This window comes from Hevea brasiliensis, unplaced genomic scaffold (assembly GCF_030052815.1).
Source record: "Hevea brasiliensis isolate MT/VB/25A 57/8 unplaced genomic scaffold, ASM3005281v1 Scaf1, whole genome shotgun sequence".
Taxonomy (NCBI): domain Eukaryota; kingdom Viridiplantae; phylum Streptophyta; class Magnoliopsida; order Malpighiales; family Euphorbiaceae; genus Hevea; species Hevea brasiliensis.
Window position 1 is genome coordinate 10,827,361 of NW_026614585.1, and position 144,179 is coordinate 10,971,539.

The following is a 144,179-nucleotide window of genomic DNA, read 5'->3' on the forward strand; positions in this document are numbered from 1 at the left end:
CTCGTTAAAGCTCGTGAGCTTACTCGTTTAGCTCGTTTAATAGATTCGTGAACTTATTGATATTTGGCTTGGGAACGGTTGGCAAGCTTGCTCACTTAACTAAAATTATTTAATTTTAAACTTATTATCTTAAACCTAATCAAAACTACATAGTTTTGAACTTCATAACCTAAACCTAAAGCTCACTAGGGTTGCAAATGAGTTATGTTGCTCGAAACTTGGCTCAATAATAGTTTGGCACAGCTATGCTTGTTTTCTAAATAAATCGAGCTTAAACTTATTGATATTTAGCTCTTTTAGAAAACGAGCCAATCTCGAGCCGAAAGAATTTTGATAAACTCGATTCATTTACACCCCTGGAATCCTCTAGACTCCAGATAAAAATGAACGTTGCAACGCGCTTCCCAATCAGGAGAACCCCCATAACAACTAACAAAAGCTTATCTTTTCCCAGCCTTTAAATTCCCAAAAATACATTTACAAAGGCCTGACAATAAGAACAGTCGGTACCCAAACAAAGAGTCCAGCATTTCCACTTCTACCTTGAATTTCACAAACAAGGTGCCAGAATTTGAACAGACGCTTCAACCAGAAAATCTCTCTAGCTAAAATAAATCATCCTTGAGCAGAACTGTTTAAAGATTTGCTAACATATAATTGCATAAACGTTACGGTTACACCAAGCGAGTAAATTCCAATCAAATTTATGTCATTTGAACATCAAACAAAAACCTATTAAAAACCAAAATTTCAGTTCATATTGAACCCTTGCCTTAGATAATTATAGATGCAATTTTTAATAAATAAAATTAAAAAACTGGCATAAAAGGCCAATGATAATTTGATTGAGAGATAGAGAGAAATTCACCTGCCAAACCCTGAGGAGTCGCTTCTTGGCGTTGGCTTTACGGGTAGTGGTCAGTTTTATTCTCTTCCAGACTAGACCTCCTGAGTCGTGCTTCTTCACTATCTCCATTACTCTTGTTCCCCAGAATGCGCTTACCATGATCCCTCTTCTCTGGGTGTGGGGTTCTCTTCAGCTATGGACTCTGTTAAAGCGATTGTGCGTCTGCTCTAGTGCTCTGCCCACAACGAAAGCAATTGGAAATCAGAACAAATAGGAAGGGTCTGACGCCATGGTAAAAACGTTGCCGTTCCTTTTGTGAGGTTTCCACTTCCATTCAAATCAAGCGACGTCGTTCCATTGTTTCATCTGCATTTTCAATTTATTTTTCTATTGGTTCATCAACTACGATTACTTGACATAAATGACGTAGGGAATCTATCCTCTTTGAAGGAAAAATTTTCCATTGGTTTATGAATGAGATGAAAAGTTAGAAAAAAATTTCCCAATATCTAATAATTAAAATAATTTAATAATTAATATGTATATATATATATACACTAAAATTTACAATTAAAAGTACAAAAAAATTAAAGGTACGGATAACTTAAATTCATTTGAAAATGATTATTATTTTATTTTAATAATATAATTTAATATTTTTTATTTAATATTTTTATATTGTACAATTTTATTAATGATAAAACTTTTAATTAATTATAATTTTATTTTAAGTGTTAATAAATGAATAAGTGAATTAATAAATTATTTTTAAAATTATTTAATAGATACCAATAAAAAAATAATTTTTAGAAAAATAAAATATGAATGTAGTTTTATAATGCTTGAAAGAATTTTAAAATTTAAAAGTTGTAGTAAACTATTTCTTTTATATATAAAATAAGATTTTAATAATTAAAATTTAAAAAAGTTTAGATAAAAGTTAATATTAAATATAACAAGTTTTATATATATATATATATATATATATATATATATATATATATATATATATCGTTTTTATCCTCATGTTATGTAAATTATTTATTATTTTAATTTAATAATATAATTTAATATGTATTTTTCATTTTATATTTTCATAATCATGTTATAATATGTTGTTAGTGATAAATTTTTTAATTAACTACAATTTTATTTTAAGTGTTAATAAAAGAATTATTAGTTGATTAATAAATTGTCTTTTATTATTGTTTTTTTAATTTATTTGACATATACGTAAAAGCATAAAAAAAAATGCTATGTAATGATTTTTAAGTATCATTGTTAAAATTATTAGATTTCAAATATAAAATATTTTTAAATAAATGTTTAAACTTTATAAATAATTCTTTATTGAATAGTTATTTATATCTATTAATATAATTTTTTTAAAAATAATTAATGCCTTTTCTAATTTAACTGAAGATTTAATTAAAAAATCGATTTTTGAAGTTATATAATATAAATAGAATTTTAAAATTCTTAATAGATGTAGTAAAAATAATTTTAAATAATTTTTTATATGAAATTAGATTTTATAATTAAAATTTAAAAAAATTTAAATAAAATTTAATATTTATATAAAAATATAAAAATAAATAAAAAAAAAGGTATGCTACATGACGATTTTTTAAGTAAGACCATATGGCATACTGGTGTGTGTGTATATAATGGAGGAAATTAGACATGCGTAAAAAGTAATTTTATAACGGCTTTAACTGTAATACCAAGTCATGCATCCCATGAATGAAATTGAAGCCTATCCAAACCCCGTAACCCTCGTTCAATCTCTCATTCTCTTCTCTTTACAACACCTATTCTTATCACCATTTTCAACAAGGAAGGGACCTTTGCTAGCGTTAATTATCTCTCTCAATCCCTTCCCTTTCCTTTCCTTTGCTTTCTTCTCCCCCAAGTGTGTTCTTCTTCTTCTTCTTCTTCTTCACCTCTGATTCTTCTCATTTGATTCCCCCTTTTCATGCCATCCCTCCTTCATGGGCTGCGGCATTTCTAAGTTAAACCTGGAAGAGACACGGCCAGGCTATCAGATTAGAACCCTTCGTCGAAGAAGTGATGTCAAAGATAGAGAGGATGAAACCGATTCTTTAACCAGCAAGCAACGAAAGAGTACTTCTTCTATGACCAGTGAAGATGGCAGTAGGGATGGTGGTTTTTTAAAAAGGGTCATCGGTTCAAATGAGAAAGAGAAAGATGTGGAGAGGGAATTACAGCCTGGCCATCATGGCAGGAAAAGCAGTGTTTCTTCTTCCCCAAGAAAGGACCTTATTAGTGTCTCCCGTTTCAAGCAATCTCATGTTGAGACAATGGATAAAGACGCTCCAAAGGAGAAGAAGTCTTTAAATAAGGATCGGGAGGCTAGCAATAATAATGAGGATGAATATATCAGGCCAAGCAATGCAGAGGAATGTGCAGCAAGCATATTATTTTCTCCAGGATCCCCTAGTTTTAGGGTATATTGTGTTAATGACTTTCCCTATGAAGGTGACTTCATTTTCCTATTGATTAATTACTTAATTAGCAGGATTAAATAAAATTTAATTAATAATTACCATTGGATGATGAATGCATTATTACTTGGCTGTGTTTTGCAGATAATGGTGAAGAAGAAGGAGAAGAGAACAAATCAAAAAATACGGGGACTGACAAGGTACATATACATATGATATTAATGTACAATGTCTGTAAATCAGATTAGTAATATGTATACATTAGAATTAATTTGCTCTTCATTTGATGAAGGGATCGGAGACTCTGCCGGCGAAAAGAGGGAGGAAGGGAAGAGGGTTTAGGACTGCCATGCACATGGGAGGATCTACTCGTGGACTTAGGAGTGTATTGCAAAGAGGTGGATCAGCAGGAATGAAAAATATACTCAATGGAACCTCTTGCAGAAGTCAGACTTCTTCACCTCCTCATGACAGCACCACTAAATTGATTGCAAAAGCTGTTTGATAGGATGATGATGATGATTATTATTATTATTATCTAGGCATAAGATCTTAATGTATTACGAGGCAGCAATCTTTCATTCACTTACTTTGTCCCCTTTTTTTTTATTTATTTTTTGTAAATAGAAAAAAGAAAACAATTCCTTGAGTTGTTCCCTTTTTTTGTCGGATAACTGAACATTAATATTATCCTTTTATGCAGATAGGGATTTGTTTATTAATGTCAATTTATACCATCAATTTATCTTATGTGCGTGTGGTGTTCTTTTTTTAACATGCAATTCATTGCATTAAATAAGTGCCATTAGCAAGGATATTAAGATCTCATAATGCTCAAAACTAACCCATACAGTAACCCAAATTCATATTTATAGAGGAAAATTCTTATTTAGATTAGGTTCATTATTGACACGAGATATAAAATCCAACTATAGAATTCAAACCGAATAGCACAACTAACAAACCACCAAAACCATGCTGCCTATAAAACAAAAAAACCACCATAACCATGAAGTAACATCGTGGGACGCCCTGTGGTCAGAGTTGGTGCAACCACAAAACCAGAAAGATCAGAAAGGCATCACAGGCAAACTGCAAAGTTTTCTCCTAATATATGACTCTGTACTGCAAGTGACAAGAGCTGTAAGTTACAAATTTTCATATTACTAAAGAAATCAATCATAAAGACGAAGAAACAAGACTAGTAATTAATTAATAGAAGAGAATCCAGGCTCAAACACTTGAAAAGGGGAGGCTTAATGTTTGAAAATGGGATGGATATCATAGCTATACCTTTATTTTTAGTATCTCCCTTGGGCTTCAAGAAATGCTCTTGTTTTGTAAATTTTTTTAGTGCAATAAATTTTTTAATTTTGATATAATTAATTTATATTTAACTGTCTTAATTACGATCTGTGGGCCCGCAATATAAAATAAAAAGTTGAAAAAAAAAAATCCAAATTGGCCAATGTAATGTAGACTTAGAATAATAAAAAATTGTCTAAACTATAGATTGGTAGATCAAATCACAATTATACCCAATTCTATCCCAACATTATAACAATATATATCATTAAAATAATTTTCCCAATTGGAGTATTCTGGTCAAATTTGTCATTTGAAAGAAAATTAAGCATCTTCTTCCCTTTTGGCAATTGCATCACCCACAGCCTACAATATGAGTAATAATATTATTATTAAAAACAATTTTTAAATATATTAACTAAAAATTAATTTAAAATGAAAATAATTATAGAAATAATAAAATAATAAAATTTTTTATTTAATTATATTTAAAATAATATTATTTTAATGGGAAACGGGCTTAAGAATTCTTTTAGCTTAGTAAAGGCTGGCCTGACCCAACTTGTCATGCTCTCTATTCTCGTGGGGCTTTGACGGAATCGACTCGTTTCCTTAGTCACCGGAGAATATTAAATTTACGATTTTTCTAATGAGTTACGTGTATTTATTATTAATTTTTATTTAAAATTATTGATGTTATATTATTTTTAATTAAATTAAATAAAATTTTAATTAAATGTAGGGGTAGAATTGGGAATAAATGGAAGTTCTGAAAAAAAAAAAAAAAAAGAGAAGTTCTGAACCTGAAGTTCATTATCGGTCAAAGTAAAAGATAGTTTTGAATACCACTTCATCCCATCTTTTCCTTGTCATCAATATCTGACTTTGACTGCACATCCTTCCCCTCCCAACTCCACTGTCACAGTACTCCATCTTTTGCCCACGTGTCACAATACCTTATCCCAGTACCGCTTGCCACGTCACACTGCCCTAACACTTTATTACCAAATTGCCCTCTATGAACACGTGTCATCTTATAAGAGACAGATCTCTCGCTTTTAGCATAAGATTTTAACAAGTTTATCCCCGCCCTCACTTCCCTCTTTGATTTTCTTCTCCCTGTTTTTTTTTTTTTTAATTTTTTTAATTTACTCATTTCTTGTTTTGTTGTCATTATTTTCTCGGATCTGTTACGAGTCGTTTTTGACCCGAACGAAAGCTTTCTTCTTTCTTTCTTTATTTCTTCAATATCGTTGAAACTATCGAATCGAATTCCGCTCCCTGTTTTCCCAATTTCACACTTGAAATTCCTCTCCAAATTAACGGAGAATTTGGATTCCACGCTAAACGAGGAAAACGAAGAGCTTCGATTATCTCTCTTCCTCTCTCCCCCTGTGCCTCTCTTGGTCTGCTTTGTTTCCGCCTCATTGCGTTAGGGTTTTCGAGAAATGAAATCTCCGTTAGGTAAGTTTGGATTTAAGCTTCACAAGACCGATGCTAAGGACAAAAGAGACCTTTTACCTTCAGCTCAGTTGGATGAGCTCGCTCAAGCTGCCCAGGTACCTTTTTTTTTTGTCTTGATCTTAATCTGCAAGTTTAATACTCTCTCTTTCTCTCTGAACTCAGTGTTCCCTTTAATCTCAATTACAAATTCAATTCACAATTCTTCTTCTTCTTTTTTATTCTTTGTTGTCCTTTTGGAACGAATAACTGTAAAGTGAATTTGTGTAGTAATTTAACTGTGTTTCCGAATCGAAATCTGGCAATAATTTTATGGGTAACAAACCAAAAATTATAAAGGTGGTTTGGGAAGGGGGGTTGGGGATTAATGGAGATTTAATTAATTTCTGTGAAGAATTGTATATTTGGATCGATGTTATTAAATGTTAAGTTGATTAAGTAGTGGATTACAATTTCGAGCTGAATGCTCTATTATTATGTGTAAAAAATTGCTGAATCGTGAAAGAGGATATATATAGCATACTCCAACTAGTTTGGAATCAAGGCTTAGTTGTTTTTGTTGCCTATGGTCTCGTGAGAGTGTTCGCTCTTGTTTTTCCTTACAATTCCGGGGACATTTAAATGCCAATAAGGAGAGTGAATTAACTCAAGGATTTTATGCAAAAAAAAAAAAAAAACTCAAGGATTTAGTTATCAAGCAAATTCAAGCATTTATGTGGACTCTGTGGATGTTAGAAGCTTTGGGTTGCGATTGATCTAGCATTACACTCTTCTACAATCTGGAAAACTATAACATAAAAAGGTTTTGCAACTTTATATAATTTTGGTTTTGTATTCTCCTACTCAATTAATGAAATTTGAGAACTTTGTGCTAAAAAAATTTGTTTATTTGGCCCGCAATTTGGGCCATTTGGTGAGAATCATTATTTAATACTTTCTTTGATCCTTTCCTTATCACAGGACATGCAAGACATGAGAAATTGCTATGATAGCCTACTTTCTGCAGCTGCGGCAACGGCAAACAGTGCATACGGTAAATGAACTGTCCCCTTCTCTTTCTTTTATTTTTTATTTTTTATTTTTTTAAATGTTGTATATTAGATATTAGGCTTTGTTGTTCTCATGTTCAGCTTTTCCTAGTAAGAATTTGGCATGTTCTGGTTTTCAGTTGTTGTTGTTGTTGTTTTTTTTTTTTTAAGTTTGGTCCGCTTTTTATATTCCTCTTTAGCACCAAAAAGTTGATGGTGGGTTTTCAATCTATACACAATATTACAATTTACAGTTTGTAAAATATTTTAATTAAATATATTGTGACCTTTGCTGCTGCTTCTAACCTTCTGCTTGGGTGGAGGTTTTACAGGTAATGGGAGTTTTTTTTTTTTTTTTTTAAAGGTTTAAAAACATTGAATTTGTGTTTGGGAGAACATGTGGTTTTTTAAAAAGTAAGATTTTTGAAGGTTTTTGAAAACCTCCAAAACCTTCCATTTTCTAACTCAACATATCAGTGGGTTGAGAAGATTTTCTCTTCAAAACCTTCAAATAACTTCAAAAATCTTCCCTTCCTCTTAAAAAACAAAAAAATTATAAAGGTTCAAAAATCATAAAAAAATATACTTTAAAAAACTTTACTCTAATTCCTTCTAAACAGAGTGTAATTCTTCATTTTATAATAATATGATACTTAGCCGACCCCAAATTTTTGGGATAAAGGCTTAGTTGAGTTGAGTATAATAACATGATACTATTAATTAGGTTCTTGAATTGAATTTATGCTCATACTCATACATGGCCAAAGTGCTCATTATTGATGCATAGTGAAAATATCAAAAAGCATTGATCAGACCGAGGAAACATCCTCCTAGCAAATGCAAGAGGAGAGGTTTGTATCTCTGATTGCCCCCAAAGCCTGCAGTGTGGGAAGCCTCATGCGCTGGGAAGTTAGGAGCACTCTTTGTAGTAATTTTACAGCTTGTGCACCTTGAAAAACTACAAATGTAACAGAGAGAACTTTGTGGGATTATTATGTTCATGTATGTTGCCAACTGCAGGTTCTTATATGTTTCAGAGCTTGTAAATGTTCCAGTTGGTTAATTGTTATCCCTGATATGTGCATTGGTAACTTTAATTTATAACTTTTGCCATTCCACATAATACTTGTCAAACTTCATCTAATATTTTGATATAAGATTCTCTCATCTTAATAAATCTAAAATTTCAGAATTCTCGGAGTCATTGCGGGAAATGGGTTCTTGTCTACTGGAGAAAACTGCGTTACATGATGATGAAGAAAGTGGTAAGTGAAAGTGTGAAAAAGGATTATCAAATTGCTTTTTGTTCTAGCAATTGTTTAAGATAGATATTGGCATTGTAGCATGTTCTATCAAATTTAGCCTGGAAGTTTATAATGTTCACAGTTCACCTCATCATTAAAATGCCACACCTCTCAGGTATCAGGGAACTAGGCTTTATAATATACTCATATGTACATATTTGTATTATATGCATGGTTCTACTAAATCACATAGTGTTTTCTTTGGGGGAAGGAAAAAGAGAGTTGTTTATTGCTATATGGATCAGAAGGCCCTTTAAACCTTTCTTATGTTATATACAGATGACTTTGATTTTGAATGAAAAATTTTTTGTGCCTTTCTAGTTTGTTCATGATCAAATTTGGGAGCTTAGGTCTGTAAATCTCTGATTCTTTTAGCTTGAGAAGGTTACATCTGATTGCTTTAGGCAGGAGTAGGTTTGGTGTTTAGCTCATAAAAATATGTTCTATAATGAATATTTTATGTTTTTGTCTTTCCTTCTCTCCTCCTCCTTCATATGTCAAGACATCTTACCTTTATTTGAACTTTGTATATTTTGGTTTGAAATTAAGGCTTATTTTAGTTGAATATCATCTTTATATTTTTCTTTCAGTGCTCAAAGAGTTTGCTTGATTTTATTGTTGTAATAGGGGCTGTTGAAATTAATATATACTGTTAACTGTTGACCCATTAAGTACATAGAGATGCACCCTTTGTTTTATTAGTTATTTCCCTTCTATATGAGAACATGTGTTTTGAGAATTAATGAACATGCTATTCAAACTTCATAATTTTTAAAGGCACAAGGTGCAAAGGTGTCCTGTACCCTAGGCTGCAAAGTGAGAGAGGTGAAGTGCAAAAGAAATAAAATAAATAAGACAACTAATCCTGTATAAGACAACTACTTATATTAATAACATAAAAAAATTTAGAATTCTAGCACTAACTTTTTTGAATCCCAAATGGAAATAAAACTAATAATGTTAAAAAGTTTTGAACCATATTCCTACATTCCTACTAGATAGCAATAATCCCATGAAACAACTTTATGTAGAACCAGGAAGAACAAATATCAAGAGAAACAAATTCTCAAAGATCAAGAGTAACAAATTCTCAAGTATAAAAAGAAACAAATTCTCAAAATTTCTTGAATGAAAATGAAAGCAAAAAGAAACAAGAGCATTAAAGGAATTCTTGAATGAAAATGAAAGGAAAAAGAAACAAGAGCATTAAAGGAAAAAAGAAACAAGAAAAACATCCAGAAAATGGATAGTATTTTAGAGTCATCTGGAAAAGGAAAAAAAAATGAGAAAAGAAAGGAAAAAAAGGTGTGAGGAGTGATAGAATTGAATAAAATATAAAGAGGGAAAAGTCATCTCATGGCAACTAGATCTCGAGATTTAGTCAATCTCATTCCAAAATCTGAGCAGTTTCAGTCTCATGTTAACAAACATAATCTTAGCCTATTTCTTTGTATTGAGCTATATTCTTGTGTACATTCCTTACATATGTATAACTTTGTGTGTTTGTATAGAAATCATTCTTTAATAAAATAACAGAGATAGAAAACAAATATTTCTCTTAAAAAATTCTTAGAGGCAATAGAGATAGAATGAAGGAAAGGGATCTTAGACAGTCGTATTTTGTATTGAGTTAGTGGAGTAGAATAGATTCAGAAAAATAGAAAATAAAGGACCATGAGAGCTGGAAAAAAGAAGAAGAAAATTGGAGTAAAAAACAATAGCAAAGAATGATGATGGGGAGAGGGAGAAACCTGATTGCGAGCTATAGAAAAACCCAAGCAGTAGTATTTTCTTCCCCTTTGTGTAGGAAGGTTGTTTATTCCAAACCAATGTTGGTTTCTTTCTTTTTGTTGTTTTGGTTTGACTTGGTCAGTTGATCTACATGACAATGGTAAGGCCACTTGCATAGTTGAATTAAAAGTGGAGTCTTCTTCTTCTTTTTTTTTTTTTTTTTTTTTTTTTTTTAAGCTGCAGAAAAATATATAGCAAAGGTGTGTGCCTCACTAAGGTCACCTGCCTCTCAGTGATTGAGGTACCAGGGGCTTTAACAACTGTATTAAACTTCAAAATATATTTTGGACCTAGAATTCAATTTAGCCTAGTAAAGAAAGGTAGGCACCCACTTTGAGAATTCGAATTAAATTATATGCTTATGGCATACCCCTAAAAAAATGAGATATGTCAATGAGGAGTTGACATATTCACAGATTGGTTTTTCCCCTTTACTTAATTTCTATATGGGCAAATATTCATTCCAATTTCTTGAATATAATAATCAGTTTTATTTTGAGAAGTTCTGTTAAAAGTGAGGAACAAATTTCACAAGATTGCGGGAAATGGAGAATTTGAACAAGGAGAATTCACTTGAATTGATATTGCAAATTCAGTTACAACCCTTCTTCTGCAATTACGTTAATTCTTCTTACTGCCAAACCAAAATACAACTCACAAACATAAAAGAAAAGAAAAGAAATAACCCAGAAGATAAGTTCTCCCAAGCAAGAAACACAGAGCTTGCCCCAGCAGTACTGCCAAAATAATTCTTTAGTAAATTCTTCACTGTCACCCTTCTCAGATTCTTCCTATTTCAATCTTTCCAACCTCAGCTCCCATTCTGTTAGTTTCTCCACTCCAGGTGTACTCTGTGAGATTCACTCCAACAGAATTTGGCATCTATTTCCACCAAGTATGACAGCAGATGAATTGGCTACAGAATCTTCTGATCTCTCTTTTTGTTCCTTCTGTAGTATACCTGAGGCTGACCTTCTCCTTCACCAACATTTTTTGGGCTTTTAGCTGAATTCATAACAATGTGTGGAAAATTGTACTGAAGTAGCCCTAACATTATGCAGAATAACGTGTGTGTTTGTGTTGTTTTGGGTAGAGGGTTCAGCGATTGGATTTTTCTTTTCTTTAGGGCGTGGTGGGGAGGTGGGTTGCACCCGTCTTCTTGTTTCGTTTGAGAACAAGCATATTATCACTAGTATATTATTAATATGATTTATGGACTATGTATGAATTGCCACGATTGTCCATGATTATCTGCAGGCAGAGTTTTGTTGATGTTGGGAAAAGTGCAGTTTGAACTTCAAAAACTTGTTGATAGCTATGTGAGTGCTAGCTGTTTCATTGTAATTGTACGATGCTTTTGAGATAATTATGGACTAATACCTTCAATTGATCCTGGTTCTAACTTAGTGTTGTTGGTAATTCAGAGGTCTCATATATTTTTGACAATTACAAATCCATCAGAGTCTCTTCTCAATGAACTTCGGACAGTTGAGGTTTGTTACTCTGATTCTCCCATTGTTTATTATCTTAAAGAAGTTTCTTTTACATATTTCCTTTACTTGACTGTTGGTTAAGTGTTTTTTGTTTCTATGTTTTTCATTCTGTAGTTGTTGCAATTTGCCATAACCCTCTAAAATGGTTATAAGTGGACATTGATTTAGTCAAGGAAGACTAGGTTTAGGAATTATTTTGATTGAATTTTTCATTATAAAATGATGAAGTCTAGGTTTCTATTATTTAGGAAACTTAATTATTTTGGAATATTTAAAGAGTTCTATTAGGTTTAGTATTTTCCTAGTTAGAGTTGGTTTTATATTCGTAGTTAGGTTGATTTAGTATTTTCTTTTTGGGGATTTCTAATCCTAACAGCAGTAGGATTAATATTATACTATCAATACATATGTGATCTAGGTATTTTATGAGAGAGCTTATTATTACTGACATTGATTTTGAGAATTAATAGAAATTTTAAGTTGTTTCTCACCCCCTTTTAGTGTTCTTCGTGGTTCTAAATCAAATATGTTCCTAACTTCTTGTGCCAATTGCCATTGTTTATGCCTTAAGAGAATATTAGAAATGTCCTGCCGTTGATTGGAATCAAGGAAATCACTTTGAAATTCAATCATGAGCAGTAGTTGCCACATGAGAAACACTAGGGTATTCCTACTTTTTCCCCTGATCTGTAAGAGGGAAAAAAATGTGCAAAAGTTATCTTTTTATTGTGTTCTCTCCTCCTTGCAAAAGTTCTGTTTACAATTGATCGAGTTCTCTTGTTCTTGGTTGGCCTTTTCAATTTTACATTAATCAGAACATATGGCAAGTCTCTGTGTGTAGTGCCCAAAATGACGTTTTGAAGGGTGAGCCACGGTATGCTGGCAAAGTTTCTCCATGAGTCAAATTCAAGAGTTTAAACTATGGTAACAACCTCTCTGCAATGCAAAGAGGAGAAGGCTATGTGTACTGTAACATCCTTTTGCTATGGTGCTTCTGCATCCTTGCAATAATCTTGATAGTAGGTGATGTTAATAACTCATTTTTGTAATAAGCTTGAAAATCTAGGTTTCCGGAAACCATTTTTCATCAAGTCCTTGATGTGCATTTATTGTACCTGAAAAACCCGGTTTGCAAAAAGTGTAAATTGCAAGCACTTGAAAGATTGTTCTGAATCTTTTATTTTCAACTTTTATTTATATCATATTTCATCTTATACTAATAGTTTACATTAGGTTCTGTTTGGCACCGTTGCTGCAGCTACTATGGAAAAAAAACACACTAAAAGATTTTGGTTGAAGAAATTAAAAGTTAATCTCAAGGTGTTTTTGGCATGTTTTGGCCTTATTCTAAAACAGCCCAAAAGTAAATTTAAACTGCTTTCTGGAAAAGAACATCTAAGTGCTTTTCTAAAAACCAGTTTCAAAAGCTATCGCTGAAGGCCCTTGTTAGCCTGGCAACAGTCAATATTGAGGTGTGGTACATGTCGATATGTTAAGACATTGAATTTTGAGTAAAATCCCTACTGAGTATGATATCAGTTTTAAAGGTTTGATTATGAAAGACTTCCCCTTCTCTCTTCATGCAGAGGTAGCAATTGCTTCCTTGCCCGAGGAGGTTTTATATAACCTTTGTATCATCTAGATTGATAGATAGAATATTTTGGTATCAAATCATTTTGCTATGGATTTTACTCAATACGCTCCTCTTGCTCCCTGGTGCAGGATATGAAGCGACAATGCGACGAAAAAAGGTTTGTCCTTTTCTATTGAATTCTGATTTTATTTGATGAAAGTAACTTTCTTCTGAATCTTGTATGTGATGTTCAGAAATGTCTATGAATATATGGCGGCACAACAGAAAGAAAAAGGAAAGTCAAAGAGTGGGAAAGGTGAAAGCTTTACTTTGCAGCAATTGCAAACAGCTCATGATGAATATAATGAAGATGCAACTCTGTGTGTTTTCCGGTTGAAATCTCTGAAACAAGGACAGTCCCGAAGTCTTCTAACACAGGCAGCTCGTCACCATGCAGCTCAGGTTTTCTTTATATTCATTGAGGGTATTTAAAAGTCAAGTTCTTTTATTCTTCTCATAACATGGATGATGATATACTCTTATTTCTGCTTTAAATGCAGTTGAATTTCTTTCGGAAGGGACTTAAATCACTAGAGGCCGTTGACCAGCTCGTAAAAATTGTTACAGACCAACAACATATTGATTATCAATTCTGTGGACCTGAAGATGATGGTAGGGAAGATGATGAGAATGGAGATGATACAAATGACGGGAGGGAACTGAGTTTTGACTACAGAACAAATAAGCAAGGGCTTGATGTTTTTTCTGCATCAAGGAATTCAATGGAGGTAAGGATGTAATATTAATCGGAAACATTTTAGGTTTTGAGATGATTTGTATGCCTAGTTTATCGTCTTTTACTGTGTTTAATTTCCTGATTTATTGCTTTGTGATTGACACATTGATCCTGTTTTGTCTTGAAAAGTTGTGAATGCCTTATCAGTAGGTTTCTGTCATCCATTTCTTCTTCTTATTATTTTTTTTTGTGACTTTCTTCTTTATGTAATAACTTTCTTCTTTGCGTAATAAATGATTTACTCTCTCTCTCTCTCTCTCTCTCTTTATTAAGTAATAAATGATTTACATTATTACTATTGGAAATTAGGAAGAGTATTATGGTAAGAGTTTATCAAAGTATCATTATTATTGTTGTTGTACTATTATTCTTATAAATGAATTTTCTTATATAAAATTATAATATTTTGAGATTGAGTAGTTGTGTGGAGTATACATTACTATCTTGTAAAATTCCTGTTGGATAGCTTATAGTTTAGGCAGTTTGGTGGTTCACTTGAAGCAAAATGGGGATTACAATTACCCTGGTCTTAAAGATGTGAATGGTTATGGAGCTCATCCATTTGGATAATGAAAGTATTGACTTATTTTATAGAAGGGTACACACTTGTCATAACGTTAATGAACTTCCTTTCTAGAAAAGTATGAAGCGTGGATTTTATTGACTTATTTTATGGAAGGGTACATGCTTATCATAATGTTAATGAACTTCCTTTCTAGAAAAGTATGAAGCGTGGATTTCTTGTTTAAAGGAGGGACTGTTCTTATAATGGGAATGGAAGCACATTGTACAAAAGAATTGAAATCTTTCTTAAAGAGTATGCCTGTCAATAATGGATGAATTAAACTTGAAGACCCAAATCTTCCTATTTAAAGGAGTCATAATTAGTAATGAGGCATTGTTGGATATTTTGCTTTGTTTCTTACTTTTTATTAACTTATTTTTGTGCTGAAATGCTTGCCTATTAACCAGGTGGAATATGTTGACATGCCATTTCCTCAAGCTTCAGTGACAGAAAGTACAGAGGTACAATTTTGCTTTCCTTTTGGTTAATATTTTTTTGTACCTAGTGACTTTACCTGGATCAATTATCCTTCTAAATCAATGGGCAATGCATATCATTAACTTCACTGATAATTCCCAACTCTTGTGGAAGAAAACCTTTAGATTGTTTGGCCCACTTTTCAAACTGCTTGGGGTAGAATTTCACTAATGATCATTGTAAATATGTTAATGATCATTTTGCTTTTAATTTGTTGGGTTTGACTATTCCATGCTATGAGGTCAGAGGTGTAAGCTATTAAGCAACTAAAATTGTGCATCTCCATGCAGTTAAACCCAGACAAAAACCAAGGGGGTTTCAATATCTCAGTTAGAGAACCTCGACCAGGAAGCCATTCTGCACCGATATTTCCTGAAAGAAAACCTGATCCAGTTGAAAGAATAAAACAAATTCAATCATCTGTGGGAAAGTCTAACACGTATGTGCTGCCTACACCTATTGATGCTAAGGGTGTAGTCTCTTCAAGAACAAGTGGTTCAGTTGCCCACACAAGGCCAACTGACCTCAGTGGACGCACCCATAATTTGTGGCATTCATCCCCACTGGAACAGAAGAAGCATGAAAAAGATCCTGGTGACAGTCATCTGTCAGAGTTCACCGTCTTTAAAGCACGATCGGCACACAAAGAGAGCAACAGTAACAATGCCTCCAACCAGTTACCCCCTCCTTTAGTGGAAGGAACTTCACTTCCACAGCTTGATACATATAATGCATCCGATAACAAAAAAATTAAATGGCAATCTTTCTCTGGTCCAATAACTAGTAAGCCATGGTCTACAAAGCCTGCTTTATCTGCCAGTGGCCCCATCTCCTCTAACGAACTTCCCAAACAAGTTTCTGGAGTGCTTCCACGTGTAATAATTCCTCAGACTACATCTCCAAAGGTGTCCCCAACTGCTTCACCTCCCCTTGCATCTTCACCCAGAATAAGTGAGCTTCATGAGCTTCCTAGACCACCAGGGAATTTAGCCTCAAAACCAGCAAAATCATCCATAATAGTTGGTCACTCTGCTCCATTGGTCAGAAATCTGGAGCATTCTGGAGCAAGCAAGATTCCTTCTACAATGACAAATTATGCGTCACCTTTGCCAATTCCACCTTTTGTTGTTCCTCAAGTTTCTCAATTCCTTCCAGCAGCCAGAGAGCAATGACAATACATGTTTCTAAATCTGTGGAGTCTCTGCATGTCCCAGAAAAGGCTGAAGAAGTTGATGATTATCCACCATTGACACAATCCATAGCAAACATCAAACAAGCATCTGCCACGCCTGAATTGGTACCTCATTCTGGTCAAATTAGAGGTAACTGGATATCATATTATTGGCTTTTTCTAAAATCAAAACTCTCTCTTTGGACAACTAAAATTTAAGCTGGCCTCTTTATTGATGTCTTGACTTTACATTTCTGTTGAGAATTGCATATGCATCACTTAATTTAAAATATTAATATGTTGAGAGAAAATAAAGAAATGAAAAGATTATTCAGAAAAGATTGATTTCCATCTTGAATTATATATATATTCTACATGTTCAACTGCCCTAATCTAAAAGCTTTGTTACATAACTGATGCTTGAAAAGGTCCATTTATGTTAACATGCTCAAGGTCCTCTTGGACCACCACTTGCAAATAGCATTGACTTAGTTGGGGCTGCCCTCAAATGGCTTGTTAGTTCCAGGGCACTCTGTTTGAACCATGGAGCTCTGATCTGTGATGCCTATTTCGTCTTCTGTTGTCTATTATAGATAGCACCCACTTGGCCATTAATGTTGTACTAGCGATAGCATGCATATTTAGGCTGTTCCCATGTGATGATAATGGAAATTGTTTCCAGAATTAGCCCTTTTATAGGGATGGAGGGGTGGATTTTGTGTCTGAAAATTTTCTGAATTAGTTTGTAACTCATTTTTCTCAACGAAGGAACTGTATGTGAGATTGACTTGGAGCCTGTATGATACGTTAGACAAACAAGGCAAAGCATTGTTTATAGCTGTGCATTTAATGTGCTTATCCTGCTTGATTATTAATCTGTGATAATGATCAAATTTTGGTTCTGATTGCGAACATTTTCATTGAATGCAGGTGGGAGCTGAGATAATGAACGTTACATGAATCTCTGATTTTTTTTTTTCCAAGATTGCCTGATGCAATTTTTTTTTTTTTTCCTTTTGGGTCTCGTCATGTTCAAGCTAGGTACTGTAAATAATATGTTAAATGCATTGCTTTGTTTCTCATCCCAAATTTTGTTCATTGTGTGATTGAATATGATGAGAACTAAGCTCACATAATTGTGCATTATTACACATCATGTATATCATCGATTAAGAAATTTTGTTCTTAGTACTACTTAATTAAAATTTCCCACTAGAAATGATTAATCTAGTGAGGATTTTTTGTTACTTGCACTGCTATAATCACCAGAAATAAAATGTCTTTCACATCTCTATGAAACAGTATGTTTGACCGGTGTAAAGATTTTGCCAGCAATGGCTGGGATAGCCTAATTCGCCCCGTCAGTCAGAGCTCCAAATCTTAATGCAAATTATGGGATTATAAAAAATTCATTTGAAATGATAATGAATTACACATGCAGACAGCATCTGAAAAAATACTTGTTAATAGGGGTGTGTAATTTTGGTTCTAGTTTGGGGTTTACTTAGGATATGAAAATGAACTGTACTTTAGGTATTGTTTTGATTCTTAGATATTTCGATCTACTTAGAGGATCTGAAAACGAATTGAACTTACGGTATTGTTTTGATTCTTAGAATTTTCAATTCTGGTTTGATTTTATTAGATTCTTATACTTAATTTTGCTTCAGTTTGATTTGATTATCTAGAAAAACACTTGTATAAATTCAATTTTTCAGTTACAGTTTCAATTTAATTTTTAGTAGAGTTGGATTTGATACTTATCTGATTGACTCGGTTTGGAGCTGCGCATGCTCCTGTAAGTTTTGGGAATGTGAAGTTTACTCCAATACTTCTACCATGTTTGGTAGCTGAGAAATTGATGGAATTTTCCTTTTACAAAAGCAACTAAACCAACGACATGTTGCTTATTAAATGCCATCGGTTCTTATTTGGTATCTTCATTCAATTTCAGATGCTATGAACTCTGAATTTGCAACAGGATTTCAACAGAATTATATGTGAAGTGAAATTTGGTCTTTTAAATTGGTCATAGGTGGAGGTTGAGCTTCAGAAAAATCCCCAAGGTTTAATATTGCTAAAACCCTAATGAATGTTTCTGAGGACATGCAAAAAATTTAACAATTGGGGTCTGTTTGGAATGAAAATATTAATTAATATAGTTATAATAATTTAATATTATGATAATAAAGGATTAAATTTAATTATTATTAACAATGAACAAGTTATAATAATAATATATCATATATAAAAAAATTATGTAAAAAATTAAATTACAAATATATATATATATATAAGTAAAGTGCACAAGCATGTTTAATATATATGTTGGAATTCTATATATTAGAGTCTAAAAAAGATTAAATAAGTCACTCTACTTTCAGTCAAAAATTAAATTAAGTTTAAAATTAAGTTTTGGGCTGAATAAGTATAATTTTTTTTTTAGTTTAAATAGATTATTTTAAAAAAAAATATTATTTTTTTATTTTAATAATAAAATATTAAAATTAATAATTTTAATATTAAATATTTTTCATTTATCAAATTTTTTCTAATTTTTTTAATTTTTTTTAAATAATAAAGTAAAAATTTTCACATAAAATTTAACTTTGAACTTATATGATTACCAATTAAAAATATATTTATTTATTTATTTTAATGAGAGTCAGACATCTAAAAGTCATATGGAAGGGCTAAGCCCATTTTCGAAAAAAGCCCAAATTCTATCTAAATGGGCTACAGAGTATGAAAATATCATTCCTTACAGAAGTCAGGAACTGGGCAACTAACCCGTCGATGGAGATAACGGCACCACTAATACCGACGATTTACTCATCCGTCTTTCCAAACCCCCAATTTTCCAGTCGTTTGCTTCACATTCATGCCCGGTCCTCTCGCTCACTGAGTACTATTGTCAAACACAAGCTTCGGTTTCAGAGACCTTCAGTTTTCACTGCCTCCCGCACTTCATTCCCCAAATCTCTCGCCACTACTTGCTCGCTTCCTAATGAAGCTACTACTTCCGGTGAGTTCTTTACACCCACTTGAAACACTTTGAACTTCCTTCCGTTTCATGCTCTGTTTTCTCTGAATTGGATTTTATACTTGTAATTGTGCCTTTTGTGTTCAGTTTCGAAGGTTGCTGTGGATGAACCTTCTCTAACTGTGAAGGTGAGATAAAGAAGAATAGAAGATGTAATGTTCGAGTTTAGTGTTTTATCTATTTGGATAGAATTGAAAGGGTTTGTGTTTAACTGTTTCAATTTTAATTCAGAAAAAAGCAGCAGATATCTCATCAGACCTTAAAGGCACTTCAATTTTTCTTGTCGGTAAGCACTAGATTGTAGTTTCCTGACACGCACTGATCAATGCTTTTGGAGACTGCAGTTACGAGTTGCGATATTTGTTTATGTATTAATTGTGGGTTCCCTACATTTTTTTTTCGTGTGAAAGGAATGAAAAGTTCTATGAAAACCAGTTTGGGCAAACTTCTAGCGGATGCATTACGATATTATTATTTTGACAGGTATAGATGTGTGTTGTGAAATATAGCTTGGAAAGGTTGCAAAGCTATGGATAGTGCAATTTTACTCATTAAGTCATTTGCTTCAGTGATAGTTTGGTAGAGGAAGCCGCTGGTGGTGCATCCGCTGCCAAATCTTTTAGGGAGACTGATGAGAAGGGATTTCGTGAATCTGAGGTGAAATTTTTTCAGAACCATTTGGGTTTCCTTTTGTTTGGTTTTTGGATTCCAGTTTGGTTTTTAATTATTGAAAATGAGAACAGAAGTTCTGTTTTGAGAGGCATTACTTAGAAATGAGTGGATTGAAGCCTACCTGAGGTCAACAGAGGCCTCAGTCCTCAGGGGTAGAATTTTTCGGCACATATGTTATGCGAACTGTGTTACTTAAGGATTTAGATAATCAGTTACCTTATTTTGAAGTTGCATTTTTGTTACAGACAGAAGTATTGAAGCAGTTATCGTCTATGGGTCGTCTGGTGGTATGTGCTGGAGATGGTGCGGTCCAGAGTTCCACTAACCTGTATGAACTTGAGCATAGATTGCACTAGCGAGAAAATTCACTGCCTCTATTCCACATGAATAGTATTTGTAGCTATTATGTTTTTTTCCCATTTGTTTTAGTCCTGGCTTCCTTCTAATCATTATAGGGCACTTCTGAGACATGGAATTTCGCTATGGGTTGATGTACCTTTGGAGATGGTAGCTAGGGAGATGAGTGAAGACAATAGTCAACTTCCTGCATCAGAAATGGTTTCTGGAGATCATTTAGAGGTTTTCCTTTTCACTCTCAAATTGTTAATTTACCTGCCTGATCGGAAAATGTGCTTAGGGAACTGTTCATTATTGCTAATTAACTTGTTTTGCAATCCTCAGCCTTTCTGATTGATAACTGATTACTAATGTGATGGATGATAACCAGGTACTAACTCAGTTAGTGGCTACATATGAAGAAATGAGAGGAGGATATGCTACAGCTGATGCTACAATTTCCCTGCAAAGTATGTCCCCATGATTTATCAAGCTTGTTGCAGTTTTCTTATGTTTTATATTAATTTGTAATCATTTCTTGTTTAAGCAGAAGTAGCTTCTATGTTGGGCTATGATGAGTTGGATTCAGTAACCACAGAGGATATGACATTGGAGGTAAAGAAATCTCGCTGTTCCTAGTTAAACTAGTCTGGTAGACTAACAATAATTGGCAGTCTCTTCTCTATTTTACATTTTCAGGTTCTTAAGGAAATAGAGAAACTGACAAGAGTAAAGAAGATGATGGAAGAAGCAGCCAGACCCTTTTAGTAAACCACAGCCATACCCTTTTAGTAAACCACAGCCATGCTCTTATGCTTGCATCAAATTTTCTGATGTTACCTCACCGAACTTTTCTGAAACTGTTGCTCATGTCATGAGCTGAGCTTGTTTCTATCTTGGGTATGCTTCTATTTTTCTATAGCCATGTATCGTGGTAGTTGTTTCTACTGAAAGGATGAAATATGATCTTAGATGATCTGAATAGAAAACTAGCCCCCTTGATCATCTCCTTTCGTTGGAAATGCCATTCACTTGTTATGGCACATGATAATCTGCGAGTCATAGCATCGGCAGCTATAAGTGTTCATTTCATTGGCTACTGTACACTGAATTGAACCTAACCTGGACCTTTTCCTAATTACACGCAGATTTTTCATTGGAAAAGAGATTGTTGGGTTCCTGTCAAGGGCTCACCCTTGTTTCCTCTTTGAACCTTCAAGGTGTAAGAACATTGAATTAATATCATATTGGTCTCTGCTGAGGATAACTTATTTAAATGAAACATTGCCATGGAGATAAGAGTTAGATTCATCATGTGATATTTTTATATTAGCCCAACTCAAAATCATATTCAGAGGTTGATACTGTCTTATCCATTAGCATTAGCAGCCTTATCTCCTCTTTCACACGTGGCGTATCTGTTTATAATTTTATATGTGTATGGGAAGGGAGAGGAGGTTTGTTTGGCCTGGGATTTTGTCTGCCTGGTTAGCTCACTGCTTGCTGCCATTTGATCCCCTCATAGGCCTTGTCATGTGACTCCACGAGACATCATGTGCCTAACCTTTCTACCCAATCCGTAGCCTGTAGCCATCCAAGTTTTACCAAAAATCTTAAATTAGAAATGCCAGTGCATTGGGAGCTTGGAAAGAAGCAAAACCATGTGGATAGGCAAAGGGGTTGTGATAAGAGTTGGGAATTTCAAGATGCGAAAAGGAAAGGAAGAGCTGCTGATTTCTTTTATTGATAACCAAAAGATAATTTCCAAACACTCAAACACAATAATTCACTGGGTAAGAGCAGAACAACTCAAAGACAAAAAGAACAGGAAAACAAATAACGCCACCGTGCAATATGCCTGATAATACTTATTAATTCCCAAAGATATCCCCTCAATTCCCTTTCTACTCTATTTATAAGCTATCTTGGCTGTCCGTATCTCCAGAAGACATCTCATCCTTATCTTCCTCTTAACAGACTGGAGCTGATCTTTGTTAACAAACTGACTTGTATGCAATAAGTTATCCTCAATTACATTTTGTATTGTAATTTGGGGCTTGTCGATGTGAGCATTCTTGGTTTCCTCGTAACAGTGCAAAGCAGCCTGGTAGCTTCTGAGTTTGATCATGATTAATGCTCTGTTATTGTTTAAACACCATCATTTCTTTATTTCTCTGTACATATAACAAAATAAAATAAACCCTTCACGGCACTGTAAAATACCCAGAATTTAATCTTACTTTTCCCCACCCAAATAATGGTAGAATAATAAAATTCAATTTTGACAAATAAATAAAAAATCTAATTATGGTGGGTGTGATTGTACATTTGGAGGGGCTCAAAAGCCATTTAATCCAATTGTTGACTAAGGGAAGATATGACTTACAGCTACTTTTGTTTGTTGTCTGAATGGGTCTCCCTTTCACCTTTTATTTATATATAAAAAAAATAATAATGAAAATGGTAATAAATGTAAAATATGATCAGCAGTAGATTAGATTTGGACCACTTAAAAATTCAACTAGAATAATATACTTTTTTTTAAAAAAAATAAAATTTTATTAAAAGTAAAACAAAAAAAAAAAGACTTAACATATTAAGTCCATTCTATACCAAGGCTAACAAATCTTTCAAATACACCCAAGATTATAATAATAAAATTAAAAACTAAAAAGGATTTATTTGATTATGAAATTGCTATCCCATATATATTTTCTTTTTTTTTTTAATTTTTGTGGAGGGTATTTAATTTGATTTTTACATATGATATTGAATTTACTTTTATAATTAGATTAGAGTTTTCTATTAAAATGTGATGTAATTTTAAAATAAAAATTTAAGAGTACATAGTTTAATTGTTAAGGATTAGGTCAACTTAATGATAAGAGAAAAAGAAATGAATAATTGTCAACCATGGAATTAATCCAATTAGGGGTGTGCAAACGGTCGGTTCGGTTCCAAACCGAACCGAACCAATAAAACCGAAAATCGAAAATAAAAAATTTTAAAAATCGAACCGAACCGATTGATAAAAGAAAATCGAACCGATAAATATCGGTTCGGTTCGGTTTTAAACCGATCAAACCGTAATTTATAAAATTTCATATTTTTAACATTAAATCTAAATAATAAAAACATAAAAAAAATTAGAAATCAAAACTAAAAAATCTTAAGGTTCGGTTCGATTTTCTTTGATTTCGGTTTGATTCGATTCTGTTCGATTCAATTTGGTTTGATTTTTTGGATTTCCTATATATATTAATAATTTCGGTTCGGTTCGGTTTTTTTGATTGTTTTATGAAAATAACCGAGCCAAACCGATTAACCTGAAATTATCAAAATTATAAATCGAACTGAACCGATTAAATTTTAAAGCCGAACCGATTGAACCGAATTAATCGGTTCGATTCTATTTTTCGGTTTAAACCGAAAACTGCTCTCCCCTAAATCCAATTGCTAATGGTTGTTGCTTCTTTTTGCATAATTTATTAATTTTTATGCAATTACATTTTTTAAAATATTATAAAAATAATAAAATTATTAAAATATTAATATTACTTAAATAATTATGATATTTAAAATTTTAAATATGTAGATAAAATTAAATTTATTTTCTCTCACTAATAATTTTTTTATTATTATACTTTATATAGCAGTCATTATTATTAAAAGGATTTACCTGAATATTATTTTTTTATTCAAGTGTCAAAATTATGTTTTTAAAATAAAAAAGATGAAATTTAAAATAATATAAATAAAAGCAAACTATATTTATATTGCTAATAAATTTTTAAGAGTAATAAAAAAAATTATCTTCAAAATTTAATTATTAATCAATCAATATTTAAAATAATACTTTATTATTTACTCAACCATTATATATATATATATATATATATATATATATATATATATATATATATGAGATCCAATGCAAGGGATAGAAAAAAAAAGGAAAATTAAAAATTAAAGATAGTTTACAAATTACAGCCAAGAAAATAACAAAAAGGTACCACCAAAAAATAGGTGGGCGATGTGGCTGGTATCGTGGGATTATAAACAGAGGGCAATGGACTTGGACACGGCGTTCTCCTCCCATACTTCTAGAATTTCACACTCACCTTCTTATCTTTCTTCTCCATCTTCCTTTCTAAGCAGACCCAGAAAGAAAAAGCGGAAAAAAATATAATCTTTCTTTGAAGAACCTTGCTCTTTCTCTTGCTTTGTCAAAGATTTGAGTATATAATTCTTATGTGGTAATTGTATGATCTGGGAATTGATTGAAATTCATGGCAGATCACCATTGAAATGTCTTATCTACAGGATTCCTTGATCACGTGCTTTATTGGTGCGTCCATTGATCAGATTATAATAATTTTTTCACATAATTTGTTTGTTTATTTATACATTTATTTATTTGATAATTTGCGCAGAAGATCAAGCTGTGATTGCGTTTTGCTAAGATAATATATTTTGGATTTAGCTTAAAAAATTGCTTATGGTGGATGGTTGATGACTTATTGAGTTGGGACGGGAGGGGGAGGGTTGTGGTGAATGTGTGCCTTACAAACAAAACCTTTAGAGCTGTGTATGCTTTTTGTTCCTTTTTTTTTTTAAATCGGTTGAAGGAATCGGATTTGTGTGCTTTTCATTCTCTTTGCTTTGTTGACTCTGCTGTTTGAAATCATTTCTGGGTATTGGAAATTTTGGTTCGTAATGGTAGACTGGAGTTTGCTTTGATTTTGAGGTACTTATGCTATGCTATTTCTGAGTAAGCTTTTTTGGATAAGTGTTCGATTGAGCGGTAAGAGTTTTTGATCGCCTTTGATGCTTTTGTCATATTGGGTTCTGTATTCATGTTCAGTTCAGCTGTATATACTTGCAGTTTGGATTAAATCATTTGTAGCTTATGATGATTCATGTTAATCAATGAAAATTCTTTTTGTGGTTGTGCCACAAGATTGAGAATTAATGTAGTCCGGTTGAGTCAAATCTCAATTCAATGAAATGGAAGTATTGATAAAGGGGGAAAAATTAATGCTCTCCAAGTTTGCTTTTTCATGATTTTATAGCTAAATTTTCTTTTCTTTTCTTTTTTATTTTGAATTTTGTCAGGTAGTTGCATCCGTTCTGTTAGGAACAATGAATTCTAGGTGCTTCATTGTTTGCTGGTTTGGAGGTCAGAAAATCTGTGCTACACGTTTTTGTTGGGTAATTAGTATGTGTTCGGCTTTCTCTGTGCAATCTCATAAAGGAGTTATGGATCAAAAGTGGATGCCCTTGGTGGATACATAGTACTGGCTTTTCTGTGGATACGAAATTGCTTTTGTGGGATTTGTTTACATTCTGATTTTAGCTGCAATGGTAGACTTAGTTGGTTTGTAGAACCAGTTGGTTTTCACTTAAATTCATTCACATTGATAGGTTAGGAAAGCATTAATACTGCTTTCGTTAGATGATATAGAACAGATGAACTTCTGTTAGGAAAATTGAGCAGGAAATATTGAATTCTATGGAATTGAAAGTTGAATAGGTTCACTTAGAATGAAAAAAAAAAAGGACAGATAAATTATTCAGCTCAAGAGGGTAAAAGATATTTGAGACTACAAATTTGAGCCATGGGCTTGCCACAAGTTTCCTCTGCTGATGATACTAATGAAGATCCTGCAGCACTGTTGGGTTCATTTTTCCAAAGCCCGCCACGATTTGCTGGTGTGAGCACCTGTGATTTGGATGGATTGCATGGAGGAAATATAAGCCAAACAGTAGGGGATACTCTGAGTTCTTCTTTGGGAGATTTTCAGAGCAAAACTGCTTTGGAGCGTTCAAAATTTCCAGAGAATTCCTTGAGATTTGGAGGGGAAATTGATGCTACTTCCCATGTTAATGGAATGATAACTGGTTCTGCAGATAAAATTGGACGAATAACTCCTAAAAGTGGAAGGAATATCCAAGACCCTGCTTCTAGGATCATTGGTTTTGAATCACGGGGAGCAAGTTCTTTAAATAATGGATTTGAGGGATTTTCTGCTGATCGTCCAAATTCTTCCTCTGTGACTAGCCTCACAGTGAATGAAGGTGAGCTGGCTGGGCCACTTGTTAGGAAAAGGTTATTGTCACCTCTAAACAGCATGCTTTCTGCAGGACAATTTGATGGGGATAATCTAGATATTGGCTGCCATGCTTCTCAGGTGAGTTCCTTTTCTCTGACCAATAATTTAAATGTTTCTGCACCACTCGACTATAAGAAAGCAAATATTGATAGCAAAATTAATTTCACCACATCATCCTGTTCCTTATCCATTTGCTTGGATAAAAGAGATATGCTATATGACAATAGCACAACAGCATCCGTTTTACTTGCTGATTGTCCTCTACTAAAAAACAGGGGGCTGCATTCTAACAGTACCTTTCTATACTCTTCTGCACTTGATCATTTCCAGGAATCACATGAAGGACGATACCAAAGTAAGGCAATATCCTTATCCTCCGGAAAGGCCATTTCACCTCTATCATTGTCTCCTCTAGGTCCTAAATTCTGTGAAAGAATAAAAACTCCAGAAGGATGCAAGAATGTTAAGAACCGCAAAGAGGATTGCTGTTCAAATTTGGAGAATATAGAACAGTCACTTGACAAACATAACCCAGACATTATCTTTGCTCCAGGAGAAGCTGATTTCAGAATAACAAGCAGATCATTTGAAGATATTGATCTCTTCCACAAAGAGTTTTGTCTGTCTTCCCTTGAAGGTGCTACTGACAGCTGCTCTTTGTTTCGAGAGCTGGCTCCTTCCCAGAGTGCAAGGTTCATTAGAAGCTTGAGTAGCCTTCCTGTTCATAGGTCCTTGGTTGGTTCATTTGAGGAATCGTTACTGTCTGGACGGTTCATTTCTGGAAAATTCACCCAGGTTAATAGTAATGTGATGTTCATTGATGTTGCTGTTTGATTCTTATTTCATTATTACTTACTCATTTTTGTTGGTGTTGTATTTGTAGAGAATAGATGGTTTCCTAGCTGTGTTAAGCATTACAGGAGGGAACTTTTCACCGCAATCACAGAAGCTTCCTTTTTCAGTGACCAGTGTTGATGGAGATTGTCATTTGCTATATTATGCATCCATAGATCTTTTTGGAAATTCATCAAACAAGCATAGAGGCCAAAAATTGAAAAGAGGCCTGAGTAATGATGATTCACAAGCTGTCAGGAGCCGCTTTCGTATTCCTATGAAAGGGCGTGTTCAGCTGGTAATTTGCTTTTCTGTACTATTAATTGGTGGTTATGCCTTCCCATGGCATAATACATTGAGCTCTTTTTTTTTCTCAACTTTTTGAGATTTTATATATATATATATATATATATATATATATATTTATGCATCCAGCTGTGGTTGCATTTTCTTTTACAGCATGTTTTGGTGGCCTTCCATTTTTGCTCTTTGACTTGTGGCGGGACCTTTAGATCACCTTTGTCATGTACATTGGCAGGGATCTTGGTTGGTCATGTTGATTGGAATGGCCTACATTCATTGCATTCTTTTGGAGTTATCCATTCTAGTGGCCTGTTACCTATATTGGCAGTTAGGAAAATGGATATAGTTTTCCTACAATTTTGTGTTTGATACACTAGTTTGCCCATTATTCAACATGTCGGTACTATGTTTACAAGTTGTCATGGGAGTTACTGGCATGTGGTTCAATCATTGTTTTTACTTCCTTTAATACTACTTACTTTATTGGTTTTTGGAACTGAATATATTTTATAAGCTGAAGTTATAACTTGTAGGTAATTGATGGAAGAATTGGCTTTTATCATCAAAATGGTTTGCTCTCTGCAGGTCCTCAGCAATCCAGAGAAGACCCCTCTCCACACCTTTCTTTGCAACTATGATTTGAGTGACATGCCTGCTGGTACCAAAGTAAGATGGAGCAATAGTTAGTTGCGTTGACTTCTTTTTTTTTTCAACATTTGGATGGTGATTGAACTTTATTGGACATTATTTTTCCACTTGAAGTAGATATGCAATGGGAGCTGGCATTGAGTTCATTAAGGTTCCAATATTAGCACCCCTCTTACATATGTAGGTAATTTTTTGAATTGAATTATAGGGAGCTTTCTCACTAATCAAAATAAAACTTAAACAATCTTCTCAAGGTAATGAACTTCTGCTTAGACGTACGTAGTAAAGTTGAACTTAGCAGTACGATCAATCTCCTTTTTGACCTTTAAATGGAATGTGTTATTTTTGGTAGTCACATGTTCAAATTTGATCTTCTGCCTTCCCCTAGTTATACCAAATAATTTTACAAACTTAAGGCCCTGTTCACTTGCAGGAAACTAAGGTAGTTATTTGAAAAAAGTTTTTGAAGAAAACTGAAAAATAGAGTTTTGTATTCATATGTAGTTAGAAAAGTACTTGGAGAGTCTAGAGGACATGTATCACCTTTAAAAAAGAGATGGTGGTGGAATGAGGAAGTACAAAAGGCAGTGAAGAGAAAGAGAGAATGGTATAAGAAATTACCTAAGTGTGATAATAATAAGGCGTATGAACAGTACAAAATAGCAAAAAAAGAGGCAAAAAAGGCAGTTAGTCAAGCAAGAGCACAGGCCTTTGAAAAGTTATATGAGAAACCTGGAACTAAAGAAGAGAAGAAAGATATTTATAGATTAGCAAGGAGGAGAGAAAATAAATGTCAAGATCTCAATCAAGTTAGGTGCATTAAGGATAAAGGAGGAAAAATGTTGGTGAAAGATGAGGACATTAAAGAAAGATGGAGAAATTATTTTGATGATCTCTTTAATAATAATCAAAGTGGTAATAGCATGAATATAGACTACAGAGCAATAGAAAATAATGTGAATTATATTAGAAGGATTAGATTTTCAAAAGTAAAGGAAGCACTTAAGAGAATGAAAGTAGGTAAAGCTTTTGGATCCGATGGAATACCAATTGAAGTGTGGAAGTGTTTGGGAGATATGGGAGTGGCATGATTAATTAAATTGTTTAATAAAATTCTAAGCTCAAAGAAAATGCCTGATAAATGGAGGAAGAGTATTTTAGTACATATTTTTAAAAATAAGGGAGACATACAGAGTGCTCAAACTATAGGGGAATTAAACTCATGAGCCATACTATGAAGTTGTGGGGGAGAGTTGTGGAACATCGACTACGTCATAACACTTCTATCTCTCCCAATCAATTTGGCTTCATGCCTGGTCGTTTATGGAAGCGATCTTTTTCATTAGAAGTTTGATGGGGAAATATAGAGATATGAAGAAAGATCTACATATGGTTTTTATGGATTTGGAGAAGACTTATGATAGTGTTTAAGAAATGTCTTATGGAGAGTGTTAGAACAAAAGCTAGTATCTATTAGGTACATACAAGTGTTGAAAGATATGTATGAATGAGCAACTACTATTGTACGCACAGTGGGAGGGGATACAAAAGATTTTCCTATCTCAGTTGGATTACACCAAAGTTCAGCTGTAAGCACTTACCTTTTTACATTAGTTCTAGATGACTTGACGAAATATATACAAGAGAGTATCCCTTGGTGCATAATGTTTGCGGATGATATAGTTCTCATAGATGAGACGCGAGAAGGAGTCATAAAAAACTAGAGCTTTAGAGAATTACTCTAGAGTCAAAGGGCTTTAAGTTTAGTAGAACGAAGACAGAATACATGCATTGCAAGTTCAGTGAAGGCCGAACTGGTGATAGGGAAGGAGTTAGTTTGGATGGAGTGGTACTGCCCCAAAGTAATCACTTTAGATATCTTGGCTCAATCCTTCAAGTAGATGAGGGACGTGAGAAGGATTTTAGTCATAGGATTAAAGCCGGATGGTTGAAGTGGAATTTGTCACGAGAGTTTTATGTAATCGCAAGATTTCCAATAAATTGAAAGGATAATTTTACCGTATAGCCATGTGACAGGCTATGTTATATCGTAATAAGTGTTGGGCAATGAAGGAGTCATATATATCTAAGATAAGAGTTGCGGAGATAAGAATGTTAAAGTGGATAAGGAGCCATACTAGACTAGATAAAGTCCGTAATGAGAGTATTAGAGAAAAGGTAGGAGTGGTGTCAATTGAGGATGAGTTGAGAAAATTGACATTGAGGTGGTTTGGTCATGTGAAGCGTAGACATACAGAGGCTCCAATTAGACAAGTATAGCACATTGGGTTAGAGGATAAAAAGAAAAGAAGGGGTAGACCTAAACTGACTTAGAAAAGAATAGTACGACATGGCCTAGAAGTATTACACATTTCCGAAGATTTAACCTAAAATCGTTTAGAGTGGAGAAAGAGAATTCATATAGCCGATCCCAAATTTTTGGGATAAAGACTTAGTTGAGTTGAGTTGAGTTGAGTTGAGTTTATGTCCCAGTTTTTCTAATGGAAACTAAAAAAAACTAGCTTTTTAGTTTTCCAAAATTTAATGAAGATTTGAAAAAATGGGAAAAACAGCAGAAGACAATTCCACTATTTTCCTTTATAATAAAAGTCCAATTCTTCAAATGAAAACAATGACTTTTCTATCATCAAAATTATACTATACTTTTCCATAACTAAAATTGAATAAGTAGGAAACTAACTTTTACTATTAATCATATTATTATAAAATAAATGAATAACTCATTAAAAAGAATTTATAAGTAAAATAAGTTTCTAAATATATTTTATAATATTTTTAAAATTTTTTTGAATTGGAAAAATTTTTTTTATTATTGAAAAGTGAATGTATTTTCCATATTTCCCCTTGTTTTGTATGGAAAATGAAAAACAAAGAATTGTCTTTCACAAGTATACAGGTGCTACAAGTTTATGTTTTCATCTAAGTATTCAACATATGTTATCCTAAATTGTTTTTGGTAAATTTAATGTGTAACAAGTTTTGAGTCCAGTACTAGTTTGGAAGTGGCCATTGGGGCGTGGTTTGGGTGGGGGGTGTGGGGGGTTGGGTGGGGGGTTGGCGGTGGGGTGGAGGGGATGTGGTGTGTTGGGTTGTGTTGTTGTGGTGCATAACATTTTGTAGTATTGCTCCCCTTTTTATGTCAACTTTCACATACATTTTCACTTTATTTTGACTTTGGCCCCTCCAAGTCTAATATTCTATTTCTGCATGTGGTTATGCTGTCTGTGGTCATATTTATTTTAACTGTGAAATTATTTGTACAATGCAATACAAGATATCATTTTCTAAATGCATAAATATCTGTTCTGTGTCATATATGATTGGACTTTATAATTATGCTGTCTAATTAATTTTCTTTTCCTGTTTTCTGTTGAAATCAAAGTAGACATTTTTGCGACAGAAGGTAACTTTAGCCTCTTCTGGAACAACTTTGTCAGAGTTGAACCATGGGCATGTAGGTTTGGACACGAAAATGAAAGACAAGGTGACCTCAGTGTCACAGAAAAACCATCCTGTAAATACAGTTGCTTCTATCAGCCAAAATATTGAAGTCAAGAGGATTGAATGCTATGATGTAGATTCAATAGACACACAGAACTGTCCCAAACAATCGTGTTGTGAGGGAAAGGCAAGTGTTGATTCTTTTACACTTGACAATGATGGCAGTAATGGCAATTGCCAGGGAACTAGTAAGGAGTGCACTGGGGTGGATACATGCATTGGAATTGACAGAAGATCAACTCATGGTTGTTCAAAGATCAATGATAATGCCCATGGTGGTGCTCTGCGTTATGCACTCCACCTACGTTTTCTTTGCCCTTCACCAAAAATGTCTTCTAGATCAGTTCAGAGATGTAAATCTGATCCTGCATCTGTTCCACAGAAGACACATTTAGATGCGGAAGGAGATCGCAGGTTCTATTTATACAATGACCTGAGAGTTGTGTTCCCTCAACGACATTCAGATGCTGATGAGGGCAAGGTATGTGATTTTGAGTTAACATGATACATGAGATCTTAGGATTAGGCATATTCTCTATGGTTGTTTCCATGCTCATCTCTGGTTAAATTTTATATCTTTAGTTGTCAACTGGGAATTTAAATCTCGCACTATTGGAATCATAATGAATATTGGGCATTTACAGCGATATTCTGATGCTGTTAAGATTTTCTACAATTTTTCTTCTTGAAGTAGTTGAAATAATATTGAACACATTCAAAATGTTTCCTCTTGATTTTATATGCTAGTTTAGTAATTTTTGTTGGTCACATGTGAAGTGAGAGATTAAACTCCACCCATTTGCGATTATTTAAGGTTTTATGGGGTGTTTGCTGCTAATTTCTTGTAACATCCTTTTCATCTTCGTTGTCTCTTGATTGAATTCTGGCCCCAATGTGAATTGTCATACACATATAGTCTGTTTTTATTGAGCCAATCCTATCCTGTGATGAGAGGAAAGAAAAATAAAAATAAAAATAAAAGATGGACTCTGCATATCTAATTTTACTGTTTCAAATGAGTGAATAAGTCAATGCCGTAATTTTCTCCATTATATTTTTCTTCTTGTTGAGTTTGTTGCATCAAGAATTAGACTGCTGTTTTGCTTCTTTTGTTGTCTCTATAAAAACATGGCCTAATGGGGCTGGCCTGATGTGCATGCTCCTAATAACAATGGAAACTCTCTTGTGCAAATTCTCTGTAAATGGGGGTGAGTCTTTACCTAGAAGCTAAAGCCTTGCGAACAAGTTATCCATGGTCTCTATGCTGAAATATTTACATTGACGAAGTCAAACAAAATTTTCACCTTCTACATTAGCTTGTCTAATAGTCTAATGAGGTTCATTGCTTTCTCTTTGGCAGTTGAATGTGGAATATCATTTCCCAGAAGATCCAAGATATTTCGATATCAGCAACTGAATTTGTCTAATTAACCTCAATAGATTGCTGACACTGTACATGCTCACCACATGTTTCTTTTAGTCGTCTCATCTTAAAATAGCACTAACCCCTCAACTTGTAAATACATCCATTCAATTATATTTGATGGGTTGAAGCTCTACTTGCTCTCTTGATTACCTCTTGTATTTCTTTGGAATGGTACCTAACTCTAATCATCATTAGCATCTTTGCAAGATCCAACCTATGGGTTGCAGAAATGGTGCAGCCATGAATTCCGTATTTGGGGGTAAACCTATGCATAGCCATGGCCATGGCCGGTTTTTGCATCGGTGGTTCCCGGCCGGCTGGCTTGACCCTATATTGTACTGTTGAGTCTCAGCCACACACGGTTCCAGTTCTCAATAGTTATGGTTTGGGTCTGATTTAAGTTAGGTGGCAACTTAGTGTTCGGTTTTAATTCAGTCTGGTTTTAATTTCACATAAATGATTGTTAATAGTTAGACCGACCACTCAGATAAGCTTTATATGATAAACATCTAACTAATAAAAAATTAACTACATGTATTTTTATGTGAGACATAATATTAATAGGATTTTAACTATTGTTGTTGATCGGTGGAGTGTATGCATCCGAGTGTAATTAAGAATTATTCATAAAATTATCTTTTATTAACTTAAATTATATTATATTAATATAAGATAATTATTAATTATTAAATTCATTTACGATTTGAATAATAAATAGTGTTAACAATTTATATTATTAATATATTAATTTAAATTATTAAATTATTTCTTTTATCTTATTATCTTTTACATAGTAAAAGAAAATATGATTTTTTTTTGTGTGATATAATTTTAATATATTCATATTTATTTTTCTTTAATATGAATAAATCGTTATTTCTTTATTATAAAAATTAAATGTTATTTAAAATATTAAAACAAAAATTTAAATTATTATTTTTTAAAATTACATATTAAAATTTAACTAAATTTATTTTAATAATTATTTATAAAATATATAAAACTACTCATTATAATAAAGCATTATTATTAATTTTATGATTTTTATTTAATAGTATATCAATTAAATTTCAGTGAAAAATAACTGAGCGTTAAGTGTTGAATTACTTTATAAAAAAATAAAATATATAATTTTAAATAAAATTGATTGCGAATTTTTAAATATAATTACTTTTATAAAAAAATTAAATGATATATATTATTATTTATAGGAATTTTTTTTTTGTATATGTTTTAATTAAAAAGATAGAAAAAAAAATATATGTATTTGTGAATGAAAGGAAAAAAAAAAGTCTAATGGATTAGTGAATAAAAAAAAATATATTATTTTTTTGCATATAGAGATTTTAGCTAGTAATATATATTAAAAAAATAAAATAATAATTGAACTTAATTTTAATTATTTGGTGATTAAGATGTTTATGTATTCTTTTAAAGGGAGAGGAATCAAAGCCCTTTAATTTTATCTCTAATTTCTAAATTTCTCGTAGTGAGTTAATATTTTTTTTTTCTAATTATACTAAATTTTTATTCAACTGGAACTATCAAAATCAGTGTCATAAGCTTTTTTTTTTTTCTTAAAAATTTTGTATAAAATTAGAAAATAAGATTCATATATTTTTTTTCACTATTAAAATATTGAAAAAATTGAATAGAGGCTACCATCAAAATCAAAAGAAGGTAGATATTTCAGAAAGAATATTCATTTTAATTAATTTCTATTGGTTGAAATTATAATCAAAGGAAAATTGAGTTTCTCTTGCTCTTTCGCTTCTTGGATGCCTAGCTTGAAAAACCTTCGCTTGTTATTATTGTTTTTATTTGTAGAGAAAAAAATATAAAGGAATGTAAGGAAATTGATTTGTGGGAAATTGAAAATTAAATGAAATAATTGGTTGAAAAAATAAATAATTGAGGTTTTTAGAGAGTGAGAGTAAATAATGAGTAAATTTTTTTAATTTTTTTTTTAGTTGTCATTAACATTATCTGCTGACATATATGTCACTAAGAAAAAAAAAAAGAAAACTTATTTCAATTGATTTTATTTAAAAATATAAAATATTTAAAATTTAAATAATATAAATATTTAAATTTTCATTTTAATTAATTTCTTATCTTCTTTTAATAATTTTATTTTAGTAATTATTAATATTAGATTAAAAAAAAAAACACATTTACCAAAAAAAATAAGATAATAAAAGTTTTCAAGAGAATGCCCATTCATCGTGCCTTTAAAATTTTAACAAAATTTAATTTGTATTTAACATAATTAATTAAAAATTTTAATATTAACAAAATTTTAATATAATTTTAAAAATATAAAATATAAATTTTAAAATATATTATTAAAATAAAATAAAAAATAATTCGCACAATACAACTAATATTACTTAGTAATTTTATTTATTTTTATTTTCTCAAAATACTCATAAAATATAATTGTTACAATGAATAAAATTATCATTTTACAATTTATTCTTTTTTAAAAAAGAAATAATAAATTAAAGGAACAATTATCATGAGATCATTGCTGCAACAATTTCAAATTATTTTTTTTAATATCATCTACAAAAAAAAAAGAAAAATATTTTTCCCAGAGAATGATTTAAGGTTCAATCAATGCCCATAGACTTAGTATTAGTATAGACCCAACCAACCTTCATTTCTTTAATGGTTCTGCCATGGCAAGGTGAAAGTCCTCTTTCTTGACCAGTTAGTTGTGTTGCAGAGATGAATTGTACAAGGAGGCATTTCCTATGTGAATACATATATAGAGAGAGAGAGGGGGAGAGAGAGAGGACGTACACATGTTAGTTAAATCATGTTCCTTGGAGTGAGCTCACTGGAAGCCATAGCCATACCTTCAGCTCTGATCAACAAGGCAACTAGTTTTATTTAAGTACCTATAGTAGCTGCTACTCCACTCCTTAACTTTGACCTACTTAATTAAATTTTCTTTTACATATATGAAAAATTTTCATCTAGACTATGTTGATTGTGGAATTCACAATGGAATTCACAATAATAATAATAAAAAATGCATATGTATAATGAGATTTATTATACAAAATGTGAAATCTACGTTAATATATCTTTATTATTAATATGTGAGGATTAGTTCACGTTTTAATTAGATTTCTTTTTAAGATCATAATATAGGGTTAACAATAAAGTGACATATTTTCTTTTTTTATTAATACTTTAAATTTGACATGAATTATATATCATTAATTAAATTGAGAGAATAATTAATGTTTTAATATAATATATAAAAATAAATCACAAATTAAATAAAAAAAAACTAAATTTAATATAATATATAAAAATTTACTCCTAATATTTTAAATTTTGGGATATAATTAAATTGAAGTTTTGTCATGTAAGAATAAAGTAGTACTATAATTATCCAATTGTTCGCAACAAAAGGAATAAATTTTGTATCGTTACTATAATGCCACCTGCTTTTATTTCTCACTCTTCATCTTCCTCTCACAGAAATGGCAGACCCATCTATATACAACTTTCTGAACCAGCAACGACCCTTGCCAAGAAGGAACACAAACCCAACACCATCTTCCTCTTCTCGCCTCGTCTAGTGCCTTTATTGTCCCTTCAAGTTCTACACATCTCAAGCTCTCGGCGGCCACCAGAATGCCCACAAGCGCGAGCAAGCTGCTGCTCATGGTAACATATCTGTGGAACCCATGGGTCATCACTTTCCAACAGAGCCATACGTGGACTCTGGTGCACCAATCCTGCTCAGCCTGTTCCCCTTCCTCAGGATGAGTTTTATGGCTGTTCCACTAATCCTCCCGACAATGATTCTCTCTCCCCAGTAGCTGATCTTAACAATGACCCAGTAAACCTTGATCTCACTCTGCGTTTATAATTTGTTTCTGACTGTTAACTAGAATTTGAAAATCAAAGTTTCTGGGTTGTCTGGTTTTAATATATGATTGATGAGTTGATATTTATTTGTGGCAGATCCTCTCTTTCTTTCTTTCTCTTATCCTACGTTTTTTTGTACGTAGTAATGTGATATATATATATATATATATATATATATATATATATATATATATATATATATATATATATTAATTCTGAGCCAAAATGCCCTTGTGGTTCTTCTGGTCACCGGTCTAGAATTATTATTTCTGGTGGGACTGGTTATGAGTACTGGAACATAGAGAAGCCATTGGTGTGTGTGTGCTACTCACAATATAGCATTTCGGTTTCTGTTGGAAGATTTTCTTTCTCCACCTGCTAGCTGGAATCAAAAATATATGTTCTTCATTTTATGGTGTTCATATGCCGGAAGAATCAAGTTCAACTTTTATATATAGAATATTTATCGATTTAAAAATATAATATAAAATTTTAAAATTTTAAAATTTTACACAATAAAATCTTTCTAACTCTCTGTTTATAAGCAATTAACATGCTGATGTGAACAATTTAAAATAGCAATTGCAGAAAATTGTTGTTGTTTTGTGAAGGTAAAATCCCTCTTATTAGCTGATATAGCACTTCAATATTCTGTATAGCTGAGGCTCTTTCATGGTTAATTTGTGAAGAAAATCATAATCGGTTTTACCATTATCATATAGCGAATAGAGAATTATCCATGTTATTATCACTATAGATTATATAATAATTCGGCTATTGAGAGTTAAAAGGATTTTGTTGTGTAAAATTTCAAAGTTTAAGGAATTTTATATTATATTTTTAATTTCAAAAATAGCTCCATTATACACCTAAAAGTTTAAAGATAGTTATTGAAATTTATCCATTTTTATGGTTACACATTCAATTATCAACAGTGGAAGGTATATTAATAATTATTGAATATAAAATAATTATAATAATTTTGGAATATGAAAGATCATTATTCAGTAGCAATAAACATAGCAAGTCAACTAAAATAACTTCAGCTCCACGAAGAAAATTTCATCACCTCCAATGGCAGTAGCAATGGTTTTCAATTCACTCTCAGTTTCCTCCCTTGTAAGCCCAAAGATCCCATGGTTGTGGGTTATTGCAATGACTTACTCTTGTGCACCTTTGATCATATCATGTGTTACATCTGCAATCCTATAGCCAAGCAATGGCCTGCACTACCTCCACCCTCTCGCTACCAAGAATGGATACACATTGGCTTTGTCTGCGATCCCTACTACCAAATAGATAAAGGACGTGTCACCACTGATTCCAATCTCAAGTTCAAGTACGTATTCCTTACTACAGTTCCGAAAAGTCTGAGTTTGAGGTGGAGATATTTTCATGAGATAGGGCAATGCGCAAACCTGTACCATCATCTCCGAAACCCTTTTATTGTCGCACACCACCCATAATTGCTATTGTCTACAATGGATGGCTGCATTTGGTGATTGCATAAAATGAGATTCTTGTTTATGATATTCATAGTTAAAACAAATCAGAAACTAGTTGATCTTTTCTGCACACTTCTTTGATTTCTATTGTTCCATATATATAGAGTACAATGAGTATCTTTAGGAGATATACAATGAAACTAAATCCCTACATAAGAGGAATTGATATAATAGAAATCTGTAACAAATGTGATTAGAATTGACTAATTTAAAATAGAAAATCATATCTGTCATCTTTCCTTAATATCCCCCCACAAATGGATGGGAGGAACAACCAGTAGTTTGTCCTTCAAGTGGAGGACCATTGCTTGGACAAGGGCTTGGTCAAAACATCTGCTAGCTGGTCAGCAGTTGGAATGTAAGACATTAGAAGATGTTTCTGGCGAACCTGATCACGGACAAAATGAAAGTCGAGTTCCAAATGTTTGGAACAAGAATGGAAAACCGGATTGGCCGCTAGATATGTGGCAGCAACGTTATCACACCAGATATTCGGTATTGTAATAAGAGGTTGGTGAAGCTCACGGAGAAGACACTGAAGCCAATAAACCTTTGATGCTACAGAGGCTAAGGCACGATATTCGGAGTTAGTACTAGACCTCGCCATAGTTCGTTGTTTCTTCGAACGCCACGATATCAAATTAGAACCATGAAACATAGCATAAGCCAAAGTACTATTGCGATCGGCTTTGTCACGGCCCCAATCTGCATCAGAAAAAGCTATAAGATTATTAGAACGAGAAGAACAAAGAACCAGGCCTTGATCAGCCGTGCCTTTGAGATAGAGAAGGATCCGCTTTACAGCTTGCTAATGATTAACACAAGGAATATGCATGAACTGAGCTGCTTTATTGACAACCATTGTAATATCGGGCCAAGTAAGTGCCAAATATTGAAGGGCCCCCACTACTTGTCGAAACAGAGTTGGTTCTTAAAAATGGTGAGAAGAATCAACTTCCAAGAATGTTTGCGGTGAAGAAGGTGTTGAAACAACAGTAGCCTCATGCATATTAACATGGCGTCAAAGATCCCAAATGTACTTGGATTGAGAAAGCTGAAGGCCTGTTGGAATCCAAGCAACTTCGACACCAAGAAAATATGTGAGAGGGCCTAAATCCTTGAGAGTAATTCTAGTCCCAAGCTGTTGAATTGAAGTGCAAAGTAGAGTAGGTGTAGAACCTGTCAAAATGAGATCATCAACATACATAAGATAATAAGCAATATGATCACCATTGTGATAGATAAAGAGAGAGATATCAACCTTTGATCCTTTGAAACCAAGATGTTATAAGGCTTGGGCAAGACAAAAATACCACGCCCGCGGAGCCTGTCGCAACCCATATAAAGATTTCTTTAAAAAACACACATGATTGGGCTTTGTGCAATCCAAGAAGCATTAGGGTTGTTCCATATACACTGTTCTTCTAGTGTCCCATGCAAGAAAGCATTGGAAACATCAAGTTATCGAATGGGCCAATTAGAATTGACCGCAATAGACAAAATGAGATGAATGGTTGTTGGTTTTATAACAGGACTGAATGTTTCAACATAATCCACGCCGGGCCATTGATGAAATCCTTTGGCCATAAGTCTGGCCTTATAGCGGTCATTAGAACCATCCGGCTTCGTCTTAATTCAATAAATCCACTTGCAACCGATCACATTAGAGGCCTGTGTTCGAGGTACCAAATCCCAAGTGCCATTGGACATTAGCGCTTCAATTTCCTTCGACATGGCTTGTCGCCAAACTTGATGCTTGGCTGCTTCGGTGCATGTGGATGGAGCTATAAAAGTGGCAGAAGTAGTGAGATTAGCTTTGGGTTTGAGGCTGCCAGTTTTAGACCGATTGACCAAGGGGTGCTGATTTTGAGTAAGAGAAAGAGGTGGATTGGAGGGAATTGGCGGGTTTGGTGGAGGTGGAGATAATGCGAGATGAAGAATAACCTAGGTAATGACCGTTGGTGGTGGTGTAGGTGGTATCACTGGTTGAGGTTCCACAACTGGTGAAGTTATTTTTGTGAGGGGCTATCCAAGTGTAAAGAAAGGGGATGGTGGTGGACCGAGAATAGAAGATTGCCCATCACTCTTTTTGAACAGGAACACCTGTTCATCAAATAAAACATGGCGTGAGTAAAAAAACTTGTTGGTGGATAGAGACAAGCATTTGCATCCTTTGTGAAGAAGACTATAACCATGGAAAACACATTTAGTAGAGTGAGGTTCAAGTTTATTCTTAGTATAAGGACGGAGCCAAGGATAGCAACAACATCCAAAAACACGTAAGAACTCATATTCCGGGTTACGTTGAAAAATCATTTGGTAAGGTGATTTGTTGTTCAATTTGGAAGTGGGTAACCGATTAATGGTGTAAACGGTTGTGGCAAAAGCATGATCCCAATATTTTGGTGGTACGGAGGAATGATATAGATATGCTCGACCTGTTTCGATGATGTGACGATATTTGCGTTCAGCACACCCATTCTATTCAGGTGTGTGAGGGAAAGAGCTGCGTTGGATAATGGCATTTTGAGCTAAATATTATTTTAAAGCTTGATATTCACCTCCCCAGTCACTTTGAAATTGCTTAATGGATTTACCAAAAAATTTTTCAACAATAACCTGAAATTTAACAAAAGTATTGAAGACATCAGATTTGTTACGAAGGAAATAGATCCATGTGTATTTAGTAAAATGATAAAAAAAAAAAAAAAAACATAGTATAAAGAACCATCAGTGGAGGCAATGGGTGTTGGACCCCATAAATCGGAACAGATCAATTCTAATGGTTCTTTTGCAGAAAAACTAGAATTAGAAAAAGGTAACTTATGAGATTTGCTAACACAACACGTCTCACATAAGGAATTAGTAGTCTTAGCAGTTGTAGACAAATTATTCAAGGATAATACTTTATTAATTATTTGAAAAGAAGTATGGCCTAATCTAGCATGTCATGTTGACAAAGAGATAGAATTGCAAACTGGAGAAATTTGAGCAGAAGCTAATTGGTAGAGGCCATCTTTAATGTGTCCCTTGTGAAGTTCTTGCTTCTTTTGGAGATCCTTAATCACAAAACAAGTGGGAAAAATTTCAATGGAAACATCATTAGAGTTAGTGAATTGTAGAATAGATAATAAATTGGAATTAGATTGAGGAACATGAAGAATATTATCTAATGAAAAAGTATGAGAATTGAGAGAAATAGCTTTAGAACCAATGTGAGTGATAGGTAGGCTTTTACCATTTGTGACAGTGACTTCATCAGGACCTGAATATTCAGAGTGAATGCCCAGGTTCTCCAGTTCAGAGGTCAAGTCATGGGTTGTTCCAGTGTCCACGACCCATAGTTTTGGAGGTGCAGTGGGGGAAGAGGTTGAAGGAACAGAAGCGTGAAAAACAGAAGTTTATACCATTGAATTCAAAAATTTTCACCTAGGGTCACATGCATCATGCAAGATTTATTTTTATCTATTTGATTTCAATGATAAACAACATATTAAAACTCTTTTAATATGTTTTTGGATCTGTATTTGCCATTTAAGATTTTAAAATTAATCAGATTAATTTTAGAACCCTAGATTAAATAAAAAACAAACACACTAACCTCTTGATGCACTGTAGTGTATTTGCGCCTTTGAGATTTGTCTTCAGGACATCAGATGTTGTCCCTCTAGCTTGTCCACACCAAAAACACCTATGGCAGCCCTTGAATAGCTTCTAAAACTTTTTCTATTAATTAGAAAATCAAGTTCTGCCTTTTAAAAGATTAGAGATGTAAACAGGACACTAGAAACAATTTCTAATATTTTTAATTCAAGAGATTGATGGCTAATCTCTTTGAATTGATGAGAGATGAAGAGGAAGAGATGGAGAGCTTCAAAATGGCGTGACAAAGGAGGTGTGGCTGCTGGTTGTGTTTTATTTTTCTCATAACAACACTTATATAGCTAGGTAACACATTAAACCCTTGCCACATGTCACACTACAAGAAAAAAGGAGATTTGAAACCGAATATTCGGTTTTAAATTAGTGAAAATCGGTTTCTAAATACATTTAGAAACCGATTTGAAACCGAAATATTCGGTTTAAAATCTGCATGTTTCTAAATAAATTAGAAACGAAAAAAAACGTCCGTTTCAAAATCTGAAACCGTTTTCAAACTACTATTCCGTTTCAAAATTAGAAATCACATTAATTCGATTTCAAAATCCGTTTCAATTTAGAAACTGATATTTTTTGTTTCAATTTTTCTAAAACGGATTTCTGTTTCTAATCAGTTTCTAAATTGTAAAAACAAATAAAACACATTTTAAAACCGAAATGCATTCAATTTTTAAATAGAAATAGAAATTCCGTTTCAAATCCGTTTCTAAAATTATTCTTATTCTGAAATAGAAAATTTTGCTGTGTTAGATTAGAAAACGAAAATTCATTTCTAATCCGTTTCAAATTACTACAAAAATTTTTACTTTTTTTTTATTTAATACATTATTTCCTGCATTGAAGCATATAATATAATATTAATTTTAAATGCTCAATATCACAATATTTATAATATCAAGCTATCAAATTCAAATATCAGTCAACATTATATATAGATATGACAGTAAAGAGTTATAACAATAATGTACTATATGTAAAAATAAAATATCATAATAACAAAAAGAACAAGCTACTTGTCATCAATAATATCATCATTCGTCACCGCTATCAGCCTCTCTTGTAATGATCCGATCAGCTCAATTGGTGAGAGGCGAAGCAAAACCGTGAGTGATAAGGGTTCGAATCCTAGCTCTGCAGAAGCGAAGGGATTTAATTCCACAAAGCGGACAATACTAACTGGAGAAGGATCGGGCTGTTACAACTCTACCATCATCCTAATGAGCTGCATTTGGAGTTGGGGCCTGTAAACTGCGTACCCTGCCTCATTTGCGCTATCATGTTTTGCATCATTTGTTGCATGCACTCCTCCAGCGTCTACTCGCGTTGTCCGTCTCTCTCCTCTATTGCAGCCAGACTATCCTTTGGCGTTGCAACAGTTTGAATCTCTTCCTCCATTGCCTCTGACTGAGCACAATGGGATGTAGTATTTACACCTCACAATATATATATAGAATTTAGCAAATTGATAAGCAGATTCCGGATATCATGGTGAGTGCTGCGTACAGTTTTTCAACTCCCAAGAAATTAATCTCTCAATTCCCAGCAGATGTATCAATTTTCTAATTAGACAGCTCAAACAATAGGTAACCATTATAAGAGCCATAAACAAAATAACATCTTTGGCAATTATCACATCAATTAAACTATTCTCACAAGGAAATTTTTACATCCAGAAAAATTAATAGAACCATCATTCAAAATGACAAAAGAGAAGAAAAATTGTGTAGCAAGAAATGCAAATTAAAAGAAAAGAAAAAGAAATTCAACAAAAATTTCAGTATGCAAAATTAAGGCACTTACCTCAGATAAATAAAAAAACCTTTCCAAAAACGGCTTGCACATTAAGTTTTCTCTTAAATCCTAGTGTACCCTGTCATATCCATAACAACTGGGCCTAAAAAGCATAAAATAGAAGAAAGCAGTACCCTATTCTGCAATTCAAGCAGAAAATTAGTCCTAATTAATTAGTAACATTCTGCATTTTTGCACAGAAAGATCCACCTTGTTTGACTCTCACCAACTTCCCATTATATTATATCTGTTGCACCCACATGTTTGTCAGTGTACCTGTAGCTAGCTAGTTCCCCTATAAGCCGCACATGGGGTTTAATATGGACGGACCATAAATTGTTTTCTTTTAATTACTTAAAGGTCTTTTAGAGCAATTACGAGTTGGGAATTGCACATGAATGTTTAAGACCAATTGCTTCAATACTTAGCTTTATGAATACTACAGCATAAATCTTTACTAGGCTGTTGGCCAATTATGAGGTGGGAGAAGCCTAGTCTTTATCTATCTCATTTATATATATATATATATATATATATATATATATATATATATATATATATATATATATATATATATATATATGAAAAAAGAAAAGATGACAAGGCATGGGACCCTATTCTCTCTCACAAAAAGGGAAACAAATTTTTTAATGTAATGTTAGTAATGGCAAGGGCACTCAAGTGTTCTGCAAACTTCTTAAGAAACTAGTCTTGCACTTGAAAGGTGCACTAATTAATGCAATGATTCAAATACATGAACAAAAAAATAAAATAAAGATTAAAGAGCTCAGGCATTCTTTGTTGATATTATAGTGTATATGAGACCTACCAATACAAGTAGGACATGCATGCATCCAAAGCTAGCAAGTTAAAATTAACTTTATCAAATAGCAGTAAGAACAATAACTCAGACTATGGATGAAGGCTATCTGCAAAGGACTAAATCACATTAAAACGTGCTGTACATGGTAAGAGAAGGAACGAGGAAACTTGATGAAATTTCACATAGCTTGAGTGTGCCTTAGAGGCGTTAGCTATTTAAAACTCAATCATGCAAGTGAATCAATTATAGGATCCTATTATTGTTTTCCTCTTTCTTGATAAGCAAATTATCTCACTTCTTTTTGCTCCATTATCTTGACACTTCTTATTTTTGGGTTATCTATCCTATTTAAAAGCGGTAAGGCATGATATGCATGGAACCTGCCGAGTCTCACTTGGGCGCACAGACAAAAATGGTGGCATAACATAGTAGGCCCTGGTTTCCACACTAGTTAAATTTCAATTTTTGGTGACATTATGCTTATGCCCACTCAAATCCCCATCCCAAAAAGCCAAAATAATAATTCTTGCCACAATTAAAGATGAATTAGCTTGGTAATGAAGTTAAGCTTCTCACTATATATTCACTTCTGGAAAAAGTTATACTATCAAATCCATTTATACAAACAATTAATCAATAATAGCTATCAGTCTTATCCTATCCAAATTCCCCCATATCCAACTCCTACATTTATGGGCTACTGCAAGTTCAAAGTAATGGCCAAAAGTTTCAGCAAAATTACAGGGCAGCTTCCTGCAGGCAGTCTGGTCCTGTCCTTCTATATTAATTATATCCTTCTCATTATCCACATTATATTTGTGCAAGAAGACACTGCCTTTACATCTCTCATCAGAAGTATCTTTCAGAGATGCTTCTTCTGTGGAAATCTGCAGCTTTCAAGTGATAGCAGTCTAGTTTCTAAGCAATATATGTTTGGGGCCAATCTATCAGTAGCTAGTAGGCCAAACTTGATAATTTGTTACCTTATTTTACTGGTTTATCAATATTATGAGCTTTATACTCATCTTATTTGGAATAAGCATTTCCACTAGCTAGTTGATTCTGAATGGCCATTAAAGCTTTAGATTCTTTTTTAACTAATGAATTGTACCATCTTCTTTCTAATTGGCTCTTCCTCGTGTTATAAATACCTAATTAATTGGAACAACCAGCATTAACCTTAATGATCAAAATTTGAAAGCGCTCATCCTAACGGATGTCAAATTTATTTCTTCTATAATTTTGTTTATTTGAAAGATGATTATCAACAAAATTTTCAATTTTTCTTTTAATAAAAAATAGATTTCTTCTACATAAATCCTTCTACATAGATAACATAGATTTTTTCTCCAATCTCGCGAACATAATACAATACTACTCTATCACAATACCCGTAGAAAACCACAAACAATTGCCACCATGAAGTAGAATGTATCCACAACGCTAAATCATCATTGATTGGAATAAGATGGATTTGATTTCTGGTTGTTAAGCACCCTATGTTTCATCCCAAATATGAATATTGAATTAAACTAAGGGCATACAAATTTTTACCTTTTCTACGAGAATGTGATCACCTACATCCAGAGTAGGGTACATGGAAGTTGAAGGAATGGATCTGGGTTTTGCCAAAGCCAACAGCGGCAATCGTAAAAATGGCCTCGGCATCCTCTAAGCAAAAACTGAACACCTTGGATAACCAGCTTCCGCTCTTGTTAAGCTCCTTCCCAATAATCTTTAACATCTCAGTATTACTCTCTTTCCTTACACAGCTTATAGTCCCACCTTTATCCACATCACTACTCTTCGGCCCAGGAGCCGACTCATTACAAGGAAGCCACCTTGATCCCTGGAAAAAGGGAAGGATCGAGGAGGCTTTAAGTGGCGAAATTCCAAAAATGCCCATGCAAGATGAAGAAGCTAAAATCCCAACTATTAACTTCATCAGTGAGACCAACCCGATGGCAATTGGACTCCTACAGTTATCGCCGAATATTTCTCCGACCATGGTATCGTACAAAGAAACTGAACTCTTAGTCCAGGAACTTAACTTCTAGCTTGGGCGACGGTAATAGAATTGGAAATCGTGCGTCTGCGGTGCAAGGGGTTCCAGATCGGAATTTTGCATAGTAGGAGAAGCGAAGATTCGAGAACGAACCCAACAATAGTGGAGGGAGCGGTAATTTCTAACCCGGAAGCCAACGCAGGAGGCGATGTTTGGGGCAACATGGCTAGGGTAGGTGAAGGTAACACGAACAGCCATATCAGCAATTCGATGTTTGACAACAACTGTAAATAGTTGCTTCGAAAAGTGAGAGAGAAGATCTAGGAAACCCTAGAAGCAAATAAATGCCATTTCGATTGCAGAAATCAGTGAATCGGAGATGGAAGGATGGAATTGAAACTTAGAACTAGATTAGTGGGGTAAAAAATGGTCACCATTAAGATTATTGACAATGAATGAATAAGGGATTTGATTACAAGGTGGGAAACGGGGTGGGTTCCAGAGCTATTTGAGTCTCTGAGGGAGAGAGTGCAAAAGGTCAGGAGAGGAACCAAGGACTTACAATGATGAAAACGCTGAGAATCGGGAGAGTTTTGGGTTTAATACAGCGCGCTTTGCTAGAAATTGAAAATAATCTGTATCTAAATTTAACCAAAAGGAATAAAAAACTATCATCAGTTTATAAGTTGGTTTTAAAATTTATAAAATAAAATATATAATAGATAAATTTTAAAATCGTAAATCATCAATTTTTAAGGTAGATAAAGGAATTAAAAATTGACGGATATTAATTTTTATTTTGATTTTAAATTTTAATGAATAAAATAAAAATTATATTAATTTTAAATTTGACATAAATCAATTTTTAAATATAAATAGAAAATATTTTTATTTTGAAACAAAAAATAATCGTTTTCTAAATTAAACTAAAAAGAATTAAAAATTAAGAGGAATCAATTTTTAATATGAATAAAGGAAATAAAAACCGACAAAAATCAGTTTCTAAGTTAACTTTAAAATTTATGAAATAAAATATAAAATAGATAAATTTTGAAACCGATAGCAATCGGTTTCTAAGTATACATAAAGAAATTAGAAACCGACAAGTATCGGTTTCTAAATATAAATAGAAAATATCTTTATTTTGAAACAAAAAATAATCGGTTTCTAAATTAAACTAAAAGAAATTAGAAACCGACGAGAATCGGTTTCTAATATGACTAAGGAAAATAGAAACCGATAGAAATTGGCTTCTAAGTTGAATTTAAAATTTATAAAATAAAATATATAATAGATAAATTTTGAAACCGAAAGCTATCGGTTTCTAAGTGTAAATAAAGAAATTAGAAACCGACAGATATCGGTTTTTATTTTGACTTTAAAATTTAATAAATAAAATAGAAATTATATTAATTTTGAAACCGACATAAATCGGTTTCTAAATATAAATAAAAAATATTTTTATTTTGAAACCAAAAGCAATCGGTTTCTAAATTAAACTAAAAAGAATTAGAAACCGACGAAAATCGGTTTTTAATATGACTTAAATATAATGGAACTGATTTTGGGCCTTTAAATTAGAAACGGAATATAATTCAGTTTCAAAAGTCGGTTTGTAATTGATTTCTAAACCGATGTTAAATTTGCCGCCAAATTTTTAGTGCATGATTTAGAAACCGATGGTTTTTGGTTTCAAATCTGTTTCAAATCGGTTTCTAATATATTTAACTCGTTCTACTCAATTTCTGTTTCAAAAGCCGTTTTAAATTGCAAACTAACATAAGTCCGTTTCTAAATTTGGTTTCTATTCTGATATTTTCTTGTAGTGTCACCCTTTGATTAGCTCTAGGTTAAGTGACCCAATCACATTGTGCCAAGTGTCAAACCTATATTTAATCTTAATTTTAATCATCTTACATGATTAAAAGACATTTAGTAAGCTTATGTGTAATGCCATGTGTTACCATCTCATGGTGCCACGTGTCACACTGCGAAATGACCAAAATGCTCCTGTTTCTTAATTTTGAGTTCTTAACCCAAAATAATTATTTCTCTTCTTTTAATTAATTTATATCAAATATAAATTAATTAATTAATCTCTATTAATTAATTTCTCATTAATTAAATTCATATTTAAACACTTTAAATATAAATTTAACTTATAATTAATCAATTAAACTCTTTAATTAATTAATTAAATCATATTTAATTAGGTGATAACTTGTGTATGTGTGTGACTTACTAGGCTCATCACTAATTGGCAATGAGATATTATATCAACTCTTAATACCATCAGAACTCTTTCTTACCATAAATGATTTCTCTAAATCATTTTATGCATCTCATAGACCATGGTTAACACCTAGCATAGCATGCCATGGTTACCCAATTAGTAATAAGGTTTGCCTTAAATGAACCTATAATCATATGTTACCATGCACTAGAATTTTTCTGTTACAAAATCCTAGCTCAAGCTGGAGTCATGGTTTATGTCAAACTCCATTTGCTATGAATATTATGTTCTCTTTTAATTCTAGTTCTTGATTAAAAAGATTTTCTCACTAGAAACTCTTTTCTGATTAAATCTATCTATCCTGGCCAGGAACTTGAAACATCAAGAATAATTAAATGAACATAGGATTTTATCTCTATTTACTTAGAGGAACAGATTCCATCTTGATCAACACCTACCTTCATATATAACTAGTAGGAGCCAACACATGCCCATATACCCATACACAGTACAAGTATGAAAGCAGTATCAAACTCGAACTACCTATATATAAGATAACTGTGCTATCTCAGGTCTAAAGATTATATGCACCGATATGATTTATGACAAAATATTAACAACAGTAAACTCCATGTGCTTGTCATAAGTGTCACTGGTTCGGCCTACTTATCATTTATAAGTGCCTATCATGTTTGCTATATGGCATGAGACTCACCATTCCATCTTATTTATATCTCATATAAATAACTTGGTAACAAACATGAATACAATCTTTCTGGATAAGTCATGTCCTTATTATGAAGTATCCTCGATTGTGAACCTATTTATGATACTTTGTACTAGAAATACTGTCACTCATATTCTTAACAACTTAAGAATAGAATTTCTAACAAAATATCAATGGACCTTTTCTATTACACATAAATATATTATGTAAACGAAAAAGAGGAAATGCCTTTTATTAATAAAAATATGTACAAGATACATACTAAATGATATGCTCTAGGGCATACTACTAACAGAGGTGTAATTAGCTACTGGTTTGGAGTTATTGTCATTGAATTTGGGGCTAGGACATTGTCTGGAGGTGTGACCTTGACCACGACAACTGTAACAAATAAGGGAAGAAGGATCATTATGGACTGGAGCAGATCGACCACGGCCAGAAGAGGAATTATAGCCACTGCGTCGGTTTCCATGTCCTCTACCTCATGTTCCACTAGTGCTATTTTGATGAGATGTATAATGAGCAACAGTAGGAGGATTAAGAGTGTCAGTGGAACTCTTGAGTTATAGTTCTTCAGAGAGAAGTAAACCAAATAGATAATCAAAGGAAGTGGGAGATAATTTAGCTTCAATATTGCATGTAAAAGGTCTATACTCTGGACCAAGACCACGCAAAATATGATCCACAAGATCATCTTCAGATATGGGAGCATCAAGGACAGCCAGTTGATCAAACAACCACTTGGCACAATCCATGTACGTCGCAATGGAATCATTGTCATAAGTCAAGGAATGAAGAGCATTTTTCAGTGTGCGAATCTGTGTTCTAGAACTAGAAGCATAAGTGGTCTGTAAGCAAGTCCATGTAGAATGCGCACTAGTGGCACCAATAACCTGAGAAAGAACAGATTCTGATAGAGAGCTAAGAAGCCAACCAAACACAATCTGGTCCTTGATATACTAGACGGTATATTCAGGATTTGGAGCATTATTGAGTTCCTTGGGAGGAGGTGGTTTGGATCCATCAATATGATGAATTAATTGATGTACAGAGAAAAGAGGAATAATTTGGATTTTCCAGAGAAGATAATTAGAGGAAGTGAGTTTAATGGTGATTTGATGATGAACAGAAGGTGGAGAGAGAGGCAAAAGTGAGGAAGAGGCAGACAGTTGTGCGCCCATGGCAGATAAAAAAAAATGGTGTTTAAACCTAGATGGGCTCTGATCCCATAAAAAAAATCAGAAACTAGTTGATTTTTTTTGCACACTTCTTTGATTTCTGTTGTTCCATATATATGAGTACAATGAGTATCTTTAGCAGATATACAATGAAACTAAATCCCTGCATAAGAGGAATTGATATAATAGAAATCCCGTAACAAATGGGATTAGAATTAACTAATTTAAAATGGAAAATCATAGTTGTCATCTTTCCTTAATAATAGTAATGTAGTTCTTTTCCTTATAGATTAGCCACCCATTTTTATGTTTGCATTGCCTTGGGCTGTGTCGTGGCTCATTGCATATTTCTGTGCTATATTGGAAGAGTTTGATCACCTGAAAAATTGAGTATTGTAACCAACAAGTGAAGTAGAGAGAGAAGCATAAGATTAATCTTATCCTGCGAGAGAGAGGTTGCTATGGTCGTTGCTAGCTAAAGTGATCCTGGAGGTGAGCAAAAGTGCTTGCCATTTCATCCCAATGATCCCAAGATTTTGTATTTTGGTTTGGCAGAAAGGGTGTGTTATTTTTTGTGGCTTGAATTTTAGATATATTTTTCATGGACCTGAAAGTTTCACGCTGCTACCTGATTAGGATAAAAAGTGAGATCAGTGGTGGATCAGTATAAATATTGTAATATTCTACTCTTTGCGATAGAGTTGTGAGATATTCAAAAAACACACTAGAGTTAGGGTTTGAGAGTTCTGAGTGATTGTATCTTACTCGTTTCATCATAGTTGAACTTTTTCTCTTGTCTTGCCCATGGACGCCGACCTTACAGTTGAACCACATTAAATCCTGTATTATTCCTCTTTTCTTTTCTATACTGTGTGATTGTGCAATTTGTGTGTGTGTCTTAGATTTGTGTACTTGTTATAACAAATTGGTATTAAAGCTTTGTGCACAAAAATTAGGTTTACAGATGTTGTCGTCTTCAATGAAGTATGAGATAGAGAAGTTTGATGGTGGATCAAGTTTCAATTGTGGAAGATTAAAATTAAATCTTCCTTGATCCTACATGGTCTATGGAAGGCAATCAATGGTAACTTTCTAGAATGTATGAAAGAAGCAGAGAGGGCTGATCTAAAAGAGAGAGTCTTAAGTGTGATTTTCATGAGCGCAACTGATAATGTCCTACGTCAGATTGCTGGTGAAAGCTCAGCGTCTGCGGCATGGAAGAAATTAAAGGAGTTGCACTCTACCAAATCTCTGGCCAACCACCTGTATTTGAAGAAAAGGCTTTACAATCTGAGAATGAGTGGATGTACGCCCATTAAAGAACATTTGGGTGAATTCAATTCAATCATTATGGACCTGAAGAATATTGATATTGAGTTGATAGTGAGGATCAAACCCTTATTGTGTTATGTTCTTTGCCACCCTCCTATGAAACTTTTATTGATACCCTGTTGTATGAAAAAGATAGTATTTCACTAAACGATGTTAGTAATTCTCTAAAATCGAAGGAGTTGAAAAAGAAATTTCCAAATAATAGAGAAAGATTTGAGGGGGAAGGTTTGGTGAGTAGGGGAAGAACATATTCAAGGGAGGGTTCTTCCAGCAGGAAGAAATCTAAGGTCAGATTTAAGTAAAGAATGAAAAAGTCCAATTGTTTTAAGTGCGGGGAGTAACGTCACTACAAGAGAGACTGTCCCAAGTTAAAAAATAAAGAGGGAAAGCAACCAGAAAGTTCTGCGAATGTAGTTGATAGTTTTATCGATTCTAATGATGATGATAGTGCTGGGAAAATTTTATTTATGAGTTTAGATTATGGACAAAATTCCTAGATTCTTGATACTAGTGCTACTTATAACATTTGTCCACACAAAAATTCATTTGTCACTTACAAACAGATGAGTGGTAAGGTGTTTCTGGGCAATAATCGTGCATTATATGTGGAAGGAATTGATAACATCATATTGAGGATGTTTGATGGTGTTGTCAGAACTATAGAGTGTTGGTATGATCTAGGATTAAAAAGGAACTTAATTTCTCTTAGGACACTTGACTCTCATGGATTTAGCTACCATGCAGAGAATGGAGTTCTCAAAGTGTGCAAGGGCTCTATAGTACTCATGAAGAGCAGTTTGGTTTCAGAATTATATTTTCTTCAAGACAGTACAGTTTCAAGGGAAGCTGCAGTAGCATCCAAAAGTAATAATCATAATCAGAATCAATTGTGGTATCTGCGTCTTGGTCATATGAGTGAAAGAGGATTATCTGTGTTAAGCAAGCAGGATTTATTGGACGGGCAAAAAATAAAATCTGTGGACTTTTGTGAACACTGTGTCTTTGGCAAACAGACCAAGGTAAAGTTTGATAAAAAGGTAGTGTACAATACCAGAGGAACGATAGATTATATCCACTTAGATCTGTGGGGTCCTAACAAAATCCCTTTCAAGAGCGGTGCCAGGTACTTCATGACTTTGATTGATGATTACTCTCAGATGGTGTGGGTGTATTTTCTGAAAATAAAACATGAGGTATTTTCAACCTTTGTAAAGTGGAAGACAATGATTGAGAAGCAGACAGAAAAAAAAGGTTAAGCGTCTTAGAACTGATAACGGGTTGAAATTTTGCAATTGTGACTTTGATGCATTCTGCAGCAATGAAGATATAGTGAGACATTACACTTGTACAAGGACACCACAACAGAATAGTATTGCAGAACGCATGAACAGAATGCTTTGTGACAAAGCACAAAGCATGCTTTCAGATTTAGGATTGGGAAATGATTTCTGGGCGGAAGCAATTAATACAACCTGTTTCTTTGTTAATAGATCTCCATCTACAGCTATTGAGTGCAAAACTCCTTTGGAGATCTGGTCCGATTTACCTGCTAATTACTCTTAGCTCAGAGTGTTTGGTTGCCTTGCTTATGCTTATGTGAGAGATGGTAAGCTTGAGCCTTGGGCAACAAAATGCATATTTCTAGGGTATGCATCTGGAGTGAAAGGCTACAGGTTGTGGTGCAATGATCCAAAGTCTTCAGGATTAATTATCAACAGGGATGTGACATTTAATGAGTCTAATTCATTGGATAGTTAGAGAGAGAAGTCAATAGCAGAATGAGATCGCTGTGTTAAAGAATAGGTAGAGCTTGATATTGATACTTCAGCATTTCAATCAAGTGATTCAGAGTTTGAGGTGCAAGATCCTAATCAACAAGAGGATTCACCTGAGCAATAGCAACATGAACCATATAGCATTACAACTGGTAGAGAGAGAATACAGATTAGACCAACGCAGAGATATGCATATGCAGATCTAGTTGCATTTGCCTTGTCAGTTACTGAGTCAGTTGATGTGCATGAACCCAACAATTATAGAGAAGCTATTTCTTATTCAGATGTAGATCAGTGGGTCGGTACTATGAGTAAAGAAATTGAATCTCTTCACAAGAATTAGACTTGAAAGCTTGTAACATTACCTAAGGGACAAAAAGTGGTAGGTTGGAAATGGGTGTTCAGGAAAAAGGAAGGCACTCCAAGGGTTGAAGCACCTCAATATAAGGCACGGTTAGTAGCAAAAGGCTTTACTCAGAGGGAGGGGATTGACTTTAATGAATTATTTTCTCCAGTTGTGAAGCATAGTTCTATCAGAGTCTTACTTGCTATGGTTGCTCTTCATGATCTAAAGCTTGAGCAACTAGATGTGAATATAACATTTTTGCATGGTGAGTCGGATGAGCAAATTTATATGGGTCAGCCTAAGAGATTTATCATTCCAGGTATGGAAAACCATGTTTGCTCGCCTAAAAAATCTTTATATGGTCTGAAACAGTCTCCTAGGCAATGGTACAAAAGATTTGATACATTCATGGTTCGTAATGGCTTTAATCGTAGTTCATATGACAGTTGTGTGTATCATAAGAAGCTTTTAGATGATTTCTTTTTTTATTTGCTGTTGTATGTGGATGACATGCTTATTGCTGCTAAAAACATGTCACAAATTAACATTCTGGAAAAGCTATTGAGTGATGAGTTTGAGATGAAGGATTTAGGTGCTGCAAAGAAGATATTGGGAATGGAAATTACTAGTAATAGAAGTGTTGGGAAGCTTTTCTTGTCTCAATAGGCCTATGTTGAGAAAGTGCTTAAGCATTTCAACATGAATAATGCTAAGCCTATGACTGTTCTGTTTGCTGTCCATTTCAAGTTATCTGCAGGCATGTTACCAAAAATAGATGAGGAGATGGAGCACATGTCTAGTGTTTCCTATTCGAGTGCTATTGATAGCATCATGTATGCTATGGTATGCACCCGACCTGATATTTCATATACAGTTAGTGTTGTGAGTAGATATATGGTGTGTCATGGGAAAGAGCATTGGCAAGTAGTGAAATGGATTTTAAGGTATTTGAAGGGTACTACAGATGTTGGTATTATATTTGACAGGGTTAAGATGAGTGATTCAGTTGTTGGCTATGTGGATTCAGATTTTGTAGGAGACTTAGACAAGAAGAGATCTTTGACAGGTTATTTGTTTACTCTTTTTGGAAGTGCTATCAGTTGTAAGGCAACATTTCAAGTTACAGTTGCTTTGTCTACCACAGAGGCTGAATATATGACCATAGTATAGATAGTAAAGGAAGCTTTATGGTTACAAGCTTTGGTGGGTGATCTTGAGTTGATATAAAATAAGGCAACAATATTTTGTGACAGTCAGAGTGTAATACATCTCACAAAGAATCAGATATATCATGAGCAAATTAAGCATATTGTTGTCAGATATCACTTCATTCGGGACATTGTATCTCATGGGACTATAGTTATGCAAAAAGTCTCTACATATGATAATCCAGTAGATATGATGACCAAGGGAGTCCCAGTCAGCAAATTTAGGCATTGCCTATACTTGGTTGGTGTTGTGGTGCTCAGTAATGCCCTTACGAGGGCATATGGCAAGACAGAGTGTTTATGGTTAATTTATTGATGATTGAGGAAATTCAAGCTTGGGGGAAGAATTGTTATTTTTTGCGACTTAAAATTTGGATATGTTTTTCATGGACCCGAATTTGTGACCCGATCCAAAAGTTTCTCGCTGCGACTCGATTGGGATAAAAAGTGAGAGCTGTAGTGGTAGCGGAGGGCACGGGCCCATATTGTAATATTCTACCCTTTGCGGTAGAGTTGTGAAATATTAAGGAAATACACTAGGGTTAGGATTTGAGAGTTCTGAGTGATTGTATCATGCTCTTTTTATCATAGTGGAACTTTTTCTCGTCTTACTTATGGACGTAGACCTTACAGTTGAACCACTCTTAATCCTGTGTTATTCTTCTTCTCTTTTTTATATTGTGTGATTGTGCAATTTGTGTATATGTTTTAGATTTACGTACTTGTTATAACACGGTGATTTCCTGCAACTTTAGAAATAAGAGGTTTAAATCGCTCGGCAAGTTTTTATATACTGTGTACTCCTATCAGTCAGATGATGCATTCACGCTTACCCTTCCATGCTGGCCAACTCCCATACCTGCAATTAGAGATAGTCATATTTGATTTATGGCTCCAAAGTTTCACAAAGTTTTCTCATCCTTTTGTTGGTATTCATCTGTTACATACAAAATCAATTACTAGTTCATTGGCTTTGTTTATGTAATTGTGGGAATGCTTTTGTTGTAATGCAACGTCTCTATCTCTATAAATATATTGTCCTCTCTTTAAATAAGAATGTCTTACCTGTTACATAGCATTTTATTTTGTTAATGGTGGCTTTTGGATTCAAATTCTTGGATAAACCACTCCGTATATAATGAACTCAAGCGTGATAGCAATTCCCTGTGATAGATTTATATGAGCATGTGGGTCTCGTCCATCAATATGTAACCTGCCCTCTTTTCTCCGACCATGTCTCTCCTAGTCCTGTAACTTGAAAGTAGGGGCGGCAAAAGTTATCGAACCCAATCTGACTTGCTTTGAATCCGATTAATTTTTCTCAATCTTGCCCCTTGTGCCCCGATCTTGATATTGTGCCCCAAATCCCCGTAACCTACCCCGCATAATAATATATTATTATTTATTATTAAAAATTAATTTATTTCAATGTATTTATAATATATTTAAATATTACAATTTTAGAAAAAAATAAATATATTATTACAATTATGTTTAAAATTTATATTTTTACTTATATTTTATTTTTAATAAATAAATTTATATTATATAATAATAAATTAAAATGATAAATTAAAAATTTAAAAAAAAAAAAGTTCCCCCAAGGAATTCCACCAGGAGGAAATCTCATCTCGTCTCTAAACTCCTGGAGGGCGAGAATGAAGAGTGCGATCTCCACCCCTACCCATCCCAATGTTATTCCTAATTGAAAGATATATAAAATAGCATGAGCTACATGTTGTGAAAAAAATATGTGCAAGAAATATCAGTTATGTTAGTCTTATTCTATCATAAGAAGCTATCCTCCGTCTTCGCATCGTCAGTTTATATATGGCTATTAAGCATCAAATGTATCTACTCAAGGGTTACTACAGCATGGGTGACCAGGAAGACTACAAAATCCATTGAAGTTTGTACTTTCTCATAAGGAGCAATATTCCGCCGCCTTCTGGTATTCTACCAACTGGGACCTCACACGTGGGTCTTCATGACTGGAAATTCCAAACCTGTCACCTTTAAATATCTTAAACATTTTTTTTTATATTATTCTTCTCTTTTACATGTATAAATAATGAGTCTTCGACATGCAAAGTAACAATACCGAGGGGGTTAGTTAACTACTAGCATTGAGATTAGATTACATATGGTTGGAGTGATTGAGAGATTTATGTATGGATTTTGGTGGCCTTTATATGGATTTTGGTGTAAATTCATATTAGGATTAGAGAGTTGTATCGATAGTCATTTAGAGTCTACATTGCTTAGAAGTCAATTACCAGTAGGTGATCCGAGTAACCAAAGATATGGGCAAATATCTTTATCCAAATTACTGGGAACTAGGCATTATTATCCGTTACTCAATTATTTAGTATTCCTCTCACAAGTACCACTTTAGTAGCTGCAGTATCATTTTGAAACTTTGATTTTGAAAAATGTAGTTAAAAGATATACAAATTTACATAATGATAAATGATTATGTTGTGAGAAACTGTGAGAGAAAAAGTTCCTCTTGATTCCATCCATGGGTTTCAGCATCTTGAAGATCAAATAATAGCACTAGTGAGGCATGCGTACCATGTGCAAGGTCCCATCTGATAGAATACGATAGAAAAATTCAAGAAGAAAAAAATAGCCATTACAATTTTTTGAAATTCTCTAATTTAGTTATTTAATAGAAGAATGTGAATGAGATGGTTAAGCAAAGAAGAGGAATGGATTTTATTAGTTAGTTGGTTATTATAATAATAATAATAATAATAATAATAATAATAATAATAATAATAATAATAATAATTTATTTTTTAAATTCAAAAATAAAACTTTATTATAAATCTTTATATCCTTTATATATAGTGATATAAACAACATTTGTACTTAAGAGTGGATGTATGCAATATTTAAACTTAAATGTGTTGTGTAATTTAGTGACTTTTTTGAATTTTTTTTATTATTTAAATAAAATTAAAAAATATAAATAATTAATTTTTTAATTTAATTAGACCAATAAAAAAATAATCTTTTATATTATTAGAATATCAATTTATTAAATTTTTTTATTTAATTAATCCAATTAAAAATATCAATCAATGATGGATATAGCATTAAGGGCCTAGGATGGATATAACATTTAAATTTAGGTGTCTTTTATATCCCACTCATAATTGATTAATTTTATTTTATTTTTATTAATTAAAAGAAATTTTAAAAAATATAAATCGCTAATTTTTTAATATAATTAGGTTAATAAAAAAACTTTTTAAATTATTAAAATATGAATTTATTAATTTTTTTTAATCAGTCAATAAAAAAACAACTTTTTAAAATTTTTATTAAAAAATTTTTAAAATTAAATGTGAGAATTCAATAAGAACATATCCATTTAAACAACTCTAAATTAAAAAAATTTTTGAGAGGCAATAGCCCCTTTCAACTTCAAGTCTTACGATGGACGATACAATATATCTCCTGTGTATTTTAAAATTCTTTTTTCATTATTTAAAAAAAAATTAAAATTATCTGCAAATAATCTAATCTCTGTTGGCTTATAAAATGAGTATACAACGGTCACTAAATTTTTAATTTAATTAGCTTGATAAAAAATAATCTTTTAAATTATTAAAATATAACTTCATTAATTTTTTATTTTATCAGACTAACAAAAAAGTTAAACTTTATACACTTTTATTAAAAATTTTTAACGATTAAGTATGAGAATATATTAAATATATATTCGTATTTAAATTATTTTAAATTAAAATTAAATTTTTAAAGGACGGTGACTTTGTTAGTATCCTTAGATTTAAAGATGACAATAGATAGGGTACCCATGAAAATCATCCTATCTGAACCCGAACCCGTCTCAAACTTCATTAAAATTTATTTTCAACAACTCAAACCCGTCTCAAACCAGATTGTTATTACCCGAAAAATATTTGAATTCGTTTAATTTTATATATTTAATTAATAATTTATATAAAAAATTATTTTTATTAATAATTTATATTTTAAAATTTTAATAATTTTATAAAATATTTTAATTTTATTTTATATAAAATAAAATATATAAAAATTTATAAATATTATTAAAAATATATATTTTTTATATTTAATTAAATATTTATATAAACAGGTTCGGGTAACTGATACCCAACATATAAAACCCGAATCTAATCCGAACTCGTCACAAGTATTAAATTTCAAATCTGAGCCCGTTCCAAACTCGATTATATACTACCCAAACTCATCCTATTAGAGTTCAATCGGATCGGATACTTGCAAAAACCTGATCTGTTACTATCCCTACTTGGGTTCATCATTATTTACACACTATTACATATATCTAATTAATTTATTTTCTTTATTCACTTTTTATTTATTTTAATTAATTATAATATATAAAGGTGTATTTTCTTTTAATTAGAAAATTATTTTTAAATTTTTTTCTTTTTTATTTTAGTTTATTAATCTAATAAACTATTGTGGTCTTAAAAAACAAATAGAAAATCCATGTTCTTTTATTTTTAAAGAAACACGAGCACTAAATTTCTTAAATTATTATATTAAATAAAGATTATAGTTAAAATAAAAACACTCATACAGGCTAGATTGTTCTGTTCTGTTCCCTAAAATAAAAAATTGTCAGATCTCATTCTTCAGAATACTAAGAACTAAACATCCTAATTCCTAATTTGCTGCAATTTCTAGCACAAATTAATACAATTCGGAATTTAACACAAATTTCACATAATACAAAAATAATAATAAATTTAAATAATAACTCAAGGACTGGAGCAGCTACCTCTCAAGGTGAGTATCACCCAAAATACCCAAATGAATATAATTCTAATCCAAAACAAAATATTATCTACTAATGATAAATATCTCACGTTATTAAGGATTCTTCATCCCATTCTTATGAGCTTAAACCTCCATAGTCAAGTACCCTGTCAAGTCTATATTCTACTCAGTACTAACTAGGAAGAGGTGTACAAGCCAACCCAACTAGTGTTCTCTCTCGTCTCCCGCAGGAAAAATACAAGAACAGCATCACACAACGTAATTTCTTTTACCTCTCAAGGAAACAAAATTGGAAGAGCAACAGAAATTTCATATCAAGAACCGGGAGTGCAGGCAGTTTGATGTTGAGATTGAGGATTGAGGGAGGAAGGGTGAGCGACAAGTTTAAGGTGAGGCACATGCGAACGACTCGAGGACTGAGAAGATGCAGTAATCAAAATCAACCGGGCGAAGATTCCGGGCTAGCGAAGATGCAGAATTGAGACGAGAAGATACATGACCAATCATAGGTGAGATTGGGTGAATTGGTTAGGCATATGGTTTTGTTAAAATACAATTTTATTTTTTTTTATATATATATTAATCTAATTTAACTCATGTAACTTCATAAATATAAAAGTTAATATCCATTTGTGCTTGTTGGGCCTCTAGCTCTAAATTTATGATAAATCACAAAAGTTAACCGAAAAAATTACAAAAATTAAAAGCAACATGAATTTATTTTGTGAAAATTGAATGTAAGGCATGCTTAAGAAAAGTCCCTGGAGATCTCAAAGATTGCCTATATTTAATGGAATTAACATTCTGTTTGATTACTGTGATACAATTACTCATCAAGTAATCAAATGAATCTAGAAGTGGAATGGATGCGAACATCACAATAATCCAGCCAAATATATAATTTATACATAATTTTAGATAATTGTTACATACATTACACATGGTACATTCCTAACCACCAACCTTCTTTGCGGTTGGTCAGCACATATAGATTCTGTGATCTAATAATCATCCTATCAAGAATAAGCATCCTTATTCTTTTTCTATAGCTGATGCTGAAAATAATCAATCTTCAAATGTGCAGAACAATCAAAGTTCAAATGTAGGAACTTCAGAAGTAATGCCATGCATAGCCTGGTAACTTAGACGACTCAATAGATACCTGTAAGGATCACTTTCTCTTTTCTCCTTTAAAAAAGAAAGGCATTTCTCTACTTCTGACTTCACCTCTAAGTATAATTCATGAGCTTTCTCTCTGTCTTTTAATTCCTTCCTCCCTTCACAGCATAATAAAAAAAAAATTAAAAAAAAAATTGGGAGAATTTTGTTGTATTGTGACTGGACACTGAAATTTTGAAACTTTTAGGGGATTTAGCCCATTTATTATTACAATGTTTGCTTTGACACACTGTGATGCTTTGGTTTTGGCCCAATAGATGATTTTTTACTTGCGTTAGCACCAAGGTGTATTTGTTATATGCTATATTCTCATCATACCTTGTGTTTCAATTGGTTTCCCAAAATAATAATAGAATCTGCCAGGAAATTTTGGTAGGACTCCTGGAAGGTGCATATCTTGGTTTCCCACTTCACCATTTTCTTCAGTCCTATTATCACAAAGAGAACAGGTAAACAAAAGAAAACAATTGGAAAGAAGGATAAATAAAACTTTGAACATTTAGTGGAAACCAACAGACAATAAAGTAATCCTACCTCACACTCTTGGACTCCTTCGCTATGTCTATTATGTAATCCCTAAGGAAAGGAACCTTCATTTGGTCATCATAGTCAAAAAATACCTGAGATAGTGCGTATATATAATCAATTATTCTTTGAGAGTTGAGACTCTAACTCCAAAACAAGTGATAGAGAATGTAAATACTAAGAGTTGTCGGGCTATAAGATTTTAAGTTCAAGTTCCAGTTGAAACCGAATGAAGAAAAAATAAAAGCATAATATGCCAAAATAAAGATCAAGAATCGGTTTGTCCACAACACTATATATATATACACACATATATAGGAAATCTTATGAACTTACTTCAAAAAAGTCATCTTCTCCAACAACACCAAATGGCACAATTTTGGCTCCAAACCTAGCTGCCATCCTAACAAACTCAGAATGTTCTGGCCAGAATAACTTGTATGCTTCACCCTGAAAAGTATGAAAAGTCATTTGATCAGAAGCCTTGCATCATAGAAAGTAAATTTCCTAGAAAACATCAGAACAAAAGAAGAGGGGAAAAAAATTAAAAATCATAACACCTTCAATAAAAGGAATCACCATAAGAAAATGGGTTACTCCAATCTTTACTCACCCAAGATTTTTCCCATCAAATGTGGGATAAGAAAATAGACAGCATGTCATTTCACTACTTCATTATTCCTTTAGAATCCATTAGGATAGGTGTGCATTTAAAATTAATGCAATTTTAGATTAGTGTTTCAAGAAAAAAAAAATCATAAAATTTTAACACAAGACCAAATTCAAATATTACATCATTTGAAATCCACATGTGAACTCTTGGAAATTAATTGAATTTCATTAAATTATTAGAGAATATTTATACAGCATATACAATTATAGTTTGATATGGACTGAGTTTCCTAAGCTGACTATAATACAGGGGATATAGAATACAAGTGGGACTAGATTTGTGTGTGGATAAACTCTATTATACCCCCTCAATTTGAAACAGGTACAGGTCAAATTGCCAATTGATGACCCAAGTGAAGATGACGCTACCTGGAAATTGCTTTAGTTAACAAATCAATGAGTTCGTCTTTTGAGGAAATGAAACGAACTTGCAACTCCTTCTTCAATACTTTGTCCCAAACAAAATGGAAATCTACCCCTATATGCTTGGTACGAGCATGGAAAATAGGATTTGTAGTTAAATAGGTTGCTCCCATATTATCACACCATAAAGTTGGTGGAGTGGATGCAGGGTGGCAGATCTCATGAAGAAGATATTTTAACCATATAACCTCTGAAATGGCAGCGCCTATTGCCTGATACTCGGCTTTAGTGGATGATTTGGCCACTGTTGCTTGGCGTTTGGTGCTCCAAGATACCAGATTTTTCCCCATAAAAATAGTATATCCGGTGATTGACTTTCGATTGTCAATATTGCTAGCCCAATCAGTGTCCAAGCATGCATTTATAGTATGAGAGGAACATTTAGTAAAATGAAGTCTAAATATTTGCGTACCCTTTAAATAATGCATGATGCGTTTAATGGCAGTCCAATTAGGCTCACGAGGGTCTTGTAAAAATTGAAAGACATTTTGCACAGCAAAGGCAATGTCTGGACGGATGAATGCGAGATGCTGAAGGCCACCAACTATGCTTCGATAAAGTTATGGTTAAGCAAATGGATCACCCTAATATGCACCGAGTTTGGTGTTAGGACAACCTGGAGTTGAAATGGAATTACAATTGTCCATTTGTGCTTTAGATAAAAGGTCACTAATGTATTTCTACCGTGTAAGCATAAGTCTAGTTGGTGTGGAGGTAGCTTCAATTCCAAGGAAATATTCTAAGGAATCAAGTTCTTTGACCATAAAGGAGGTCTTTAAATTGCCGATGACATGATTCAAGAAGAATGAACTATTGACAGTAATTAGAATGCCATCCACATATACAAGACAATAAGCTTACATGTCACCTTTTTTGTAGATAAAGAGAGAAGTATCGGCATTTGACTTGACAAAATGGAGCTGTTCCAAGGCAAATTTTGATTTGTTGTACCATTGCCTCGAAGCTTGATGCAAACATATAGAGACCTTTTAAATTTACAGATATGATGGGGCTTGTCTAGATCAACAAAGCCAGGAGGCTGAGACATAAAAATATCATCATCTAGATCACCATGTAAAAAGGCATTTGATATATCAAGTTGTTGAACTAACCAATTGCTAGTTACTACCAAGGATAAAACAACTCGAATAGCGGCAGGCTTGATGATTAGAGAAAAAGTTTCAACAAAATCAATACCTGGTCATTGATGGAAGCCCTTAGCAACTAAACGAGCCTTGTAGCAATCAATGATACCTTCAACTTTTTGTTTAATTTTATAAACCCACTCACATCCTATGATGTTCTGAGCATGAGTGTGGGGCACTAGTTCCCATGTACCAATGTTTAAAAGGGCAGATATTTCTTCATTCATGGCCTTAAACCGTTGAGGGTCATATTGTGCCTTAGTGTAGCAAGTGGATACTTAGGGTAACTCTTTTGTAATGGCAAAGAGCTTTGGTTTTAGAGATCCAGTTTGAGACCATGTAATCATGGGGTAAGTTTTTGTAGATGGTGGAGGAGGTGAAGGGACGTCCGGTGGTTGTGAACTTAGATCCATGACAAGAGGAAGAGCAGTGGAAGTTTAGACGGCAAGGGGCTATAGGTTAGTATACGAGTTGGGGTAACAATTTGAGTTGATGGGAGTTGGAGCGAAGGACGTGGTGGAGAAAAAGGAGGATTGGGTCGTTGTTGTATTGGTGTAGGATTAGATGGTGTTTATTGCGATAGAATTTGGATGATGAACGGATTGGTTAGATCGTGGAGTGATTGATGTTAGAGAGGGTGGAGGACCAAGAATGCTAGGCGACGGGTTTGGTAGAGGGTTGGGAATAAGTGGCATAGAAGAGAGAGGTAAAGAAATAAGACCGATGCTCTCTTAGACTAAACTGGGTCGAGTATTATGCTATGCAGAAAATGAAAATACTTGTTCAAAAAAAACATGATGTGAGATATAGATCTTGCTAATAGAATGATCCAAGCAAATGTAACCTTTATGCATTTTACTATAACCCAAGAACACCTAAAGAGATGATCTAGGTGCGAGTTTGTGTGCAGCATATGGTTTTAGCTCAGGATAGCAAAGACAACCCAACACTCGTAAATCAACATATTTAGGTGATGAATTGAATAATTTAGCAAAAGGTGTTGGAGGAATGATGTGTTTAAGTGGCAATCAATTGATAGTTTAGACAACAGTGTCAAATGCATAGTTCCAATATTGAAAGAGAACAGAAGCATGATGAAGAAGTGCTTTTCTAGTTTCGACAATATGGCGATGTTTTCATTCCACACACCCATTTTGTTCTAGAGTATGAGGACAGAACACTTGGGTTATACCATTGTCACTTAAGAAATTAAATAACGCTTGAAGCTCACTTCCCTAATCTGCTTGGAAACATTTTATAACTAGATCAAAATATTTTTCAAAAATATTTTTGAATTTAATGAAAGTGCTAAGGCTTTAGATTTTTGTTTCAGAAAATAAATCCAAACATACTTGCTATAGAATTTAATAAAAGTGCTAAGGACTTCAAATTTTTATTTTAGAAAATAAATCCAAATATACTTGCTATAGTGATCATAGTAGATAACATAATAACGAAAGCCATCAATGTAAGGGACAGGAGCTGAACCCCATACATCAAAACAAATTAATTGTAAAGGTTGACAAACAGAGGAATCAGAGTCAATGAATGGAACTTTATGTGATTTGCTAACATGACATGCATTGCAAGGAATAGAAGATAAATTATCTTTATTGAAAGGTAACTTATTGTGAGTAATAACATGACGAACTAGACGAGTATTGACATGCCCTAAATATAGGACTAAAATTATTGGACAAATGAAGAGGCATGATATACAATTCATCTTTACTCTGGCCTTGATGAAGAATCCACTTCGTAGGTATATCCTTAACAAAAAACATATCAGGGAAAAATTCAATAAAAACATTGTTAGCAGTAGTGAAAGCATTAACAGATAAAAGATTGCCTTGAATTGAAGGAGAACAAAGAACATTAGCGGGAACAAATTGAAAATTGTTAGAGGACACAAAAGATGAATCTTTATGAGTGATAGGGAGAGACATACCATTACCAAAAACAACCTCATCAGTTCCAAGATACAGAACAGGATTATTGATATTACCACGGTCTACAATGACATGATAGTTTGCTCCAGAGTCCAATGTCCATCATCGCATGGACCTATTGGTGTAGACGGTATAGTTGGTGACAAGAGGTGGAAAATAGGTGAGTTGTGGTATGGAGTCTTTTTTTGGATAAGGACATTGACGAGCAATATGTCCAATGCCATTACAGTTATAACATATCATAGTAGAAGAATTAGGAGCTAATTGGGTGTAAAACCATTGAGAGTGACCTCTCCCATGGCTCCCTCGATTTGAATGACAACCACGCCCTCTCGTAGCAACCTGGGCAATTAGTGAAACAATGGTCTCCATATTGAAACTTTCCATTGTTAACTGTGTCTATTCGCTCAAAAGTAGAGCATACAAGTCATCATAAGAGATAGGAGCATTGCGAGCTTCCAATGCACCAGTGAAAGGGCGATAAACTAAACCAAGTCCTTCAATGATATCTGCGATCAACACATCTTCAGAAATTGGAGATTGAAGAGCAACAAGTTGATCATAGATTGATTTAGCCTTCTTCATATAAACATCAATAGAATCTGACCCTTTCCATAAGTGTTTTAGTTACTTTCGCAATTGTTGAATTTGAGTACGAGAACAGGAAGAAAAAATTGTGGCTAATTTATTTCACGCTTCTTTGGCTATTTGTACTCCAATAATCTCCGGTAAGAGGTTTTCAAAAATTGAACAAAAAAACCAACTTAGGTCAAGTTGATCCTTATAGAACCAAACACTGTATTGTGGATTAGCAGTACCATCATCAAGTGTTTGAGCTGGTGGATTTGTGGTAGAGGATATATGTTCGGCCAAATTATGATTGCGAAAGAAAGGCATGACTTGGACATGCCATAAGGAAAATTAGAAGATGTAAGTTTAATGGGTAGAAATTGTGATGGATTCAGCAAATAGAGATGAGAGATTTGATCAGATACAAGCACCATGGCATTTAACATAATGCTATTAAGCGATGTTGATGCACTCTGATACCATGTGAACTCTCGGCAATCAATTGAATTTCATTAAACTATTAGAGAATATTTATACAGCATATACAATTGTAGCTTGATATGGATTGGGTTTTCTAAGCTAACTATCATACAGGAGATATAGAATACAAGTGGATATAGAATACAAGTGGGACTAGAATTGTGTGTGGATATACTCTATCACCACATACTCGAGCAATTTCCTCTACAAAGCAAGAAGAAAACCGGGAAAGTGATATCTCAATCTAGTATAAAGACTTGCAATTGGTAAAATCATAATTCAAATTTATAAAATGAATACTGAACTTCTAATATGAAATAATTACTTTTTAGAATAACAAGCAAGCACAAAAGACATTACCTTCCGATGACAGGCCTCACGCACGCCTCCTGGATACAACAGCACATGAGCCTTGGAAGACAGAAGTTTGTAGAAAAGGGTTCCTGAAACAGGCACTGCACCCATTATCCTGAATATGTCATATTGTGACATTGGAGGTAACCTCCCTTCTTTCAATCTCCTAAACATGGAAGGATGTGCTATCCCCCTCAGAAGAATATTTCTTTCAAAAAAAAATTGGGACACCATTGGAGCCAATTCAAAACCCAGTAACATGTGATAGCCAACATACAAGACTGGTCCTTCAGAAGGAACTCCAGCAAGACCCCTAACTATCTTCCCATCTTCAAAAGTTGAGAGCATCACAGGGCTTGTAGCAAGCCTTATCAACCTAAAATGGGGGGGAAAAAAAAACTATTCAAAATATTAACTTAATTAATCTTAAATGTAAGAAATTTAATACCTATTCTTGGATCCTCGCTTCTAAGCTTGCGCTTTAGGTAAAATGATTTCACACCATGGTATCAAAGTCTCTCTAACTCGTTGAATAAAACATTTAGAATTCAATTCCTCTTACTAATTAAATTTCATCAAAGGTAAAGCACACTTATGCTTGTTCATAAGGTCAACAAGTTTCATGTGAAGAGATATTAAAACATGTTATTAGGTTCTCAAGCTAGAACATTAAGGTTGTGTGGTTTCATGATAACAACAACTCCTATAATAGGCTGAACCGTTTCAAGATAAAAAGGAACTCATCTAATATGATGGCTAAAGTTAGTCTGAGGATGGCCGTCATCATTTTGCATGCTAAGTTTTTGGTAGAGATTATAGTAAAAAGTTCATCTTCCACATAAAGCTTGAGAGGAAATTGAAATAAGCATATTATGTCCTATACCCACCCGTATCATGCTGCTGCTAGAGTAGCCAAGTTAACAAGAAGTTCATTCCGGTCCCAGTCACAGAAAATATTTGTATTTGCAAGACAGCACAATGGTATACCTGACTGATTCATATATTTTTTTGAATTCATAAGGGGATGGTGGCACGTAATCTGAAACATAGTCATGGTATGCTCCTCTACGGTAGAAATTAGTACCCATGATAATAGTCGCCAAATCTACTTCATCTTCCTGCTTCATGAGTATAACCATTACATAAACCAAAATAAATACTTAATAAACAACAATTGAATCATTTTTTTTTATGTATATAAATGATAGGGGAGCAGGAAGTAAATAGAGAGTTAGTTTATCCTACCAATAAAAGAAAATGACCGCAGTCAGAAAACAAACGATTCTCACAGTTTGGCAGCAAATGTTGGAGTCTTTGACCTTCCTCTTGACTTGGTAGCAACTGATCCTTTCCGCTGAAAGTAAAGAGCATAAACTCAGCAGATCATTCTGGATAGAGCAGACTTAAAGTAGTAAAGTAACTACTATCATACATCACACAAGGTACTAGTCTACCAGTAACAAGTCAGCACTCATTGAATTGAGTGAAAATAGTTTGAGAAGTTCAAGATATAATCCTAGAAGAAGATGCATTTAATTCTTCCATTAATTTAAAATCATATGAGAAGTGCAGAGATGGGAATGACAATGTATTGTTTGTGCCATATGCTTGAGGCTCCATAAAAGGTACTATCTACTTGATATCAAGGATTGAAACTTCATTTGGTCCTACAAGAAACTGCTATTATTTCTAGATCAGCTTTTTAACAAAGTTACATATAAAGGATCTACACCAAAGTGCTTTTCTTAAAATAATATAACTAAAATAACGGTCTTAAGCTATAGTCAAATTTGCAATATAAATAGATAAATATATACATACACACCCCTTAAGATTTATGTTTCTAGACAATGGCCAAAGTGATAGACCTGGAAAGTATCAGTGTTTGAGCCTTCACAGCATGAAGACGTGAATTAGCAAATGCTGAAGCTGATTTAAGCAAATGTAGCTTCCAGAGAAGCGTTTCTCTAGGCAAGATATCACCCATAACCTGGGACATAAACCATCAAGTTCTATTCAAAAGACCGCAACATATGACATCTGTGAGCATAAAAAACTATATACATACAGACACATACTCAACCTGAACCGCCAACAGATATCCTAAAATGGATATTTTCTTCTTGTCTTTAACGACAAGACTGAGAACAAGATATGCTGATAATAGAGTTCATGACATGTCAACTGAAAGTTGTCTTCTATGGTCTCACAGATACTTCATTATCATTTTCATATATGCAAAATAATACTTATTGTTACCGTGTAAACTACATATCATATTCAATAATTGTAACCATGTCCTAAAGTGGAAATGTGGAATCTTACAGAAAGGTAAGATGACATTGCAGCCACATCTTGTGACAATTCTTCAACTGTCAGCTGAAGAGGAACTCCCTTTGTCACATTATCCATCATCATCTTCAAAGGATCACCTGAATGCATGCAGCACCAGTTGCAGGTATCAATTGGGGAGAAAGAAATACATTCATACACATAATTGAAGATTTTTCTAGTGTTGACAATTTCCACATTATTAAGGTACAAACTAGAAAATAAGGATAAAAGGTGGGATGAGTTTTACTAGAATCAGTCCAGTTCCTAGTAGCACTTTCAATCAGAAGATAACAATAGCATGCTTATCCAAATTCACATTCTCCTGCTTCCAACCAAAAGACTAGAAGCCTAAAAGCACTCAAGCTTTGCTTTTCAAAGAAAGAAAGTTCATTGACTTCTCAACACCTCAAAGTTTTTACTTATTAGAGATACTAAACTTATTATCACTTCCAAGTTTAAACTTTTTGGTTAAATAATTTTGCAAAATGGTACTAGAGTTTCTTTGACTTTGGTGAAAAAAAATCTAAAATTTGAATCCTAGGTTTCCCTTTCTATACGAGTCTGTGGCTAGGGGCGAAGCCAGAAAATTATTGTTGAGGGGTAATTATTATTGATTCAATACATTATTTAATTACATTTATTTTTTATATATTTCTAATTCACTGTATATTTTGAATGATTAATATTGTATATTCAAAAATACCATAATAGAGTGTAATTAAGCTATAATTTTTTTTAATGGTGTTTATACTTTAGAAAATTTTTAAATATATAATGAAAAATAAATAGTTCCAATACTTTACATTACTTATATCTTAATAAAATAATATAATTATTTTTTGAGAGGCTAATAGTTAAAATAAAATAATTTTATTTAAAGAAAATTAATTCTCTCTCTCTCTCTCTCTCTCTCTCTCTCTCTCTCTCTCTCTCTCTCTCTCTATATATATATATATATATAGGGAAAAATTAAAAGGGCTGGGGAGGCCAAGGATCCCCCCAGTCCCTCCCTCCCCCCCTGTATGTGTGGCTCTGTGCTTTTTGATGCTCAACACCTTTTGCATGAGGGGGCACGTTAAAGATACCAAATCTATTCCTTTGGAGAAATCAAACTATTTAACCTCCTTCTAGCTAACCCTCTCTGATAATTGGTAACTCAGTAAAGGACCAAACAACTTGTTTCTTTTTTGTCATTAAACAGAACAAGGATCATCCAAGGAGCTAGAGCTTACTATTGATCATTGAATAGTGACATTCAACAAAGACATTAAAATTACCATCACAGTAAAAAAGTAAACAGAACTAATTCCGTAGCACTGGTAGAACCTGTCATCAAACTCAGAATATGAGGAAGGCCAAGCTGGAGCTGGTCAGGTAAGAGGGCCAGTAGAGGCATAAGAGGTTCCAGCTGCGACTTCTTAAATGATGTTCCTAAAAATAAAGAATAAATTAATAAACATTACATGGAAAAAGTATTACCAACGAGCAGAGTCAAGTGATGGCTAATGTTGAACGAATGCATTTTCCCTTTATCTTAAAAAGACCTTCGCAATACACAAGTAATTTGCAAAGAATTAACTGTTCATATGTGGTAGGCTCTTGTATTCATCTTTTTTACAAGGCATTAGCGCATCCCTTCCTAAACTCTGGACAGTCAAATTAACCGGTACAAAATCAATTGGTCGCTTCACTGATCAATACTTGGTGTGCTTAGATATTGCCTTGCTTATATATTGCTGAATTTCTTAGAATATCCGTACATCATAGATATTAGGGAAAATGCTGAATATATAAACCCGCATCAATAGTTTAGAGGCTTGCAAATTTTCACCTGGATTAGCCAATATAAGTACAAGATCTATATCCGGGTTACGGGCTGCAACAGCTATTGCGAGGCATGCTCCCAGAGATTCACCAACAAGATATGTTAGTCTATTAGGTGATCGGCAATTCTCTGATCTAACTGTTCTTTCAACCAGCTTCACTAACTCTGAACCATGAAATGAAATTTTGGGTTTGGGGGTGAGGAAAAAATAAGTCGTACTTAAATGCAAGACTCCAAGAATTTTGACAATAAAAGAGAAATTGCAAAGGACCTGTAAACGATGTTCTATCCTTAACTGGAATATGCAAGCACCATATGTCGAAAATCCTAGTTTCAACGGGGGAACAATCATATATTAGGCAGCATAACTATCAAAATTAGACAGTGTATTTCATGATGCACTAAGCAATACAGTACTATAGTATATCTTAATTAATTAGTTTATAAGATTCATCTAAATCAGGTAAATATTATCATTACTCATCGGGGTAAACGCAGATAAGGGATACTTACTTTCCAAGACTATAATGTTGCTTAATAAGTCCTAGTCCAACACCATCAATCCCTGCAACATTAGAATCTTTTTTTAGTTACATCAGCATACTAATTTATAAAGAACTAGAAAAATAATATACACTAATCACATGCAATGGTGCAAATTAAAATCCAAAAACAGTAAGCTTCATAGCATATGCGAACAGGTGTTTTATAGTTTTTTTTTTATTAAATAAAATGTTAAATCTTTTGAGATATATATATATATATATATATATATATATATATATATATATATATATATATATATAATGTTGACAATAGAAATATAAGAGCTTGTCGAGTGGCTAACCAACCTTTAACTAGTTATAACTAGAAATTTAGAACTAATAGCAAATATATAATTTAAGACTTCTTATCATTAGAGTGAAGTTGCAATTTGGTGAGACGAATATGATATTTTTGAAAAAAAAAATTATTAGATATGTAAAATAACTATAAATGCATTAAATAAATAGTAATAAATATGATATTATTTTTCTTAAAAGAAAAATATCATGTTAAAAGGACAAACATATATATAAAAAAAATAATATGTTAATATATCAATTTATAAATGATAAATAAATATTTTAATTAATTAAGGAATTGATATTTACTTTAGTGTAATAATAAAATTATTCCACTTGAAACTTGGAGACTGCGAGTTCCCATATCACACAAGTATGAGATGTTTCATACGCTAAAACACCTCTTTATTAAAATATTTTAAAATACAAATTCTTATTATTTTTATAGAGACTAAACAAATATCAAATGGTATAATTGGAAAGCACTCTCAAAGCAAAAAATTGATTTATTGATCATTTACTCTAATAATTTGTTGTATTTTCCTTGATAGATATATAGGTTAGTGTTATTAAAACTATGTTTTGAATGAGGTTTTTGGAGATGAGGTATGGTTCTGTAAAATAATTTCATTTGGGAGGAAGTTTTTTTTTTTTAAGGAAGGTAGCCTCACTTTTTCAACCCACCAATTACTTTAGCTTATTTCAGAAAATCTCTCTAAATTTCATCCAAACATATTGTAAATCATTTGGAGGTTAATCCAGTAAACAGTAGGGATGGTAATAGGTTGAGAATCACTCCTCTCGTTTCTGCCCCACAGCAGATCAACATCCGATAGGGATTTTCGCAAGGCGAAGCAGGTCCCCACAAAAGTTTTCTTTTTTACTTTTTTATTTTAATTTATTATTATACAATATAAATTTATTTATTAAGAAAGTAAATTATAAGTTTGAAATATGAATTGTACACAAAATTTTAATAATATATTTTTTTGTTAAAATTATAATATTAAATATTTAAATGCATTAAAATAAATTAGTTTTTTAATAATAATAATAATAATAATAATAATAATAATAATAATAATAATAGAGTAAGTTTTGAGGATTTGGAGCGTGGACTAGGAAGACCTTCTCGTTCTCGCATCACATAATATCAAGATCAAGATCAGGGCGAGATTAGAAAAAATTGATCATATACGAGACAAATGAATTAGATTCGGGTTCTTTGGGAAGAACAGATTAATGAATCAATTATTTAACTAATTAAAAAATTAATTAAATATGTATAAGTTAATTAAAAAAATTAAATAAATACTTATTAATATGAATAAATAAATCAATCAATCAATTTAATTAACTAAGCTTTAATAAAAATTAAAATTTCAACATTTACTAAGTTATATATACATAAATTTTAATGTTCTAAATTTTACATAAAAATATTCAATTTTAGATATTATTATTAATTTCTAAAATTTATGAGTAACACATAAAAGAAATTTATAAATGCATAATTATCTTTTTAATATTTATAAAATATTAATTATATATTAAAAAATATATTATTTTATAAAATTTATTTTATATATATATATATATATATATATATATATATATATATATATATATGAATGATAAAGATGCAATTATTAATTTAGCTCAATTGAGTGTAACTTTAAAATTCCTTTATGAGGTCTTGACTTCAATTTATCGATTTAACAATTTGATTAATTATAAATTCAGATAATTTGGGGCTCAATTTATTGGTTAACCGACCCAAGCAGTCTATTTAGTCCGAATTAGTAACGCCGATACCGAAATAGGCATGCTTTGTATTGCAAGTGAAATTATTGAGAAAAAAATTTTTTAAAATATATTAGTAAGATAATATTAAAAAATAATTTAAAATTAAATTTAATAAATTTTAATAAAAAAATATTAAAAAAATAAAATAATTATTTTTAATTATTTTTTTAACATATAAAATAATATTTTTATTAAAAAAACAGTTTCCTTCTAAATCCAATGAGAATACATAAGGAGAAAAAATAAAAAAGTAAAGATAGAGAGAAAGAGCAGCAGTGATACTGATATAGACACGAAGGAGAACAATAAAAAAGTGACGATAGAGAGAAAAGAGTAAATGGGAGCAAATGAAGCCAAAAAAACAAAAGTAAATTGGCATTTTCCGTAGAAAAAAAAAAAAACAGCAGAAGTCATAGAGGAGCCAAGCAGTTGGGTACGGTGCTCACTGCTCATTACGCTAAAAGCATATCCACCAAAAAAAAATCTTAAGGAAAAGAACGATCATTAGACTTTCCAGCTACTGATAGCCTACTTTTTCTCCGATTCCAATCAATATTCGCATTGAATATAATAATATCAGATAATGATTTATATCAGAAAATAAAAAGAAGAGATAAGAGAATCCACTTTCACAGCTAAATTAAAAAAATTAATAATAATTAAAAAGACCAAAAAAATTGAAGACGCGACTTACCAGGTAAATAGAGGAGGAGAGGAGACTTGTCCAAGCGAGATCCACACTCCAACGGAGAGAACCACCGTGGTGGACCACCGTCCGATCTGATCAAATCCTTTGACTCCTCAAAGTAATCCTTCATGCTCTTTCTATGCTTCTTTTCAGCTTCCGCCAATTCCCAAAGCAATGGAATTTTCTTCTCCTGTGTTTCGTTTTCTAAGCGCTCCATCTTCAACCTTTCGTTATCTGGAAAACTCGTCGTCGTTGCTTCCGTTTTTATTGGTACCTGCTCTGTCGAAACTGCAAATCGCCGCGTTAGATTTGGGACCGGATTCGATTTCATTTTACCAGATGAAGATGACGATGGCGTTAAGCAAGAACGGACCAACGCCGGGCAAAATCCGGCAACGGAGAAGCATGGTCCGGTCGCCGCCATGTCAAGTTTACTAATCACGCTCCCCCTCGCTGTCTCTTTGTCGCTGGGCGTATGGTCTTAACAGATTTAAGGACTGTTGTTGACTTAGATATTGGCCCTAGCATGTACAGACAAAAGTTTTCGTAATAAATAATTTTCCATTATGGCCAATTCTTTTTTTTTTTTTTTTTATCGAAGGGACACCATTCTTAATTATTATAAAACTTATCGGCATCTCCACCGTAGTACACATATATATATATATATATATATATATATATATATATATATATATATATATATATAGAGAATAATATTTGAATTGTTAAGCAGATAAACATTAACAAATTTGACATTTTATTAATTTTGTTATTATTACTTAATAATTAATACACTGTCAAATTTATTAATGCATATCTAATTAACAATTCAAACATTATATATATATATATGATAATTAAAAAAAATTAAATTAATAATATAATTTCTCCAACAATAAATTTAATTCTAATGAACTATGACGTAATCAAATTCAAATGAACAAAATATTAATCTGTATTAAGATTATTACTATTTTTATACTTATTATTTTATTTTTTAATTATTTATTCAATTAATAGAAAAAATAAATAATAAAATAAATAAAATGAAAATTCTCTTATCCTATAAGAATGATATTATTTCGTAATTATGTATAATTATTTATGTCTTTAATATAAAGTTAAAATAAAAAAAGAATAAAATTCGTGTGTGCGTTTCTTTTAACTTTTTAACAAAAAAAAAAACGTGATTAATTTTATTAATTTTATAATCAATTATATTTTACAAATCACGTTGAAAACATTTAATCAATATTTGATTTTATTTTAAAAATCTCTTCTTTTATTTTATGATATCAAATATAAAATTAATTAAAAATAATAAATACGAATTCTTTTAGTAACACAATATAATTAGAATAAGTATATTTTACACAAAAAAAATTATTAAATACATATTTCATTAAAATTTTAATTATCATTTTTAAAATGTAAAATATTTTTTAAAAACTCTTTATCAATTCATTTGTATTTTTTTACTATAATTTTTATTTAATTAATTATATTTATTATAACATCAATATATTGTTGAGTAGATGTGTTAACCCAGACAAACAGCAAGTAATTGTGGCTGTGTTATTCATTTAATTTCTAGATAACTATAATTTGATGCCATTAATATGTCAAAAATTATCTGACCTCTATGTTTTTTTTTTTTTTTTTAATTCTTGTATTTTTTTTAATTTATTTTATTTGCCAAAAGAACAGCTCCTTTTATTGGCTCAAAAGTTTGCTTGGGCTATCAGTAGCATTAGTATTTAGCATATTGGGCCGAAAGAGATGCATTTTAAGACCCACAGAATAATTTAATATCCCTATTCAAAATATGTGTACTAAAAAAAGGGAAGGGTAAGAATGATCCATAAAAAAGTAAATTAAATAATCCATAAAAATTGTGCCTAATACTATTCTTATGGTAATAGGTTTAGTATATAAAAATAATATATATACATATAGTAAAATATTTTTTTAATTATTAAAAATAAATATATTATAAACTACCTCAAAATTTAAGTGTAATTATAAATTAAATTTAACTCTTTATTATTTATAAACTAAATTGATATTATCAACTGAATAGATATTACCAAAAGTTTATAAAGTTTAGATATTACTTTTTAATATTTTTAGATAATAATAATAATATTGTAATTATTATTATTATTATTATTATTATTATTATTATTATTATTAAATCAATCAAAATCTTACTATTTTACAGTATAGTTTATAACAAAACAAATAAAAATAAAATATATGCAAGAAATATTATTCAAATAGATCAATAATTTATTATTATTTTTCTTATAATGAGATGAAAGTTTAATATTTGATATATAAAGCAAAATTCATTTTATCACAAAATAAAATTATTACAAAATTAATTTATAAAAGATAATAATAATAATAATAATAATAATAATAATAATAATAATAATAATAATAATAATAAATGCAATTTTAGTAATTAAATAATTAAAAAATTAAAATGAAAATAACAAAACAATAAAAATTATAAAAGAAATCCAATTTATGTATAAACACTTAAGTAATTTAAATATTGAAATATATAAATAGAAATATGAAAATTCAATAAATAAAATAAAAAATTTAAATAAAAATTAAAAAGGGGTTAAGCGTTTCTTGTTTTTTAAAAAAATTGTTGAAAAAGAAAAAAAAATGTCATGCTAAAAGATTTCAAAATATATCATGCAAAAATTAAAAATAATTTTTATTTTTAATAATAAAATAAAAAACTTTTAGAAAATAAGACAATAAAAATGAAGAATTACAACAGACAAAAATATCATAACACTATTATTTAACTGTGAATTACACTTTATTATAAACAAAATTGTTTTAGATTTATTTTATTAATAATAATTAAATAATTAACAAAGCTATTTATATATATAATATAAAATTTATGATAAAAAAAAAATTTATTTATGCATCGAGAAATATAATCTCAATTATGTAATAATTTTTTTTATTCGTAAACTTTGAAAATTGTTTTCTATCAATTTTATTTGAATTAGGAATAATATATATATACCCATCTAACATTGAAATTGTTCAAAACTGTAGCAATCTCAATTCTCAAACAAATACTCTTCATTTTACCAACATATGTCGTAACTCGACTCAATTCAATTCAACTAAACATTTATCACAAAAATTTATTGGGGTCGGTTATATGGATTCTCTTTCTCCATTCTAAACGATTTTTGGGTTAAATTCTGGAAAATGTGTACTGCTTCTACGTTATGTTGTATTACTCTTCTCCAAGTCAGTTTAGATCTACCCCTTCTTTTCTTTCTATCATCTAATACAATGTGCTCTACTTGTCTAGCTGGAGCCTCTGTATGTTTATGCTTCACATGACCAAACCACTTCAATTTCCCTTCTCTCAAACTATCGTTAATTGACACCACTCCTACCTTTTATCTAATACTCTCATTACGGACTTTATTTAGTCTAGTATCGCTACTCATTCACCTTAACATTCTCATCTCTGCAACTCTCATCTTAGACACATACGGCTCATTCATTGCCCAACACTCACCACTATATAATATGGCTGGTTGTATAGCTATAAGGTAAAATTTTTCTTTCAACTTATTAGGAATCTTGCAGTCGCATAAAACTCCTATGGCATGTCTCTACTTTAACCATCCAACTTTAATCCTATGACTAACGTTCTCCTCACATCCCCCATCTATTTGCAGGATTGAGCTGAGATATTTAAAGTGATTACTTTGGGGTAATACCACTCCATCCAAACTAACTCATTTCCTATCACTAGTTCGCCCTTCACTGAACTTGCAATGCATGTATTCTGTCTTCTTTTTGCTTAACTTAAAGCCCTTTGACTCTAGAATACTTCTCTAAAGCTCTAGCTTTCTATTAACTCCTTCTCACATCTCATCTATCAGAATTATATCATCCGCAAACATCATGCACTAAGGGATACTCTCTTATATATGTTTCATCAATTCATCTAGAATTAATATAAAAAGGTAAGGGCTTACAGTTTAACCTTGGTGTAATCTAACTGAGATAGAAAAGTCTCTTGTGTCCCCTCCCACTGTGCGCACAATAGTAGTTGCTCATTCATACATATCTTTCAACACTTGTATGTACCTAATAGATACCATCTTTTATTCTAACACTCTCCATAAGATATCTCTTGGAATACTATCATAAGCCTTCTCCAAATTGATAAAAATCATATGTAGATCTTTAAAACCATATATAGAACTTTCTTCCCACCTCTATATTTCTTCATCAAGCTTCTAATGAGACTTCCATAGTTAAACGATCAGGCATGAAGCTAAATTGATTGGGAGAGATGAAAGTATCATGGCATAGTCAATGTTCCACAACTCTTTCCCATAACTTCCTAGTATAGCTCATGAGTTTAATTTCCCCATATTTGAGTAACTCTGTATGTCTCCCTTATTTTTAAAAATAGGTACTAAAATACTCCTTCTCCATTCATCAGGCATTTTCTTTGAGTTTAAAATCTTATTAAACAATCTAGTTAACCATGTCACTCCCATATCTCCCAAACACTTCTACATTTCAATTGGTATTTCATCGGGTCTGCAGGCTTTATTCACTTTCATTTTCTTAAGTGCTTCCTTTACTTCTGAAGATCTAATCCTTCTAGTGTAATTCACATTCTTTTCTATTGCTCTGTAGTCTATATTCACTCTATTACCACTTTGATTATTATTAAAGAGATCATCAAAATAATTTATCCATCTTTCTTTAATGTCCTCATTTTTCACCAACACTTTTTCTTTTTTATCCTTAATGCACCTAACTTGATTGAGATCTTGACATTTCTTTTCTCTCCTTCTTGCTAATCTATAAATATCTTTCTCCCTTTCTTTAGTTTCAAGTTTCTCATATAAATTTTCAAAGGCCTGCGCTCTTGCTTGACTAACCGCCTTTTTTTCCTCTTTCTTTGCTATCTTGCACTGTTCATAAGCCTCATTATTATCACACTTAGGTAATTTCTTATACCATTCCCTCTTTCTATTCACTGCCTTTTGTACTTCCTCATTCCACCACCATTTCTCTTTTGAGGGTGGTCCTTGTCCTCTAGACTCTCCAAGTACTTTTCTAGTTAATTCTCTAAATTTGATGCCATTTGTATTCACATATCATTGGCCTATACATCCAGCTTTCATGCTTCAGACTCAAGAAGCTCATTTTTTAACATTACTTGCTTTACTCCTTTGAACTCTCACCACTTTTTCGAGCTATCATATTTCTTCTAATCTTACTTGAATTGTTCCTAAACTTGACATCCAAAGCCACTAACCGATGTTGACTTGTTAAAGCTTCTCTTAGAATAACTTTACAATCCTCGCATAGAGCTTTATTTTTCTTTCTGGTTAAGAGGAAGTCAATTTGGCTTCTATGTTGTCCACTTTTGAAAGTCACTAAATGCGACTCCCTTTTTGTAAAGTAGACATTTGCTAGCATTAGGTTGTACACCATGGAAAAATCCAGGATGCTTTTCCCCTCCTTGTCACGACCCAAACCCACGGGCTAGACCGGCATTAGGACCAGGGCCGACATAAAACTCCTAAGGCCTGTAGTAAGCCTTACTAATTCCAAATCCATAATCAAGGCCCAAAACTGAGGCCCATCATGCAAATAAAAGAAAATAAAATATTATATTATATTTTTATTCTGGTTAACCCAACTCGATAACCGTTAAAATCTAAAGCCAGGGGAGCCCAGCTCATTCCTGAATCAATCAATTATAAACTATATAAATATCATAAAAAATTTCATTTATTGATATTAAAAACTTAAATTGACATAGTCTCCAACAAGGCCCACGCTACTGCTAACACATGCGGAGTTTTAGATTTCAAATTTAGAAAATAATAAAACAAATAAATAACTAATGTTAAACCTGTGAAGAAGAAAGTAGGTTAATATGAAAAAGAACTCCTCCTGTAGCCTGGAAAAATAGGATGAACAGGAGTAAGTGTTCGACTCATAAAGTAAGATATTGATTTTACATACAATTTCTACAACTATCTAATTCTAATGTGTCCTTAGAAATGAGATGTATCATCTTAATACAAACCAAGCAAAACAAGTCAAATCACACCCAAGGCAATCTGGAGCACTCACACATACATATATGGAGAGCCAATCCCCCTACCCAGCTTTCTTAGTTTTAACCTCTGCCAGCAATAACAACTCAAAGCCGGACTTTCTCTTAATATCTAAATGCGAGGGAAAACAAGATCAACTCAAAGTCATGCCTACCCCAACTTATCCATAATAAGGATTGGGTCCCAGCGAGTCAAGCTCCAACTGTGTCTACCTGTACTACCCATATCCACATGCACATCAACTCACAAACACAACTCCAGATCACCATAAAATAACAACAACAGCAATGTCAACGAGTACAAATGCAATAAAAGATGTGCCTAATATTTAACTACATATATATATGTATAAGTGATGCATGAGCATACCTTGAATAAATAATAATATTGAAATTATAAATAAAATTAATATCTACTCACAACATATCGGGGACTATTGTGGCTGCTGGGTTGAGGAAAATAGCTGACCTCGATCACCTAAATAATTATATTGTAAATTTATTAGTACTAATTCAAAATAAGACTCTAAAGAGACAACAGATAACCTAATTCATGCCGAAAATTCAATAAAGTTTCTCCTATATCTAGGACCTACCCAACCTACAAAATGGTTCAAATAATACTTCTAAACTCAGATATATCTCATTAATATCATATGACCCCTCCTAGGCCATTTAAAACAAGCAAAACTCATATATTACACATAAAATAATTTTTTAAAAATTTGGGGTATTATATTTTTCCCCCCCTACAAAAAAATTTGTCCTCAAATTTTAAATAAAAAAAAGTGCCAAGGAAAAGAAGGTGGTTATTCATTGCTTCTTTGACTCTGCTGTAGTGTTCTAGCTATCATCATCATTCTGTAGTGGAACTCTTACCTCTAATTATTCATTGACCATTTTTTTGACATCTCAGGTACTCACTATACCTCCACCGTACTTAACTTGATATATCATAACTTCAATAAACTTTAGCGCTTACCCCTCTTCCATCACACCCCAACGTGCCTCTTAGTAACTTCAGTCCTTATTTCTCTCTTCAACAACCTCCACTCCCTAAAGACATGATTTAGGCTTCTTATCCTATGGTATCCTATGAGATACTTTCCTGCAGCACCTAACATAGGCATCTCGTTCGAAATCCTTACTTGTCCTATGACCTCAATGGTCAACACCTATGCATCTTCTCACTCCCATGATACTTCGAATTTTCAATCTCTTTTGTGTCATTTCTAAGGTTCTTAGACCAACTCCTATCCATCTTATGTAACTAGTCATGTAGAGTTCTATTCAAGTGCCAAGTGTACCCTACACCATCTAGCAACATTGGAAAGTGAACTAGGTCTCTCCTCCTATGTGACCAAAGTGTTTGTATTCCCTGACAACCCAGTTAACGCAACCTTATCATTTTCCACTCCTCTACAATGGACGTATCTTGACTTGATGTACTTTTTAACACATTAGCACTTAGATCGAGGCTCCACTACTTCTTTAATCTATCATCTCACTATAACTTGTTTTAAACATCCCTCAGTGTGTTCCTAGCACACTTATTCCTCCTTATTCTCATCATTGTAACTAACTCTACCTAGCTTTTCTCCTATCCTTTGAATCTTATCCACTTCTTTTTCCTGTTTCTGCTATTGTTGATATCTTTTCAACCTACTGTGCTTATTTTTTAACCTTTGTCCTCTCTCACCCTTATACCTTTTTCCTTCAAGGATGTCCATCCCATCATCAACTTCAACCTTCTTTTTATTTCTTAGTCCCATCTTGATTACTAGTTCTATTACTTCTGAAATTTTAACCTTAAGATTGGTTCTTACTAGCACTTCTTTCACATTATGTAATACTTGTAATTGACCATAGAAAATTCTTCTTATAGCTCCTTCCCAACTTGACCATTAGAATATTACTATTCCCTACTACCCTTAGTAGGAAATTACTCATCCTGGTTAGATAGGAGTCCCAGAAACTATAAGTTCCATCTGAACTAACATGGCTGTGGGAAATGTGTTCTATGCTTTAATTCCAGATAAGATACTTCACATGTTCTCACTAATATAACCACATATACTGCCCACAGCTTTCCAACTTTAGCCTTAAATTTAACCATTAGCAATAATTCCATCCACTAAAACTTGAAGGAGCGAAAGCATGAATATTGTTCATTAGAGCATTGAATTTCAAAAATTTTCTTTTAGGGTTACATGCATCATACCACATCTTTTATGTGCCTAATTAATTTCGATGCTCAATTGCATATTAAAACACTTTTAATATGTATTAGGATCTATATTTGCCATTCAAGATTGTGAATTAACAAATTAATTCATTTAAACCCTAGTTTAAAAGAGGAGTTAGAGCACTAACCTTTTTGATGCACTATGGATGTGATTGGCACCTTTAGGAAGCACTTAGGACCCCAAGTGTTGTCCTTCTAGCTTGTCCACACCAAGATCACCAATGGGCAGCTCCCAATTTGCTTCTCAAGCCTTTGCCAACCAATTATAAATTGGGTTCTTACCTTTAGAGAAGTTGTATGCGTGTATAGAACACTAGAAATAACTTCTAGCAATTTTAATTCAAAGGGAGTGGAGTGATTCTATTTGAATTGATGAGAAAAGATGAAGAGAGGAGAGGGAGAAATAGGTACCGCCACACATAGAGAGAATGGAGAGAGTGACTTATTATTATATTTTTTTTATAACATCTCTTTATATAATTAGGTCAAGTAATCACTTAAACCCTATGCCACATGTCACCACCATATTGCGTCTTATTTTTAATTGACTTAATCACATTAAGCTAAGTGTCAAAGCTAGACTTAATCTTGACTTTGATCACCTTGCATGCTAGGAAGATAAATGGCAAACTTATATGGTGCCATGTGTCACCATCTCATGGTGCCACATGTCACCATGTGAAATGACCAAATTACCCTTATGTTGTAATTTTGAGTTCTCAATCCAAAATTTTTATTTCTTCTCTTCTAATCAATTTATATCAAATATAAATCAATTAATTAATCTCTATTAATTAATTTCTCACAATTAAATTCATATTTAAACACTTTAAATATAAATCTAACTTATACTATACATCAAATAACTTAGATTTGGTTTCAAGTCATGCTAGGGATTTTGCAATCTTATTACAAACCAAACCTAATTAATTAATTAATTAATTAAACTCTTTAATTAATCAATTAAATCACATTTTACTTGGTGATTATCTTGTGTATGTGTGTGACTCACTAGGCTCATCACTAATTGGCAATGAGATATGATATTAACTCTTAATATCATCAGAACTCTTTCTTACCATAAATGGTTTCTTTAAATCATTTTAGGCATCTCATAGACCATGGTTGACACCTAGCATAGCGTGCCATGGCCACCCAATCAGTAACAAGGAATACCTTAAATGAACCTTTAATCATATGTTACCATGCACTAGAATAGCTCTGTTACAAAATCCCAATTCGAGCTGGAGTCATGGTTTATGTCAAACCCCATTTGCTATGAATATTATGTTCTCTTTTAATTCCAATTCTTGATTAATTAGATTTTCTTGTCAAAAACTCTTTTCTAACTAAATTTGTCTATCCTGGCCAGGAACTTAAAATATCAAGAACAATTAAATGAACATAGGACTTTATCCCTATTTACTTAGGGTAACAGATTCTATCTTGATCAACACCTACCTCCATATATAACTAGTAGGAGCCAACACATGCCCATATACCCATACACAGTACAAGTATAAAAGTAGTATCAAACTCAAACTACCTATATACAAGATAACTGTGTTATCTCAGGTCTAAAGATTATATACACTGATATGATGTATGACAATGCATTGACAAGAGTAAACTCCATGTGCTTGTCATATGCATCACTGGTTCGGCCTACTTATCATGTATAAGTGCCTATCATGTTTGTTATGTGGCATGAGACTCACCATTCCATCTTATTTATATCTCACATAAATACCTTGGGAATAAAAATGAATACAATCTTTCGGGATAAGTCATGTCCTGTGTGAAGTATCCTCGATTATCAACCAATTTGTGATACTTTGTGCTAGAAATACTATCACTCATATTCTTAACAACTTAAGAATAGAATTTCTAACAAAATATCAATGGACCTTTTCTATTACACATAAATATATTATGTAAAAGAACAAGTGAAATTGGCTTTTATTAATAAAATATGTACAAGATACATACTAAATGATATGCTCTAGGGCATACTAATAACAATCTCCCACTAGCACTAGAGCCATTCATTACAGTATCTCAGACCCATCTTCTCAAGATGTCGGTCTAACTGAGCTTGTGACATAGCCTTAGTGAATGGATCAACTGGATTTTCAGCTGATGCTATTTTTCTGCATGGCTATATTGCCTCGCCCAACTATCTCTCTAATAATGTGGTAGCACCTTTCTATGTGTTTAGATTTCTAGTGAGACCAGGGTTCCTTATCTAAACAGCCTCTTTTGTAGCATCTGATGCAGCAATGTACTCAGCCTCTGCAATGAAATCAGTAGTCATACTCTGTTTGGAACTCTTTCAACTGACTGCACCTCCATTACAAATGAACACAAACCTAGAGGTAGACTTTCTATCATCGATATCTGATTGGAAATCAGAATCAGTATAACCATCCAATTGCAAGTCACCACCTCCATAAATCAAGAATAAATCCTTAGTTCTTCTCAAGTACTTAAGGATATTCTTGACAGCTATCCAGTGCTCCAAACGTGGATTGGATTGAAACCTGCTAGTCAAACTAACAGCATGTGTGATATCCGACCTAGTACACATCATTGCATACATCAAACTTCCAATAGCCAAAGCATATGGAATCCTGGCTATTTTATCTCTTTCTTCAGGTGTCTTTGGAGACATTTCTTTAGAAAGGTGGATACCATGTCTTACTGGTAACAATCCTCTCTTGGAATCAAGCATGTTAAACCTCTTTAACACCTTTTTCAAGTATAGACTTTGGGATAAACTAATTATTCTTTTCGCTCTATCTCTATATATGCGAATTTCAAGAATATAGGTTGCCTCCCCTAAGTCTTTCATAGAGAATGTATTTGACAACCATACCTTGACAGTTGTTAACATACCTATGTCATTACCTATCAACAGAATGTCATCCACATATAAGACAAGAAAAGTGATAGCACTATCACTAACCTTCTTATATACACATGGTTCATTCACATTTTTAATAAAACTAAATGACTTAATGGCTTCATCAAAACGGATGTTCCAAACTCCTCGAAGCTTGTTTCAACCCATAAATGGATCGCTTTAGCTTGCATATCTTGGAACCATTTTGGGATTCAAAACCCCTAGGTTGTTCCATGAAAATATTTTCTTCAATGTATCCATTAAGAAAAGCTATTTTGACATCCATCTGCCAAATCTCATAATCATAGTATGCGGCTATTGTTAATAGAATCCTAATTGATTTAAGCATGGCAACAGGCGTGAAAGTCTCCTCATAGTCAATTCCTTGCCTTTGGCGAAATTCTTTCTCTACTAGCCTTGCTTTATAGGTCTTTACTTTTCCATCAGAATCAATTTTCTTCTTGAAAATCCATTTATTCCTTATAGGTACAATACCTTCAGGTGGGTCAACAAGATCCCAAACTTGATTCTTATACATGGAATCAATTTCGAATTTCATAGTTTCAATTCATTTTAAAGAGTCTATATCTAATATAGCTTCTTCATAGATAAGTGGATCATCTCCATGATCTACTTCTTCATGAGTAAACAACTATTATTCATCTTCATGAAGAAAACCATATCTCACTGGTGAGTGAGATATCCTGATTGATCTGCGAGGAATTACTATAGATGTTTCATCAATAGATGTAGGTTGACTAGATGGATCTATATCCATTTGATATGTTGGTTGGTCAGAATTCTCTAATTCTAACTATATTTGCCTTCCTTTGCCTCCTTCTTGAATAAACTATTATTCAAGAAATATGGCATCTCTGCTTACCACAACCTTTTGTGATGTAGGCAAATAAAAATAATATCCAAAACTCTCTTTTGGATATCCAACAAATCGACCCTTTTCTAATCTGGTTTACAATTTATCAGTTTTCAGCTTTTTGTTATAAGCTGGACAACCTCAAATCTTAACATGCTTAAGACTTGGTTTTCTTCCATGCCATATCTCATAAGGTGTGGAAGAAACTGATTTTGATGGAATCCTATTCAGAATATGCAAAGCTGATTCTAATGCAAATCCCCAAAAGGAGATTAGCATATCAGTATAGCTCATCATACTACGTACCATATCTAATAGGGTACGATTTCTCTTTTCAGATATACCATTCAGCTGTGGCGTTCCTAGAGGAGTCAGCTGGGAAACAATGCCATGCTCTTTCAAGTATTCATCAAATTCAGTACTTAAGTATTCATCTCCACGATTTGATTGAAGAGTTTTAATACTTTTTCCTATTTGATTTTCTACTTCAGATTTAAATTCTTTGAACTTTTCAAAGGATTTATGTTTGTATTTCATCAAATACAAATACCTAAACCTTGATTTATCATCAGTAAAGGTAATAAAGTAATTAAAACTGCCTCTAGCCATTTCCTTAAATGGACCACATGCATCACTATGTATTAGCTCCAAAATATTTTCAGCTCTTAGTCCTTGTCTAATAAAGGGTGATCTAGTCATTTTGCCCTGAAGGTAGGATTCACAAGTTGGAGTAGGTTCAGAACCCAATGAGGATAAAATTCCCATTCTCCAGTTTTGCAATCCTATCTTCTGCAATATGACCTAGTCTTAAGTGCCAAATATATTTTGAACTTGATTTGATTTTTCATCATGGAATTACATTCATTTAGATTGCTTACATTAGATTTGTATTTAACATTATTATCTAAATAATAAAGTCCATCATGCATATAACTCAAACCAACATATTTATTTCTAAACTAAATCTTGCAAACATCATTTATGAACTGAAATTCATAACCATCTCTAGTCAAACTAGATAGAGAAATCATGTTCTTAAAAGCATCAGGTACATGCAAAACCTTATTAAATGCAAAACATGTCCACACATGTATAAAGATTTAGATCCTATGGCTAAAGCTTCAATAGTTGATCCATTGCCAATCCGGGGTCTAAAATCTTGTTACTGCAAGCTGCTACTACTTGCTATACTCTAGACAGTTCCTATCCTAGTACCCATCCTTCTGGTAGTGGAAACACTTTCCTTTGCCTCCATTAGCTTTGGTCTTTCCTTTCTGTTTGGCTATCTTCTTGGAAGGTCCTGGAACTTGAGGTTCCTTTTTCTTATTGCCCTTCTTTTTGTTGGACTTTCCAGCAGAAGAAGATACAATCAAAGCTACCTCTTTTTTTTTTTATTATCCGGCATATTCTTTTGGGCAATAACCAGCATGTTAAGTAAAGCATCCAATGTGTATTCCTGCTTAGTCACATGGAAATTTGTCACAAAATTCCCAAATGACTCAGTTAGAGACTGAAGGATCAAATCTATCTGCAGTTGGAAATTCATGTTAAAGTCAAGATGTTCCAGCTGCTCTATAAGCCGAATCATCTTGTGGACATGATCCCTAACATTCTGACCCTCAGACAGCCTAGATATCTCATACCTAGCATTCCTGCTATGCACATCATATTGAAGGAGCGAAAGCATGAAAAATATTAGTTTAGATCATTGAATTCAAAATTTTTCTTCTAGGGTCTCATGCATCAAGCAAGATTCATTATTTACCGATTTGATTTCAATGTTCAACAGCATATTAAAACACTTTTAATATATTTTTGGATCTACATTTGCCATTTAAGATTTTAGAATTAATAGATTAATTCATTAGAACCCTAGATTAAATCAAGAACATGTGCACTAACCTTTTGATGCACTGTAGTTGTGTTTGGTACCTTTGGGATGCACCTAGGACACCAGATGTTGTCCCTCTAGCTTGTCCACACCAAGATCACCAATTGCAGCCCCTTGAATAGCTTGTCAAGCCTTTTCAAATAATTAGAAATTGAGATTTTGCCTTTTAGAGAGGTTGCAGATGTATATTGGACACTAGAAACGATTTCTAGCAATTTTAATTCAAAGAAAACAATTGTTTTCTCTTTGAATTGATGAGAGATGAAGAGGAAGAGAGGAGAGGTGCGCAATGGGTGGTGGCACACAATGAAAGAAATCAGATTGTTATTTTGTTCTTTCATCCTTTCCCTTATATAGTTAGGTCATCACTTAAAACCCTTGCCACATGTCATCTTCTGATTGGCTCTTAGTTTAATTAACCCAATCACATTGTGCCAAGTGTCAAACCTAGATTTAATATTGACTTTGATCATCTTACATGATTAAAAAACAAATGGCAAGCTTATGCGTAGTGCCATGTGTCACCATCTCATGGTGCCACATGTCACCCTATGAAATGACTAAATTACCCTTGTGTCTTAATTTTAAGTTCTCAACCCAAAATAATTATTTCTCTTCGTCTTTTCAATTTATATCAAATATAAATTAATTAATTAAACTCTATTAATTAATTTCTCATAATTAAATTCATATTTAAACACTTTAAATATAAATTTAACTTATACTATACATCCAATAACCTAGATTTAGTTTCAAGCCATGCTAGGGACTTTTGCAATCTAATTGCAAACCAAACATATTTAATTAATCAGTTAAACTCTTTAATTAATTAATTAAATCACATTTAACTTGGTGATTACTTGTGTATGTGTGTGACTCATTAGGCTCATCACTAATTGGCAATGAGATATAATATCAACTCTTAATATCATCAGAACTCTTTCTTACCATAAATGATTTTTCTAAATCATTTTAGGCACTTCATAGACCATGGTTAACACCTAGCATAGCATGCCATGGCCACCCAATCAGTAATAAAGAATACCTTAAATGAACCTTTTATCATATGTTACCATGCACTAGAATCTCTCTGTTACAAAATCTCAATTCAAGCTGGAGTCATAGCTTATGTCAAACCCCATTTGCTATGAATATTATGTTCTCTTTTAATTCCAGTTCTTGATTAAAATGATTTTCTCATCAGAAACTCTTTTCAGATTAAATCTATTTGTCCTCGCCAGGAACTTGAAACATCAAGAATAATTAAATGAACATAGGATTTTATCTCTATTTACTTAGGGTAACAGATTCCATCTTGATCAACACCTACCTCCATATATAACTAGTAGGAGCCAACACATGCCCATATACCCATATACAGTACAAGTATGAAAGCAGTATCAAACTCAAACCACCTATATACAAGATAACTGTGCTATCTCAGGTCTAAAGAGTACATGCACTAATATAATTTATGACAATGCATTGACAAGAGTAAACTCCATGTGCTTGTCATAAATGTCACTGGTTCGGCCTACTTATCATGCGGAAGTGTCTATCATGTTTGTTATATGGCATGAGACTCACCATTCCATCTTATTTATATCTCATATAAATACATTGGGAACAAACATGAGTACAATCTTTCTGGATAAGTCATGTCCTGTGTGAAGTATCCTCGATTGTGAATTAATTTATGATACTCTGTGTTAGAAATACTGTCGCTCATATTCTTAATAACTTAAGAATAGAATTTCTAACCAAATATCAATGGACCTTTCTTATTACACATAAATATATTATGTAAATGGAAAAATAAAAATGCATTTTATTAATAAAACATGTACAAGATACATACTAAATGATATGCTTTAGGGCATATTACTACTAATCTGCCACTAGCACTAGAGCTATTTATTACAATATCTTAGACCCATCTTCTCAAGATGTTGGTCTAGCTGAGTTTGTGACATAGGCTTAGTGAATGGATCAGCTGGATTTTCAACTGATGCTATTTTCTGCATGGCTACATCATCTCGCCCAACTATTTCTCTAATAATGTGGTAGCGCCTTTTTATGTGTATGGACTTCTGGTGAGACTGGGGTTCCTTAGCCTGTATGACTGCTCCATTGTTGTCACAGTAGAGAGGAACTGTTGACTTAATGGAAGGAACTATTGCAAGTTCTGTCAAGAACTTCTTTATCTAAACAACTTCCTTTGCAGCATCTGATGCAGCAATATACTCAGCTTCGGTAGTGGAATCTGCAGTCGTACTCTGTTTGAAACTCTTCCAACTAACTGCACCTCCATTATAAATGAACACATACCTAGAGGTAGACTTTCTATCATCGATATCTGATTGGAAATCAGAATCAGTATAACCATCCAATTGTAAGTCACAACCTCCATAAATTAAGAATAAATCCTTAGTTATTCTCAAGTACTTAAGGATATTCTTGACAGCTATCCAGTGTTCCAAACCTGGATTGGATTGAAACCTGCTAGTCAAACTAACAGCATATGTGATATCCGACCTAGTACACAACATTGCATACATCAAACTTCCAATAGCCAAAGCATATGGAATCCTGGCCATTTTATCTCTTTCTTTAGGTGTCTTTAGAGACATCTCTTTAGAAAGATGGATACCATGTCTCACTGGTAATAATCCTCTCTTGGAATTAAGCATGTTAAACCTCTTTAACACCTTTTCCAAGTATAGACTTTGGGATAAATCAATTATTCTTTTCGCTCTATCTCTATAGATGAGAATCCCAAGAATGTAGGTTGCCTCCCCTAAGTCTTTCATGGAGAATGTATTTGAAAACCATATCTTTACAGTTGTCAACATACCTGTGTCATTACCCATCAACAAAATATCATCCACATATAAGACAAGGAAAGTGACAGCACTATCACTAACCTTCTTATATACACATGGCTCATCCTCATTTTTGATAAAACCAAATGACTTAATGGATTCATCAAAATAGATGTTCCAACTCCTCGAAGCGTGTTTCAACCCATAAATGGATCGCTTTAACTTGCATACTTTGGAACCATCTTGGGATTTAAAACCCCTAGGTTGTTCCATGAAAATGTTTTTTTCAATGTTTCCATTGAGAAAAGCTGTTTTGACATCCATCTACCAAATCTCATAATCATAGTATGCAGCTATTGCTAATAGAATCCTAATTGATTTAAGCATGGCAACATGCGAGAAAGTCTCCTCATAGTCGATTCCTTGCCTTTGGCAAAACCCTTTCGCTACTAGCCTTACTTTATAGGTATCTACCTTTCCATCAGAATCAATTTTCTTCTTGAAAACCCATTTGTTTCCTATAGGTACAATACCTTCAGGTGGGTCAACAAGATCCCAAACTTGACTCTTATACATGGAATCAATCTTGGATTTCATAGCATTAATCCATTTTGAAGAGTCTATATCTGATATAGCTTCTTCATAGGTAAGTGGATCATCTCCATGATCTACTTCTTCATAAGTAGACAACTCTTGTTCTTCTTCATGAAGAAAACCATATCTCACTGGTGGGTGAGATATCCTGGTTGATTTGCGAGGAATTATAGTAGATGTTTCATCAACAGGTGTAGGTTGACTAGATGGATCTATATCCATCTGATTTGTTAGTTGGTCAAAATTCTCCAATTCTAATTCTATTTGCCTTCCTTTGCCTCCTTCTTGAATAAACTATTGTTCAAGAAACGTGGCATCTCTACTTGGCACAACCTTTTGTGATGTAGGAAAATAAAAATAATATCCAAAACTCTCTTTTGGATATCCAATAAATTGACCCTTTTTTGATCTGGTTTTCAATTTATCAGTGTTTAGCTTTTTGAAATAAGCTGGACAACCCCAAATCTTAACATGCTTAAGACTAGGTTTTCTTCTATGCCATATCTCATAAGGTGTGGAAGATACTGATTTTGATGGAATCCTATTCAGAATATGCAAAGCTGATTCTAATGCAAATCCCCAAAAGGAGATTGACATATCAGTATAGCTCATCATACTACGTACCATATCTAATAGGGTACAATTTCTCCTTTCAGATGCACCATTCAACTATGGTGTTCCTGGAGGAGTCAGCTGGGAAACAATACCATGTTCTTTCAAGTATTTATCAAATTCAGTACTCAAGTATTCACCTCCACGATCTGATCGAAGAGCTTTAATACTTTTTCTGTTTGATTTTCTACTTCAGATTTAAATTCTTTGAACTTTTCAAAGGATTCATATTTGTATTTCATCAAATACATATACCCAAACCTTGATTTATTATCAGTAAAGGTAATAAAATAATAAAAACTGCCTCTAGCCATTTCTTTAAATGGACCACATACATCACTATGTATTAGCTCCAAAATATTTTCAGCTCTTGGCCCTTGTCCAACAAAGGGTGATCTGGTCATTTTGCCTTGAAGGCAGGATTCACAAGTTGGAGTAGGTTCAGAATCCAATGGGGATAGAATCCCCATTTTCTCCAGTTTTGCAATCCTATCTTCTGCAACATGACTTAATCTTAAGTGCCAAATATATTTTGAACTTGAGTTAATTTTCACTATGGCATTGCTTTCATTTAGATCACTTGCATTCAATTTGTTTTTGTCATTAGTATCCAAATAATAAAGACCATCATTCATATAACCCGAAACAACATATTTATTTTCAAAATAAATATTGCAAACATCATCTGTGAACTGAAATTTATAGCCATTTCTAGTCAAACTAGATATAGAAATGATGTTCTTAAAAGCATCAGGTACATATAAAATATTATCCAAACACAAAACATGTCCAAACATGTAAAAATATTTAGATCCTATGGCTAAAGCTTCAACAGTTAAGCCATCACCAATCCGGAGTCTAACATCTCGAGAATGCAAGTTGCTACTTTTTGCTAGTTCCTGCATATCATAAGAAATGTGAGAACTGACACCAGTATCTAAAACCCAAGCTGTAGATGAACTATGAGTATCATCAGAATCTAAATAACAAAATACAGACATACCTTTTGAAGGTGTATTCTTCTTGTCCTTCAGAGAAGCAAGATACTCTGGGCAGTTTCTTTTCCAGTGCCCATCATGCTGGCAGTGGAAAAACTTTTCTTTGCCTCCATCAGCTTTAGTCTTCCCTTTTTGTTTAGCTATTTACTTGGAATGACTAGGAATCTGAGGTTTCTTTTTCTTACTGCCCTTCTTCTTGTTGGACTTTCCAGCAGAAGAAAATGCAATCAAAGCTACCTCTTTTCCTTTATTGCCTGACATATTCTTTTGGGCAATAATCAGTATGTTGAGTAAACCAGCTAAGGTGCATTCCAACTTAGTCACATGGAAATTTGTCACAAAATTCCCAAATGGTTAAGGAAGGGACTGAAGGATCAAATCCGTTTGCAGTTGGAAATCCATGTTAAAGTCAAGATGTTCCAGCTGCTCAATCAGCCGAATCATCTTGTGGACATGATTCCCAACATTCTGTCCCTCAGACATCCTCATGCAGAATAGCTGTCTAGATATCTCATACCTAGCATTCTTGCTGTGCTCACCATACAATTCTTGTAGGTGAAGGAGGATCTCACTCGCACTCTGCATGTTCTCATGCTGCTTTTGTAACTCATTACTCATAGAAGCAAACATATAACACTTGGCTCTCATATCATGCTCCTTCCACTTGTCCAAAGTTTCATGTTCCTCTTGAGTGGCCTCTGGAGGTAAGGGATCAGGAACATTTGAGTCTAGAACATATCCTATATGTTCAAGATTCAGGACAAGTTTCAAATTTCTTAGCCAATAAGAGAGATTAGATCCTGTCAACCTATTGCGATCAAGCATGCTTGCAAGGATATTGGATGGTGGTGGTTGTGGTGTGCTCATTATTATCTGAAAATTAACTGCAGAAAATAACCAGATTAATTAGTAAATGTATCATGTATTTAACCAAAATGATTATGGTCTTTTAATCAAATTGGTCCTCCCACTAACTTAGTAAATCCTACACTTCCAAAGTAGAAAACGAAAATCCTAGTTGGATAGATTTCTAGTGGGTGATTGAATTCTTATAATCCTATTGATCATCCTCAGGCACATCCATTATTGGAATTACAATAAACTATAAGTGAACAACTCCTTGCCCATCACATCTCATGTGAGGTTCAATCCTTTTACCTAGCCCCTAATGCTCAAAATCTCAGGTACATCCATTATTGACTTATCTTGCATTAGTTAAGTTGATCCCATTGAGCCAGTAAATATACAAATAATTTTAATGTCCTCAAGCACATCCATTATTGGGCACCAAACCATTTACATATTTACAACATCTCATGCTTAACAATTATTCTTAAGAAGATCTCTTAAATTAATTGCATCATATGCAAGTATTTAAATTTTTTTAAAATAATTGCCTCAATAGAGGGCCCATGTTATAATTACTTTAATTATACCATTTCCAACTTAATCATTTGTTTGGAAGATTTTGTGGTCGTCCTAATTACTATTATGGTCTTACTTTGCACATTATCCATTTAGCATGCATATATTATATACTTGCATACAATCCCATACATCTCATGCATTCATGGATAAACAATAAATATGGTATGATCATGGACTTTCTAAGGGATTCAATTCTGAGCCACCAAGAATTGAATTAGGGCATTTCTAGGTATATTTCATTCATTCATATTACAAGAGTTGCTGAAGGAGTACATAATCAACACTTTATCTTGAATTCCTCCCACTGGTCCCACCAATGCTCTTGGCCTCCTTGATCTTCTTGCAGTCCAATTACATAATAATCCTTGGCATACCAAGGCGAATTTACAAGAACCGAATAAATGAAATTACAATCAAAATATTACAACCTTTATAATACATGCCACCAAAATAAATTAAAATAAATTAATTAATTTACAACCCAAAGAAATATAAAAGAAATAAATCCAATCACATTGGTTTTTTATTGTCCATGATTATCCATCATGCATATCACTATTTAACAATTAAATAAAATATACATACTAAAATTAAATTGAATATCCCATATTCAACTTAAAAATCCAAATTTGAATATGATTCAAACAAATTTAAAAATTCAGATTTGAATCATAATTTAATTATGTATTTAAAACTCCTAATTAAACACTTTAATTAGTCATGGGCCTAATTATAGGCCTTGAAACCAAGCCCAAAAGCCATGTGCATGGTTGAATGCACCAAACCATGCGCACCAATGGAACTCTTCTTCATGCCGCCACATTGTTTGTCCAACCAGCAATTATTGAATCAACTGTTGATCAAATCACACAATTAAATCATATAATCAACAATCTAAATGGCAAACATAGTGGCTCTGATACCAATTGAAGGAGCAGAAGCATGAAAAATATTAGTTTAGATCATTGAATTCAAAATTTTTCTTCTAGGGTCTCATGCATCATGCAAGATTTATTATTTACCTATTTGATTTCAATGTTCAATAGCATATTAAAACACTTTTAATATGTTTTTGGATCTACATTTTCCATTTAAGATTTTAGAATTAATAGATTAATTCATTAGAACCCTAGATTAAATCAAGAACATGTGCACTAACCTTTTGATGTACTGTAGTTGTGTTTGGTACCTTTGGGATGCACCTAGAGCACCAGATGTTGTCCCTCTACCTTGTCCACACCAAGATCATTAATGGCAGCCTCTTGAACAGCTTCTCAAGCCTTTCCAATCAATTAGAAATTGAGGTTTTGCCTTTTAGAGAGGTTGCAGATGTATATTAAACACTAGAAATGATTTCTAGCAATTTTAATTCAAAGAAAACAATTATTTTCTCTTTGAATTGATGAGAGATGAAGAAGAAGAGAGGAGAGGTGCTCAATGGGTGGCGGCACACAATGAAAGAAATCAGATTGTTATTTTGTTCTTTCATCCTTTCCCTTATATAGCTAGGTCATCACTTAAAACATTTGCCACATGTCATCTTTTGATTGGCTCTTAGTTTAATTAACCCAATCACATTGTGCCAAGTGTCAAACCTAGATTTAATCTTGACTTTGATCATCTTACGTGATTAAAAGACAAATGGCAAGCTTATGTGTAATACCATGTGTCACTATCTCATGGTGCCATATGTCACCCTGTGAAATGACCAAATTATCCTTGTGTCTTAATTTTGAGTTCTCAACCCAAAATAATTATTTCTCTTCTTTTTATCAATTTATATCAAATATAAATTAATTAATTAAACTCTATTAATTAATTTCTCATAATTAAATTCATATTTAAACACTTTAAATATAAATTTAACTTATACTATACATCCAATAACTTAGATTTGGTTTCAAGCCATGCTAGAGACTTTTGCAATCTAATTGCAAACCAAACCTATTTAATTAATCAATTAAACTAATTAATTAAATCACATTTAACTTGGTGATTACTTGTGTATGTGTGTGACTCACTAGGCTCATCACTAATTGGCAATGAGATATGATATCAACTCTTAATATTATCAGAACTCTTTCTTTCCATAAATGATTTCTCTAAATCAGTTTAGGCACCTCATAGACCATGGTTAACACCTAGCATAGCATGCCATGGCCACCCAATCAATAATAAGAAATACCTTAAATGAACATTTTATCATATGTTACCATGCACTAGAATCTCTCTGTTACAAAATTCTAATTCGAGCTGGAGTCATGGCTTATGTCAAACCCCATTTGCTATGAATATTATGTTCTCTTTTAATTCCAATTCTTGATTAAAAAGATTTTCTCATTAGAAACTCCTTTCTAATTAAATCTATCTGTCCTGGTCAGGAACTTGAAACATCAAGAATAATTAAATGAACATAGGATTTTATCCCTATTTACTTAGGGTAACAGATTCCATCTTGATCAACACTTACCTCCATATATAACTAATAGGAGCCAACACATGTCCATATACCCATACACAGTATAAGTAAGAAAAGCAGTATCAAACTCAAACTACCTATATACAAGATAACTGTGCTATCTCAGGTCTAAAGATTATATGCACTGATATGATTTATGAAAATGCATTGATAAGAGTAAAGTCCATGTGCTTATTATAAATGTCACTGGTTCAGTCTACTTATCATGCATAAGTGCCTATCATGTTTGTTATATGACATGAGACTCACCATTCCATCTTATTTATATCTCATATAAATACATTGGGAATAAACATGAATACAATCTTTCTGGATAAGTCATGTCCTGTGTGAAGTATCCTCGATTGTGAACCAATTTATGATACTTTGTGCTAGAAATACTGTCACTCATATTCTTAACAACTTAAGAATAAAATTTCTAAAAAAATATCAATGGACCTTTTCTATTACACTTAAATATATTATGTAAATAAAAAAGTGAAAATGCCTTTTATTAATAAAACATTTACAAGATACATACTAAATGATATGCTCGGCATACTACTAACACATACAACTCTTGCAGGCGAAGGAGGATCTCACTTGCACTTTGCATGTTCTCATGTTGCTTCTATAACTCGTTACTCATAGAAGTAAGCATGTAATAGTTAGCTCTCATATCATGCTTCTTCCACTTGTCCAAAATGTAATGTTCCTCTTGAGTGGCCTCTGGAGGTAAGGAACCAGGAACATTTGAGTCTAGAGCATATCCAATACGTTTTAGGTTTAGGACAAGTTTTAAATTTCTTAGCCAATCAGAAAGATTAGGTCTCGTCAACCTATTGTGATCAAGTATGCTCACAAAGATATTGGATGGTGGTGGTTGTTGTGTGCTCATTATTATCAGAAAATTAACTACAGAAAATAACTAGATTAATTAGTAAATGTATCAAGTAATTTACCAAAATGATTATGGCCTTTTAATCAAGTTGGTCCTCCCACTAACTTGGCAAATCTTACACTTTCAAAGTAGGAAACGGAAATCCTAGTTGGATGAATTTCTAGTGGGTGATTAAATTCTTATAGTCTTATTGATCATCCTCAGGCACATCCATTATTGGAATTACAATAAACTATAAGTGAGCAACTCCTTGCCCATCACATCTCATATGAGGTTCAATCATTCATCTGGCCCCTAATGCTCAAAATCTCAGGCACATCCATTATTGATTTATCTTGCATTAGTTAAGTTGATCCCATTGAGCCAGTAAACATGCAAATAAATTTAATATCCTTAGGCACATCCATTATTGGCCATCAACTATTTACATATTTACAATATCTCATACTTAATAATTATTCTTCAGAAAATCTCTTAAATTAAATGCATCATATGCAAGTATTTAAAATTTCTTAAAATAATTGCCTTAATGGAGAGCCCATGATATAATTATATTAATTATACCATTTCCAACTTAATCATTTGTTTGGAAGATTTAGTGGTCGGCTTAATTACTATTATAGTCTCACTTTGCACATTATCCAATTAGCATGCATATATCATATACTTGCATACATTCCTGTACATCTCGTGCATATATGGATAAACAATAAATATGGTATGATCATGGACTTTTTAAAGGATTCAATTTTGAGCCACCAAGAATTGAATCAGGGCATTCCTAGGTGCATTTCATTCATTTATTTTGCAAGAGTTGTTGAAGGAGTACATAATCAACACTTGATCTTGAATTCCTCCCACTGGTCCCACCAATGCTCTTGAACTCCTTGATCATCTTGCAATCCAATTACATAGTAATCCTTGGCGTACCAAGGCAAATTTACAAGAATATGGACTTAAAAGTCCTTAAATAAGTGAAATTATAACCCAAATTATTACAATACTTATAATACATGCCACCAAAAATAAAATTAATTATTTTACAACCAAAAGAAAAATAAAAGAAATAAATCCAATCACTCTGGTCTTTTATTGTCCATGATCATCCATCATGCATATTACCATTTAAGAATTAAATAAAACATACATACTAAAATTAAATTGAATATCTCATATTCAACTAAAAAATTCAGATTTGAATCTCATTCAAACAAATTTAAAAATTCAGATTTGAATCTCATTCAAACAATTGAATCAAAATTTAATTGTGTGATTAAAATTCTTAATTAAACAATTTAATTAAGTATGAGCCTAATTATGGGCCTTAGATCATACAACAATTGCACAATGAAACCCATAACCATGCGCACACTTGGAAGGGCCCAAGCCATGCGCACCCATGGAGCATACAAACATGCCGCCACCTATGGTGATCCAAACAGCCTTGAATCAATCAAATTTTTATTAAATCACACAATTAAATCTCATATTAAATCTTTAATGGCAAATATAGTGGCTCTGATACCAATTGAAGGAGCGGAAGCATGAATATTGTTCATTAGAGTATTGAATTTCAAAAATTTTCTTATAGGGTTGCATGCATCATACCACATCTTTTACATGCCTAATTAATTTCAATGCTCCATTGCATATTAAAACACTTTTAATATGTATTAGAATCTATATTTGCCATTTAAGATTGTGAATTAACAAATTAATTCATTTAAACCCTAGTTTAAAAGAGGAGTTAGAGCATTAACCTCTTTGATACACTATGGATGTGATTGGCACATTTAAGAAGCACCTAGGACCCCAAGTGTTGTCCCTCTAGCTTGTCCACACTAAGATCACCAATGGGCAGCCCCCAATTTACTTCTCAAGCCTTTGCCAACCAATTATAAATTGGGTTCTTACCTTTAGAGAGGTATTATGTGTGTATAGAACACTAGAAATAATTTCTAGCAATTTTAATTCAAAGGGAGCGAAGTGATTCTCTTTGAATTGATGAGAAAAGATGAAGAAAGGAGAGGGAGAAATAGGTGCTGCCACACATAGAGAGAATGGAGAGAGTGACTAATTTTTTTTTTTTTCTTATAACATCTCTTTATATAATTAGGTCAAGTAATCATTTAAACCCTATGCCACATGTCACCACCATATTGCATCTTATTTTTAATTGACTTAATCACATTAAGCCAAGTATCAAAGCTAAACTTAATCTTGACTTTGGTCACCTTGCATGCTAGGAAGATAAATGGCAAACTTATATGATGTCATGTGTCACCATCTCATGGTGCCACATGTCACCATGTGAAATAACCAAATTACTCTTATGTTGTAATTTGGAGTTCTTAACCCAAAATCATTATTTCTCCTCTTCTAATCAATTTATATCAAATATAAATCAATTAATTAATCTCCATTAATTAATTTCTCACAATTAAATTCATATTTAAACACTTTAAATATAAATCTAACTTATACTATACATCTAATAACCTAGATTTGGTTTCAAGTCATGCTAGGGACTTTGCAATCTTATTGCAAGCCAAACCTATTTAATTAATTAATTAAACTCTTTAATTAATCAATTAAATCACATTTTACTTAGTGATTATCTTGTGTATGTGTGTGATTCACTAGGCTCACCACTAATTGGCAATGAGATATGATATTAACTCTTAATATCATCAAAACTCTTTCTTACCATAAATGATTTCTCTAAATCATTTTAGGCATCTCATAGACCATGGTTGACACCTAGCATAGCGTGCCATGGCCACCCAATCAGTAACAAGGAATACCTTAAATGAACCTTTAATCATATGTTACCATGCACTAGAATCTCTTTGTTACAAAATCCCAATTCGAGCTGAAGTCATGGTTTATGTCAAACCCCATTTGCTATGAATATTATGCTCTCTTTTAATTCCAGTTTTTGATTAATTAGATTTTCTTGTCAGAAACTCTTTTCTGATTAAATCTGTCTGTCCTGGCCAGGAACTTGAAATATTAAGAACAATTAAATGAATATAGGACTTTATTCCTATTCATTTAGGGTAACAGATTCCATCTTAATCAATATCTGCCTTCATATATAACTAGTAGGAGCCAACACATGCCCATATACCCATACAACAGTACAAGTATGAAAGCAGTATCAAACTCAAACTACCTATATACAAGATAACTGTATTATCACAGGTCTAAAGATTATATGCACTGATATGATATATGACAATGCATTGACAAGAGTAAACTCCATGTGCTTGTCATATGCGTCACTGGTTCAGTCTACTTTGTCACACCTTATCCCTAGTAAGGCATGACATGTTCCCATAGCATACCTAATGAATTACCGAACTACACCTACTGATAACCCATTAGTTATGCTACAAGGGATTTTAAAAAAAATCATAGCTTTTTGTCTTATCAATTCTGTTGCGGAAAATTGCATGAGAATAGTTAAAATTCCATGTAAACATTCATTGGAAATATTAATAGAATAAATATTGCAAAAGTTATATTTTCATAAGTCTCAAAGTGAAATACAAAATAGTTACAAACTCAAAATGTGATAGCAATGCAGTGCTTTTAAATACAAACTGCTCAATGTCCGTACGTCCATACATATAGGTACAAAATTACAGAGGTATACCTACTATATATACCCACAATCAAAACCAAAATATTGCTTCCAAGTCTCTCACTCAGCAGCATTCTCCTTTCCCTTTCCTGTGACAGCATAAAGAAGCTATCGCTGAGTATATCACTCAGTGGTGCACAGCTAATAACTTTAAAACTTAAGGTAAAACACAATTTGTCAAAGCATAATAAATCACATTTTTCTTAAGCATGAAAACTTCACAAAAGTTCTAAGTTCATAAGAGCTATTTATTAGAATAACATTGCAAATGAGAAATCTTACTTCATAAATCACAATTCACAAAGCATTAGTGTTGCCAACATTAACACACAGTTCAGGCCATGACACAAAATTTCATGATCAGTGCCGTGTTGTACACCACGATAAAGCAATCTCAACCTCACTAACCGTTATTAATGAGGGAAGGGCTAGCTAGCTAATGAGTACTCATATAGTCTTACCCCACTAACCGTTATTAATGGGAGACATAATCAATATCAATTACCAACCCCAAGTAGCCGTTACTACTAGGGAGTTCCGAAAGGGACTGTCATGCTAACTGTGGTTTCAAAACAGTTTCCAAAAATTTTCCATTCAATAATCACATTTATAAACCAATAAACACATTTAAATTCATCATAATATCCAAATAAAGGTAGCAACACCTAAATTTCTTAAATGCAAGAGAAAAACCATATTTCAGTCAAAGTAAACTTGTTCAAAGCAAACTCATTCAATTTAACACATTCCAAGCAATTTACAAATTTAAAAACGAAGAAAATGTTAGTTGTGCACAAACCTTCAGTGTGCTCCTTTATTGTTACCTACTTCTCCTTGTCCGTTCCAACTTCTTTTTCTACTGAAAATACACAAATAGAATACCTCAATATCAATCTCAATTACTGCCAAGCACTCATTATATGCATGTCTAATGCATCCCAAGTTAGCTTTGAAAATTTTAGAATATTTTGGTTTTGGGGCAGCTTGGTGCCCCAATATTTGAACCCAATTTTTACCTAGTTTCGATTATAATTTGGTGAGGTATTCTTCATGAAAATTGTTCATTTAGGTCTTAACTTTATTTTCATTTTTGAATCACCTAATTCAGAGCTGTGTAGCTCAAGTTATGTCCAAAACACTATTACTGTTTACGTCACTATTCATGCTGCAGATTTTGTTCTGGCAGATTTATCGATCCAACTTCGTTCAGCAATTTGACTAAGTTAAGTCTATAATTTGGTCTAATGTTCTTCATATGAAATATTCTACTATGTCTTAGGTTTCCATCGGTTTAAGAATCGCCTAAATCGGAGTTTTCTAGAGAGAGTTATAGCCTTGCAAAGTTTATTGTTCATTTGGTCAATTTTAGGTGCCCAGATTCTGGCAGATTCGGTGACCCGAATTTGTTTCGCAATTTGATTGAGTTAAGTTCATAATTTGGCCTAACATTCTCCATATGAAATATTCTACTATGTCTTAGGTTTCCATCGGTTCAAGAATCGCCTAAATTGGAGTTTTTCAGAGAGAGTTATAGCCTTGCAAAATTTACTGTTTATTTGGTCAATTTTAGGTGCCCAAATTCTGGCAGATTCGGTGACCCGAATTCGTTTCGCAATTTGATTAAGTTCATAATTTGGCCTAACATTCTCCATATGAAATATTCTACTATGTCTTAGGTTTCCATCAGTTCAAGAATCCCCTAAATCGGAGTTTTCTAGAGAGAGTTATAGCCATTGAAACTTTACTGCTCATATGGCAATTCTGCAGTTTTGCAGATTCAGTAACTCAACTTTGATCAATAATTTGATTGGGTTAATGGCATAATTTGGGTTTGTATTCTGCATGAAAGTTTTAGGTCTATATCTCATCTAATTACTGGTAAAATTTTAGGTCATTTTGACCTGCCTAGCTCGAGTTATGACCCAAACACGATTACTATTCATACTGCAGTTTTTCAAGTTTGGTCAGTTTGTTCACTAGGTTTTGGTCACTTTTTAGGCATGCTTCCTAAATAAAAATTGTGTCATTTAGTGCCTATTTTCAGTCCCAATTGGTCCCATACCAATTAGACTTGTAAAATTTCATTTTTGGTCCCTCAAAGTTGACTTTTGGTCATGCTTCATGCCCAATCCGAATTTGGCTTTGATTTAAACACTTCTAACACACTTAATTTGGTCACAAATGGCCATTTCTTTCCTTAAACTATGGCAAAGACATCATTTAGCACTTCTTCACATTTTTGGTCTCTAAACCCTAATGTTCGAAACCCTAATTTTTCTCCCATTTAGCCAAAACCCTAGTTTAGGTTCCATATATGTTTTCTTTCATTTTCTTATGAAATTTCATCATAAATTAACTTCTTTCCAAGCTTATACAACTAATCTAACATGAAAAGAAAATTACCTCTTGTTAATTTCTTTCCAACTTCACTTTTCTTCCAATTCTTGTTCTCCTTGCTTTTAATCTCTCAATCAAAGATCTCTTTGATGTTTTCTTTTAGTGGGCTATGGAATTTATGAAGGGAATTTAAGGGAATTAAAACTTGGGAGGAGAAATCAATGAGGGGAAGAAGTGGAAGAAGAAGAGAAAAAGAGAGAGAGAGAGAGAGAGAGAGAGAGAGAGAGAGAGAGAGAGAGAGAGGAAGAGAGAGGAGAGGGTGGTGGCCTCTTATGAAAAAAAAGAAATGAAGAAGACATTTGTCTTTTTATTTATATAAATTAATATATTTATCCCCAAAATTAGCTTATTAAAATTATAAATTTTAATTGTGTCATAAGGATAATTAAACTTAAATTTTTATTCCCTTTTTTTTTACATTTACACTTAATTTTTTTATTTTAATTAAATAATTAAATTTAACTATCAAAAGCCTATAAGTCTTTCATTTTAATTTTGTCATAATGGAAATGAAAGTTTAAATTTTCATTTCTTAAATTTTCCCTTACATATATTTTTTTTACTTGAATTTTTCTTCAATTTTTACCCCATAATTCAATTCATTAATTTCATTTAATTTAATTGACATTTTGGTCAAAAGTCAACTCTTGAGGTGAATTGACCAAAATGCCCCTCATCGGGTCATAATCCATCTTTTTATAATACCCGATGAGTCCTTAGTTTTTTTGTTCACTAGAATTTTTATTGTGTCTATCTCAATTAATTTTCTATTTATTTTTGATCCTCAAGATGTCTTTGATTAGTATTAGTCACGGACCAAAAATGATACTATTCATAACTCAGAGGTTCAGGGTGTTACATACTTATTATGTATAAGTGCCTATCATATTTGTTATGTGGCATGAGACTCACCATTCCATCTTATTTATATCTCATATAAATACCTTGGGAACAAACATAAATACAATCTTTCTGGATAAGTCATGTTCTATGTGAAGTATCCTCGATTGTGAACCAATTTATGATACTTTGTGCTAGAAATACTGTCACTCATATTCTTAACAACTTAAGAATATAATTTCTAACAAAATATCAATGGACCTTTTATATTACACATAAATATATTATGTAAACGGAAAAGTGAAATTGCTTTTTATTAATAAAATATGTACAAGATACATACTAAATGATATGCTCTAGGGCATACTACTAACAAAACTGATCCACAAATAGTAATTCCTCCAGCTTATAGTTTAGAAGGGTTGCTAGCCCTAGTAATTAACTCGATTTAACTCCTATCATTGCTCTGATCGTCCTTTCATACTTAATATTAGGTACACGCTTACCATCATTTTCTTTTTAAGAAGAATGTGTACAGACTAGTGCCCATCAAGTTCTTAAATACTAGGTCATCTCAACATTATTTCCCTTGCTTATGTAGACTTCCAGAGCTAAAAGTACGATATAAACTTGAAGAGAAAGAGAAATCTCCTCTTACTGACATTAGCACACTATTCATATATCTTGGACTTCTCCCTAAAATTTCATAATCTCTTTCTATAAGATATCAATTACAACAATCCTTCTGTTGTACCACCGATTTGCCTGACATATCATCTTAAGGCTTTCTTTCTCTACTTGTACTCTATTTCTCCTTTTTATGCCTACTTTAACTCTTTTGCATCCTTATATTTTACTGTATTTAAGAAGATACCTCTCACTAATAGACTCTTCCAACATGGATTCCAATCATGTTTACTGCCATAACTCTTATCCTTGTGCTTCTCAGTGACTTGTGACAATCACTCATACATACTCTTCCCATTCTATCTCTTACTGTCATTCTGTCACTTATTTTCATTTACGTTCCCTTATGAAATGACCCTATTGGTCATACTAAAAATGTTTACCTAACCCTTGATCGCAGGCCCCATAATTGCTATCTCATCATCTCTATTTAGGACCGAAGCCTATGTGCCATTTTCCACCATCCCTTTTGCTAATCATGCCTATTTGAACTATTAGGTTTATTTTTTATTTATTTACAACCTTTAATTTACTCATTTGCCTGATAGGATAGTTCAAAGCACCATTGCTCATCCTATAACTTTTGCTTACTCTGGTTGCATTCCTCAACTAACTTTCCTCATACTGTTAGAAATTTAAATGGATTTTATCCCATTACTACCTACTCCATTCTGGGAATAGGAATAGATAGAGTTTGATTCATATCTTGCAACTTTAAACCTGATTCATATCTTGCAACTTTAAACCCCATAGTTTAATTCCTAACACTGCCCAAATTATGACTTACTCTAAGTCTTACACTTCAAGATTCCATATCTTGATAATTATTCTCACTCACGCAATCTTGTTCTGGGCTTACTAATATTGCTTTTAAGTTCATCCTATTTACCTTGCCCAGGATGGCATTTTATGTACTTTATATCTCACTTTGATCCTTTTAATCTTGTCTTATTCTTGGCTATTCGATATGCTCTTTAATTCATCTCTTTTATCGTACCCAAAATAGAACCTTAATTACTTTTTTCCCTAGCTTCATTCTTCTTCTTGACCTGATAGTTATGCTAGATAACTGTACTTTTCAGTATCTCCGCTAGGTCATCTTCACCTTTGCACTACTCAGAATTAGTTCTTCAACTACTCTGATTAGCACTTCCACTACCGTTTGAACTTTTCTCTTGTCACATCTGAAACTAACTATCCAAATTTTCATTCCTATATTTCCTTTTTTCTACTGATATCCTATGACTTATTTTCACTTACTTACAGTCATTGTCCTTTCCTATGCGTAACTATAAACAAACCTCGAACACCTTAAAGGAAGAAATCTACAAGGATTCTATTTGCTTATATCCGCTTGATTAGTCAAAACTTATGATACTGGGTACCATAACCCGTTATTCAATTCACTAACTTTTCATCCATCATGATCCAATCACCTATGGTTTACACAATGAAACTTATACCCTCTTTAGAATACTTAAGCCAACTACTCACTACCACACTCTACAGTCCCATTTAGGACACTATTCCTTAGGTCACCATCACTAGTAGCATTCTTCTGTCTTTCCTAAAAGCATAAGATTATGCCCTACATCATAACTGATTGCAATAAGGGTACTGTATCTACCACTCTGCCAAAACCATGTTAGATCATTTACTCTCTTATCATACCATAACTCTTTAAAGTATCATCTCACAGGCTATGAACTTTATTCCTAGCCTCTGGTTTTCCCTAAGGAGTAAGGTTGTACTTGGAATCTTGCTGACACACGAGGGATGTGACACTCCTTACCTGTCTACAGTATAGCTGAGTCAAGCATGCCATATTCAGTGTCAGAGTACCCTATCTTATCTTATCCTGTCCATTGTTAATTTTAAACTTCATAGAAAACATATGGTAAATTTTTTTTTATCACAAATTATTTCTGTGAAAACCCGAACAGAACCTCCTCTGTTTTATTAGCATCTGAAGGGTTCCAATATTTACCTATTAAAAATAATTTCATATCTATCTCATATTTTCATATGTCATATCATATCATTTCTGCTCATACAATTTCAAGGAAATATATTTTTCATTCATTTATTCATATGGAAATTTATATACAAAAATTCACAAGCTTTATTTACAATCCAAAATATAATTACAATTTATTTATAATGTTCAAAATGAGTTACACTATATCTACTTATGTACAATAAATAAAATGCAAAATCTAATAACATGGGCCCTACCAAAATAAATATTACTGAGGTGACAAGCAGACACTGTCAGATCTGGTCAAAGCTTTGTCAGGGTACTATTGCTGCGGCTGCTGCTGTGGCTGTGTCTAGTCTCCAATACCTACGTGATGGAAAACCAACGCGTTAAGCGAATTGCTTAGTGATGCATAACTTTAAAGAAAAGTAACTAAATAAGAAAAATAATAATTCTAGGCAAATTTCATAAATTCTAAGTCGGTTATGAATTTTCTACACTTTGGAAACAATTACATTTAACAATATATTTTCTGTTCATTTCTCATTTTTTCAGTCTTAATTAATTTATAGCAGTGCCCAAGTAACCTATAACAGACTATAAAGGCTAGATACACTGGAGTATGCTGGTTAGACATCTATATGTCTACCCTGTATACAACTGTCATGTTAGGCACAAGGCCAGCGGGCAGGCTTTTAAAGCCAAAAATTAAATTAGGCACAATGGCCAACGGGTAGGCATATAGCCTGTAGAACAATCATATCAGATATATTTTGACTGTCAAAGATTATTCATGTAAGTAGTACTACTATCTATAGTCCCTAATTGGTATACCAATTGATCCAAACTATATGCATAAGTCTAGGTTTACTTTGGGCAATTAAGCATTATCAATTACTTATTAGAAATTTCATGTCATTTGTAGTGCGAAAGTGGGTCCCACATGCATATTTCATGTAATTTAGTGTTTAACAATATATTAGGGTTAAAATCCTACCATAAAATAATTTGTCTTATGAACCTTTCTTTAGGTTCAGTTTTAATGTCTTAACTTTACTTATCAATTTGATCAATTTGTGGCCACTGTTTGGCCATACATCCTTCATAGAAGTTGTTCCTCTATGTCTTGGCCATACTTCCTTCATGAAAGTTGTTCCTCTATGTCTTGTATTTGTTTTCCCTTTTTGAATCATGTCATTTGGATTTCTAGAACTCAAGTTATGGTCAAATAACCATAACTAGTTCATTTCCAAATTCTGGATCCATAACTAGGTAGATTTTGAAGTTACATTGTATCAATTTAATTGAACAGGTTGCAGTCACTTTTAAGCTTAGTGTTCTTTATAGAAATTGTTGCCTATGTCTTATGGTCACTCAGAATTTTGGATTGTAATTTTTCAAGTTTTGTAGAATTACTTTTAGCCAAATCACTGGCCTAGACTCAAGTACCCTATGCCAACAGGATTCCAGTTTAGGTCAGTGAATTTGACTCAAACTTTAGTATTCTTACATTCATAATTTGAGAAAAGTGTCTAAAACAAAGTTGGAGCCCTATTTCTTAGGTTTCCAAAACAATATGGCTCATCCCAATTGGAGTTTTCTAGTGGGAGATATGACTTGAAGACTGTTCTAGGGTCAAGTGGTCACTTAGGCAATTTTCAGAATTTGCATACTAAATTTACCTAGCCAATTGACCTAGTTCCTTTGATTTTTGGGTTTTGGTCAAGATACCAATATTGTAGATTTATGTTTTATGGAAATTTTGCCACTAATTTCATTGCATTTGGATTTTTGTAGACCAAGTTATGGCCTTTTTTCCAAAACTGGTCAAGTAAGCCTATGTCTAGCAATTTCTGGGCAATATGGTTCTGGATAGTTTTGTGACTTAATTTGGGCCAATAATTTGGTTTGTCTAGAGACATTTCTGAGCTTTGTGTCCTTCATAAAAGTTGTAGTCCTATATCTAAGCTTTCCAATAGTATAAAATTCAGGTCATTTGGACCTTTCTAGTGGGAGTTATGGCCAAATGAATGTGTACTGTTTATTTGGTCATTTTTCTGAGTTCATTGTATGATCAGCCAAATTGGGATAGAATTTAGGTCACTTTGTAGACAGAATTTAGGCATGGTTTCTTCATGAAAAATGGAGCATTTTGGGTCTAGTTTCACCTCCAATTAGCCTCATACCAATTGGAGCAATATAATTTCAGTCATGGCTCAAAACATACACTGAATCATATAGTCTCAAATCTGCAAAGAAATGTACACTTTCAAATTTTATTTCCTCCAACTCCCAAACTCCAAATTGACATTCATGGCACTTCTAAACATTGTCAACTCATCTCAACAAAGTCAAATTTCAGCAATTACACAAAGTCTCTAATAGTTAGGTCAAAACCCTAACTCCAATTTATCAATCACAACATACACATGCAATCAAATTTCTAACACATACAACTTCATCTACTTATCCATCAAGATCACTAATCACCATTTATATGCATGAATTTATCAAACTCTCATATTTTCCAAGGCTGCCGAAATGAGGGTTCCAAAGTTTCTTATCATTTGCTTTCAATTTCATGTTATACTCACTCATTTCAACTTCAATTCAAGATTTAACTAAGGAAGGAAAAGAAAACATGTACTAACCTTTAATGGACACTTCTTCAAGTTGTCAAAACTTCACTAATCTACTCTTTCTTGGCTGCCAATTGACTTCTCAAGGTGTGGGGACAAATTTTTGTGAAGGAACTTATGAAGATTATGGTGAGAATGGAAGGGATTTAAAGCTTGGAAGATGAGAATTCATGGAGGAAGAATGGAGAAAGGGTTCGGCCATGGGAGAAGGTTGAAGAAGAAGATGACATTTAGTGAATGAGTTTGTCACCTTATGCCTATATATACTCCACTAAGATTTGTTTATTAATTATAATAATTAAAGTTTTAATATTTCTAATAATTCCCTTTATGTTCCTTTAATTACATTACATATAGTTTTATGTTTTCATGGGATTTTCAAGATTTTAATATCACTCATTTTAGTGGACATTTAGGTCAAAAGTCAACTCTAAGTGTTAAATGACCAAAATGCCCCTCTTCAGGTTATAGTCAAACTTTTTCGGTAATACTGACTAAATCCCTGATCCGATGGTTCCTTTAATTTTATACTGTTTATTTCATGTTTTTTATTTTCATCCGTATCGATTAACTAAATTTTCTTTGATATTTTTAATGTCATTTGTACCTCAGTAAACCTTTAATTAAGTCCCGAAAATTATTTTTTAGGGTTCCTCGAGGGTTTGGGGTGGTCAACTGTTTACGAAGTGACTTCCCGGTATGGTCACCTATCGCTGTAGTTCTGGCTCCTTTAACCTAGTTACATTTTATTTCTTTTATTTTCTCTTAATTTTTTTTTATCTTTATTTCATTAATTTATGTCTCCTCACTCTAGTTTTAGTATAGTTTTAGACATTCCGACTGTCCGAACAGACATTAGTCATCGGAACAGTAAAACGTACGGACTACCTATAATGAGGGTGTTACAAGGGATATACTATTCTTACAAATCTTTAGGCAAAACATCTCTTATAATGCCAAAAACATCCAAGATCCCATATTGGAGACCAGATGATCCCACTAAGTAGGTATCATCACTACACTGCAACCATACTAAAAACCCCTAGTCTCGTGCCACTTATGCTATAACTCTACACTTAAGTTAAGATAACCGAGTCACTGACTCTAGTTATCACCTAACTGTGACCTCTGATATTCTATCTGAAGCATCTTAAACCCTAACCAGGAGTTTTTTTAACTCCTCTGCAGAAATAAAACTCTAGTCTGATATAACTATACCAAAACAGAGACTATCTGCAAAAACCCCATCCTGGAGCACCATAGGGAAGCATGCAGCTCTACACAATAAACTCATGTCGGTATTGTAATCTACAGCTTATAGCACAAACATCGAAAATATTACATAATATTACATAGTTACTATGGTACATCCCAACAGACTAGGTTTCACACTCTTTTATCTCTCCTAAATCCACTGATACCATAAACTTACTCTGACTGGCTATTTAGTGATAACTGTCAGCAATGATATCCTCACTCCCATTTAGGGCAGCTATACTGTCAATAAATCAACTTTATGTCCTTGCGCCTTGCACTAGATAGGCACACCATTAACCCCACTATGATGGAAATACAACATTTCTTTAGAATACTTTTTCCCATGGCAAACCTCAACATGTTTGCTAATGCTATTTCACATCACTTTATATTCCACGAAAATCAAAACACTAACTGAAGCACTCTTATATTACCTGAGGTACAACGCATAATCTAGAATAAGGATTTATAAAAGAAGACGAAACATAATCCTATACTCCGCATGTGACCTCCTAACAAGACTCCTTTTTACACTCCCAATTACATTATTTCCCATGAATCTGGAGCCTATGCTTTGATACCATAATTGTCACGACTCAAACTCACAGGCCAGATTGGCACTAGGACTTGGGCCGGCATAAAGCCTCCGAGGCCCATAGTAAGCCCTACTAATCTCAAATCCATAATCAAGGCCCAAAACTGAGGCCCATCATGCAAATAAAAGAAAATAAAATATTATATTATATTTTTTTTTTCTGGTTAACTCAATCCAATAACTATTAAAATCTAAAGTCAGGGGAGCCCAACTCAACCCTGAATCAATCAATTATAAACTATATAAATATCATAAAAATTTTCATTTATTGATATAAAAAACTTAAATTAACATAGTCTCCAACAAGCCACATGCTACTGCTAACACATTCGGAGCTCTAGATTTCAAATTTAGAAAATAATAAAATGAATAAATAACTGATGTTAAACTTGCGAAGAAGAAAGCAGGTTACTCTAAAAAAGAACTCATCCTATAGCCTGGAAAAATAGGGTAAACAGGAGTGAGTATTCGAATCATATAGTAAGATATTGATTTTACATACAATTTCTATAACTATCTAATTCTAATGCGTCCTTAGAAATGAGATGCATCATTTTAATACAAACCAAGCAAAACAAGTCAAATCACACCCAAGGCAATCTGGAGCACTCACACACATATATATATATGGGGAGCTGATCCCCCTACCCAGCTCTCTTAGTTCCAACCTCTGCCAGCAAGATCAACTCAAAGCCGGACTTTCTCTTAATATCTAAATGCGGGGGCCAGCGAGATCAACTCAAAGCCGTGCCTACCCCAACTTATCCATAATAAGGATCGGGTCTCAGTGAGTCAAGCTCTAGCCGCGTCTACCTGTCCTACCCATATCCACATACACATCAACTCACACACACAGCTCCAGATCACCATAAAATAACAACAACAGCAATGTCAATGAGTACAAATGTAATAAAATATGTGCCTAATATTTAACTACATACATATATGTATAAGTGATGCATGAGCATGTCTTGAATAAATAATAATATTGAAATTACAAATAAAATCAATATCTACTCACAGTACATCGGGGACTATTGTGATTGCTGGGTGGAGAAAAATAGCTGACCTTGATTACCTAAATAATTATATTGTAAATTTGTTAGTACTAATTCAAAATAAGACTCTAAAGAGACAACAGACAGCCCAATTCATGCCAAAAATTTTACAAAATTTCTCCTATACCTAGGACCTACCCAACCTGCAAAATGGTTCAAATAACACTTCTAAACTCAACCCATATCTCATCAATATCATATGGCCTCTCTTGGGCCCTCCAAAACGGGCAAAACTCATATATTACGCATAAAATAATTATTTAAAAATTCGGAGTGTTACACTCCTTATTTCGGCTACCAAAACCAAACCCTCCATGAACATTCTAATAACCTTGCCTGTCACTTTCTACATATCTATTCAAATCTCCACTGATGAGAACATTCTCTTCATTCAGTATGCTTTGAATTAGATCATCCATATCTTCTCAAAACTTTTATTTATTCTCACGATCTAGTCCTATTTGTGGGGCATAAGCACTAACTACATTTATTGTTTCTCCTTCTAGTACTAGCTTTGCTAGTATAATTCTATCTCCTACTCTTTTCACAGCTATTACGATATCTTTTAATGTCCTATCTATGATTATGTCCACTCCGTTCTTGTTCCTCTCCTTTTCAATAAATCACAGTTTGTATCCTGAATTACCACTTCTTTGCTTTTCTCTCCTACCCATTTAGTTTCCTGAATGCCAGCAATATTCATCCTTCTCCTTTCCAAGGTATCCACAAGCTCCATTAATTTTCCTATAAGTGATCCAATATTCCAAGTACCGACTCTGATTCTCCTCCTATTCTGTTCTTTCTAATTGATCTCCTTCTATAATATCTTATATTGTTCTCTATGCCTATCTTGTGTTCTGTTCCACTATCTGTTCTACTATTTGTTCTATGGACTAACTTATTTACCCACACTCGTCCATGATGTGAGAACCTTTACTCATTTAACACCACACCTGGGTGCTGGCATGGCGCGTAGCTTTCGGTGAACACCCTACATCCTTGCATATTTTTCACTACACTCGGGCTCCGATGTAGCGCGTTGTAAGTACATGACACATCAACATTTATATTGTAAAAATCTATATCATGAGGTATAACGAAATTTTTACACTGGTTGTCACCTACCATAATCCTTCTCCTTTATTCGGGCTTGGGACATGTTAAGCACAAACTATTTAGGCGGAGTTACCAACATATGTCATAAAAGCAAAAAAAAAATTGGGGTAAAAGAGACATTTTACTGTTATTAGGAGCAGTAAAAGGTTGCAGTAATAAATGAATAATTTTAAAAAATTTGTGATTGATATAAATGAATTAGGAGTAGGATTATGTATTTATTGATTTCTTTTGTATTTAAATCACTGATTTGATTCAATTCAAAACCATCGGTTCAATTTGATTTAAAATCGTCTATTCACGGTTCATAAAAAATATGAACCTGAATTAAATCATAGAAGGACAGTTTAAATCAAATTCAAAGTCGATTCCAGTTTTGACTAATTTTAGTTCGATTCTAACTGAGCCCGTTCCGATTCGAAACCAGATCATAGCCAACCCTAATTCTAAGGGAAAAAATAAATAATTAGAACAAAATTGAAAGAACCATTTAATCAGACATGTTCGTTATTATCTTTTCTCCCTTTTTTGTTTAATTAGTTTTTGAAGTACATGTGTGTTACACGTGCATTAAATAATTTATTATTTTTCTTTACAAAAATAAATAAAATCTAATTATACTATAAATTTAAATCTTTGTGTGAATTTATTTTTAATTTAAATTTTTAAATTTTTATAATATAAGCCTAGATTGAAAATAATATTTTTATTAATTAAAATATATAAAAATTATATATATATATATATATATATATATATATATATATATATATTACAAATTAAACAGTATTTATTCAAATTGTAATTATTTAATTTAAAATGCTAATTTTTAATATTTGTTTAGCTAATTCTATTACTAAAAAATTATTAATTTAGAAATTATTAAATTTTAGAATATATTTTTATAAATATTTATATATTGATTATAACGTTGAAATTGTATTAATTTTTAGCATAATAATAATAATAATAATAATAATAATAATAATAATAATAATAATAATAGTTAAGAATGTTGTAGATATTAATACAAGAAATTATTATTTATCAAATCTCGTATTTAAAAGAAATAGAAATGAATTCAAAATTATAGTCTAAATCTTTATGTTGGTAGATTTTTCGTAATATAATATTGATATTAAAATAAAAATTTAAATTTATTGTTAAAAAATATTTATATAATAAAAATAATTTATACTATTTGTAAATGTGAAAAGGGAAAGAGCCACATTGATTTTATAAAAAATACCATTCATTTTTCAAACTAATAATAATTATATTTTTATTATTTAAATTAATTTTAATATTTAAATAAATTTAAAATTTTAAGCCTACTCATACTCAACAACTACAAAATTTCAAGAAAAAGTATGTTCTATGATGTGAAAGAAATTATCAAAAATTAAATGATCAAGGTTAACTGATATGAAAAATAATGGATTTTGCATGCTTTTATTAGGTAAACTCGGCATCCCTTGTCATCAAGATGATTTGGTGTTCCCAACAAATAAAAATATGATACATGTCACGTGTTAAATAAAAATTATGGACAGATAAAGAGTTGGGCCGGTGAAAAACAACATGGCATGCCCATCGTTAAAGGAGCTGTAACCGGAATGATGATTTCAAATGAGTACAAAAGACGTGTTGCATGTGTATTTGTGGGGAGTATCAAATCATTAGTCTGACCTCGAACGTCAGATTCACCTAATCATCTTTAGTTAATTATTATGTGGTGTTAAGTGTTTTTCAGCTTCAATTCAAATTTAAAAATAATTTTAAATATCACTCAAATAAAATTCATCACCATCTATTGAAAACATTTTTGCAAAATTTGAATTTTAAAATTATTATTTTTATGTGACTTTTCACATCTATTGAATTTTTTTTTGTAAAATTTGAATTTTAAAATTATTATTTTATATGACATTAAATTTTAAATATATCTTATATATTCTAATTGTAATCTATAAAAAAGTTTCACATTACGATTAAATTAAGATAAAAAGTGAGGTATATGATTATAATATTTTATCTTTTATATTAGAATTGTGAAATATTTAAAAAATACATTAAAATTAAAATTTAAAAATCATCATAATATCTTATTCTGCTCATAAATGATAAATTTTCTGTTATTTATATATATATTTTTTAATATGATGTGATTATATGATTATATATGTGCTCTAAGTTTACATCTGCTTTAACAAAACCATTTTAAATAGATTCAAGATGGGGAGCCTGGGAAGGGGAGAACTACATTTGTTAAAGTTCATGAAAATTTGCTTTTCTGAGCCGTGATCCATGATGGATCATCACACAAAAATATGCGGACCATGGTTCAGGAAAGAACTCAAGGCCATGAAGATTAGAGAAGAATGGACTAGCTTCTTCCAAGTCAACAAAATTATGTTGATCCTTGACTCATTCACATCCCATACCCAATGAAATAAAATCAATGAAATAGAAACCAAATAAAACTTCAAAAAAGAAAAGAAAAGAAAATACACGTACATAAACGCTTGAACTTGCGTTTCAAGTGGGTCACTCTCTCTCTCTCTATATATATAAAAGTATAAAACTTAAATTTAGATATTTTATAATTACATATTGCATTTACTGTCACGACCCAACTATGAGCCAGACCGGCACTAGGACCTGGGTTCAATTTCAAGAATTCAACCGGACAGAGTCCGGTCATAAAATGGACCATACAATGGGGAGCTTTTTACTCACCCGACCTGTAAACACAATATATATATAATAATTATTTGAAAATTAGAGATGTTACATTCTTTCCCCCTTATAGAAAATTCGTCCTCGAATTTTACACAAGGCAGAACAATGACACATAGTTGCATATCAAACTTATGAGTACTTACTGCGCATATCCCGCTCTAACTTCCAAGTGCATTTCTCCATAGATTAACTCCTTCACAGGACTAACCATAGGGTTTTACCTTAACCAAAGTTGTCTCATCTAATAGTCTACTATAGTTACTAGTTACTCCTCAAAGATCAAATTCTCATTTAACTCCACTGTGTTTGGTCGTAGCACATGAGAAGGATCGGAAACATACTTTCTAAGCATGAAAATATAGAATACTGGGTGGACATGAGAAAGCTTTGGTGGCAACTCTAACTGATAGGCAACTGCTCCCACTCTATCCATGATCTTAAAAGGTCCTATATAACGGAGTGTCAATTTGCCTTTTCTTTTCAAATCTCATAACCCTTTTCATAGGAGAAACCTTCAAGAATACGGACACCCATTGCAAATTTTACATCTTTCCACCTTGGATCTGCATAGATGGTTAAAAATTTTTATGTCTATCTGCCCCTGTCGTAGTATGCCAGCTACCATCCTCCTTCTGAGTCTAAACCATCACATCTGACTACTCGTTTAACCCTCTTTTTTTTTCATCTTTATTACTCATTATAACTCCACTACTCTCGACTTGATATCTGATAACTTTAATAAACTTTGGTGCTTACCTCACTTTTATTACGCCCTAATTGTCTCTTGGTGACTTCAGTCCTCATTCCTTTGTTTCAATAATCTCTGTTCTCCAAGAACATGACTTATGTTCCTTACCCTATAGTATCCTATGAAATGCTTTCCTGTAGCACCTATCATATACATCTCGTTCGAAACCTTTACTTGTCCTATATCCTCAATGGTCAATACCCATAAATCTTCTCACTGCTATGATACTTCAAATTTTCAATCTCTATTGTGTCATTACTAAGGTCTTTAGACCAACCTCTGTCCATCTTATGTAACTAGTTAGGTAGAGTTTCCTCCAAGGGCTAAGTGTACCATTTATCAACATTGGAAAGCAAACTGGGTCTCCTCTCTTATATGACAAAAGTGTTTATATTCCTGACTACCCAGTCCAAGTGACTTTATCAATTCTCACTCCTCCTATGGAATGAGAATATCTAGACTTCTTCCTAAAGCTTCTTAGTATGTGACTTACTTCTGACACATTGGCGCTTAGATCGAGGCTCCACTACTCCTTTAATCTATCATCTCATAATAACTTATTTTAAACATCTCTTAGTGTGTTCCTAACATACCTATTCCTTCTTATCCTCATCATTATAACTAGCTCTATCGAGCTTTCTTCCTGTCCTTTGGATCTTATCCACTTCCTTTTCCTATTTCTGCTATCGTTGATATCTTTTCAACATGCTGTACTTATTCCTTAATGTTAGTCCTATCTCACCCTTACACCTTTTTCCTTCAAAGATGTCCATCACATCATCAACTTTAACTTTCTTTTTATCTCTCAGTCTTATCTTGATTACTAGTTCCATTACTTTGAGAATTCTAAATTTACGATTTACTCTTACCAGCACATTCTTCACCTTATGTGACACTCCTAATTAACCATAGAAAATTCTTTTTATATCCCCTTTCCGAACTTACCTATCAGAACATTATCATTCCCTACCAGCCTTAGTAGGAAATTGCTCATCTTGGATGGATAAGAGCCCCAGAAATTATAAGTTCCATACGAACTAACACGGTTGTGGGAAATATGTGCCATGTCTTAATTCTGAATAAGATACTTCACGTGTTCATTCTTCTTAATATAATCACATATACTGCTCATAGCTTTCCAAACTTTATCCTCAACTTTTCCCATTAGCAACAATTTCATTCGTTGTAACTCATTAGCAAATAGTATTTCCTCCAGCCTATAGTTCAAAAGGGTTGTAAGCCCTAGTAACTAGCTCGATTTAACTCCTGTCACCTCTCTGATCATTTTTTCATACTTAACATTAGGTACACCATTATTGTCATTTTTGCCTCAAAAGATTGGATATGTACTAATGCCTATCAAATTTTCAATTAACTGGGTCACTTTGACACGACCTCTCTTCTTAATATAATCTCCTAGAATCGAAACACGAGCCAATTTGAAAAGAATGAGAAATGTTCTCCCACCATTTATGGTATACCATTGTTTGATAAACAAGATTTAGCTCATAACCATTAGTCTCCCTTTTTAGTTTCATTATTTCTTTGTAATTATTGTGCTTTATTACAAGATATCAATTGTCTCTACCATTTGTTATACTGTTGTCCTGCCGGACATATCATCTTGGAATTTACTATTCCACCCCCCCCCCCTTTTTTTATTCTCCATTTATCTTCCATACTTATAATTATTTGTCCAATGCTCCTTATACTTGGTTATATTCTAGAAGATAAAAGCACTCACAGATTCTTTCAGATCTACTCCAATCTTACCAACAATCACTCATCTAATCCATGTACTTCTTAATATCTTATAATTACACCTATACCTATCTTGTCTTATTCTGACCTTTACTAGTGTTCTACTATATATTATCATACTATTATTTATTTATTTATTTATTATTACTTTTTTTTATCCTATCGATCACATTGAAAATATCTGTCTAACTCCAATTTTAGACTATAGGTCTCACCACTCTAAAATTTAACATCAAGCCTCAGTGACATTATCCCTCATCTTGCATATTTACATCCCTTATGTTGACTTTTATCCAACTTACTTCTACTGATCTTGCTTCTTTATCTGACAATACAATTCAAGTTACTACAGCACGCTCAACAGCTACTACCTAATTTGATCGCACACCTCACCTAATTTCCATTATACTGTCAATAACCAAAAGGATTCTTATGTCATTCCCCCATTATCCTACCTTGGGGGTAGAAAATAGATAAGGTCTAATCCAGATCCTGTAACTCTAAGCTCTAGGTTCAGGCTCCTAACACTACATCAATTATGACCTGCTCTAAGTCCTATACTTCTGGGTTCCATAACTTGACAATGTCCTTCCTAATGCCATCCTTTTCTATGCTCTCTATCCTTACTTTTTTGTTTATCTCATTTACCCTTTCTAGAACCACATTCACCTCCTTGGTATCTTGGCTCTATTCTTCCTAATATTATCCTAATATGTTTTTCCAGTTTATTCTTTAGCCAACTCTTTTTATCTTACCCAAACCCGAACTTTCACTCTTCCATTCTTTAGCTTTATCTTATTTTTTTTTTAACCTGATTGTCATGTCATAAACTTATACTTTTTCACTATCCCTACCACGTCATCTATACCTCAATGTTACTCAGAATTGATCCTCTAACTACCCAAGCTTGACTTCTACTGGCATTCAGGCTATTTCTCCTACTGCATTTGAATCGCACTCCATCTATATATATATATATATATATATATATATATATATATATATATTCTATGATTTATCGATGCTAACTTTTGTCCTTTTTCTTTTACTTTATTTGGAGTATACTTTTGTCTTAAGCATTAAGAAGCTACAGATGAACTTAGGGAATAGCAGTTATACTTCTCCTGCGTGATCTCTATTCTTACCCTTTTGGACTACATACTACCCCCTACTATCTTAGGGAGGGGATCTGTAGCAACTCTAATTTTTCATATCCATTTAATTAGCTGAAACTTAAAATACTAGGTATCCTGTAATGATCGGGCTCCTACCACTAGAGGAATTGTTTGCTTTGGCCATAAGCGCTAAAAGTTTTTCTGCTAGAGACATTACACGGTCTGTGTAAATTGGTCTATGGACCCGTGTAACTTTTTGTCTCTTGAAAAGTTGAAAATGTATGAAATTTGTGGACTTCCAGAAAGTTACACCGGGAATGTAAAACCAATACACGACCCGTGTAATTTTCTAATTTTTCAAATTTTTGGCAAGTGAAAAATTTTATCATTACAACACATGAAATGGATGTAAAGTTTAGCAATAGAGCTCCTTCCCTGGTTTTCTCCAATTTTCCCTTTCGTGGTTTTGACTTGGTGATTCCTTTCCTCTCTTGATCTCTACTCCCCTTTCCAAAAATCCTACAAAATGAAATGCTAATGAGTACGAAACAAAAATCAATATGAAAAAGAAGAAAAAGAAAAGAAAAGAAAAAGTTCAAAAAAACTTTTGGATTGCCTCTCAAAAAGCACTTGTTTATAGTCTTTAGCTGGACTTTGCTTGTTTATGGTCTGTCGGTAGGAGGATCGAGAGTGCAATTGATTTCCGTTTATATGGGTTCTCCTTGAAAGTAAGGCTTCAGCCTTTGTCCATTGACCTTAAATGCACCTGAGATTTCACTCCACACTTCTACGGCTCTATGTGGGAAGACTTGGGTAACCTTGAAAGGTCCGGACCATCTTGATTTAAGCTTCCCTAGAAAGAGTTTCAATCTAGAGTTGAATAAGAGGACAAGGTCTCATTCTTTTATTTCTTTCCTTACTATTCACCTGTCATGCCATTTTTTGATTTTATCCTTGAAAATTTTAGCGTTCTCGTATGCATCCTATCGGATTTCTTCCAACTCATTCAGTTGTAAGAGTCTTTTCTCACCAGCAACTTTGAGGTTAGAGTTTTGTAACTGAATTGCCCAATAAGCTTTATGCTCAAGTTCAATCGGGAGATGGCATGATTTTCCAAAAACCAGTCGGAAGGGTGTTGTGCTAATCGAGGTTTTGTATGCAGTGCGGTATGCCCATAGTGCATCATCTAACTTCATGCACCAGTCCTTCCTGATCTGTTTATAGTTTTCTCTAGAATCTGCTTCAGTTCCCTGTTTGAGATTTCTACTTGACCGCTGGTTTGAGGATGATAAGGTGTGGCCACTTTGTGAGTTACTCCATACTTTTTCAGTAGTGTTTTGAATTGTTGGTTGCAGAAGTGACTTCCTCCATCACTGATTATTGCTCATGGTGTTCCAAATCTTATGAAGATGTTCTTTTTAAGGAACTTTGCAACCACTTTAGCATTGTTGGTTGGTGTTGCAATTACTTCTACCCATTTTGACACATAATCAACTCCAACCAGAATATACTTGTTTCCATGGGAAGAGGGAAATGGGCCCATGAAGTATATTCCCCATACATCGAACAATTCTATCTCAAGTATACCATGTAGTGGCATTTCATTCCTTCTTGAACTGTTACTTGTTCTTTGGCATTGATCACAAGCTAGCACAAAGGATCTTACATCCTTAAATAAATGTGGCCAGTAAAATCCTGCTTGTAAAATCTTAGCTGCGGTTTTTGAAGTGCCGAAATGTCCTCCATATAGTGATGAATGGCAGTGATAAATGATACTTTCCATATCTTCCTCTGGTATGCATCTTCTTATCAGCCCATCATTACATCTCTTGTACAGTAGGGGTTCCTCCCATAAGTAATATCTCACATCATGTAAGAATTTCTTCCTTTGCTGATAAGTCATGTTTAGAGGTAGTACCCTGCATACAAGAAAATTAACAAAGTCAGCGTACCATGGAGCCTTGGAGAATGCAAGTAATTGCTCATCAGGAAATAAATCATCAATTGGCAAATCTTCGAAGTCCTCTATGTACTCCAATTTTAATATGGAAAGATGGTCAGCTACTACATTTTTGGATCCCTTTTTGTCCTTGAGTTCAAGTTTAAATTCTTGCAGGAGTAGAATCCATCGAATCAGCCTTGGTTTTGCTTCCTTCTTGTTCATAAGGTACCGAATTGCAGGATGATCTGTGAATTCAATGAATTTTGATCCAATGATGTAAGATCTGAACTTGTCCATTGTAAACACCACTGCTAGGAATTCCTTATCTGTGGTGGCATAATTGATTTGCGCATCGTCGAGTGTCTTGCTAGCATAATAAATAGCATGTAGCCTTTTATCTTTTCTTTGCCCGAGCACTGCTCCAACTGCAAAGTCACTTGCGTCGCACATCACCTCAAATGGTAGCTCCCAATTTGGTGGCTGCATTTTTTGTGCTGATATCAGGGCTTCTTTGATCCTGTTAAAGGAGACAAGGCAATTTTCATCAAAATCAAAGGGAACATATTGACTTAACAAGTTAGTAAGTGGCTTAGCTATTTTGGAAAAGTCCTTGATGAATCTTCTGTAAAATCCTGCATGTCCCAAAAAGCTTCACACTCCCTTAACTGATGTTGCGGGTGGCATGTTTTCAATGATCTCAATTTTTGCCTTATCAACTTCAATTCCTCTTTTTGATATCAAATGTACCAGAACTATGCCTTCCCTTACCATGAAATGGCATTTTTCCCAATTTAGGACCAGGTTAGATTCTTCACATCTTTGCAATACCTTAGATAAATTAGTTAGGCAATCATCAAAAGTAGTTCTATAGACAGAAAAATCATCTATAAAAACTTCTATGATATCTTCAATATAATCAGAAAAGATAGCCATCATGCATCTTTGAAAGGTAGCAGGGGCATTACAAAGGCCAAAAGGCATTCTTCTATATGCAAATGTTCCATAGGGATAAGTGAATGTTATCTTTTCTTGGTCTTCTAGGTGAATAGGAATTTAAAAGAATCCCGAATACCCATCTAGATAATAGAAGTATGAGTGTTTCACTAACCTTTCTAACATCTGGTCGATGAAGGGGAGAGGGAAATGGTCTTTTCTGGTAGCACTGTTCAATTTTCTATAGTCTATGCACATTTGCCATCCAGTGACTACGCTAGTAGGAATTAGTTCATTATTTGTATTTTGGATAACAGTTGTCCCACCTTTCTTAGGAACTACATGTACTGGACTAACCCATTTACTATCAGAAATTGGGTATATGATACCTGCATCTAATGGTTTTAAAATTTCTTTCTTGACTACTTCTTTCATATTTGGTTTAATTCTTTGTTGGTGTTCAATTGTGGGTTTAATATTTTCTTCCATGGGTATCCTATGCATGCAAATTGAGGGGTTGATTCCCTTCAGGTCTTCTATTTTATACACTATGGCTTTGCTATGGATCCTAAGTTCTCTTAATAATTTTTCCTCTTCTAACTTAGATAGGCCAGCATTGATTATTACAGGATATTTAGAATTTGAGTCCAGAAATGCTTACCTTAGTGAGGAGGGGAGAGGTTTAAGCTTTACCTGTTTGGTGTTTTCTTGGAGCTTACCTTCGGTTTGTTCCTCTTTTAACTTCTCCATCTTGGAAGCCTTAGCTAAGGGTATGGGTGGATGAGCTGCTAACTGTTGTGCACAGGCTGCTATTTCTGTATTTTCATCATCCACTGTGTGGCTGTGCACAATACATGCTTTAAGAGGATCTTTAGGATGTGTCTCATGAAATCCCTTTTCAACTTGTTCGTCAATTATGTCAGCCTTGAAGCATTCGTCAGGTTTGAATTTGTGTTTCATTGTGTCGAACAAGTTGAACTCCACTTCTTCTTCTCCTACCTTGAGAGTTAGTCGCCCATTTTTGACATCTATAATGGCTCCAGCAGTTACCAAGAATGGTCTTCCCAAGATGATAGGAATTTGAACATCTTCTTCCATTTCAAGGACAACAAAGTCCACTAGAATGAAGAATTTGCTCACTTTGATAGGAATGTTCTCAAGTATGCCCACAGGATATTTAATAGATCGATCAGCCAATTGTAAGGAGATTGTTGTGGGCTTCAGTTCTCCGATCTCCAGCTTTTCGCATATTGATAAAGGCATTAAACTGACGCTTGCCCCAAGATTGCAGAGAGCCTTATCTATTTTCTTGTTACCAATAAGGCAAAGTATGGAGAAGCTTCCTGGATCCTTCAACTTTGAAGGCAGTTTGTTTTGCAGAATGGCACTGCATTTCTCTGTTAGAGCTACTGTTCCATAGTCTTCTATCTTTCTTTTCTTTGACAGAATTTCCTTAAGAAATTTGGCATAAGATAGCATCTGAGAAAGTGCTTCAGTGAAGGGGATGTTGATGTAAAGTTTTTGTAAAACTTCCAAAAACCTCTCAAACTGCTTGTCTAATTTGGCTTTCTGAAATCTCTGAGGAAAAGGTAGGGAAGGCTGGTATGGTTCTAGTAATTTCTTTGTCTTCCTTGCTTCCTCTTTTTGATCTTTCTTAGCTTTTTCCTCCTTTTTCTCTGCTTGGTCTTTAGATTTTTTGATGGTTTCCTCTGTTAGTTCTGCCTCTGGTTGTACTAGAGTTCTTGCACTCCTCAGTGTGACTGCCTTACAATGCTCCCTTGGGTTCATTTCTGGTTAGCTAGGCAGTTTGCCAGCAGCCTTACTTAAAGAACTTGCTTGCTGAGCTATTTGATTCTCTAGCATCTTGTTATGAGTCGCAAGTTGGTCCATTCTAGAAGTCAGCTATTTAATCAATTCAGTTTGTTGTTGTTAAACTGCTAGGAATCCTTCCATCATGGTTTCCATGGTCATTTTCAGTTTAGGTTGTTAAGGTTGGAGAGGTAGTAGTGGCTGTGCAAAGTTTTAACCTCTATTCTGAAATCTAGGGGGTGCCGGTGGTTTGTATCCTTGTTACTTGTTTATTGACTGGTTCTGCTGATTGGACCATGAGAAATTTGGGTGGTTTCTCCATCCAGGGTTATAAGTATTTGAATATGGATTGTTGGGTTGCCTTTGGTTGAAGTTTCCTCCATTATTCACATAGTTCATCTGTTATGTGGGTTTATTGAAATTGCTATATTCTGAACTCATGTATCCTCCTTCATAGCTGTCCTCATGTTGACTGTTTATACCAACTACGTTGGCTTGCATTCTTTCGAGTTTCCTTGTGAGCTGATCAAACTGAGCATTTATCATGCTTAGGGCGTCTACTTCTAGGACTCCTGCAGTTTTTCTTGCATTTCCTCTTTCATTTGACCACTCATAATTATGGTATACAACCCTTTCTAGAAGTTCAAGTGCTTGTGGCACTGTTTTCTCCATTAAATCACCTTCTGCAGCTGAATTAACTGTGCTCCTTGTAGAAGGTAGTAACCCATTATAGAAATTTTGCACTAATAGCCAATCTTCTATGCCATGGTGTGGACATTCTCTCTTCAGGTCTTTATATCTTTCCCACGCGTCATAGAGTGATTCTTCCTCCTTTTGTCTGAAGGTGTTGAGCTCTAGCCTCAGTTTTGCAGTCTTTGCAAGTGGAAAGTACCTTATTAGAAAAGCTTGAGATAGGTTTTCCCAAGTAGTGAACGTTCCAGCCGGTTGAGAAAGTAACCACTTCCTTGCTCTGTCCCGAAGGGAGAATGGGAATGCTCTGAGTCTTATTGCTTGATCAGACACTCCATTCATCTTGAATGTGTCACATAGGGTAAGAAAGCACTGGAGGTGATAGTGTGGGTCTTCTGTGGGTGAACCTGTGAACTGGGTTTGTTGAATCATTTGGAGTCATGCTGGTTTTAATTTAAAGTTGTTGGCTTCCACTGTGGGTCTAGTAACACTAGGCTGAAATCCTTGGACAGATAGAGCTCCATAATCCCTCAAGAGTCTTGGTCTGTCATTATTATCGGCCATGGTTAGGGTTTCAGGATCTCCTTGATCATGCTCTTAATGTCTCCTTTCCCTCGTGATAGCTTTTAGAGTTCTGTCTATCTCTGGATCATAGTCTAAAATTTCTTCTGGCTTTGTTCTGGTCATATACCAGATCGGGCACCTGAGAGAAAAGAAAAGAAATACAACTAGTAAAATAAAATTAGATAATAAATATAATTGCCTAAATCAGCTAAATTGCCTATCGCTTGATATTACTAAAACCAAAAAATTCTCCGGCAACAGCGCCAAAAACTTATTTCGCTATTTTGCAACCATCGCAAGTGCATGGATCGCTAACAAGTAATAAAGTGATAAGTAGAGTATCGTTTCCACGAGGAATTTGTTTAGCAAGTACCAATCTACACAGTAATTTTAACTGTCTAGGCTATCGAATACTTAGGGAATGAAGTTTGTTAATTCTAAACACTATAACGGTAAACTTAAAATGAAATAATCTATTTTGGAACAATTGTGGAATTAAGATTTCATACTTGAATCATACTAAGGATGTTATCTGACTTATTTACTGGATTGAGGGTTGTTTTCCTTGATGGAAATCAGTCCTAAGCTATCCTAAATCCTCTCTCAAGGCATCTACGATGTATTCTAATTAACTCAAACCCTACTTTCGTGGCGATTAAATTAATTAAAATTCTTTAGGATCCTTGACCAATTTTGAAGTTCCACAAAGGTATCAGCCTATGTCCAGGTCCGAATTCCTAGGTTCAAGATCTTGATTTTCTAATGTTAATCTTCACCTTTCAGTCCTTCAATTAACATTTACAATCATGACTAAGTGGGTACCAGCACATAGCATGCATTAAGATCACAAAAAATTAAATTAAGAAACGAATCTCAAATCCAATAAATAAAACTTAGTGTTCATCCATAATAATAATTACAAGAGCTACTCTCCCAAATCCAGAGTAAGAAAACTACTCACTCATGGTGAGTTCAGCAAATATCATGATAAAAGGTAAAAACAATAAAAAGAGAGTTGTGCAGAAGAAATAAAATAATAAAAATCTGTCTAGGGAGATGAAATGAAGGAACCAAAGAGAGTTTACAGCTTTGATCTTGTGGAGCTTTAGCTGGAAAACTTCTTTTGGTACTGATGTAGAGCCCGACAACAACAACCTTTAGCAGCAGTCCTGACGACAGTAACCCACCCCTCTTCCTGATGTTTTCTTTTCTATTTATATTGGTTGTTCTAGGGTTAGGTCATTTTTTAGTCCAAAAGGCTTTAGGAGTCTCATTTTAATCATAAAACAGGAGAGGAATTTGAGTTATAAAACTGGCTGTGACATAGTACACGGCCCGTGTGTCACTACACGGGTCCCGTAGAGTAGGGTCGTTTAACTTGCTGGAGGAGAATTGCGAAATTTTGTTTTGGCATAGAAAGTTACACGGGTCTGCGCCAAATACAAAGGCCTGGTTACACAGGCCGTGTACTATTGATCCCATAAGGTTCTTCAAGCTGTTTCCCGGTAGAGACTTACACGGGTCCCTATAGATTACACGGGTCTACTTAAACGACCTGTGTACTTGTGTTTCTCCATTGATTCTCTTGGCTTTCTTCTGGCAGAGAGTTACACGGGTCTGGGGCTTAGTTTACACGACTCGTGTACTTTGTATCAGCAGTAATTCTCTGTCTTTTTATCTCTCCAAGCTTTCCTTTGCACTCCCATACTCTGTGGCTTCACCCAAACACCTGAAATGATACAGAAAACATGGAATTAAGGGCTTGATAATAGAAATTATGAAAACTAATGAATTCAACTACTATGCATGAAAATACTTGCCTAAATGCTATGAATTAGTATATAAATGTGCTTAAAAACATCTATACAATTCAAGTGTATCATTTGCCAATGGTAGCTCAAACACTTTAAAGCACTTGAATGAAAGCAATAAATAAAAAATCAAGATTGGAGTGCAATTGTAAGCTTTCATCAAGTGTAAAATGAAGTAAAGAAAGTGTACTTATAGTCCCAAATAATTTTAGACTGTTTGAAACTTTTTTGGAATGTTATACACTTTGTTCTAGGCAAAATAGCCATTATTTTGTCTTTTTGTATGAAGTAGAGTAACTATGATTATTTAGCAAACTAATGAAATTTTTTGCGACAGTAGTAAACTAGTTAGCAAACTATAATTTTAGCAAAAACATTAGCAAACTAATATTTTAGCAAACAAGTTAGCAAACTAATTTACTAGATGCCTGTTTCAAATTATAATCTTTACAAATCTAATTTATACCTTAAGAGAAATATATATTCCAATAGCAATATCCAAGGTCATGATGAGAGAAAATTTTATAAAATAATTAAAAGAAAAATTAATTTTGAGCTCCAATTGACTAAAATTTTCATTTATTCTTTTTACACAAGTCCTAAGACTCAATTCCTAACTCTATGACTTTCATACCTTTACTTCGAGTCTTAGCTTTCATAATCTTGTTCTTTCTCAACTTGGATTCATCTTGAGATGCCTTTGATTGCGCTTCCTCCTTAGATGCAACCTCAAGGATTCTTTATGAATAAGAGAAAGAATCTACATATTACTTGAAATTAAGTTAGATAGATTATAGTTGAGTTTTGTTATCATCAAAATCAATGCTCATTTTGAGCTACACAGGGTCAACAATCTCCCCCTTTTTGATGATGAAAAAACTCAATTGAATTATCAATCAAGAATAAATAAAAGTGTGCGTAAGTTTATGTATAACCAAGCATGTTAGTATGCGAAAATCACTCCCCCTAAATGTTTAACGGCCCGACCCACTAGTGATATTGTCCGCTCTGGGCTGAAGCCCTCACGGTTTTAAAACGCGTCAATAGGGGTTAGGAACCTCCATTTTATAAACCCAGCATCTCTCCCGTGTTTTGTCGATGTGGGATTTGCCTAGGGTGTTACAATCCACCCCCCTTATGGGACTCAGCGTCCTCGCTGAGGTTTGCCCCACCATCGTTCAAGGTTGCACGCGGAGCGGCTCTGATACCACAAATGTAATGGGCCGGCCCACTAGTGATATTGTCCGCTCTGGGCCGAAGCCCTCACGGTTTTAAAACGCATCAATAGGGGTTAGGAACCATCAACTTATGAACCCAGCTCTCTCCCGTGTTTTGTCGATGTGGGATTTGCCTAGGGTGGTACAATCCACCCCCCTTATGGGACTCAGCGTCCTCGCTGAGGTTTGCCCCACCATCGTTCAAGGTTGCACGCGGAGCAGCTCTATACCACAAATGTAATGGCCCAACCCACTAGTGATATTGTCCGCTCTGGACTAAAGTCCTCACGGTTTTAAAACACGTCAATAGGGGTTAGGAACCATCAACTTATAAACCCAGCATCTCTCCCGTGTTTTGTCGATGTGGGATTTGCCTAGGGTGTTACAAAATGTATGCACACAAGTTTAAAAAATAAAAGAATTAACAGCTATACAAAACTCCTCCTGAATTTATGCTACAAAACATATTCATAAGATATCCATAATTTCAATATGCAAAATGTTACACTTAATAATTTGCACACATAAGCCACAATAGTTTGCATACACACTTCTAAAACATAAGCATACATTCATTTTCAAAGCACACATCCATTCTCCCAAAACAAAAGCACACATCCATTCTCCCCTTTTTTGCCATCAACCAAAAAGGAAATAGGAGATATTAATCCAAAAAGAACCAAGTAAGCACAAACTGAAAAACAATAAGGTAAACAGTAACAAACTAAAAAACCATTCAGCAACAGTAGTAAACATATTAGTAAACTAAAAAAGCAGATCATTTTCTAAACATTAAGCCTTTTGCTCTTTTGAACAGCTTTGGAAGGCACTATCTTCTTCTTGGAGGGTTTGGCAGCAGGTGGCTAAGAGACTTGGACACCTAAAGTATCATGAGAATCATGCTCCTGTGATTCATCCTCATCAGATGGACTTTGAAGAGCAGCAGCCAGAGACTGATATGGATTGGACACTGTAGACTTAACTCTTTTCTTACTCTTCTTAGCTTGAGAAGCTTTAGCTGCAGAAAGTTTAGGTGGAGCACTCTCCTTCTGATCATTTAGAGAATCTTCCTTCTTGTGTGTAGACTCAACTACTGGTTCTACAATTTGTTCACTCTCAAGTTCAACAGTAGGTTCAACTACAGGTTCTACAACCTGTTCACTATCAAGCTCAACAACAGGTTCAACTGCAGGTTTTGTAACCTGTTCACTTTCATGTTCTACAGTAGCAGTAGACTCACTAAGTCTAGTGCCTCCATACTCAACATTACCATGATCAAATGCACTACCATCATGAGTAGAAGGATCACTTGCATGTGCATCAATCTCAACTCTAGTTGCAAAATCAGTTCCCTGTGCCTGCTTAAGATCTACAATCTGTTTCTTTAACTCCTCAACAATATCCACAAATTTCCTCAGAAGTTCAATAAACTGATTTGATGTACTGAATTTCTCATTAATAATTATTCTTAGTCCTTGAAGCTCACTCATAATCTCACTTTTGAAATCTAAATCAACTTTGGCTTTAGAAGATCCACCTTTTTCAAAACGTTTCTTTTTGCCATCAGTATCAGAATGAATTTCTTTAAGCACAATTAAATCTGCCCTAGAACTCTACTTAGAGACATTTATATCCAACTCTCTAAACAAAGCAGTTAAGAGGTGTGCATAGGGTAATTTACCAATTCCATAAGTTTACACATATTCTTGAAAATCAGATAAGCCAAATTCATTCTCACTTTATCAACAATATGCCACATAATGCACATATCCAAATAACTCAAATATCCATAGCTGCCAGATTTAGGACAAAATATATAATTCACCATACTGTGAAAAATCTTAATGTGCTGAAGGGCGTTAGTACTAGTGGATATTTCACTAGTGGCAGTGTTGGCAGGAAAAACTTCACTTTCAAATTTTGTCAAATTAAAACCTGGAACTCTAGCAACATCTCTATGAGCAGAGATTCTATTTCCATCATTCGGCAATTTTAAGGCATGGGCAATCAACTCAACAAAAACCACATACACTCTGTCATTCAAAAAAACCAAAATCTGTCTTCTTCATAGACAATTTTTAAAGTTCTATAAAATTCTTGGACTAGTCTCGGATAATAAACATCAGTGCATTCACACACAGTCAGCCATTCTTGAAATTCAAAGAGTTCCTTAAATTGAAAATCAACCTAATCAAAATTGTCCCATTTTATGAACTTACAGTCTAGAAGCACTTTGTCAACAAGAGAACCTGATGATTTTGAAGCACCCCTAGGCAAATCCCACATCGACAAAACACGGGAGAGATGCTGGGTTTATAAGTTGGTGGTTCGTAACTCCTAGTGACGCGTTTTAAAATCGTGAGGGCTTTAGCCCAGAGCGGACAATATCACTAGTGGGCCGGGCCATTACATTTGTTTTCACGCTGAATGTCAATCCCACGCACTTTCCTTCCCCTTTTCTTTTCTGGTGCCATCACCGCAGGTTCAACTTCCTCAGATGGGTCAAAGGATACACTATTGAAATTAGTTACTGGTGTTTTCCTATTTTTCTTTCAATTTCTTCTTTAAGGCAGCAACAGGGAGTTCTTCAGATGAAGAGGAGGACAACGAGGCTGCGGCTAGGGTTTTTCTTTTGGTGCGAGCCATGAATGGTGAATCAGAAGCAGTGAGGAATTGGGGACGCAATGAGGAATTAATGAGGAATTAGAGAGTGAGAGAGGTGCTCGAAGAAGATGGGTCGGTATAATGAAGAAAAATTTGATAAAAAAAAATGGGTAAGATTGGTACCGAGAACCAATAAGAAGGTGAGAGAGAAGTCGGTATGGTGAGAAAAAAAAAACTGAAGGGCTGAGGTTTCATGTAGCAGTGGATGTAAAATTGATTTTTCTAGAGTCTCGCGCTTTACCTCTTCTAGTTTACTTTATTTGAATTTTATTTTTATTTGAATGTGTATATATATATATATATGATATAGCAAAAAAATTGCAAATGAGTAAGTGCATTGATTGGCGCACAGAAAGTTCTAAGCACAGACACTTTTTGGCTTAAAATTTGAACAGCACGATATAGCAAACTAATTTTAGGCACGCAATAGTAGCATACAACTTAGTAAACTAATTTTCACAAGTACAAAAATAAGTTAGCTACTGTTATATAGAGTTTTCTTAGCAAATTAATATCACAGTAAATTACTCACAAATTAGACAATATGCAAATATATTAAATCTATATGAATTAATTTTAAGCAAGTGGTTCACTCATGCCAATTTTCCTTTTAATTTTGCAAAAGGTTTCCTCATTGAGTGGTTTTACAAAAATATCTGCAACTTGATTTTCAGAAGCAACAAATTCAATTTTGAACATGATCTCTAATAAAATGATGTCTGATCTCAATATATTTTGTTCTTGAATGTTGGACTGGATTTTTGATCAAGTTTATGGCGCTTGTGTTGTCACACCTAATTGGAACAAGATTATATTTTAAACCAAAATCTTTCAATTGTTGTTTCATCCATAAACTTTGAGCAACACAACTACCAGCAGCTATATATTCAACCTCAGCTGTAGATAGAGCCACTGAAGTTTGTTTCTTACTATGCCAAGAAACTAGTGCAAAACCAAGAAATTGACAAGTATCTGAAGTATTTTTTGTAACACCCTAGGCAAATCCCACATCGACAAAACACGGGAGAGATGCTGAGTTTATAAGTTGATGGTTCGTAACTCCTAGTGACACATTTTAAAACCGTGAGGGCTTCGGCCTAGAGCGGACAATATCACTAGTGGGCCGGGCCATTACATTTGTGGTATCAGAGCCGCTCCGCGTGCAACCTTGAACGATGGTGGGGCAAACCTCAACGAGGACGCTGAGTCCCATAAGGGGGGTGGATTGTAACACCCTAGGCAAATCCCACATCGACAAAACACGGGAGAGATACTGGGTTTATAAGATGGAGGTTCCTAACCCCTATTGACGCGTTTTAAAACCGTGAGGGCTTCGGCCCAGAGCGGACAATTTCACTAGTGGGCCGGGCCATTACATTTGTGGTATCAGAGCCGCTCCGCGTGCAACCTTGAACGATGGTGGGGCAAACCAAATGTAATGGCCCGGCCCACTAGTGAAATTGTCCGCTCTGGGCCGAAGCCCTCACGGTTTTAAAACGCGTCAATAGAGGTTAGGAACCTCCATCTTATAAACCCAGCATCTCTCCCATGTTTTGTCAATGTGGGATTTGCCTAGGGTGTTACAATCCACCCCCCTTATGGGACTCAGCGTCCTCGCTGAGGTTTGCCCCACCATCATTCAAGGTTGCACACGGAGCGGCTCTGATACCACAAATGTAATGGCCCAGCCCACTAGTGATATTGTCCGCTCTAGGCCGAAGCCCTCACGGTTTTAAAACGCGTCACTAGGAGTTACGAACCATCAACTTATAAACTCAGCAACTCTCCCATGTTTTGTCGATGTGGGATTTGCCTAGGGTGTTACATTTTTTCTATCTAATCTACTTCCAGCAAAATCTGAATCACTATAACCAACAAGATCGAATGATTCACATTTTGAATACCATAAACCAATTGAGTGTGTACCAATGAGGTATTTGAAAATTCTTTTAACAGCACTTAGATGGGATTCTTTTGGACATGATTGAAATCTTACACACAAGCAAACACTAAAATGTATGTCTGGTCTAGATGCAGTAAGATATAAGAGAGAGCCAATCATACCTCTATAAAGCTTTATATCTACTTCTTTGCCTTTTTCATCATTGTCTATTTTAATTGTTGAACTCATAGGAGTGCCAATGCTCTTCAAATCTTCCATTTTTAATTTTTTCAACATATCCTTGATGTACTATGATTGATTTATGAAGATGTCATCTTTCATTTGCTTAATTTGAAGTCCAAGGAAGAATGTGAACTCCCCCATCATACTCATCTCAAATTCATTCTGCATAATCTTAGAAAATTTCTTGTAAAGAGATTCTTTAGTAGCACCAAAAATTATATCATCAACATATATTTGCACAATGAGCATATCATTATGATGCTTTTTAACAAAAAGTGTTGTGTCCACTTTGCCTCTTTGGAAATCATTTTGTAAAAGGAATTTACTAAGTTTTTCATACCATGCTCTGGGCTTTAGTAAGTTTATAAATATAATTTGGATGCTTATGATTTTCAAAGCCTCGAGGTTGTGCAACATACACTTCCTCATTAATATAACAATTTAAAAATGCACTCTTGACATCCATTTGATAAAGCATAAAATTCTTATAACATGTAAAGGCACACAACATTCTAATAGCTTCAATTCTAGCAACCGGAGCAAAGGTTTCATCAAAATCAATACCTTCCTCTTGAATGTAGCCTTGAGCCACTAGTCTAGCTTTGTTTCTAACAACATTGCTTTTTTTATCCATTTTGTTTCTAAAAACCCATTTAGTACCAATAATTGAATGACTTTTAGGTTTAGGAACCAAATTCCAAACCTTGTTTCTCTCAAATTGATTGAGTTCTTCTTGCATGGCAAGAATCCAACTTTCATCATTTTGAGCTTCTTCAAAACATTTAGATTCAATTTGTGAAACAAAGGCAACATTACCAAAATATTTTCTCAATTGTGCTTTAGTCATCATCCTTTGAGATGGATCATCATGATGTCTTCTTGGGATGATTTCTATGGAATCTCCATTTTTTAGGTAAATCTTCATGTTGGGGTCCATACACTTGTAATTCTTCCAAATTTGGCATTTCTTCATTGATTTGATCATTGTTGGCATTATGGATGTCTGTTGTGGTATCTCCTTGAGTTTCTTCAACTTTGATTTTACATTTTCTTTTCCAAACACCTGCTCATTATTATTATTAAAAACATCTTTCCTTCTAATAGAAGGGTTAGCCTCATCAAACAAAACATAAATAGTTTCCTCAATAACTAATGTTCTTCTATTAAACACCCTATATGCTTTACTCTTTGTTGAGTACCCAAGAAAGATTTCTTCATCGGATTTAGCATCAAATCTCTTCAAGTTATCCTTCTTGTTATTTAAGATATAGCACTTACATCCAAATGCTCTGAAATATAAAATATTTGGTTTTCTTCCTTTCCAAAGCTCATAGGGGGTCTTTTTCAAAAATGGTCTAATCAAAATTCTATTCAACACATAGCAAGAAGTATTAATAGCTTCAGTCCAAAAATACTTTGGCAAATTATTTTCATTCAACATGGTTTTAGTCATCTCTTGTAAAGTCCTATTTTTCCTTTCTACAACCCCATTTTGTTGTGGAATTCTATGAGCTGAAAAGTTATGGTTGATTCCATGTTCATCACAATATTTCTCAAATAAATGATTTTCAAATTCAGTTCCATGATCACTCCTTATAGATGTGATGCAAAAACTTTTTTCATTTTGAACCATTTTACTAAAAGAGGTGAATTTCTCAAAAGTTTCATCTTTATGAGTAAGGAAGAATGTCCATGTATATCTTGAATAGTCATCAATAATAACCAAAGTATATGTCTTCCAACCAAGACTAGCAGGAGACACGGATCCAAACAAATCAAGATGAAGCAATTCTAATGGCTTATTAGTAGAAACAATATTTTTAGATTTAAAAAATGCTCTAGTATACTTTCCTAGTGCACATACCCTACATTGAAATTCATTTTCATAGTTAATCTTAGGAAGACCTTTAATAAGTTCTTTCTTAGATAATTTTGAGAGTGTTTGCATGCTTGCATGTCCTAATCTTCTACGCCATAAATAACTAAAATTATCAAAAGATATTAGACATGTACCATGATTAGTTTCAATGTTATTCATGTCAAGCAAGTAAAAATTATTAGATCTATTGGCAATGAACAATGTGTCATTATTTAAGTTACTAATTGTGCAATGAGAAGAAGTAAACTTTACCTCAAAACCTTTATCACAAAGTTGGCTTACACTTAGCAAGTTGTATTTCAAACCTTCAATAAGTGATACATCTTCAATGCAAGGTTTGGTTTTAATTGTGTCATTTCTAATTATTTTTCCTTTTCCTTTATCTCCAAATTTCACATGTCCTCCATCTACCATTGTGATTTTTGAAAACTTGTCCTTTTCACCGATCATGTGTTTTGAACAACCACTATCTATATACCATTTTTCACTTTCCTTCATCCCTTTGAAACAAACCTGAAATTTAATCATTTAGCTTTAGGTGCCCAAGCAACTTTGGGTCCTTGGGGGTTAGTGACTTTAGGTAAGGTTCCCTTTGGCACCCATACCTTCTTTACCTTAAGAAAACCCTTCCTAACTGCACAAGAACTAATCATATGACCTCTTTGATTGCAATAATAACATGTGACATTAGGCAAGGAGGATGTAGATGCTTTAATGAAATGATTCTTGTAGTTATCCTAGTTTATGAAACTGTCAAAACCAATTCCATATTTTTCATTTGAAATTCTTTGATTTCCAAGAAATACATCTAGAGCTTCTTTTCCTTTTGTAAATTTTGCTAAATCATTTGTCAAAGATTCTATTTTAGCTTCAAGAACTTTATTTTTCTCAATAAGCTTTTCACAAGTTTCTTTTGAGTTTTTCAACTCCAAATCTAGCTCTTTAAATAAAGCAATTTGTCCTTTGTAAAATTCATTTTCTTTATACACATTGGACATGGCAATATTTTGTGATCTCAATGATTCAATTTCTAAATTCATTTTAGTGCACTTTCTCTTATAGTTTCTATACTCATCATATACTTTAGCAAATGCAAGTTCAAGTTCCTCTACATTAGGAGGTTCAAGAGAATTTACCTCATTATTACTTTCTTCTTCATTTTGTGAACTTTCGACTTTCTCTTCAAATGCCATCATACAAAGATGAGCAATCTCTTTGTCACTTGATTCATCATTTGAAGATTCTTCACTATTGCTCCATATAACTTTCATAGCTTTCTTGCACTTGTCTTTTTTTCCTTTCTTCTTTTTGAGCAATGGACATTTGGGCTTGATATGTCCTGGTTTGTGATATTCATAACATACAATTTCTTCTTTTGATTCCTTGAAATGTTTATCCTTAGGAGTATACTTTTTTAAGAATTTCTTGTATTTACTTCCTCCCTTCTTGAAAGCTCTTTTGAATTTTCTTGCAAGCATAGCCATTTCATCATCATCATCACTTGATGCACTTGAGTTGTCACTTGAGTCAACTTTAAGTACAACCCATTTCTTCTTCTCTTCATCCTTATTAGATTTGAGAGCAATACTTTTCTTCTTCTTTTACTCATTTTCAACTTCATCTTTCTTATATACCATTTTATGTGCAATAAGAGATCCAATGAGTTCATCATAGGTGAATGTTTTAAAATCCTTGGTATCTTGGATAACTGTAGTCTTTGCTTCCCAAGATTTTGGAAGTAATCTAAGAATTTTCATCACAAGTTCGGCTTCCTCAAATCTTTTGCCAAGTGCTTTGAGGAGATTGACAAGATCCATAAACCTTGTACTCATATCTGCAATTAATTCTCCTGGCTTCATTTCAAATAGCTCATAATCTCAGATAAGGAGGTTTGCTTTGGATTCCTTGACGACATCCGTTCCTTCATAAGTGACCTCAAGCTTATCCCAAATATCCTTAGCAGTTTGACATCCTGAAACATGATTGTATTTATTAAGGCCAAGTGAGCAATGCAAAATATTAATAGTTTTAGCATTTACAGAAATTTTCTTCCAATCATTGTCATCATATTCATCTTCATTTTTAGGAACTTTAGTATTTCCTTGACCATTTTTTTTTAGGAACATATGGACCATTTTTAATAATTCTCCATGCATCAATATCCACAGATTGTATGAAATTTCTCATTCTAACTTTCCAAAATGAGTAATTAGTGCCATTGAAGAGTAGTGGTCTAGTAATTGAGTAGCCTTCAGCTAGTGGTGCGGGTATACCGGCAGTGTTGCTAGATGAACCAGCCATTGGGGATCACTCCAAGGTTGTAACACCTTAAGCAAGAGAGACAAGCTCTAATACTAATTTGTTGTCCTAAAATAGTCCAAGAGGGTGGTGAATTGGACTTAAACAATTTTTCGGCCCTTGCTTGCAGCCTAATAAAAAATTGTGGCTTTGTTCAACTAAGTACTCCTAAATATATAGTGAAAGTGATATGTGTTTCAAGAATATGTCCCTAAATTGCAATTCAAGTCTCAATCAATATTTATAGTAATTTTTAACATAACATGCATAATAAAATATTCAGCTAATTTCTTAACCTACTAAATATATCTTTAAGTATATCAACTCAATCTATTCAATCAACATTCAATATCATGCATAGTAATTAAATTACACAAAAGTAAAGAGACTAAGGTTAGAGAAATCAAACACAATAATTTTTATAGTGGTTCGGCTTAACTAGCCTACATCTACTCTTTCAAAGATCTCTCTTTGAGTCTTCTCTCCACTATTTGCTCTTTTAAAGGCAAGAGACCAAAAGCCTTTTATAAATTCTTCAACACCAAGCTTTTACCAAGGTAGCTTGAACCCTTAACAAGTGCTATCTCAAGCACTCACACTCATAAGCTTCAATAGGTGCTTGTACAACCTCTCTTAAGTGCAATTTAATGTTTTAACACTCACTCTCACTCAATACAAATCAAACTATAAAGAAGAGATGAGTTGATTTGCCAATGGTAGCTCAAACACTTTAAAGCTCTTGAATGAAAGCAATAAATAAAAAATCAAGATTATAGTACAATTGTAAGCTTTCAGCAAGTGTAAAATGAAGTAAAGAAAGTGTATTTATAGTCCCAAATTATTTTAGACTGTTTGAAATCTTTTTAGAATGTTATACACTCTGTTCTAGGCAAAATAGCCGTTATTTTATTTTTTTGTACGAAGTAGAGTAACTCTGATCATTAAGCAAACTAATGAAATTTTTGGCGACAGTAGTAAACTAGTTAGCAAACTATAATTTTAGTAAAAACATTAGCAAAACTAATATTTTAGCAAACAAGTTAGCAAACTAATTTACCAGATGCCTATTTCAAATTGTAATATTTAAAAATCTAATTTAGACCTTAAGAGAAATATATATTCCAATAACAATATCCAAGGTCATGATGAGAGAAAATTTTATAAAATAATTGAAAGAAAAATTAATTTTGAGCTCCAATTGACTAACTTTTATCTATTCTTTTTACACAAGTCCTAAGACTCAATTCCTAACTCTATGACTTTCATACCTTTACTTCGAGTCTTAGCTTTCATAATCTTGTTCTTTCTCAACTTAGATTCATCTTGAGATGCCTTTGAGTGCGTTTCCTCCTTAGATGCAATCTCAAGGATTCTTCATGAATAAGAGAAAGAATCTACACATTACTTGAAATTAAGTTAGATAGATTCTAGTTGAGTTTTGTTATCATCAAAATCAATGCTCATTTTGAGCTACACGGAGTCAACAATTATTTATTGAATTAAATTATTTAAAAATAAATAAAATAATTATAAATATTAAATTAATATTTATGAAATATGAAATTTAAAAAAAATCAAAATATTAAATATTGAAACTATATTTAAAATATATTAATTTAATCCTTATATACAATAAATAATAATTTTTTAATTTTACAAATTAATCCTTATATGTTTATTAATTAAAAAAATATAAGGACTTATTTGTAAATAGTTATAATATTTAGGATTATTTTGTAAAATATATAAATTATTTTGTAATTCAAAAAATTTTTTAAGGACCTTAAAGTAATTAATAAATATTTTTAAGGACAAAAAAATAGTTGGATATTTTTTAGAGTAGCGTCTAATAGCCAGACGCTACTCTAAGTAGCATCCCTCTATTTTTTCAGCAATTGTATATATTTTTTTTAATTTTTTATTTACTGATCGCTACCTATATTAGTAATCAGCTATCTCTCTCATCTACTTAAGCTAAAACACCCTCTTTTGATAAATAATTTTGAAGTCACCCATTTTGATAAATTTTTTTTCCAGTCGCCTCCCTTTGCTAAATTGCCCTGGTTTCTTCATACTGATATTTTTGGTATTGTTAGAGATTGTTGGAACGTCTCTTTAGAGGACCCTTTGTTGCATCGTCTTTCTCTGTGCCATCAACGTCTTAGTAGTTGGGCTCGCTCTTTATGTAGAGATTATAAACCTAAAATTAATAAGTTGAAGGCTGATTTACTTGCATTACGGGATTTTGAGGATGGTACAGTTGCCAATCAGGAGGTGGAGATTAAAATTGCGTTGAATAATTTGCTTGCGGAAGAGGAGATTTATTGGAAGCAATGTGCTAAATCATTTTGGCTCAAAGATGGAGACAGTAATACGAGGTATTTTTCATGCACGGGCTTCCACTAGAAAACGAATTAATCAGATCAATGCTCTTTAAGATGATTCAGGTTAGTGGTTCAGTGATCAAGACGGTATGGGATCTCTTGTGTTTAATTATTTCTTTAATTTGTTTTCAGAGTCTAGAGGGCACTTTACTAGTGTCACTAATCTTGTTACCCCGCGTGTTTCTGAAGTGGATAATGAAAGACTATTAGCTCCTTTTAATGATGATGAATTTTGCATCAGATGTATCTGGATAAGTCTCTTGGCCCTGATAGACTTAATCTAGATTTTTTCCAAAAATTTTGGCATATTATTGGTGATGCTATTGTCAGGAGTTGTAAAGTTTGGATGAGTTTAGGTGTTTTTCCAACTGATCTTAACGAAACCATTATTGTTTTGATTCCTAAGAAGGACAGTCCGGTTTCCTTCAAGGACCTTAAACCTATTTCCCTGTACAACATTTTATATAGAATTATTGCTAAGGTTCTTGCTAACCACCTAAAATATATTTTCCCAGATATTATTTCTCCTTTTCAGTCTGCTTTTGTTCCAGGGCTTCTGATCACAGATACTGTTATGGTTGCCTTTGAGATTATTCATCACATGAAAATGAAGGTAATAAGGGTGAGGTTGCTTTGAAGATTGACATTAGCAAAGCCTATGATAAAGTGGATTGGAATTATTTAAGACAGATGATGCTTCAGCTAGGTTTCGATCCTACATGGGTTTCTCTTATTATGACTTGTGTCTCTACTGTCTCTTATAAAGTGGCTTTAAATGGTACTGAGATTGGGCTTATTTATCCTTTTCGTGGACTCCATCATGGTGATCCATTGTCTCCCTACTTGTTCATTATTTGTGCTGAAGGTTTATCTATGTTGTTCAATAGAGCGGAGCGGAGGGGTGATATTCATGGCAGTAAGGTTAGTTGACAAGGGCCTAGTGTTTCGCATCTTTCATTTGTTGCTAATAGTCTTTCCTTTTTAAGAGCAAACCCTAGAGAGACCTCCCATGTCAAAGATATTTTAACTGTTTATGAGGAAGTGTCAAGATAAGCTATTAATTTTTAGAAATCTGGTATTTTCTTTAGTGCCAATTCTCCTGTTGAAGTTTGACAAGAAATAACTAATATCTTAAATATTTTATCTCCTTATGATCATGGCAAATATTTGGGTCTTTCGTCTTTAGTGGATAAAAAAAAAGGCAGATTTTTGCTTTTTTCAAAGAGAGACTTTGGAGGCGTATTTCTGGGTGGAAGGGTAGATTTTTATCGTGGGCAGGTAAGGAAGTTTTGCTTAAGTCTGTGGCTCAAGCTATCCCTTCTTATTGTATAAGTGTTTTTTACATCCCCCTATCTACTTATGAGGAATTACAGAGGATAATGAATTCTTTTTGGTGGGGTTCAAAACAGAATGGACAGAGGAATATTCATTGGACGACTTGGCATTGGATGTGCTCTAAAAAAGAGGTTAGTGGTTTAGGCTTCCGAAATCTTAGTTGTTTTAACTTAGCCATGCTTGGAATGCAGGTTTAGCGTTTACTTATTAATCCTTGTACTCTTCTCTATACGATTTTCAAAGCTAAATATTTCCCAAGGGGGGACTTTTTAGAAGCTCCGGAGGGATTTAATCCCAATTTTGTCTCAAAGAGTCAATTGCAATCCACGAATTTGTTGAGGAAAGGGTTGAGATGGAGGGTTGGGAATGGTAGGAAGATCAAGGTTTGGAGTGATCCTTGGCTTTGTCGGGATTCAAACTTCTATATTGAAACTCCTTTAATTGCAGAACATGAAGATCTTCTGATAAATGACCTTGTATTTAGTGGCGATGGTTGTTGGGATATTCACAAAATTCAGAGCCTATTTATTCCTAGTGTTGTGGATTATATTCCTAGAATTACTTTTACTCATATTCAGTCAGAGGATAGTTATATTTGGCATTTTTCAAGGCACGGTATGTATACTGTTAAATCTGAATATCATTTAATTTTTGACGAGAGATATGGTAATAATTTTATGGGACCTATGATTAATTGGAAGAAGCTTTATCATACTCCTCTTCCACCAAAAGTAAAAAATTTTCTTTGGAGGGCTATTAATGGAATTCTTCCAACGAAAATTAACCAGAAGTAAAGAATTTTCTTTGGAGGGCTATTAATGGAATTCTTCCAACGAAATTTAA

At 33.2% G+C, this 144,179-nt stretch overlaps 5 protein-coding genes, 1 non-coding gene and 3 pseudogenes across 9 annotated transcripts in view; 7 read left to right on the forward strand and 2 right to left on the reverse strand.

Annotated features, from left to right (window-relative positions):
* The first annotated feature begins 2,687 nt into the window (after positions 1 to 2,687).
* Positions 2,688 to 3,817, forward strand: LOC131176302 (uncharacterized). The gene is made up of 3 exons (XM_058141305.1): positions 2,688 to 3,346; positions 3,457 to 3,512; positions 3,605 to 3,817. The coding sequence occupies exons 1-3, from the start codon at positions 2,839 to 2,841 to the stop codon at positions 3,815 to 3,817; spliced, it is 777 nt and encodes a 258-aa protein (XP_057997288.1). The 5' UTR covers positions 2,688 to 2,838.
* A 1,924-nt stretch (positions 3,818 to 5,741) lies between these two features.
* On the forward strand, positions 5,742 to 17,523 carry LOC131176309 (uncharacterized protein At2g33490-like; annotated as a pseudogene).
* Positions 17,524 to 19,029: 1,506 nt separating this feature from the next.
* LOC131176331 (probable inactive shikimate kinase like 1, chloroplastic) lies at positions 19,030 to 21,332 on the forward strand. Of its 2 annotated transcripts, none has more exons than XM_058141395.1 (10): positions 19,030 to 19,301; positions 19,407 to 19,447; positions 19,551 to 19,605; positions 19,730 to 19,802; positions 19,889 to 19,976; positions 20,237 to 20,319; positions 20,447 to 20,570; positions 20,719 to 20,797; positions 20,878 to 20,942; positions 21,002 to 21,332. In XM_058141395.1, exons 1-10 carry the CDS (start codon positions 19,073 to 19,075, stop codon positions 21,032 to 21,034), a joined length of 870 nt encoding a protein of 289 aa, XP_057997378.1. In that variant the 5' UTR covers positions 19,030 to 19,072; the 3' UTR covers positions 21,035 to 21,332. The 2 variants fall into 2 exon arrangements, with proteins under 2 accessions (XP_057997378.1, XP_057997377.1); XM_058141394.1 differs by having other exon boundaries at positions 19,031 to 19,301; positions 21,027 to 21,332.
* A 3,060-nt stretch (positions 21,333 to 24,392) lies between these two features.
* Positions 24,393 to 33,755, forward strand: LOC131176327 (uncharacterized). Of its 2 annotated transcripts, none has more exons than XM_058141378.1 (7): positions 24,393 to 24,675; positions 25,443 to 26,518; positions 26,771 to 27,235; positions 27,324 to 27,572; positions 28,163 to 28,243; positions 31,632 to 32,228; positions 33,401 to 33,755. In XM_058141378.1, exons 2-7 carry the CDS (start codon positions 25,946 to 25,948, stop codon positions 33,434 to 33,436), a joined length of 2,001 nt encoding a protein of 666 aa, XP_057997361.1. In that variant the 5' UTR covers positions 24,393 to 24,675; positions 25,443 to 25,945; the 3' UTR covers positions 33,437 to 33,755. The 2 variants fall into 2 exon arrangements, with proteins under 2 accessions (XP_057997361.1, XP_057997360.1); XM_058141377.1 differs by lacking the exon at positions 33,401 to 33,755 and adding an exon at positions 33,108 to 33,306.
* Positions 33,756 to 36,670: 2,915 nt separating this feature from the next.
* LOC131176315 (zinc finger protein KNUCKLES-like) lies at positions 36,671 to 37,062 on the forward strand (annotated as a pseudogene).
* A 6,434-nt stretch (positions 37,063 to 43,496) lies between these two features.
* Positions 43,497 to 47,103, reverse strand: LOC131176338 (probable thylakoidal processing peptidase 2, chloroplastic; annotated as a pseudogene).
* A 14,100-nt stretch (positions 47,104 to 61,203) lies between these two features.
* LOC131176318 (phytyl ester synthase 2, chloroplastic-like) lies at positions 61,204 to 75,769 on the reverse strand. Of its 2 annotated transcripts, none has more exons than XM_058141344.1 (14): positions 75,243 to 75,769; positions 72,411 to 72,462; positions 72,169 to 72,224; positions 71,904 to 72,062; positions 71,399 to 71,503; positions 70,064 to 70,170; positions 69,607 to 69,728; positions 68,984 to 69,092; positions 68,726 to 68,859; positions 67,745 to 68,114; positions 62,482 to 62,595; positions 62,155 to 62,240; positions 61,939 to 62,048; positions 61,204 to 61,718 (listed from the first exon to the last, which is right to left on the reverse strand). In XM_058141344.1, the coding sequence occupies exons 1-14, from the start codon at positions 75,658 to 75,660 to the stop codon at positions 61,531 to 61,533; spliced, it is 2,130 nt and encodes a 709-aa protein (XP_057997327.1). In that variant the 5' UTR covers positions 75,661 to 75,769; the 3' UTR covers positions 61,204 to 61,530. The 2 variants fall into 2 exon arrangements, with proteins under 2 accessions (XP_057997327.1, XP_057997328.1); XM_058141345.1 differs by having other exon boundaries at positions 68,726 to 68,856; positions 75,243 to 75,768.
* A 51,360-nt stretch (positions 75,770 to 127,129) lies between these two features.
* Positions 127,130 to 127,236, forward strand: LOC131176396 (small nucleolar RNA R71). Its single transcript, XR_009146488.1, has one exon. It is a non-coding gene; the product is annotated as a small nucleolar RNA R71 (small nucleolar RNA).
* Positions 127,237 to 133,078: 5,842 nt separating this feature from the next.
* Positions 133,079 to 144,179, forward strand: part of LOC110662391 (uncharacterized) — a 12,036-nt gene continuing 935 nt past the window's right edge. The window contains exons 1-3 of the mRNA XM_058141306.1: positions 133,079 to 133,133; positions 133,225 to 133,316; positions 141,655 to 141,995. Of these exons, the coding sequence (XP_057997289.1) occupies positions 133,079 to 133,133; positions 133,225 to 133,316; positions 141,655 to 141,995 (488 nt within the window). The remainder of the gene's footprint in view (positions 133,134 to 133,224; positions 133,317 to 141,654; positions 141,996 to 144,179) is intronic.

Coding starts and splice junctions, on each gene's coding strand:
- LOC131176302 (XM_058141305.1), top strand. CDS start 2,839: ATGGGCTGCGGCATTTCTAAGTTAAACCTGGAAGAGACACGGCCAGGC. Junction 3,347..3,456: donor TAATGACTTTCCCTATGAAG/GTGACTTCATTT, acceptor TGTGTTTTGCAG/ATAATGGTGAAGAAGAAGGA. Junction 3,513..3,604: donor AAAATACGGGGACTGACAAG/GTACATATACAT, acceptor CATTTGATGAAG/GGATCGGAGACTCTGCCGGC.
- LOC131176331 (XM_058141394.1), top strand. CDS start 19,073: ATGGAGATAACGGCACCACTAATACCGACGATTTACTCATCCGTCTTT. Junction 19,448..19,550: donor AACCTTCTCTAACTGTGAAG/GTGAGATAAAGA, acceptor ATTTTAATTCAG/AAAAAAGCAGCAGATATCTC. Junction 20,320..20,446: donor GTCCAGAGTTCCACTAACCT/GTATGAACTTGA, acceptor TAATCATTATAG/GGCACTTCTGAGACATGGAA.
- LOC131176327 (XM_058141377.1), top strand. CDS start 25,946: ATGGGCTTGCCACAAGTTTCCTCTGCTGATGATACTAATGAAGATCCT. Junction 26,519..26,770: donor TTGGCTGCCATGCTTCTCAG/GTGAGTTCCTTT, acceptor GATCATTTCCAG/GAATCACATGAAGGACGATA. Junction 28,244..31,631: donor ACATGCCTGCTGGTACCAAA/GTAAGATGGAGC, acceptor AAATCAAAGTAG/ACATTTTTGCGACAGAAGGT.
- LOC131176318 (XM_058141344.1), bottom strand. CDS start 75,660: ATGGCGGCGACCGGACCATGCTTCTCCGTTGCCGGATTTTGCCCGGCG. Junction 71,504..71,903: donor ACTTATATTGGCTAATCCAG/GTGAAAATTTGC, acceptor CTTTATTTTTAG/GAACATCATTTAAGAAGTCG. Junction 61,719..61,938: donor GAAACCAATTGAAACACAAG/GTATGATGAGAA, acceptor TATGCTGTGAAG/GGAGGAAGGAATTAAAAGAC.